We start from the raw sequence: 136,158 nt of genomic DNA on the forward strand, positions 1-136,158 counted from the left end.
TACTTAACCAAAAAAATTCCCCTGTGATAGACTGCATATTTTAATAGACTAGCAAACAGCAGAATGGAAATGTAAAAATGTAGGATTATGCATCTTCCTGGCTCAATTTTAGAGAGCTCAGAGTAAGGAGGCAGAGCTGGCCTTTGACGGTAGGTGGCTTGGATCAGGTGATCGCGGTAGGTCTTGTCTCCCCCTTCAGCTACTGAAGGGCTTCCATGTGGTGGAATCGCACGCGAAATGACATTTCCTTTTGCCTAGTTTCATCTTCCAGGCGCAATCTGGTCCCTAGTTGGAACTACACTAAGTAAGCAACTAGCGACCGCAGGGGCTGGGGCCTGACGCCACTATTTGGGGCTCGCTGGGTTGGAACCGGTTGTGGTCAGCTACAGGCCACACAACGATGTCACTGGGGGGGGCCACCAAGAAGAGCAGGCGAGCGACAGAGCCCGCACGCGGGAAACGCCTCGGCCGCTCCACCCGTTCCCTCGCTGACGCCCGGCTGTCTCACCGCATAGCCCACCCACCTCGGAACCTGAGCCAATAAAAGCTCGAGATATATGTGACTCACCATGCCTGACCAATCAGCTCGGTGCGCGCTCTCCGCCGGCATCTCGCGCGACAATAAGAGGGCCTCGGACTTCACCCAAAAAACCTTTCTTGGGATGAAAGACCTCCCCCCGCCCTTCAGCTGACGTCCAAGCCGAAGCGTGGCTGGTGGATCCCTCCGCGCTCCCAGCAGCAGGGAGAAGTGACTCTTTGATCTTAGAAGCCTTGTAAAGTAGTGCGTCTTTCCTTTCATGAGGCCTTTAAAATATCTCATTTTCTCTTCCAAGCTACGCCCTGAACTAAAAAGCCGTTGGTTGGCAAAGATAGGGCGTCAACAGATGAAAATAAATGGTTGGGAGGTGAAGGCCACGTGACCTCGGCGGAAGGATTTTCCCTGTGATGTGGCATAGAGACGAAATGTATAAAGGGCCTGGGCGTGCCGGATTCGGCCATTTCTTTTCCTGCCTGCCCATGTAGTCTTTGTGATCCAGTCTTCCCTCCGCTCCCACAGGTCCCCTGCCGCCATGGCGCATTAGAGGCAGCAGTGCCTGCGGCAGCATTGGCCTTTGCAGCGGCAGCAGCAGCACCAGGCTCTGCAGCGGCACCCCCCAGCGGCTTAAGCCATGGCGTAAGTACGGGGACGGACTGGGACGGACTGCTCTGGCCGTGCGCCGCTGGGGCGACGAGGGTTTGCGACCTGCTTGGCTGCGGCCTGTGGCCAGGCGTCGTCAAGGAGGGGGAAGCCGTTTTACGAGCGCTGGGGACGCGTCGCTCCCGTTTGAATGTCCCCGGGACGACCGCCCTCCTGAGATGGGGAAGCGCGCCCTGGCCCGGGGGCAGAAGGGCCCGGTGGCCTCGTCCCGTTCCCCCTCCGAGTTTCCTCCTGGCGCCCGGGCAAACGTGGCAGCAGCCAAGATGGCGGCGGGCAGGGCGGCGGCCGGCGCGGCGTGAGTCACAGGGGGCGGGGGCCGGGCCAGGCCGCGGCCGCGCAGCGCTGCCTTATTTGGATGTGAGGCTGCAGCGCCTACCTCTTGTGGCCGGTGGGGGAAACGGCCGAGCTCCGAGGGCGTCCATCTTGGGCCGCCTGACCCGGGAGCAGGAAAGACGGGCACAATGGCCCTGGGGCCACGTGTTCCCGATTCTCAGCAGCCAAGTAGAGTTTGGCCATCCTGCCTCAGGAGTAAAAGGATGAAATTCTCAGACCAGCTGATTGTTAATGGTACTTGGTTTCCGATTTCTATTCAGGCTTTTCACGGCATCAAGCAGCAGCATTGCTGTAACCGACAAAGACACCTTCGAATTCAGCACATTCCTCGATTCGAGCAAAGCCCCACAAGATGACCGAGATGAGCTTCCTGAGCAGCGAGGTGTTGGTGGGGGGCTTGATGTCCCCCTTCGACCAGTCGGGTTTGGGGGCTGAAGAAAGCCTAGGTCTCTTAGACGACTACCTGGAGGTGGCCAAGCACTTCAAACCTCATGGGTTCTCCAGCGACAAGGCTAAGGCGGGCTCCTCCGAATGGCTGGCTGTGGATGGGTTGGTCAGTGCCTCAGACAACGGCAAGGGTGAGTGCCCATCCTTTATTTGCCAGTGAGGTCTCGTCATAGGAGTTTGTTGCGTTGTGCATCTGGCTGAGTTTATTTCATTCTCTAATATCTTTTGCAGAGGATGCCTTCTCCGGGACAGATTGGATGGTGGAGAAAATGGATCTCAAGGAGTTTGATTTTGATGCCCTGTTAAGTTTCGGTGACCTGGAAACCATGCCCGATGAGCTTTTGGCCACGTTGGATGACACCTGTGATCTCTTTGACCCCCTAGACCAGGAGATTAATAAGGAGCCCCCCCAGACAGTGAACCCTATTGGCCATCTTCCAGAAAGTTTAGCAAAAACTGACCAGGTTGCCCCCTTCACCTTCTTGCAGCCTCTTCCCCTTTCCCCAGGGGCCCTGTCCTCCACTCCGGATCATTCCTTTAGTTTAGAGCTGGGCAGTGAAGTTGATATCTCTGAAGGAGACAGGAAGTCAGACTCCACTGCTTATGTTGCCCTAACCCCTCAGTGCATAAAGGAGGAAGATGCCACCTCAGATGACAGTGGCGTCTGTATGAGCCCTGAGTCCTATCTGGGCTCTCCCCAGCATAGTCCCTGTACCTCCAGGGCCTCTCCACACAGGAACCTGTTGTCTCAAGGTACTCCCTGTGGCTCTACTCGCCCCAAGCCCTATGACCCTCCCATAGAGAAGGTAGTAGCAGCAAAAGTAAAGGGTGAGAAACAGGATAAAAGGCTGAAAAAAATGGAGCAGAACAAGACAGCAGCCACTAGGTACCGCCAGAAGAAGCGGGCAGAGCAGGAGGCCCTCACTGATGAGTGTAAAGCGCTAGAAAGGAAAAACGAAGCTCTGAAAGAGAAGGCAGACTCTTTGGCCAAGGAGATACAGTATCTGAAAGATCTGATAGAAGAGGTCCGCAAGGCCAGGGGGAAGAAAAGGGCCCACTAGGTAGGGTAGTCAGTGTGCATGTACATAGGCTTGTGCTGGAGCTGTGTGTTGCAATAAATTATTTTGTAGTGAAAGTACTGTGCAGACTGCTGCTTTATCTGGTTGCTTGCGTCAAGTAAATAACCCAGCCAACTTGGAACTAGATCCTAAACCAGAGGTGGGGTTTTAACATGCTTCAGGTTGAGCCCAGAGTGAAATGTGTTTCAGCCCAGTTGTGTCAGGATCTAGCACTGGTGATTTCCATTGGACCCTGGGCCACAGAGGGGTTGGGCTAGAGCCCCCACAGCAGGTGCCTGGGTGGTTTTCCCAGATCTGAGAATTGGCGGGCTAGATTTTACAGTAGGCCTCGGTTGGGTAAGGCTTTAGGGAGTTGAGCCCGAGGGAACTGGGTGGCAGGGAGAAGCAGCCCAGGCTCTACCTGTTCCCTCAATCCAGCTTTTTGTCAATGTCTCGTCGACTAGATAAGGCCCCACAGCCCATGAGTTGGGTGCACTGATGAGTAGATTTTACTACTTAGTTCTTAACTGCTATAGAGGCCTCTTCCCAGAAGGAACTTTTGTTCAGAGAAAAACTGGTTTTGATACTGCTATAATTAGTGAATAAAAGGCAAAGAGGGAAGGCCACATAGGCATATCTGGGCAGCTTGCCAGGAAGCTACAACCTGGTACTCCCCAGGGGGCCACCTGTCTGCAGCAGTCTACTCCCTGCAGATGGCTGGGAGAAGGGACTTGGGACCATGCCACCTTCTAACCACTTACACAGATTTGTTCAGGGTACTGTTAAAATACCCTGAATCCTTCCCTGACTTACTGGACCAGAATCTCGGGGGTGGACACTATTATAAACTTTAGTCATGCAAAGGGGGCATGGACCCTCCCACTCCATAAATGTTAAGACTGGAAAACCCACAAAAAGTGGTGAAGCCCTGTGCTCTTCCTGCTGGAAGTGGCTGTCTACATCTGGGAGGGGGGAGGGGTCAGGAGCCTGTGGTGATTGGGTAAACAGCAGGTGTCATTAGAAAGGGGTCCTGGAGTTCAGTTCTGAGAAGCAAACGCACCAACAGCTGAGCCAGCCTCTTGTTAAGCTGCTTCAAAGGTGGAGTAAGGATGTGTAGTTCCCCAGTCATTAAAGCTCAGCTTTAGCGGAGGGCGGGTCTGAGGCTGAGTATCAGGTGCTCCCTTTGAAAGGACACAGGAAGGTAGGTAAAAGCCAGTTTGGAGTCCCAGCACCCTCCTCTTCTGCGGCCTTGACCTCCTGGATGGGCCTTGATCTGGATGGTTGGCTAACTACTGCTCAGAAGGAGGCCAGGTCCAGCTCTGCCTGAGGCCATTCAGCGGCCCCTCCTGTCCTGGCTCAGGATGGAAATCAGGTTAAAACCAGGAACAGCCTCCAGGGCAGTGCGGGAGGGAGAGGAGCCCTCTCTCTGACACTAGAACCCACTGCTGTCACTCCAGCCACAGAGGACCCTTCAGAAGTCCTCTCTAACCTCATGACCTATGGAGCCCTCTGGGGGAGGGGGAAGAGGTAAAAGAGCTGCCTGAAGGTGTCCAGGGCCCTCTTGTCCAGGAGGTCCCCAGTCCCAAGAGGCCCCTGGCTTCCAGGACTTCTCATCTGGACCCTGAAGGCAATGGTGGTCGGCACCATTCTCATACATTTGATCATGTACTTGTGCCCAGAACTGTGCTGGCTAGAAGATGGTCCAGCCTCTGCCCCAAGCACTAACTGCCTCTCTGCTGGGGCACTTACCCGTGAAACTTTTTTTTTTAAGGTTTTTATTTTTTATTATGTCTTTATTGATTTCAAAGAGAGGGAGAGGGAGATAGAAACATCAATGAAGAGTTGTTTATCAGCTGCCTCCTGCATGCCCCCTAATGGGGATTAAGCCGACAACCTGGGCATGTGCCCTGAAGGGAACTGAACCCTGATCTGGACCATAGGTCGATGCTCAACCGCTGAGCCATACCGGCCAGGCAAAATCCTGTTTCCTGAAGTCACTTCCTGAGTCACCCCACCAGTCCCCCAACTCATGTGACAGAGTTAAAACAAAAAAAGCAGCCTTTGACACATACCCCTGAACCCTGCTCACAAGAGTACAGGACCTGGGTGATGGGCTAGCAACACTCCCTCTTCCCAGACCTTGAAATGGCATCTCTGGAACAAAGCCCCTGGCAGCTGTGGGTGCTTCCCCCAGGGAAGGAGGGTTCCTCTGGGCTATGCCAGCAATGTGGGGTGAACTCTGGGTAGCTGCTTGCTCTGGGGCTGGACTGGAGGACTTCTGCCCTGGAACTCAGAACCACACTGGGAGATTGGAAGGAAGGCCCCTTGGTGCCACAGGAGATGAGAGACGCATGAGTCAGATCAGCAGCCCACCCAGCTCCTGAGTGCACATTTATTAGCAAACCCAGCAGCTCTCCTACTCTTAGAGGTGTGGCCCCCGAGGGCCCAGTAACTGGTCTCTCCACAGCAAATAGCCAAGAGGTCCTACTTGGGCCAAAGCAAAAAGAACAGTGGGAAATGTTCCTTTCTGGCAGGAAGATAACTCCCAAGTCTGCGGGGTACCCCTCCAGTGTGAGTTTAAATCCTCCCTCAGGCTTCCAGCTCACCAGCTCCACTCCAGCCTGCCCCTGGCTGCAGTTCCAGGGCTTCCTTGCTTCAGCCCAGCCCGCTCTGCGCATGGCAGAGTCCTAGGGCCAGGGTGGCTGTGAGGTCAGAGGAGGAAGCTGGGAGTGCCTCTCCCACTGTGCCCTCCTGGGAGCCTAGTTGCCAAAGTACTCCTGCTGGAACTTCTGGAAGTCTTCCTCAGTGAACACGGTGCCCTGGGCCTTCTTCTTCTTCTTCTTGGCCATAGGCCGGTCACAGGCCTTGCGGCCCCGGTTCTGGCGCACAATCTGGGGGCGTGTGGGAATCAGGATATGAGGGAGCCGCACAGCTGGCAGAGTGATGCCCCCTTACCTGGTCTGCACACCTGCCTCCTGGGGGGCAGGGCCTGGCCTGGCCTTCTATCTACCCTGCTCTGCTCTCAGCCCTTCACGGGGAGACTCCCTACAGCACAGCAATATGGAAGGATAGGGGTGGCCCAACCTTCACCCTATGCTCAGGGCTGAGACCCTCAGGGATCCCCAGGAACATCCTCAGCTCTCCCCCCCCCCCAGGTTCCTTCTCATAGCCACCCCAACACACCTGCTGGGTGACGGACTCAGGCACGGTGCTTCTTGCACTGGTCATAAACTTTAGGTTCACTCCAAGGTAGCTTCGACACTCTTGCTTCTGGAACTTGGCTGTGGATGGTAGGCAGGGCGGCATATCAGATTCACTCCCTGGAAGGCTTCTGGGTCCTATCTTGACATCTCTCCATTACCCGCCCCTGCCCTGCCCAACCCCCATAGCCTTGCAAAGGCTATGTCATCCCTTTCCTCAATTGCTGCCATAGCCTGGGCACTTTTCTGTCAAATCCACTCTCCATACACATCCTGCTGAAAGCTGCCCTTGGCTCCTAGTTGCTCAAGTGACTTATTCAATAAATATGTCCTCAGTACTTACAAAACCTCCTGCCCTTGTGGGAAGAGGTGGTCAACAGCATTTTAGAAGGTGATGCATTTTATGGAAAAAAACAGAACAGTAAATGGAATTGAGGAATGCCAGGGGTAGAGGGTTGCAATTCTAAATCTGAGGGTCTGAAGCCTTAGTGAAATGATATTTGAGTAAAGACTCAAGGGAGAGTGTAGTACCTGGGGGAAGAACATTCTAGAGGGAACAGCCAGTGCAAAGGCCCTGAAGCAGAGGTGTGATTAATGTATTTGAAGAACAGAAAATGGCTGGAAGGGGAGGGGAGAGCAGTAAGAGAAGGGGCAGATCATGTGGGGCCTCACCTTGAAAACTTGGACTTTCACAGAAGGGTGTGGGGCAGAGAAGAAAAAGGTCTGACATTTTATACGATCACTTGGCTGTTGTGCTGAGAACAGTTAGTGGGGAAGGGGGAGTGGAAGGTGAGACCAATTAGGAGGCTTTCACAGTAATCCAGGCAAGAGATGTAGTTCGCAGAGGTGGCAGTCAAAGAGGTGTTCTTTAGGTTGGCCACTGAGACTTGAGAGTCTTGAGAGTCCCCTCACTCGTCAACTGAGTACCAATTATGGGACAAGGTCTGGGTTGGATGGGGGCACCTCCAGTGTCCTATGCTCTTCATACCAACATCACTGTTGCTCAAATGGGTCTCAACTTTTCTGCCTTCACACTTCTGCTTGGGCTGTTTCCTCCCTGGAATTCATAGTTCTTTTAACAAACAAACATCTTTCATATACTAGGCCCAGGTTCAAAGACACCCTAGGACCTCATCCAGTCCTGCCACATATTATCCTCCCACCATCCTACCCACCTCCCACCCCAGCATCACATCTGCCAAGATGGGCCTTTAGAAATTGGGCTCTGTTCTCGGTGTCGTCTTCTCCAGTTCACCACTTTAGTCCATCAGTGCTGCCTCCTCACCACATCTTCGGCATGCACAGTTCTCTTATCTCTGCACCCTGGCCACTGCACAGGTCACAGTGCTGTCCACTTGAACAGCATAGGTGAGAGCAGGGCTCTAGAAACACACTGCCTGGCTGTCACCTGTACCATCTGAACCGACCTCACAGGGTTGCTGTGAGGAATTAAACGAGTGAACATTTGTACAGGATTTAGAACAGCTCCTGGCACACCGACCATTAACTGTTAATGCTCCACCTCTGACCCTTGTTCACTGTACGTCACCTTTGCCAGGCTTCTTTCACATTTTCAAAGGCCACGAACTTCTTTCTGACCCTGCATATACCATTATCTTTAGAATACTCTTCCCCTTGGTTCACTCTATACCTCCTTCAGATCTGGGCTTAAATGTCGCTTCCTCGGAGAAGTATGATTTGGCCTTTTACTCGAAGTCCCTCTCAGAGCACAAGTCTTCCTCAAAGCCCTCATCGCACTTAGCTGGTTTTGAAACTCTAATGCGTTTCTCCTCGCCCGGGTTGGGGACCATGAGAACTGGGGCGATGTGTTTCGCTCACTCTGTATTCCCAGGACTCGTCTGAGCACGGGGCACAGTACATATTCTAGAAATGTCTGGCAAATGTTTCAAGCCCCCCTCAAGAGCTCCTACCTCCAAGGCGCAGAGCCCGACCCCGGGGGAAGCACGTCCAGCCCCTTCCGGAGCTTACCTAGCGCCGACTTGGGCACTTTTCCCTTGGCCGAGTTCCTCAGTTTCCCGGCCTGGGTCGCCTTCGCCTTCCGGGCCCGCTTCCCCGGAGCCCCGCTCTGCTTGGCCTGGCCAGGCTCGGCCTGGGGGGCTGTAGGGGAAGAGAGAGAGGGACGGACCCGGGTCGGAGGGCGCGCAGGGTTCCCATCCCACCGGGGATGAGGTCGGACTGGATCGCTCCACACCCTCCGGGTTCCTGCCCTCAGCCCCAGCCGCCCCCCGCCCGCGCTGAAGTCTCTGGCCACGCTCTCCTCACCTTCGGGCGCCCCCAGCAGCTCCAGGCCCCGCCGCAGCAAGGCAGCCGACATTGTTGCCCCCTGACCCCGCCCACACGCTTACGCTACTTCCGTCCGGGCAGCCCGTGTTGTCTGGGCGGAAACCGGAGCGGGAACTGAAAGTTCCGGGCTGAGCGGGCGGAAGTGCCCACCTCCCTATGCGTTAGGGTTAGCTGATTTACCACCGAGAGGGAAGAGGGGCGGAGCCGGAGGCGGGGAAATACGCAGAAAGACGCATGTGTTGTCCAATCCCAGCCCAACTTTTCCTTTGGGCGCTAGGCCACGCCTTCTCCCGGAAAACCGTTCACAACTAGCCTAGCCAGGTTAGTTAAACCTCTGGGATCTGGCCGGTGCGTAGTGGTAGAGGCTGCGGGTGGGGCCGAGTGTTAGTATTATCAATTTTTACGAAAAAGGAGAATGTTGAGCAGGATTTTTTTTCATATACCCCAACCAAAGCAACATATCGCACAGATTGAGAGCAGCATGAGACTTCAGCTGTCTTCCACTAAGCCAGGCATTAAAGACGTATGCAAAAGTGCAAAACAATAGCCGTGTTTTCACACTGTTTTGTTTTGGAAAAAACTGTTCTCATAAAAATGTGTTATTTGTGTTAATATGCAATGAGTTTGTTGTTACTTTAAGTGAGTTGATAAATATTGAAAAGTTTTCTTAGTTTTAGTTTCTAATACGGCAAAAAGCACCCGGGATTTAACATATACAAAAGCTCTTTGGGATTGTGAATTTTTAAAAAAAAATTATCTTTATTGTTGAAAGAATTACAGATGTCCCCTTTTCCCCCCCATTGACCCCTTTTACTCCACAGCCACCCCCTGCCCCAGGCCTTCATCATCCTATTGTCTGTGGCCTTGGGTTATGCATATATGCATATAAATTCTATGGTTAATCCTCCCCCCCTTCCCTCTGACATTCGTCAGTCTGTTCCATGCTTCTATGTCGCTGGATCTATTTTGTTCATCAGTTTATTGAGTTCTTTAGATTCCACATATAAGTGAGATCATGTGATGTTTGTCTTTCTCTGCCTGGCTTATTTCGCTTAGCATAATATTCTCCAGGCCCTTCCATATTGTCCCCAATGGTGTGAGATCCTTCTTTACAGCTGCATAGTATTCCACTGTGTAAATGTACCACAGCTTTTTATCCACTCATCTACTGATGGGCACTTGGGCTGTTTCCAGATCTTAGCTATTGTAAACTGTGCTACTATGAACATAGGGGTGCATATATTCTTTCTGATTGATGTTTCAGGACTCTTAGGATATAGTCCTAGAAGCGGGATCACTGGGTCAAAAAGCAGGTTCTTAGACCAAAAATATGAGAACTTCTGGCCTAGAAATTACTTTTCTTGCAATGGAAAGGAGCCCTGTCTTCACTACTCCATTGCAGCTCCTAGTCCAGTACTACCTGGCATGCAGAAGGCACTCGATAAATGAATGGTGAGAAGAGGAACCACTGAATTCACTGAGCAAACATGTTCTGAGGGCCTTTTGTATACCTGACACTGTAGAGTGTGGGATGTGGATTTGACTCAGGTGGTCCTTCCTGCATGATCTCACTATCTAACCTCCATCAGCCAGGCCAGGAAGGAGAGAAACACCTAAACAGATGTTAATAACAACAAAACTATGTTAAGATGCTGTTTGAAATGTTTGATACTTGTTAACTCACTCCTCCTCTCCCCCATGATTCTGAAGTAGGAGCAACTTGTATCCTGCTTTGCAGATGAGGAAACAGAGAGGCCAAGGAGCCTGTCCATGTCACAGGTGGTGCCAGAGCTGGGAATCAAGACAGCCTGGCCTGAGCATTTGTGCACTGGGTGGGGCCCAGCAAGCCTGGGGTCACAGACCTCCAGTGGAGAAGAGGAGCTTTCTGAAAGGAGAGAGGCCCAGTCGGGAGGACCTTGTGGTGAGGTTACATCCCCTGGGACAGGAGTGTTCCCAGAGGAGCCAAGAGGGCAGGATGGTCTAATTGGCGTCAGACTCCTTGAATTTGCCCCAAGGCTGCGTATGTGTGTGTGTGTGTGTGTAGCCCAGTGACTTGCCAGACATGCTCCTTTTTCCTGCTTGCAAAATGGCCAGATTGTTTTCTTATTTCTTATGTTTGTTTATTTTGTTTTCCCACCACGCCCCACCTCAGGCTCCCCAAGGGCAGGGACCTTTGTTTTGTTCTTCGTGGTATCTCTAGCGCCTGCAACAGTGCTTGGCATATATAAGTGCTTTATAAATGCACGAATTAGAGAGAGGAAGGTTGGGGTTGGGGCGGCTGCGGGCCGCTGACAGATGTCCAGGTGGCCGTGGGACGTGTGAGTTGGCCTCCCGGGAGGGCCAGGGGCCACGCTCTACCGTACCCGCTTCCTCCTCTCGATCTGGGACGGCCAGCACGCGGTCCCAGGCGGAGGGGCGCTCTGCTTTCCACTGGCCCGGCGAACAGGGGCGCCTGGGGCGGGGGTTGCTCGCGGGCCAGGCGGCTCCTCGGCCACTAGGGGGCGCCGCAGGACAGCCTCGCGCCGCGCGCCGCGGAGCCCGGTGAGCTGCCCTCCGGGTCGGGGTGTCCAGGTAGGAGCGTGGGGCCGGGACACCCCTGGGTCTCCGCTGGCTCTTTGCAGCCAGCCCCGCGTGGCCCCGGCTTCCTGCTGTCCCCGCCCCGCTGCCTTCCGCGGCCGGGCCACGCGCCCTTGCTGGCCAGCCTGGGAGGACCGCGTGGGAAGCGGAGGCAGGACGCGGGCTGGGCTGCCCCGGGGAGGCGAGGCCTCCTCTGCAAAGGGCGAAGGGCGCTCAGCCTTGGGGGGCTGCAGGGGCCTGCGACCCTAGGCAGTCCCTTAACAGAGTGCCTCCGTTTACTCCTCTGTTTAATGGGTCTTAGCGTGCTAACAAGGTGGGTGTGAAGAGCCAGTAAATTAACAGCATAAACCAACTAGAGCAGGGAGTGGATGGCAGTGCCCAGCGACTGTTTGCGCCGATATTACAGACGTGCCCACTCCCGCTCTGGGCAAGAATGAGGTGCCAGGCCTGTCTGGGGCCCCCGGTGGGACAGGCCCGGAAAGGCAGCTGCCTCCTGCTCTGCCCTCTCCCTGGCAGAGGGGCCTCATGGAGCCTCCCAGGTGGGTTCCTGTCCTGGCTGCTTTACGCTGAGGCAGCTGCTTCGCTGCTCTGAGCCTGTCTTGGCCTCTGCAGCGGAAGGACGGGGGTCCCTGCCTGCTCAGGGCCCCTCCTTAGGTCCCCTCAGTGGCCGTCGCCCTCTGCCACATAGAAGAAACAGCAGGGTGAGGCGGCTGCCTTCCTAGCCCCTGCAGCCCACACGCCTGGCCTCCCTGGAAGCACCTTAACCCCGCCAATGCCCATGGGGGACCTGGGGCTCAGAGGGGCTTCTGCAAGGTCACCAAGCCTTTCAGGAGCAGAGTCAACACTGGAGCCCAGGCCTGGAGTGCTGAGCGGGAGTGTGCGTATGTGTGTGAGCATGTGTGAGAGAGTGCCTGTGTGTGTGTGTGTGTGTGGCCTTTTTGAATTGTGTGCTGAGGGGCACCTGGGGCTTATAATTTGCATTTGCTTTTCCCTCTGTCTCTGTCTCTGTGTGTCCTTTATGCCCTTATCTTTATCTCTGAACTCTCCTCTCTCTGTCTCTTCCTCAGTCATCCCCGTCCCCCAAACTCCTGGCCTCTCTCCACCTTCAATTGAAAACCCAGGTGGAATTTCCGTTGTCTTTCCGGGCAGGTGATTTCCAGTCCCCATGTCCGCTCCCGGCTCTGCCGCCTCCCCTCGCCCCGCATTATTGCTGAGAGCGGCTCCCTCTCTCCCTCTCACTTCCTTCTCCTGCCATTCGTGGCGTGGAAGTGCTTTTACTGGAGAGCTCGAGAGAAAATCCGCTTCCACACTGTCTGGTCCTAGGTTGTCGGTGGAGTGGGCTCCTTTAGGCCTCTGGTCTGGTCTTGTTCATCCCTCTCAGGGTCTCTCTGGCTCTGGCTCAGCCTCTGGCTTTCTTTTCTAAAAAGTGATGCTTGTGTCTCACATCTTGTTTCCTCCTGAACATGCTGTCACCGGGCAATCACTCCTCCTCAGTGTCCTGGGTCACTGTCCCCCTGGGTGGGAGATGCTGGCAGATAGACAGGGCTGTAGGGGGGTGGGGGAGGATCCTCAGGGCTGACGCAGATGCTCTGGGTTGACAGACTGCGCTCACACAGCTGTGTGCCCAAAAGCAAGCTGCCTTTTTTTTCTGGGCCTGTTAACCTCCTCTGTGAATTGGGCTTTGAGCAGTATTGTCCAGCCCTCTTCCCAGGGCTGATGGTGGTAGGGGCCCAGAGCTCCTGGGTCCTGAGGTCTGGGGGGAGCATGGGTTCTCGAGCCAGGCTGTGCAGGTTTAAATCCTGGCTTTTCCACTCACTAGCTGTGTGACCTTGGATAAGTCACATAACCTTTTTCTGCCTTGGTTTCCTCATCTGTGAGTTAAATATAATAATTGTCCCGACCTTATAAGGTTGCTGTGAGGATTAAGTGCAAAGTACCTGAAATAGCACTGGGCACAGAGTATGTGCTACATGTTTGTAAATAAATGACTGCCACGTGGGCCAGCAGTGTGCCTGTGGGACCAATGCCCACGTCTGTGTGCATGACCTGCGTGTGTATGTAGCTGCTGGGCCCCATGCTCTTGTGATCAGCACACGGGGTGGTTTGAGGCCACAGACAGTAATGCTCAAGAGCTTGGAGTCAGCAGGCCTGTGTTCAAATGCGGCCTTTGCCACTTACCAGCTGTGTGACTGGGGGAGGTTATATCACCTCTCTGAACTTTGTGAGGAGTTGGGTGGGGGCTGGCAGTGCCTCCCTCACAGGTCCGTCATGGTGCAGTGAGAGGCTGCATGGAATGTGCTCAGCACCTGGGCCTGCCCCTTAGTCATGTATTCATTCAACAAACATCTGCTGAGCACATACCATGTGCAAAGAGGTAGATTGGGGGTAAACACGGGGCTGCTTGTGGGCAGGGAAGTGCTCACACATTCATGCTCCATTCTCAGCAAGTGTGCGCCTCTGCTGACCTTCAAGGGTCTGTGTTTGTGACCCCAGGGTTTTCAGGGTTCAGAGTGGCACTTAGGGACTGTGGACCTATCTGGGGGCGGATCCAGACAGAAACAGAGTGGCTCTTTTCAATGATTTGATAATGAAAAGGTAAAATTATTGGCATGACTGATTTTAGGAACTTAATAAAGACATGGGAGGAGCCCTGCCTGGTGTGGCTCGGCTGGTTGGGTGTCATCCTGTGCTCTCAAAGTTTGCTGGTTCAATTCCCGGTCAGGGCACATGTCCTGGTTGCGGGATCTGTCCCCGGTGGGGAGGCAGCTGATCAATGTTTCATTATCACATTGATCTTTCTCTCTCTCCTTCTCCCTTCCTCTCTCTAAAAAGCAATAAAAAATCTTAAAAAAAAAAAGACACGGGAAGAAGCTGCTGGAAAAAGAAATTCTCCATGGAGATCTGGGGTCAGACAGCGACTCTGGTTGGGGGTCACAGGTGGGATCTCTTAATGGCTCCACTCTGACCAGCCAAAGACAAAGCTCAGGGTCCCCATTTGGGCAGTGGGGACAGATACTAGGAGTGTGGTGGTAGAAAAAATGTCAGGTGGGGAGTGGGAGGGAGCTCTGGCTCCCTAGGGGATGGGATGGGTTCTGCCCTTTCAACCTCAGCCTTTTCATTCTAATTACATCTCCATTAAAATATAAATTTCCAATAAACCCTCAGAACGTAGGCCTTGTTGTCAGGGCAACTGAAGCCTGGGAGTGGGGAAGGGGAACCATCTCCACCTCCTGATCCTTCCTAACCAAGCTGAGGACTGCCTGGATGCCCCTCCCCCTCTCAGAGCTCTGGGTGTCTCACCCACAGCTTGGGGGTCTCCTGCCCTGAGGGCAGGGGAAGGGAGCTGGGTAAGCTTGCAAAAGTCATTTCCCTTTCTTGGCCTCAGTTTCCCCATCTGTGAATTGGGGATAACATGACAGGCCTCTCTTGCACAGTCATCTGGAGATTCAGTGAATTAATGTCTAGGACATTAGGGAAGGGGGTCTGCCCTCCAAATGCAGTTCCAGGGCAGTTGATGACGCCATGGCCTGGACCCCTCCCCTGTGGAGTCTTGTGCCCTGGAGCTCTAGCCTCTGCTCCATCCCTGGAGAAGGAGCCAAAGATGGTGTGGGAATGACCTTCCAGTCCTGCGTAGGCCCACTTCTGCAGGCCGAGGCTTCCCATACACGAATCCTGTAGCCATTTGACTTTACGCGTTATTTCCTTGCAAGGGGGATGTGGGTATCTAAAAAATGGGGGGGGGGGGGGATCTTTCTGCTCTCAGTGAATCTGAAAACAAGGGAAGATAAAGAGAAGGGGACTTTAGGAAGGGGAAAGAGACCTGGCAAAAGAAGCAGGAAGGGGTGAATACATGGAGAAAGAAGTTCTCCTTCCCTTTTTGCCTGTGCTTCTAGGAAGCTCAGATAGAATAGTATTATTACTGTATTACAGGAATACATGTAAGTTATTATAGTATTGTATTACTTTACTATATTATTCAACTGTAATAAATATTCATTTCAACTCTCTAGTACGTTTAGCTCACTCCTGTTCCCTAAGTGATTTCTGATCTTTTATTTTACTTCTTAAGAAATCCTCTTTAGAAATAGCTGAGAGTATAAATTATAAATGAACAATTGTGACAGAAAAAAAAATGAGCATGGGCTGTTCTGTGCAAACCTTTCAGCTCCTAAGCTGCTGGGTGACTGTGGCCTTTGGCGAAGTGCTTGCTGGGAGGGGAAGGGTGGGGTGGGGAGTGAAGGGATTTTGTCTGATTGACTTTGAATATTTAATGCTAAGCTGATAAGACTGCATCCCAGCAAGAACAAGGGTGGGGCTGAGGGGCTGGTTTTGGAGGGGACTTTCATATAGTAAGATGGGGCCCAGTTCCCAGAGGAGATGCACATTAACTCCCTTACCAACCAGGAGAGGACAGAGCTTGGCGTTTACACATCTGCAGCTTTCTTTGCAATTAGGTGGGGCCAGGAATTGAGTTCTGAGCCTGGCCTGGCTCTTGAAAGCATCCCTTGCAATCTCCAGCTCATTTTCCTTGCTACCATGACCTTGGTACAGTGTGGATGGCAGGGGACTGTCCAGTAGGACCGTGACACAATTAAGCAATAAACTATTGTTGTGTCACAGCTCTCAGAGCTTTGAGATCTGTTTGTATGATCAGCATAGCCTATCATATCCTGACTAATACACCTCCCGGTTCACCTCCTGACAGTTCCTCAGGAGCCCCCAGGAGGCCAGGCTGGGGCTCTGGGATGACCTGTGTCATGTGAGGGGCATTTTCAAGGATGCAGGGGCTCAAGAAGCCTGGGCCTCTGCCCTCCACTTCCCTGGCCAGGAGCTGGGGCTTGAGGCCTGTGGGTGTGCTGAGCTTTTGACCAGGCCCCTGGGGCTTCCTCAGCCACAGAGGAGGAACCCTGAGGGTCCTGAGGTGGCTTGGAGGGGATACTTAGAGAGCAGCAAGGGTCAGAGGCTGGGGCTCTCATCCTACCCCTACCTGTTTTTGCTAGCAGGAGAGTCAGCCCCCTTTGGGCTTCCTTTGCCAACCTGTGAAAAGGAGGCATGAAATGTCTCTCTCTTCACTCCAAACAGGCCCCAGGGGACATTTCTCTGGACCCCAGAGCCCCTAACTGGGTTTAGTCCTGAGGGGCTGCATCTGGGTGAGGAGCCAGGACAGGACAGGAGTCAGGATGCAGCCAGAGGGGAATTGCAGGGTCTCTAAGTGGAAAGCAGAGTTAGAAATTGCATCAGCAGCTCCCCGATGACCCCCAAGAGGGGCTGGTTCATCCTACCCTGCCCAGCTGGTCCGAGCTGGCCGACACTCTCCAGTCGCTGTCCTGTGCCTGGTTCTAGGGGGGCTTTGCAGTGAGACACAGAGAAGAACCGCCTGTCACTACCACCATGGAGGGAGGTAGACAGCAACAGTGCCCCTTGACTTGGTGTGACGGCTGGCAGGCCAGAGGAAGAGAGGAGGGGGGAGGGCACTGCTGGAGGCCTTGCGACCCTGAGTGCAGGGCCAACTACATATTTGTGGAGCTCAGTACAAAAAGAAAAAAAATGTGGGGCTCCTTGTTCAAAATGATTAAGCTGGTGAGAGCAGAGCATTCAAGCAGCATGAGGCCCTCTGAGTGGGGGGTGCGGGGGGGGGGGGAGCCCGAGGTGATGGCCCAAGGGCATGGGGAGGGCGCTCAGCTCGGCATTTCCTAGGCCACCTTCCACCCCACCCTGGTTAGCATGGCGGCTTCTAGCTCCGACTGGGGCCAGACGGCCTGTGCAGACCCAGCTGGGACCAGAAGCCAGAGACTCTGCCCTTGCCTCAGTTTCCTCATCTGCAAAATGAAAAGACGAATAACACCCACTTTCAAGGGGTGTTGTGAGGATCCTGTGGGCTAAAGTGGCTAAAGCCTGAGCCAGGGGCTGGGGCAGAAACCAGTCCACAGGTGGTGGCTCTTCAAATGACCATTGCCCCCCCTCCCCCTGCCCCCCCATGCCCCTCCCTGCTGCGCTTCTCCATCGCACTTATCACTTTCTGACTAGCACATGGGACTTCTTATTCCTGTTTGTCATGTGTCTTCTCAATGACAATGTGGGGACCACAGGACCTCTATGTGTCTTGTTCTCACCTGTCGCTGCAGAGCCTAGACTGGTGCCAGCACATAGTAAGTGCATGACAGATGTTTCTAGGATGAGTTTCAAGTAAAAATGTCCATTAGGGCCTGGCTGGTGTGGCTCAGTAGACTGAGCGTCATCCCAGGCACCAAGAGTTCACCGGTTCCGTTCCCGGTCAGGGCACATGCCGGGTTGCGGGAGGCAGCTGATTGATGTTTCTCTCTCCTCAATGTTCTGTCTTTCTTCCTCTCCCTTCCTCTCTAAAATTAATAAAAACATATTTAAAAATATATTCATTAGGTAAAAAATATGCATTTAGCACCTACACTGTGCCAGGGATTCAGCATGAGCCAGGTTTGAGGCAGGAAGGTGGGAGGGGAGCATAGTGACACTGTGGACGAGAGATGGGAAAGCCTGGAGGAGCTGGGGGCGGTGGTGCAGGGGGTGTCTGCAGACTCAGGGATGGGAAGGCGGATGGCAGGAGGGAGCATCTGGTAGTTCTGTGACTACACTGTCACGGGGAGCTCACTCCTTGGAGAGCGGCCTATTACCTGGCCGGATGGCCTTCAGACTTGGGAGATTCTCCCTGAGGCTGGGGTTAGTGCCTGGTGCCCATAGCGTCTGCCAACTTCTGTGCTTGAGGTCATGTCCCTGGAATTGCCCAGAGGGCTCTGGGGACAGACACCTTGGCAGCCTGACTTCAGGAGTGAGTCCTGGGTGGCCACCCTTTGCTGGGGCCCTGGCATGGCGGATAGTGGCAGGAGATGGCCCCAGCGGGTTCTGGCAGCTCCACTCAACTCCTTTCCTGAGAAGCTGGTACAAAGAGGGCTGGAGAGTCCACAGCCCTGGGCTGAGCCATCCAAGGCTCCGGGGCTTCCTTGCAAGCTCAGACCTCCCTCTGGGCCCCTAGACTCGCATCTTCAAAGCCTTCTGGGCTTGTCCTCCTGCTCCCACATGTCACACAGACCTTTCAGCCTCAACTTGTCCCAAATAGAGCTTGCTTCCTCCCCCAAACCTGTTCTTCCTCTCCTCCCTTCCCCTCCCCTCACCCTAGCCAGAAACGGGGGTGCCACATCTCACTTCTCCTTCACCCTGCATGAGAGCAGCCACCTGTCCTGTCCATAGAACCTTCTAAACCACCCTCAGACTCTCCCCTTCCCTCCAGCCCAGAACCACACCCCCAGCCCAGCCCACCAGCTCTCCCCCCCCATACCTCCCTTCTGCCCCCAGGCTTGCCGCCTTCTGATGCCTCCTTAGGCAGGAGTTGCTGGGAGGCCCAGTGGGGAGTGGGCAGTGGTGGGCAGCTTTTGCCTGTCCAGCTGGTGACCCTCATGGCCTCTGGAGTCCCTGCTGCCTCATCTGTCTGCCTCTGGGTTGGCAATACTCCTGCTCCCTCAACAAGCTGTTTCTGCCCGGGGCCCACAGCTTCAGCACAGACAGGCTCACAAGACCCCTTCCCTTGGTCCTGGGTGGGGGCTAAGCTGTGTCCCCACCCAGGTCTGGTCCCAGAACCACCCCCTTTTCTGCCTCTGTTCTCCCCTCATCCTGCCAGGTGACCTCCTCCCGTGTCCTCCCAGCCTGGGTGTGGGCTCCGGTCCCTCCTCTCCCTTCTCTGATCTCCTGGGGGAGGGAGCAGAGCATGGTGGCTGAGGGCAGGACTGGGGAGCCAGCCTCTTGGGTTCAAATCCCAGTTCCACCATCTATGGGTTGTGTGACCTTGGGAAAATTACTTTAGTTTCCTCATTATAAATTGTGCTTAATAATGTCACCCTTGTAGGCTGTTGTGAGGATTAAAAGATCACATGCTTTTTCAATGTGGCTATCATGTTTTTGGTGCCCACCCATTTACCAATTAACATCCAGACCGCACACTTAATCCATGACACAGGTGTCAGACCTGGTTGACAAATGTGGATTTTGAGGTCTCCACCTGCTCAATGCCGTGGAGAGGCTGGGACTTGGGGGTCAGACCTAGGTGTGAGTTTAAGCTCGGTCATTTCCGTATGTCTTTGGGGAATACCCTCCCCTTTCTGAGCCTGTTTCTTGATCTTTAGAGTCAGGATGATGAGCCTTACTTTGCAGGGTTCTGAGAATCCACATTTGCCTGTCTGTCAGTCTCCTTATCTGTAAAATGAGGTGATGATACCTCAGGGCTATGGTGAAGCTGAAATGAGTTTATATGGAAAGTGTTTAGAACAAGATCTAGCACATAACGAAGACTGTATAAGTGTTTGTTATTATTAGTAGTAATATTATTACTTGTTGATGTAATTTCCACATACAAGCAAGATTTTCCAGACATTTCCAGGAGGTTCGTCCCTGGGGTGTCCAGGGATCCCTAGTCAGCTGTAGGGTGTGGGTGCGTTAGAGGCCCCTGTGGGCGTGGAGCTGTGGACAGGGGCTTCAAGCCAGAAACAGCACTTTTAAGTCCTGGCTGTGCCCCTTACCTATCTTGTAGCCTTGGGCAAGTCACTTGCTGTCCTTTGAGCATCAGTTTCTTCTTTTGCAAAGTGCAGATGGAAATACTGTGAGGTTAAAGGTAAGTTGGATAAAGTGCTCCACAAGAGAAGACCCTCAAGACATGATCACGATGCTTACGATGCTCCCATGCCCAGTTCTCTGGCTGCCTGTGAGCCCACAAGGCTGGGCTTTCCCCGCTGCCCCTTGCTTCCTCCCCCAGCCGCCTCCTCACCCTCTGCCCAGAACCCTGCTTGTCCCAAAGCCCAAGTATGATGGAGGGATTCCCTGCAGGGAAAGGTCCCAGAGGACAATGGGACCCTGGCCTCTCCTTCTCCCTTCCCTGAAACAGGAAAGAAAATCCTCCCTCCCTCCCTCTTGGGAACTATTGAGCGATTCCTCAGTCTCCAGCTCAAAGCTCCTGGGAGACCAGGATTAATTAAAGATGTAATTAAATTAGGAATCGTTCATTATTTAAAGGCTGGGATCCTCTAGCAGGTGAGGTAGTGGAGGAGGGGAGGCCGGGCAATCTTTCTGCCAGGGGCCCAAAGATTTTCTCCTGAGGGGTGTGTGTGGCCAAGACAGGCCCAGGGGCCTGGGAGAGGGAGCCCCACCTGCTCCCACTCAGGACATGCCCACAGTCTCGGGCAGCTCCAGGATGCCCGCTGTCTCTCTGGCCAACCTTGTACAAGGCCCTTTCTCTCTCAACCTCAGTTTCCTCCTCTACAAAATGAGACAAAGTAGGGAGGGGAGAGCACTTGAAGTTGTCTTTAAGGTTGCTTTAAGCAGTACCTTTCTATCAAAGAACTTGGAGACCTCTCCCTCTGAACACCTCCAACACTGTTTGCTCCAGGCGTCAGTATGCACCCCTCCCCCATCCTAGGATATTTAGCCATGCTTTTTTTTTTCTTTTTTTTTTTCTGCTCAGCTCATTCATATAGAAGGAAAGGAAACTAAGTGAATGGATGGGCCAGGCTCTGTGCTAGCTGCTGGGGATACTGAGATGAATGTGGCACTTCCTGTCCTGCAGTGTCCCATGGGGGCACAGAGGAGCTGGGCCTTGAAGAGGAAGCCGGGAGGTGGGGGGGGGGGGGAAGAAGGCACTCAGGTGGGGAGTCGAGGCACGTGCAAAGGCCTGGAGGCACAAGGTGAGGCAAGTGTGACTCGGCCACTGGGGGGGTCTTGTGTGTGCCAGAGAACGAGGCTCCTGAGCCTGGCATGTGACAGGGAGAGGGAGGGTTAGTGCCCTTTTACGTTTCCAGAGCCCCCCCAAATAATAAACAATAAATAAAAGAAAAGAAAGAAGAAACTGTCAGAAATGTGGTGGAAATGTCAGGAGTACATGAAACAGCCACGTACCCTGGGAAATGGAAGTCACAGCTCTATCCGCCCTGTGACAGTGTGAAAACTCACAGCCTTTTCATCAAGACGGGTAATAAACACAGGAAAGCTGGCGGCTCTCTGGCCAGCTCTGCGCGGCCGCCCTCGGCCTGCGTTCCTGCGAGGTGTCGCCACTTGGCCAGCTCTGCAGACGTCCCCCGCGCCTTGCCCCTCGACTTCTCAGCATCTTCGCTTGCGGTGCTCTTGGTCACTGTGGCTGTTTGAACACGATATCAAAGAAGAAAATCTCTGGCTTGGGCCACCTCCCCCCAGCCCTGTCCTTTGTTCCCTCCCTCAGTCCCTCCCTCCCTCCCCACCACCACCTGTTCCTTGGCACCCACTGAACTGGGCGGCGTCGGCGTCGGTGGAAATGGACCCTGCGGGGACTGGGGGACGCGGTGGGAGATGCAGCACCACGGACAGCACCCGCGCCCGGCTCCTCAGGGAGCCAGCTGGGCCGGTTGGGTGGCCTTGAGGGTCCACTTGGGGGCCGTGATGTCGGAGGGGCACCTTGTGGGGTGGGGGCTGATGATGCTGGAGGAGCTTCTTGTGGGTCCAGAGGTGATTTTGCCAATGGACTTTTCTCTCTCCTCTGCTCCCAAGACCCTTGACCACCTTCCCCTGACCCCCACCCCCATTCCATTTCGTTTTTGCTTTGCAGGCCTTGGCTGGTGCCCTCTCTCCCTCCATGCTCTGCTCTCTCTTCTCCAGCCCCCACCGGCCTACCCCGGGGTACACAGCCCCCCCCTCAGCTCTCCCCCCCATCCCCTGACAGTTTCTGGCCTGACAGTCACAGGAGGCTCTGGTGTGGCTCATCTGCTTGCATTCTGTGTCACCTTGGGCAAGTGTCACCCCCTCCCACCTGACCGCCTGACATCAGGAAGGGGCAGTTTGGACCACGTTATTTCTGAGCTTGCGGCCAAACCCCACGGTCAGCTCCTGGTGGGGACAGCGGCAGGCAAGGGCGGGACGTGTGCTCGTGCGGCAGGAGGGCACAGGCAGAGTCCTGTGGGCTTGGGAGGGAGGGGCAGGCGGCACGGAGTGTGTGAGTGTGTGAGTGTGTGAGTGTGTGTGTGAGTGTGTGTGTGCTGGGGAGGGGAGGCGAGGGCGGGAGGAAGAACAGAGGAGCTGCTGGACCAGAACAGAAGAGCCCCTTAGCCTGTATATTTAGCTCATCGAGGTATATAAACAGAAACCTGGAGCCGACTCAACGCCCCCCCTCCCCCAAAGTGTGAGTCACCAGGGCTGCTGCAGCTAAAGTTAGGCTGCAATCACAGCTCCCTCTCCCCTCTCTGTCCCTACAGCCGCCTTATCCCCCCCCATCTTTCTCCCTGAACCTCCCTCCCTTTGGATGCTCTAGACGGGCTCCCTGCTCTCTCCCTTTGGATGCTCTAGACAGGCTCCCTGACCTGCCTGCCCCGCCCTAGCCCTCTCCCCTTGATTCTTCTGCCTTCCGTCTTTCTCTTTGCTGTCCCGCCTTCTCTCTAACACTTTAATGTCTCCCTCCTTCCCAAGTGCATTTGAGAAAGGGCATATGTGCGCTCGTCTCTGTGTTTGTGTGAACTTAATAATAATAACACGCTGTGTGTACTTGAGAGGAGTGTGAGCGTATCCGTGTGAATTTGTGTTTTGGTGTGAGGGTGTATTTAATAAAAACGGTATCTGTTTGGGTGTACGTGTGAGGGTGTCTGTGGCGTTTGTGAGTCTCTGTGTGTGTCAGTTTGTGTGTCTGTGTATGCGCACCCAGGGGAGTGGGAGAATCGTGTGTCAGTGTCTCGTGTGTTTCTTCTCCTTTGGGGGACGGCAGCTCTGTGCCCCAAAGTTGAATGCTCTGGGTTAAGCTGGGCATTCCTGTGGAGGTTTGTGGTGCAGGGGGATCCCCAGGTTCCTGTAGACTGGGTGCAGGGCGGGCACAGGCTCCAAGCTATCTAGAGAGTGAGCCCAGGCTTGGCTTTTGGGCTCTTCCATTTTCTGCTGTGTGACCTTGGGCCAGTCTCTTGGCCCCTCTGGTCCTTGCCTGCCAGAGGACTGTGATGACCCTGCTCACCTCACTAAGCTTGGGGATGGGGTGCAAGGGAACTCATGAGTATGGAGGTGCAGGTAGATGGTGGTGAGGACAGGCTGGTCACTGGGTCACCAGAGGCCTCTGTCAGATGTGTGCTTTTCTGCCTCAATGGTTGGCTCATATTTATTCCTCAACTGTGCATTTATAACTATACCAATGTTTAAACTGAATTGGAGGCTGGACCCCCTCACTGGAAGCACTTCCCCATCTTCATCTGTGCTTGGCCACTGCCACCTTCAAGGCATATCTTTATTTTTGTTTTATTTTGTTAATCCACACCTGAGGATATTTTTTCTATTGATTTATTTTTATTTATCTATTTTAATTAAAAAATATATATATCTTTATTGATTTCAGAGAGCAGAAGGGAGAGGGAGAGAGAGAGAGATAGAAATATCAATGATAAGAGAGTCATTGATGGGCTGCCTCCTGCATGCCCCTGACTGGGGATCGAACCTGCAACCCGGGCAGGTTCCCTGACTGGGAACTGAACCTCGATCTCCTGGATCCTACATAGGTCAATGCTCAACCACTGAGCCATGCCAGCCGGGCTGATTTTTTTTTTTTTAATAGAAAGTGGAAGGGAGGGAGAGAGACAGAGGGAGAGAGAAACATCGATGTGAGAGAGACACATCGATTGGTTGCCTCCTGACTGCGCCTTGACCAGGGCTGGGATAAAGCCTTCAACTGAGGTATGTGCCCTTGACCAGAACTGAACCCGATACCCTTCAGCAGCAGGCCGATGCTCTAACCACTGAGCCACAATGGCTCGGGCTCGAGGTACATCTTGAAAGCTGCTTTCTGCATGAGTCCTCCCCAGATGTCTGCCGAGGGGGTGCACCTGCCCCTCCATCCCTCCCTCCATGGGCCTCTCTAACACTGCACCATGGTCTGTGTCTCTGCCCCCGATAAAGGGATTCCTGGAAAGGTTTTCCAGAGGGAATCTGCGTGCCCTGGGGATGGTGTAAGAGAGTGAGAGGTGAGAGATGGGTGTGAGGGAGTGAAACGGGCGGAGAGGCCGGCGGGGCAGCTTGAACCCCAGGTTCTGTTCACCAGGAGGGAGGAGTGCCTGGGCCCTCAGCTGGGTAGCTGGGCCCAGAAGTCAGGGGCCAAGGAACCTGCTGAGAAAGCATCAGTCTTCTCACCCGAGGGTGTGTGTCAACTGATGACAACACCTCCCCCAGTCCGTTCTCTGCACAGCAGCCAGGGTGGTCTTTTAGGATTTGAGTCAGCGCCTGTCCCTGACCACCTCACTGAAAATACCCACACCATCCTCACTCTGTCTCTCCTGCTTTGTTTTCCTCTATAGGCTGATATCATCTAATGTTCTATGTAGTGCACATATTTACCTTATGTATTTTCCTAACTCACTGCAATATAAGCTTCATGAGGGCGAGGACTTCCTCTTGGTCATTGCTGTACCCCCAGGGCCTGGGACTGTGCTGGGCACACAGTTGGGGCTCAGGGAAGAGCTGCTAAAGAATCAAAGCTGCCTTGCCACACCCTTCTGTGACATCCATTCACTCATCCATCATTCAGCAAACCTCCAGCACCTGCTTTATGCCCAGCTCTACTCTCCAGTCTGGTGGGGGTAGGGCAGATAAGTAGGCCACCAAGACAGGTCAGGAGTGTGGAGGGAGGGACCCCTGGCTTGGCTTGGTGTGATTCCAGAGGAGGAGGCATCTGAGTTGGGCTTGAGGATGTGAAAGCACACTCTAGGTGACATTCAATTACAGTCTTTTCTACCCCACCTAAGACCATGGCCAAGCAGAGGGCAGAGCTGGGCATTATTCTAACCCAAAGTGGGCATAGGCACAGAGCTGGAGCTCTGGGCTCCATGATCCTTCCCAGGGAGGGTTCCAGTTTTAACAAAGATCAGTACCTTAAAAGAAAGGACTTTGGACCCGATGGAGGAATTTCAGGCACTCTGGGGGGCAGAGGAGCTGCCCACCCTGAAAGCCAGTCTGCTCTCTAAAATGCCCATCCTGAGCTACCTTGGGTCAAAAGGTTGCAGGGCGGGGGTCAAGGCCAGCCTGGGCCAGTCTCTCCAGCCCAGGGCCCTGCTGCCACCCACATACCTCCAGTCACCTCTCCTTGGTGATGACATTGAAGGCGGCTTCCTGGAAGCCTGGCTGCTGGGCACCAGGGCCGCCAGCCTTTGTCCTGCGGGGATAAAAGGAAGAGCTGCTGCTCTATTACTCCTCCAGCAGCAGGAGTGGCGGAGACAAGGGCGACAGAGAGACAGTGCACGTGCGTGAGAGACTCACCCGCACAAAGACCGAGAGTGGGACAGACAGAGGGAGTCTGCCACGCGGAGTGGGGGGCACAGCGCGGTGGGGACAGAGACACAGCAGGATGGAGGGAGAAAGATGGAGGGAGAAAGCAGACGACAGAGAAACAGCCCAGGAGGAAGGGAGCCGGGCAAGAGGAACAGGAGCCGGAGAAAGATGCCCACAGAGAGCCGGGCGAGGAAAGCGAGGGGGAGGGCGGCCCGTGCCTCCTCTTTTTCCCTCCCGGCCCACCACCCCTGAACCCCTCTCTCCCTTCGCCTCTCCTCCCATGTCCTTCTGGACCTCATTTCCCATCTCGGACTCGCTGTGTCTCCCTCACGGCGCCCGTGCCACTCCCTCAGGGCCCTGCCTCCAGCTGCGGAGCTCCTGGTGCCCGGCTGGGGGGAGCCCCGGGCTCTGCCAGGGAAGCCGCAGGCACCGCCATCCACCCAGGGGAGGCCCAGAAACCAGGGTCTTCCCAGCTTCCCTCCCTCAAGTTTCCAAGTTGTGTCCCTCTGCCTCCTAAACATCCCTCAAATCTGTCCCAATCTGTTCCGCCCAGTCCCTCCTGTGGGCAGGGCAGCCCGGGCCAGTTCAGGCCCCCAGGCAGCACCCTGCCGTCTGCAGCTGGCTCTCATGCTGCACCCAGTGGGGCTTCATAACAAACCTGACCTTGCGGCCCCTCAGGTACACTTCCCTGAGCTTGGCCTTCAAAGCCACACGGCCCTCCTGTGGCTCCTTCACACCCCTGGGCCTTTGCCTGCTGTTGCCCCTCCTGGGATGCCTCCTTCAGAAGTCTGTTAGGAGAGGGGTCATCAGCTCACTGCCCACCGTCTCCAAGCCTTCGCTCGGTCACTGTGCGTGAAGCCTTCCTTGTCTGTCCCCTCCCAGCAATGACAGTTTCCTCCAGGGTCCCCCACCGCTCTTCTACTGGGCTTAACGTGGACTGCCTAACCATGGCTGTGTCCCAGCTGGACTGAATTTCGTTCATCTCTGCATATCCAACACCTGGCACACAGCAGGTGGTCAATATGCGTCACCAAGTGACCACCTAGGGTGACTGTTGGCATGTCACATCACCTCTCCTGACCTCAATTTCCTCATCAGTGACATGAACCTGGAAATGACCGCTTGGAGCCCTGACATTCAAGAAATGCACTCAGCAAATATTGAGTGCCTGCTGCATGCCAGGTTGTGCATGCCATACCGCCTATTGTGAGGCAGAAAGGAGACGAAGTGCCAACTGCCAAGTGCCAGTCAGGTGTGAGGGGAGGTTTCTGGTGTTCTGTCTGGGTGGGTATCGGGGCAGTTCCCCTGCCGGTCTTCTCTTTGACATTCGCTGGAATAAACCCGCTGCTGCTCCACGACCCCCTTGACACTTGCAGACTGTTGGGCATCTAGTAGCCCTGTCCAGATGCACCCAGACTGGATTGTTCAAGCTCCGTCCAAGGAAGCTTCTAGGGCATCAACTGCCTTTTGAGAGTCAGGGGCCTCCCACCTGGCAGGAACCTGGGGTCCTGAGATCTGTGCCTTCTCCCCCTGCCCATCTCCAGTTTCCTTTCCTGGGCAGGTGGGAGAAGGGTATCTCCCCCCCCCCCACCGGTATAGAATCCTGTTTCTGCCCCTCATTAGCTGTGAGACCCTCGGCAATTTACTTAATTTCTCTGGACCCTGGCTCGCCCATCTGGGAAATGAGCTGCATGATACCTCTCACCTGGGACAGTGCCAGGGTTAAGCGGGCTGAGTAAAAGGGCACCTGTCAGCAGGAAGGCAGGGTGCCCTCTCCTTAGCCAGGTAAAGACACCACGCTCCCCTTTTCCCCACCTGGGTGGGGTTCCAGTCGCCACAGCAACTCGGGGGGGATGCCAGAATACCCTGCCCTCCTCAGCCGCCTGGCTCTGACCTCCGCTTCTGCCTACCTAGTCCATTTGGGGGATGGGCTGGCTGGCTTGCCCAGTATCTGGCCCGCCCTCCCTCTGAGTCTGACTCTAGATTCCCTCCCTGTTTCACCCACAGTCAGTGCTTCCGGACCTTTCCATCTGGTAATGTTCTCCAGCCCTGGCACAGGCCTGCTACTGGGTAGATGCTTAATGGAAGCTTTTGGGATGTTGAAGTTCGTTTTCTGCCACCCATTTCCTCCTGTGCTTACTCCTATCATGATGGGCTGCTCCCAGGGCCTGGTTCTTAAGCCTTCAGGTTGCTGCTTGGGCTGAGAATAGTTATCCATGCCCTGGGGGAACGTGCTCTAACAGGGTAGGGGTGGCCCATGTGAGGGTATCTCGGGCCAGGCCCCTCCTTCCTCTAGTAGGTGGGGCCACTCTGCCAGTTTGAAATCCTGGAAATCTTGACTCTTACAGTTTTGAATCTGAGAACCCAGAACCCTATTTAAGGGCACAGACTCTGAAGTTAGGCCCCCTGAATTCAAAACCCAGTTCTGCCATTTATTAGCTGTGTGACTTTGAGCAACTTACCTAACTTCTCTGTGCCAATGGCTCCTCATTTGGAAAACAGATTTATAAGATTGTGGAAAGGATTAAATGTGTTAATATTTGTCAATGGCTTAGGCTGGGGCCTGGTGCAGATAAACAGTTCGTAAGTGTTTGAGAAAGAAATCAATGTGGATTCTGAGGATACTGTAATCTTTGTCTCTGAACTTAGGATCTTCAGGCCTGAAAGGGACCTCATCTCATGTCCTGAGGCGGGAATCCTGCCCCAGCTTTCTTCAACCCCAACTTGCTTGTCCCTACAATTGCCAGAAAGTTCTTCTGGGGGACTGAGGTGGGCCTGGTATGCTCTGCCCAGCAGCTGATGCAGTAGTGAGTGAGAACCTGCCTAGATGGGCCTTGTCCCTGGGGGAGGGTATCGGGAGCCCAGCCGGTGGCCAGGTGGGTGCACTAGGGGATTCCAGGATGGGGTTCAACTTGCCCACCTCCTGGCAGGCCTCCGCTCCCAGGACATAGCAGGGCCTAATTAGTGTGTGTGGCTGCTGCAGCCTTCTGTAAATACCAGGCACAATATAAATAGCAATAATGAATAAATGAAGCTCCTGCAGCCAGTGCGGGCCTCCGGGAGGGACTGCCGCAGACTTGCTTCTTGCTGAGACCTGGAGTTGCATTCCCATCCCCTTGAGAGTCTGAGGATCATCTCTCACCCCACTTTCTCATGACCTTTAGTCTATCTGCACCCTCCATGTCCACAGAGCCCACTCCTTGCTCAGAGGTGTGGTGTGGTGGGCATAAGAGTGAAGTAGTAGACAATGAAGGCTTAATTGAAGCATAAAGCATTTAGGCTGGACACAAAGCAGGACTTCCTGCCAGTGTGGATGCTTGAAGAAGGCCGGGGAGAGGCTGTGAGTCCTGCTGGGACAGGGAAGGGACTAGGATCGTGGAGGGGGCCACATTTCTTCTTAAATATAAAAAAAGAGCTCTGAATGATCAGAGATGCCCAGAGAACAAAGGAGCTGCCCCAAGAAGTGGTGAGACTGTCACCCCAGGTGTGCAAGCTGGGTGGCCACTTTGGGACGCTGTAGCTGAAAGGATCCAGTCCTGAGAATTCACCATCTGGTGGTTTCTGAAAGTCCTGTTCAGCATTTTGAACTTTATGAAAATGTTGCCTGAGAAAGTGGAGAGAAAGTAATGGTCCCTATCTTCTCTCTGCCCTGCTGCCAGATTGCTTTCATCCGCCCAGGCCTGGGCTCCCCAGCAGGGCGCTCAGCTGGTCAGAGTCTGGAGAGGCCGCCCGGGCCACGTTGCCCGGGCCACCTTAACCCTGCCTCCACAACGTTGCTCATGTCCTTTCTCCGTCCTAGCCGATGCATGTCTCCCCCGCCTCCTCTCCTCTTATCGCAACCCTACACAAGCCTTCAAGGCCCAGTGCAAGCCTCTGGCCTTGATGAGGTCTTCCCTGAAGACTCCTGATCTGAAGCCCACTCTGACCTGAAATAAATCCATCCACCTGTGGGCGCCTTCTGGCCTGCTCAGTCCACACCTATGAGACACCTGCTAGCCTCCAGTGTGCTTACATGACCTTGGTCTGGAGACGAAGGTGGTCTGGTGACAAAGGTTTGATTTGTCTCCCTGGACAGATTAAAAGGTAGGACAAGATAAATATTTCTTGAGCACCTATTATGTGCCAGGCTGGGCATTTTTTTAGGCTGGTTTCATTCTGCAGAGTGTGAATTTTTATCCTCATGTCACAGATGAGAAACTAGAGCCTGAGACTTAAAGGGGCTTGCCCAAGGCGCTCAGGTGGGAATCGGCAGAGCTGGGATCAAATGCTGAGAGCACCGTCCTGCAAAGCTCTGCCCATCTCCAGACCAAGTGGCCCAGGGCAGGCCTCAGCATCCCTCTACCCCCAGCCCAGCCCCAGCCCAGTGCCTGCCTCTACCACATTCTCCAAGAAGAGATGGGGTGGGGGTTGCTGAGCTGAGGTCCCGTGGCCCAGGCTGCGCAGAGGAAGTGGTGAGGCCGAGGCCTTTGCAGCTGGAGCAAGAGGCATCTGTTCCTCTTCGGAGCCATCTTGGAAACCTTCTTGGAGGAGGTGGTCTTTCAGCCAAGCCTTGAGGGTTGAGAAGAAACATTGGTGTGGGCGAGAAGTGGGGAGGTGCCTGGTCCCTGGAGAAACCATTGGAGTCGAGTGGAGCCGGTCTCCTTAGAAGGGCAGCCCCTCCCTGGAGTGGTGGGGGACCCCAGCCCTTGCATTTCACAGCATCTCAGGGCGAATCCAGAGTGCAACGTGGCCAGCGGGGCACCCTGGACACGGGGGTGGTCAGTAACCAACGGGGTCCCTCCCTTTGCACACATGACGCAGCCCCCGTGCTGAGGGGGCAGGACATCCCCCAGGCACGACCCCGGGTTCCAAGGAGGTGCCGCGAGGCCGGGGCTTCCTGCCCCCCAGAGGGGGCGGGGGCCCGCCGGCGCCCTGTCTGCCCGTCGCCTCCGCGCCTCCCCCGCCAGCGTCCCGCGCCTGCAGCTTTCCCCGAAGACATTTGGTGTCAGTATAGGGACGGCTTTGCCTCGCACGCGGCGCGCTGGGTCTCGCCGCCGCCGCACGTCCCCGCACCGCCGGCGCTCCCGCTCCTCCGCAGCCCCCGCCGCGCAGCCCCCGCGCCTCGCGCCCGCGGCCGATCCGCGCCGGGGACGCGGCCCCGACCCCGCGCCCCCGCGCCCCGCCCCCGCCCCGCCGCCGCCACGCGGGTCCCCTCCCGCACTTGCCTGTCCTCGGTCCCGCAGCGCCCGGTCCCCGGCCCCGCCGCCCGCCGCGCGCTCAACTCCGGCTCCGTCGCGCCCGCGGCTCTTCCGCGCCGCCCGCTTCTCGCCGCCCGCCGGAGCCCCCGGCCCCCCGCGCCCGCTGCTCGCGCCATGGCCCGGGCCCCGGGGCCCGCCACCCACCGCCCGCCGCCCCTGGCGCCCCAGGGGCTCAGCTGATCCGGAATTGACGCGGGGCGAGCGGCGGGGCTGGAGGTCCCCCTCGATTCCCGGCTGGGGGGGACCGCGTCGCCCCCGCGTCTCTAAGCTGGACGACCCCCGGCGCGCTGCCAAGTCCATGCCCAGGTAGGTGGGGGTGGGGTGGGGTGGGGGTGGGGGGAGAAAGGGAGGGCTCAGCTCCGATGCCAATTTCTTGGCTCGTCAGTTCTTCCTTTATTGAGGCGCTGATTTCTGGGGACTGGTCCCCCCTCCCGCGCGTGCCCCTCGGGTCGGGGCCCCCAGCCGGTGCCTTGGGGGCCGGTGCCTTGGGAGAAAGGATGGGAAACTTTGACCGGTCCCTTCTCCAAGGCCACGAAAGTTCTCTCGGTGCCAATGCTGAAAGCAGCTGAGCCAGCGCTGCAGAAATTTATTCAACAAGTCAGGACGCCGGCCGGGGCCCAGGCTGTCTGTCCGTCCGGCCGCCCCGCCGCGCTGCGCCTCTGCGGCCAGCTGGACCCGAGCTGGCGCTGCCGGCCAGGGGGCCGAGCCGGGGTGTTGGGGAAGGGAGAGCGGCGGCAGGGGCTGGGGGGGCTCCCAGGCAGCGTGAACTTTCCAGAGGCCCAGGTGGCTGCGGACCCTTCCCCGTTAGCACCCCAGGGGGTACCCAAGGCCTCACTGCGCGAAGCCAGGTTCCTGGTCAAAGCTGAGACTCTAGGGGGTAATAGAATCCTCAGCAGGTTGGGGCTGGTTATATAATGAGTGTTTATGATGATTGGGTTTTAATTGTCTGTGGGGTGGTGTGGGGGGGGGGTGTTGGGGGGTGGCAAAGAAGTCTTGGCAGGGGGTGGGAAGTCCTGGGGGGGGGTCATGATACCTGGAGGAGGGGGCTCTTGGACAGGCCCATGCTGAAGCATCGGTCAGGTGCTCTGCTGTGTCTTTCTCCCCCTTCAGGGTCCTGGGGGTACCTGAACTGTGGATGAGACTGGCTGTGGGGAGACCCCTGAGCTATATTCTGGCTCTGGGAGTCTGTGTTCTGGGGCTAGGGGTGTGTGTGTGTGTGTGCGGTGTGTATGTGAGAGAGAGAGAGAGAGAGAGCTTGCGTCGGTGCCTGCGTGGTGTGATGGGGTCTGACACGCCATGTGAGGAGTGTCCTAGGGGTGGAGTGGCCAGGCTGGCCTGAGCAGGGAGCCAGTCTGTCCTTCTGTCTCTAACCAACCACCTGGGAGATTCACCCAGCAGATACTGGCATACCAGGGATAGATGCTGTGAAGATGGGGTGCGGGTCCATGGGCTTTGCCTTGTGGGAAAGCTCTGTCTGAGGAGTTTGGGCTGCAATCCGCAGGCCCTGCCCACACTGTTGGGTCACCTCTTGGATCAATGTGTTCCCTCAGCCCCAAGGACTGGCTTCGTACACTCTTTTCCACCCCTTAGGACAAACTTTCTCTTCAGGCTCCAGGAAGGTCCTGGGATGGGGACTGGGAACGGGGTCTAGAGCCTTTCCTGTCCCCTTCCCACCTCCACTATTCATGCTGAGCCAGAGGGAAGGGATGCCGATGGGTGACAAGGCAGGGTGACACTGAGTGGGGATGAGTTCTGGGGCTGCAGTGGGAGGAGGGAGAGGAGGGGAGAGAGCATGGGGTGGTGGGAATGGGGCTGAGCTGGCACCACACTCACAAAGCACCATGGGGCCTGGGCACCACACTGCCTGGAGCTCCCTTCCCATCTGCTCAGAGCTGCCCAGGCCTGCCCCTAGGGACCATGATGGCCAGCTTGGAGGAGGGGCTATAGGCCTGGCTGAAGGCCGCTCCTTGTTCCTTTGACCAAGGTTCTTTGTACCCTTCTCTGCCTCTGGGAGGGCATAGTCTAGATCCACCAGGAGGCACCTACCAGAGGTTCCCCTGTTCCTGCTCTTCGACTCCCCTTGACCTTGGGTAGGGAGGTGGAGGCTGAGGTTGCTGGGAGAACCCCTCCTCTCCCACCTTCTGTCACTGGCTCCAGACATCCTACTCCTCCTGAGCCCACAGCCAAGCTGGAAGCAGTTTCAGCAACCAGTGTGACTGCAGCCTCTCTACGGTGCTGAACCCAGATCCACATCTGAACCCATGGGGGTCACCTCCGGCTCCCTTCCCCCAGCCCTCCTCCAGTGCCATCTCCTCCACCTCCACCCTGAGCCCCAAGTGGGGCTCCCCTGGGCCTCAGCCCTCTCAGGAGAGCCTGTCTCTGGGCACCACTCTGTCCCTCCCCCACCGGGAGGAACTCCACCCCCAGCAGTTTCTGACGCTGTCCAAGGTAAGAAACAGGCTCTTGTGGGCTCCTTGATTCCCTCCCGCTCTCCTTCAGCTGCCTTGCTCTCTGAGTGCCCACCTCCACCCCGAGTGCTCAAAAAGCACACCCGGAAAGAGGGAATGCTGGGCTGGGTGCAGGGCTCCAGGGAGACCCCCGGCCGGTCCCTCCTTCTGTCTCTCCTGCCCCTCCTCTTCTTTTCCTGTCCTTCCCGCCTCCGCTCCTTTCTGACCCCTTCCCTCCCTCCTGTTCTTTGCAGAATGTTTCCTTCCCACACATTCGTAGGATGTGATCTAGCCTTGTACCCTCAATCCTTGTGCCCCCAGGAGCCCTGCGCTGGGCTGGGGGCTCAGAGACAGCCCAGGGAGCTGTGGGTGTGTGATCTGTGGGTACATGGCCTGTGGACATGTGCTCCAGGGTCTGTGGTCTGTGGGTCTCTGTGAATGTGTAAGTGTGTGGGGCCTGGGGCCTTCAGGTCTTCTGGTCCGTGGATCTCCAGGTCTGTGGGCGTACATGTCTGTGAACCTGTGGGTGCGTGATTTCATGGATCTGTGGGTCCTGATATTCAGGAAGAGGTAGGCTGAGTCTCTCCCCCTCGTGGCTGCCAGGATAAGAAAGGAAGAAAACAAATCTGTTTTCCTCATTCCCATCTCTCTCTTTCTCTCTTATATTTATTAAGCACCTACTATGTGCCAAGCCCTGTTCTGGTCACTGGGGGACATTGCAGTGAACAAAAGGGAACAGACAAAATCCGCCCTCTTGGAGCTTCTGTGCCCCTGGGAGCTGCCTGGGGCCTCCCCCTTGCCAGGTGCTGTGCAGGGCACGTGGCCATAGGGCCTGGTTTCCCCGTGTGCTCTTGGAGGGGAGATCTGGGCTGTGTTTAACAAATGGGGGGGCAGATCATGGAAGGCTTTGAAAACACAAGGTGTTTGGATGCCCTTGAGCAAGTGCCGGGAGCTTCTGGGCTGCTTGGGCAGGAGAGGATTAACAGGGAGTGGTTTCTCCAGGGTAGAGGCCACGGTCTTTTGGGGCTGGAGGTTGGCACAGCCCTGGCCCTGCCTCACAAGCCTTCCACCTTTATGTCGGAGGCCCTCCCTCTGCCAGCACCCTCTTCTCTTGCACTCTGGCCAGGGCTCTCTCGCTGATGATGCATTATGAGAAGAGCATCGGGCTTTCCCTCCCCTCGCCACTGACCACTGGCCTTGATGGGCAGTGAGGGCCACGTTCCACCCTTGGTGGTCCAGGGACTTAGGGCTCCTCCCTGGATCACTCTGCTCTTGTCCTAGCTGGAGAGGCATGAGCAAGCCCACAACTGCGAGCACCGCCCAGAGGGCCAAGGCACTTAGCATCACGGAACATCAGCTTCTTGTATAATTGGGACAGTACCTCCTACCTTAAAGGATTTTTGTGAGGCGTAGAGGTGTCTCTCCGGTGCCTAGCACGGGGCCTGGTACAGTGAAACTGTTTTCTTTCATTAAGGTGCTTCCCAAATCTCTTTTCTAGTTTGCTATCCTTTTTGAGATAGAGAAAGAATCATGTCTGCATTTTATACAAGAGGAAAAAGTTTGGTGAGACTGTGTGATGCAGCGAGGGTGGAGCTGGGTCTCAAACCTGGGCCCTGGGACTCCGGATCCAGTGCTCTTTCTTCTAGAACACCCTCCTTCCCATCAGGGGCCATGCTCACCCTGATTTGTTAGCGGAAGTAAGACTCAAGGCCCTAATTGCTGCAGAGTAAGTGGAAACTGATCGGCAGGGTCGCCTGCTGGGAAATGTTCAAACACACTGGTGGAGATTCAAACACAGCCTCACTTGCTGGCACTTGTCATAAGGCTGAGAGCCGACAAACAAATAGGAGCATCTAGTGAGACACATGGACAGGTACCCACGCGTTCTGGAGCCTCCCAGGCACCCAGCACTTGCTTAAGGGCTCCCACACCTAGCGCTGTCAGGGCCTCTCGTGATCTGCACCCCATATATCAAACAGCCGGTCTCTGGTCCGAGCGGTGGGTGGGTGGGCTGCAGCCTCCTGTCCACAGCCTGCCCTTTAGCTGGTGACCTGGATTCGGGCCTCCCGGATCCAAATCCCAGCTCTTTCACCAAGTACTTCTTGACCTTGGAAAAATTCCTTAACCTCTCTGTGCCTCAGTTTTCCCGTCTATAAAGTGGAGGGAGTAAAAGCGCTTCGCTGGGCTGTAACAAGGTGTCTGGCACATAGTGCTCGGCAGAGAATGTTGTCTATGACTCCTCTTGCCCATCAGGGGAGGAGCTGCTAATCCAGTTCATTGACACAGCGAAGCTGGGAGGCTTGCTGTTGATTTTGGTGACAGGATCAAGATGACTGTGGTATGTGGGCAGGCTCAGCTGGCCAGACCAGAGCAAGTTTTGTGTCAGGTGTTACACTTAGGGACCAAATGGCAGTCATTCTTCTGTAGGCTTGGGGAGCCTTGCCTTTGCTGCAGCTCCTCTGAAGAAGATCTGAGGGGGCCAGTGGACCACATGCCCCACAGTGCTGCAGTCTGACTGGGTGGCCAGACGGGCTGTGGGCTCCCAGGCTGCACCAAGAGAGGGCCCCTGCAGGACCAGGCAGGCGACTGGTCTGCTCTCCTCTGGGTGGCTCGGGGCAAACCTGGCCCAGGGCTTTGGGGGGAAAATAGGCAAAGGTGGATGTGACTGGGGATGGGTCCCAAGGAGCAGGCGATCTGGAAATTGTCACCCAAGGAATGGATGAAGAAGCTGGTGACAAGAGGCCTGGGCAGATGAGGCTCGGGGGTGGGCCGGCTGTCGTCAAGCATCTGCAGGGCTGTCATGCGGAAGAGGGAGCAGACAGCGGATTCCAGGGGCTCTGCGACGGCAGCTGGAAGATTCTGGGAGGCAGGTTTCCCGCGGCCTCACAAGGACTTGTCTATAGGCCACCAGATGCAGCCTCTGCATTGGTGTGTGTGTGCATGTGTGTGAGGTGTGTGCCTGTGTGTGATTGCGTCTGTGTGCAACTGTGTCAGTGTGTGGTGACATCAGGCCACTTTGGGGACCCATCTTTTTAGAGATTCCCCGTGTGAAGATCAGGAGCTCACGAGAGTCTGAGACCAGACACTGTATTTCTGGGACTCCCGCGTTCCAGGATGCTGGAATTCTGTGGCTGATGGCGCTAACCCGCACTGGAGACCATTATGGGGCTCGCTGTCGCTGGCCCAGTGTCTGGTGTGTGGTCAGGTCTTCATATATGTGAAGTTCATCCTCGCAGCAGCCATGTCGCAGAGCATTTGTCACTCTCACATATAGACAGGGTCACCGAGGACCCCTGCCAGGCTGAGCTGTGTGCCCAGGTGGATTGGTGTCAACCGGGACTCTAGCACAGGTCTCGGCCTCCAGCACCTATGCTCTGAAACGCTACGTGCAGAGCCTAAGGCCATTGTAGTTAATATCTTGAGCCCCTGAGGTTCCAGGGATTCTAAGATAGTATGATTCTGAGAGTCCTGGAGCCTCAGAATGAATTTGTTGCTTGTCTTCCTAGCTGTGACATTAGCTCATGTGCGGTTGTTGACAAAGGGATAAATAAGTAGCCTGTGTGTGCCTGTGAATGTGCGCGCGCGCGCACACACACACACACACACACACACAGCCTGTGGTGACCAGGCCAGGCCTCAGGTCTTTCTCCACCCAGACTCTGGGCTGTGCAGGCACAGGCCCCCTACACTGTACTCCAAGGCCTCTGGAGCCCCAGCTGGAAGATTCGGGAGGCAGGTTTCCCCACAGACTCTAGAACACTTGGAGGTCTTGGCTGGACCAGCAGCTATAACTCCACCGCCTGGTGACTCAGCTGGAGGAAAGGCCTGGTTTCAGGGCATCTGTCCCTGTCCCAGAGTGGTGCCTGTAATGGTTCAGTGCTTGGGGTCAGGAGTGGCAGACCTGAGCTGGGACCCAGACTCTGCCCTGTACCAAAGGGGTGACTTTGGGCACTGCTGGCCTTCCCTGGGCCCCAGTCTCCTTCCACATAAAGTAGGAATAAGCATGGTCTGTACATCATGGGCTGGGTGGAAATCGACTTAGACATGCACAGAAAGCCCTTTGCCCATTGTCTGGTACAGTCAGATGCACCGCCTCCATGATGCTATGCTGATGGTGGAGGTGATGGAGGTGGTGGAGGTGATGGGGTGGTGATGGTGGTGGTAGAGATGGTAGCAATGGCAGAAAGAGGGCTGGGGTAGTAGCCCCTGAGGATGGCTTAGCTGGCTCCATGCATGCTTGGACACCTTCCTTCATGGGTCCTAGAGCGCCTTCCCATCCACATCATGTATTCACAAGGGCCTGTGAGGCAGGCAGGAGGGGAGCTGAGCTTTATAGAGAGGAAAGCTGAGACTCCAAGAGGCTGATGGAGTCAGGGGTGGGTGTATCTTCCAGACACAGTGGGGTCCTGCTTTGCCCCAGCCCCTGCTCATGGAGGCCCATCCAGTTACCACACCACTGCCTGGTGGGCCCTCCCTGGGAGCATCCAGGGGAAGGATGCTGGGATGTGGAGGCAGCTCTGACTCTGGGGCCAGATGGACCTTAGTTTGAATCCACCAGCGCTGCCACCTAATGCAAGTCCTCTCAACTTAGTGAAGCTCCATCTGCAGACAGGCTGGAGCCCAGGTGGGCCCAGCTGTCAACCCCTGAAAGGTTCCAGCCATAAGCACATGGGCAGCTGGGGACAGGAGCTGGGCTATAGGCACAAGGCAGAGGGAATTGGGAATGGGAAGCAGGTCTGGGTGGTCACTGGGGAGAAGATCAAGGTGTTGAGGTCCGGGTGGTCCCTGGGGAGCAGGTCAGAGGGTAGAGGCTGGGTGGTCACTGGGGAATAGATCAGAAAGTGGAAGCTGGGTGGTCACTGGGGAACAGGCCAAAGGGTGGAAACTGGGTGAGCACTGGGGAATAGGTCAGAAAGTGGAGGCTGGGTGGTCACTGGGGAGCAGGTCAGAGGGTGGAAGCTGGGTAGTCACTGGGGAGCAGGTCTGAGGGTGGAAGCTGGGTGGTCATTGGGGAGCAGGTCTGAGGGTAGAGGCTGGGTGGCCACTGGGGAGCAGATCAGAGGGTGGAAGCTCGGTGGTCACTGGGAAGCAGGTCTGAGGGTGGAAGCTGGGTGGTCATTGGGGAGCAGGTCTGAGGGTAGAGGCTGGGTGGCCACTGGGGAGCAAGTCAGAGGGTGGAAGCTGGGTGGTCATTGGGGAGCAGGTCTGAGGGTGGAAGCTGGGTGGTCACTGGGGAGCAGGTCTGAGGGTAGAGGCTGGGTGGCCACTGGGGAGCAAGTCAGAGGGTAGAGGCTGGATAGTCACTGGAAATAGATCAGAGGGTGGAAGCTGGGTGAACACTGGGGAATAGTTTGGAGACTGGAAGCCGGGTGAGCACTGGGGAGTGGGCTGAGGGTGGCCTTGGCAGTCGTGGTCACTAGTAGCCCCACAGTGAGTGGGAGAGGTGAGAGGACAAGGGACAACAGCACAGTGTGACAGCTTTACACAAGGGGTGAGGAGAGAGGGTGATCGCTTGTGGTCCCAGAGGCCACGGCGGCTCTTTCCGCCTGTGTGGGTGCAGGAAGGGTTTTGGAAGTGCTGGCTGGGGTGGCCTTGGACTGATACAAGGCCTGGCTCTTCTGCCTCTAAAATTTATCTCAAATTTGGCCCCTTCTTCGCACCTCCACCAGCATCCCAAGCCAGGCCCGCCCATTTTTCCAGCCTCCTTTGGTCCTCGCAGCTCCACCCCTGCCCCTCCGCCCTGTCCCCCTTCAACCCTCAGCCGGATGGCTTAAAGGCATAAACGCCTTTCCACGGCTGCCCGTTGCACTTGGACTAAAACCCAAGCTCCTTCCGTGGCCTCTCAAGGGGCCCTGCCAGACTCTCCACTCTCAGCCCGCTCCCTGCCCTAAGCTCAGCCACACTGGCCTCGTTTCTGTTCCTTAAGCACATGGAGCTCATTCCAGCTCCCCAACCTTTGCTTATGCTATTCCTTCTACCTGGAGCACTCTTCCCACAGATCGCCCACGACCATGCCTTCTGATTCTTGTTGTTTATCATAAACATCTCTTTCTTTAGAGAAGACAAGGTGGTTTCTCCCCACTTTCACCTTTCCCTCTTGTTTATTTACTTCCCAGCACTTTTTATTAATTTAGTCAACAAATATTTATTGAACACCTAGTATGTTCTAGGCACTGTTCCAGGCACTGGGAGATACAGCACTGAATGAAAGAGACCACAGTCCCTGCTCTCTCACAGCCTTCTTTCAGGTGAGGGGACAGATACTAAATCATAAATATGTAAACACATAAATTATACAGTATGTTTGGTAGTGATAAGAGCTTTGGAAACCCGGGGAGAGAGCGATTAATTGACTTGTGTCTTTTTCCCTTGCTGGAGTGTTGGCATTGTGAATGAGGGTTGGGGCCAAGTCTAGCTCATTCACCAGCATAGCCCCAGAGCCTGCACAATGTCTGCACATAGTAGGTGCTCTGGAAATATTGTTGGACAAATGAATGAATCTCCAGGGCCTGGGAGAAGAGGGCATGGGAGATGAAGGAGCGAGTGCTCCAGGGAGAGGCCTGGAGGAGGCAGCCAGTGCTGTAGGATCTGAAGAGGTCCAGTTTGGCCGGAGCGAAGGGCCAGTGGACTCCAAGGCTGGCTCCAAGACTGGAGCCACCCTCGGGAGGAAGTTTTTCAGCCCAGGGGTTGACACGTGGCGGGCCAAGGTGCCTGGGAGCTTATGTAAGACCCATGGCTGTTTTTCTGGAACCAAGAGCAAAGCCGGGAGCTTGAGTGGAAACTGTTCCTCCCTGACCAACTGGGCGAAGTGGCAGGAGGTGCCAAATCCCGTCTGTTGCCCCCAGGAGCCAGGAAAATGTCCAAATGCATCAGCTCTGGGCAGCTCAGCAGACAGCTCAGCAGCCATGGGTGGCAGTTGGGTGGGCGCAGGGGATTTGAGCCGCATCTTCAATGCCCACTGCCCGGTCTGGCACTGTCAGGGTTCTGGGGTTCAGGAGAACCTGGTGGATAAAGATTCAGGGATTGGTAGTCTCTTGGAGGAGGTGGTGAGGCGCAGGCCCTGAGAAGTGCTCTTCTTCCCGCCCTGGCATTGCCTGGCTGTAGAGGGGACAAGCGAGGCCACGGTCACTCATCACTGAGCCTGGAGGCTGGTGATGAGATTCTGGCCTCTAAACATGCTCCAGTGCATAGACTTGGCACGCCATGCTTTTCTCTGGGCCTCGGCTTCTCCGTCTGCTAAATGGGCATAATGACCCTGCTGGGGTTGTTGTGAGTCCAGGATGTGGAAGTAACCCTGACATGGAGTCAGGATCAGCTCTGTGGCTTGCAGGGCCCAGTGCAAAATGAAAATGGGGCCCCTGGATCATAAGTTATTAAGTTTGAAGTTGGTGATAGTGGAGCATTAATGCAAACACAGGCCCTTCTGAGCATGGGGCCCTGGGTGGCTGCACAGGTCGGACACCCAGGAAGCTGGCCCTTAGGGAGTTCTGTCTCTGCTGTGACCTGGCTGTGTGTCTGTCTGTCCCTTTTCTGGGCCTCAGTCTCCCCATCTGTAAAGCAGAGAGGTTGGTGTGTAGGTCCCTGGGCTCTCAGCTTCGTGTGCAGTGGGCGGTGGGTCCCTGGCTCAAATGCAGGTCTCAGCTCAGCTGTCCTCAGGAAAGCCTGCCCTGATTTCCTCTCTGCTTGCGCAGGTCCCCTGGTTTCTGGCCCCAAAGCACCCCAACTTCTCCTTGTGACACGTGCCATTGTGGCAATAACGTCTGCCTTTACAGTAACTTTCCCTTTTTTCTTGCGAACTTTCTTTACCTTTGATGATGCAATGAACACACAACTCTAGTATCATAAAACAACAACAAAGACCTCCAACTAATATCACAAGTACACTCTATGGAGGTTTTATTCGCCCCACTCTTTATCTCCCCAAACTGAGGCTCTGCGAGGTTGACCAGAGTCGTCCCAGGACCACCCAGCCTGGAAGTGGATTCCAACTCGGAGGCACCCGGGCCCTCCGTCCTTTCCTAATCCTCATGGCCAGAGTGAGGGCCTGTGGGCCTGAGGCTGGGCTGTCCCCTTTGGTTGCGGAGCTTGGTTGTGGAGCTTGTGCCAGGCCTGCCCCCGCCATGTGTCACTTCTCTTTCTCCCTCAGGCTCCCTGCTCAGCGCCGACATGGCTGAGAGCTCCTCGCCGCTCTCTTCTTCTGCAGTGGCCCTGGCCCCTGAGCCAGGAGTCACAGAGCAGCCGGGGCCCCGGAGCCCCCCTCCTTCCCCTCCAGGCCTGGAGGAGCCCCCGGAGGGAGCCGATCCAGATGTCCCCCACCCGGACCTGGCGCCCGTTGCCTTCTTCTGTCTGCGACAGACCACCAGCCCCCGGAACTGGTGTATCAAGATGGTGTGTAACCCATATCCTTTGTGTGCCTGGGCTTGTGGGGGTCCTGCCTGGGGCCAGGCTGTTTCCTGGGGGAGCTCTGCCTGTCATGCCTGCCCCTGGTTAGGAAGCCTGAGACTGCTGGGCCTTGTTGGTGGGGTGCCCGGGTGCAGGCAGGGGTGGTGAGGCTAGCCCCAGAAGGCTGGGGGAGGCACATGCTGATCCCACATCTGTGGGCCTTCTGCTGTGTTGGGCATTGAGATGATGATGGGCCCTGGACCACCCACCACCCAGATCTGGGAAACCGTAGAGTCTCTGCTGGAGTGGGCAGAGTGCAGGGCTGGGGGCCCCCAGCTGGGAGTGGGCCCAAAACCTTGATGTTCATTCTGTGGGACAGCTCAGGAGGCCTCAGGTACCACGAGAGGGTCCCTCAGTAACTTAGTTCACCTGACACCTCCCCTGGGATCACAAAGCAGAGCTGGTCTACCCTGGGGAGCTCCTGGCGGGGAGGAAGCAGGCACCAGCCACAGGCGCAGTTTTAGTACAAACCATTGGGGAAACCATAGGCACCTGCAGTGTGTGAGCTGGGGGGCAGCCCGGCCAGAGAAGGGGGAACTGTCTGAGCCTTTCAGGGAGAGAGAGCTGGCTGAAGGAGCAGGGAAACACTGCAACCGTGTCACAGGGACCTTGCCTGGGTCAGCTCTGCCCTGGGCTGGAGGCAGAGTCATGGCTCAGATGACCTTGGCGTGTGAGTCTGCCCCAGCTCACCCTCTGACAGCTCTGGCAGGTCTGGCTGGGCTGGAGAAGCCCTTGGACAGAGAGTAGGTTTGAGTCTGCCACGAAGCAGGTGTGACTTCGGGCAGCCCTCTCTCTGAGTCTCAGCACCTCCACTGCATCTGAAAAGGAAGGGCTGGATGGTGCCCCCTCCAGCCTTGAGACCCAAGATGCCAACCACACTCACCTACACCCTTAACCTTAGGCGTCCTGGGACCTGAGAAGGTGAAGAACACGTAGACCTTTCCAGGTTGCCACATTTCCGGCCTGTTGGGCAAACAACAGAGTCCCTGGGGACCTTTGGCTTTTGTCCTTACCACCCCTTTGGCTTCCACCCTCAGGGCATGAGAGAGCCTAGGGTTGGGGGCAACTGTGGGAAGGGAAAGGGTCTGGATTCTAGGCAGAGCTGGGCTTGTTTCTGTCCTGTCTTAGGGAGAGCCCAGGCTCCAAGTGAGTGGAGCTGCATGTGGTAGGGGGTGAGGCTGAACTCAGCCCCCTCTTTAGGAGGGATGCCCCAGCACTGGGACCTGCTCAGAGCACCGTTGGGCTCCCCAGCCCCACAGCGAGAGGCTGCAGAGGCTGGGGTGAGGGATGGAGGTCTCAGCTTGAATTGGCCGCCTGACTGCTGGGCTGCCTTCTGGACAGATTCCAGTGCGGAGCAATCTCGAAAGTGTCAAGTTCTGGGACTCTCAGGCTCCAGGTTTCTGTGGTTGAGTCAAAGGGTTCACAGTTCACATTTAAAGCTCAGTGACACTAAAATTCTAAGCTTCTGTGATCCCCAAACTGTAGAGTTCTGTCTGAAACATGTGCCTGACTGCAACGGCGTGTGTTTGGGAGTTGCGGTTGGAGGCCCCGTGTTTCTGGGCCCTGTGAACACGGTGCTGCGGTGCTAAGATTTCATAGCCCGAGTCGGGGTGGGGGGAGAGAGGCCAGGTGGGTTTCTACAAACACAGGCCCAGGCGACCTTGGTGTCCACAGGGGGCTCCTGCAGCAGAGACTCAGTCGTGGGGTGCTCAGGCTGGTTTAGGGGTTGGGGTGTGTTTGTGAGTGTCTCCAATCAGATGCTGAGGCCTCTAGGATTCTTCCCTGAGAAGAAATCGCCCTGCCTCCCTTTTCTCTGAGAGGGAGCTCAGGGCAGGGGCACTGCTTAACCCGGTGCTCCCCAATGGGGACACTGTTGGCTTTGGGTCGTGATCATGTTTTGTGGCCCTGGCTGTCTTGTACATTACAGGACGTTTGGTAATATTAGTAGGCAGTGTTCCTCCATCGTTGTGACAACCAGAAGTGACCCTTCACCTTCCCAGACTCTGCTCTCCATCAAGAACCCAGAGGAAGCCTGGCGGGTAGGCGTCAGGGTCAGGCTAACGGGAGTAGTTCTCGTGATCAGCAGGCCCAGAGCAATGTGGGAGGTCTGCCCCAGACAGACTGTCCTGAGCACTAGTGTCCCTGGTGCTGGGGGGCCCAGGCTCAGAGCCAGCGGCCCTTTGAAGCTTGGTGCTCCCTGACTCAGCTCCCCATCTAGCCCGGGCTACGCCCTGAGTCACCACCTGACTCACTGGAGAACCCTGAGCCGGCGAGCAGGAGAGGTTCACTCACCCACATGGCAGCAGCAGTGCGTGCCTGGCCCAGCCTTGGGCATGCGTCGTCAGCCTGGGCTTCAGCAGGCAGGTGTCTGGGTGTGAGATGTCAGGGGATTGGTTGCACCGCTTGACTCATGGGCAAGTGGGGTATGGCTTGTGGACCTGAGTCAGATAGACCCAGGAGCTGGTTCTGCCTCTTATTTGCTGTGTGACCATGAGCCCGTTTCTTAACTTCTCTGAGCCTCAGTTTCCCCAGTTGTCAAAGAGGGGTGGTCATCCCCACTTCACAGGGTTGCAATGAAGACCAAAGCCATCGCATGAGGAACATGTGAAAAAGGAGCTGTGCAGACTAGAAAAACCGCCACAACGTGGTCATCATTTCTGTGCCTGAAAGGTGAACAAGGCCCTTGTGTGTAGCTGAGTGAACCCTGCTCCTGTAGATTCAGTAAGACATTGGGCATCAAGGCTTTAGATAGAACATAATGCATTCAGAGGACATTGTTTCCAGGGAAAATCAGATTCAGTCTCTGTGATTTAGGTAAATTTGTGCCGCTTGTGCCGCCAGTGGCCATGGCCTCCTCCGTGCAGACATTGCTAATCCATTGCCGCACCCTCCAGGGGGCGCCCCGGCCGCAGAACTAATCAGCTGGGAACCTATTTTCCCCCTGGATTAGACTTGGAGAGCCGGCTTACTGTAACTGGCTGCCTGTGGAAGGAGGGCTAGTGGTGCGTGTACTCGCTCGAGTTTCCCTCCCTGAGCCCGTTTTCTCATCTTGGCAATGGGACCCTTTAGGACGGTTAGAGGTTTCTGTAGAGCACCCAGTGGTGTGTCCAGCACAGAGGAGGAGCTCGGGGTGACAGTAAGGAGAGCTGGCACTTACTGTGCTAAATCCTTTGCCTGCATTATCACTTTTAACTCTTACAACCACCCAGAGGCAACCCCATTTTACACACGAGGAAAGTGAGGCTCAGCGAGGTTGAGTCACTTCTTTCCAGGGTTGGCAGCCAGACAGTGGCAGAGCTGGGATGAAGACCTCTGTCCTGTGTCCCCAGCCTCAGCTTCTATCCGGGTGCTGCGGCCCCCGGCAGAGCCAGGAAAAGCACGGGTTCTCCACACTCCACGGGGCAGGGAGGTTTGCTTTGCAGTCCGGGTGGTCAGACAAGGGTCGCCCTGGGTTCCAGCGTCTACATTTGGCAGCCAGCTTGCTGTGGCTTGCCGGGGCCACCCCCTTGAGGAGTTTGCAGCCCCTCCCTCCCAGCATGCTGAGCCAGCACTTCTGCTGCTTTCGAATCATCCGTGACAAATCATCCAGGCATGGTGGGAAGCCAGTGGGCTGTGAAGGCTGTCTCTCTGCCGGGCAGGGGGAGGGCGCCAGTCTGCGTGGGGAGGCAGGAGGCGCCAGCTGCCAGTGACTTTGGACAAGTCATTCCCCTTCTCTAGCCCTCAATCTCCCAGTCTTCAGGATGGGAGAGCTGGGAGAGATGGGAGATGGGAGAGTTGGGCAGTGAGGTCGGGAGGGGCTGCCCAGGGAACCTGTTTCCCTGCTACCCTCCTAAGGAGGCATCGCAGTGGTGTCTCCTGGGCTCCGCCTTCCTTGTGGGGGGCTCACTCAAGCTGTGCTTTTTCCTCTGCCCCTCTGCCCCCTTCTGTTTGCTTCTGACCCCCTGCCTGGCTCCGGCCCTCTTCTTGCTAGGTTGGGGTCTGTGGGTACTCTCACTTTGAAGTCCACGTGGCCTAGATCCCTGCCTCTGGGGCCCTCTGACCTCACCCATCACTGGACAGGAAGAGGGCGGGCCCAGGGTCTCATTGTAGCCCCAGGCTACCAAGTCTTGTGCTGTTCACTGTGAGGGTCCGGGTGTTTGTTGAGGAAGTGATGGGCTCCGTTCACCCATCATTCACTCGCCCACTCATGAGATCATTCAACAAGCCTTTTACTGAGTACGTGCTGTGTACCAGGCATGTGCCAGGGACAGCCATGGCCGTTCTGTGCAGGACAAGGTCACTGCGGTGCCCATGGGGACCACATCAGCTGGGAGAGTGTCATGAGAAGGCACCTGTGGGATGGAGGAATGATGGTGGTCCAGGGTGCTCGCAGGGCCTGGAGAGGAGGGTCCGGTGGAGGTCTGGCTGCCTGGGGTTGGTGTTGGAAGGAGAGGACTCAGAGGTGGCCCAGGGATTGTGGCTTGGTTGCTGGGTGAATGCAGACCTGCTCCTGGCTTCTTGGACAAGTTTCTTGTGTTTGCTGAGCTGCTGTTTGCTCACCTGTGAAATGGGGGTCACAGTGACCCCAGTTGGGAATGTGAAGAGGTCAAGTGAGAATCCAGGGCAAGTATTGATGGGGCAAACTGTTGAGTGCAGACTAGCAGCTGCATGCACACTGGGGATGACAGTGGAGCTGTCAGGGAGCCACCTGGGGTGGCTCTGGCTACAGGGAAAGCGGTGCCCAGCCTCTGGACAAGGGTCCCGAAGACCGGTGGGCCCGTGTCCTTGATGATGGTCTGAGAGGCCCAGGCTGCTCAGGTGACCTCTGCAGGTTACCTCTCAAACTTGCTGCACCAGCTGGGGCCTTGGGTCACTGGGTCAAGGCCTCTAGGACCTTTCTAAGGGCTCCTGTCAGGAAGTTTCCCCTTAATCTAACCTCCATCCCCCCTGTCCCGAGCCCTTTCCCTGTGGTGTGGACATTGGGAGCATCTGGGTGGAGTTCTTCCATCTCTTCCTATATAAATGGGCAGCTCCCTGGGTCTCACCCCTCCTCTCCCACGTGACAGCTGGTGTCACCCTCCCTCTCTTCCCGTGCACAGTAGACAGAGGCCCAAAGCTTTGTGACTTTGGGTGATTACTTCTCCCCTGGACACACTCCTTCCTCCTGACCCACCTTCCCCTTGGGGGTCCTGGGCTCTCTGTGTAGACACTGCCTTCCAGTGCTGTGTGCCAGGAGGGGCTGTGTCCCCTCACTGCCTCCCTGCCCGCTTTCTTTCCTGTGCTTATTCTTTCCTCACTCTAAGACCTTCCGTGGCTCTCTGTCACCCCCTCACCCGGACCCGAGGCCTTCCGGGCTCCAGGCTGGGTGTCCTCCAGAGCCTTTCTGCTGTTTCCCTTCCTGACTCTGCCCTGAAGCCCCGACATGCTGCTGACGGTTCCTGAGGCTCCTGCTTCCCTACCTTAGCTTAGGCTGGGTCTGCCCCCACCATGCCCTGTTCCCCCATCTCCGGGCTCCAAATCCTGCACCAGGCCCAGCTTCCTGCCGCCACCTGCAGGAAGTTTTCCTGGATTCCAGCTCTTTTCCTCTAGAACCCCTCAGCCCTTTGTCAGCGTGTTGCCTTCTGCCTCTGGGGAATTGCTGCTTTATCTCCCACCAGGCGGGAGAAGGTCCTAGAGTGCCCAGTGGCTCACTTACTCTAAGGGGCAACACTGGCCCAGCACAGATGGGCTTGTGCATCACTTCCCAGTTCCCATGGCACTTTCCCACCTGCTGTGACCTCTCAGATTCTCTCAGCACCTCCTGTGAGGTGGCAGGCCCGGGAGTATGCTAACTCCCCATTGTACAGCTGGGTACACTGAGGCCCAGAAGGGAGCATGACTTGCCCACGTTAAGTAGTCAACAATGCCAGGGTGGACTGGAGCCTAGGACCCCAGACTCTCCTACTCAGTGCTGTGCCCACCCAGCCTGCCCATGGCTGGGAAAGGGGTTCTTTGGAGGAGGCTGTCCCCTCCTCCTTCAGCCCTGGCCTAATGGGAACACCCAGACGGGGCGACAAGTGTTGCTGGAAGAAGCAACACATGTCTGGGAAATTGTCCGTTTCCCTCCATCTGGTATAGAGAAAGTTGTTTTTCTCCAAAGTAAAAGTCAGCATCAAGCTGTGCCCTGGGGATGCTCACAGCGGCCAGAGTGGTTGCTGCACTGGCATCGGTCAGCAGGGCAGCTGGACAGCCAGTCAGAGGAACCTGGCTGGCCAGGGAGAGCCTGACCCACAGGGCAGCCTCAGGAACTGTCGCATGGAGGTTTCTGTGTAAAGAGAGCTGCAGGTGCAGAAACTGCCCCTGGCCAGCCTGGGAGCACTGGTGAAGCTTACCTGGAGGAGGCGGCATTTAGCCTGGGTCTTGCTGTGTGAGTAGGAGTTTCCAGGAGACCAGTGGAGGAATGGCAGAGGGAATCGTGTAGAGAACAGAGAGGAGTTTGGTGTGGCTGGAACAGTGTGAGACAAGCTGGATATCAGGGTGTGGATGCCAGGTTAGAGGGTGCACTTGATCGTGTGGGCACTGGGGAGCCATTGATGGGTGTCCAGCAGGGTGGGGTGTGGGGAAATTCATTTACTGGAATGGTTGCTCCTAGAGCGGAATGGAGGCTGCTTGAGGGAGAGAGACTGAGGTCTGGAGGCCAGGCAGGAGGCTCCTGCAACAGATACTGATTGATGATTGATCAATCCATTCATTCATCCAAAAAGTGTTGATTGAAGCCAGCTATGTGTTGGACACTGTTCTAGATTTGAGTGGAAACAGCCTGGTCAAGGGCTCTGAGCTGAGCTGGGGTCATCAGGGTCTCTGATGACAGCCTGGAGTGTGCGCTGAGTATGGAAGGACATTTGTTGTCCAGATTCTGGAAGGCAAAGGGAGTACTGCACTGGGGAGGCAGAACACTGGCGTTCACTAAGGACCTACTATGCACTGGGTGCAGTTCATGTTGGCTCTAGAGACTGCCTACTGGACAGATGAGGCCCGGAGAGGTGAAGCGCTTGTCCAGGCCACCGAGCCTGGCGGTCACTGAGTGGGGCTTGGCCAGGGCCCTGGCCCACGCAGCCCCCGAGCCCCCGAGGCCTTCCAGGAGGTCTTGTTGTAATTGATAGAGAGCCGAGAATTAGGAAGAGGGCTGGCTGGCTAATGAGTTCACCCCTCCTGGGGCATTTAAAGCATGATTGGATTTTTACGCGTCCATCGAGCCTGGGCTTTGGCTTCTGTGTGAGAAGCCAGTTTTGACCCACCACTGCCCTCAGACTGCCTCCCTGTCCTGTTGGGAGAAAACGGCTGCATTTGTGTCCCTCGGAGAGAAATCAATATGTCTTTTTAGTCGGCCAGAATGTCTTCCTGCTCACCCCTCTCCAGCTCTCCTGTGGGACCGCTTTCCACTTCCTTCCTCATCCGCCCTGTGGAGCTCTGCTCTGCTCCTCTCATCTCCCTCTTCTCTCCCCAAGTTCAAATCCTGACGCTGGTGCTCACTGCTGTGTGATACCGAGCAAACAACTTAGCCTCTCTGGGCACCAGTTTCCATCTAGATTGGAAAGCAGGAGAAAGCTTGGCTAACTGTGAGGTGCTGTGTGAGTGTTTAGGGTACTGGGCTGGGGGGCTGGAGAGGGCTGGGGTGGAGGCGGATGGAGCAGTGTGCCCACTGCTGTGACTGGCTTCTCCAGGAGTGCGGTAGGGACAGCTCCCATCCACCCATCCATTTACCCACCCACCCACTTATCCATCCATCCATCCATCCATCCATCCATCCATCCATCCATCCACCCACTTATCCATCCATCCATCCATCCATCCATCCATCCATCCATCCATCCATCCATCCATCCATCCACCCACCCATCCATCTATCTTTTTAGCTCTTCTCCATTCATCCGCCCACCCACCCCATCCATCTACCCAACCCTTACATTCATGCATTCATCCACCCACCTTCCCAACCATCTAGCCAAGAACACTAATATAAAGGCCTTGAATGCCAAACAAAGGAGTTTGGAAACTCTCTGGGAGGCATGGAGAGCCACAGAAACCTTTTGGTTTTGGAGGAGCCCTCTGGCTGCTGAGTGGAGGATGTATCATAGGAGGCAAGGGTGGAGAAGGAAGCTGTTGAGACTCGTGAGTGAGAGAGTGCCACCTGCCTGGGTGGACAGAGAAGAGAGACTTAGGTGCTGAAACGGGTAGGTCTCTGAGATGGATGTGGGGACGAGGGAGAAAGAGTTATAGTCTGGACGACTCCCGGGAATGGTGATGGCTGGGGGTTTCTTCATGTGGGTGGGAAGCTCAGGGGGAAAATTTGGTGTCTGGGGAGAATATGACATACCCATTTTGGACATGATGAATTTGAGGTTCCTAGGGCTGTCCCAGGGCAGTGTCTGGGAAGCCTGCTGTTCAGCAGTGAGTAAGCCTGGGGCTGGGACAGGCTTGGGACTGGTCAGCCCAGGGACAGTCGTTGGGAGTGGGTGTGGGGTCAGGGACAGGAGAGGGGAGACTGGGCGCTGGGGAGCCTGAGAAGGCCCAGCATTTAAAAAGGACGGAGCTTACAAAGTAGGAGGAGGACCTGCCCAGGGCCATGTCGCGTCCCTGGGGTCCAAGGGGGAGAGTTTCTAGAACAGGGTCTTAAGTTGAGGTTCGTGAACTTGGATGGGGACAGGTTGCATGTTTCTTTCAGTGACTTCTGACTGAAATTTGGCCTTTCTTTCTGTCGCGAATGGAGGTAACAAACCACAGTGGGCTCAGTGGCAGTGCCTGTGACTGTCACCAGTAGCAGTCGCTGATATTTCCGTGTCGCATCCTGGCTGTTGCAGAGCTCTCCCAGTGTCGCCCGCAGTCGTCACTGCTTCGCAGCTGCACAGCATCAGACACACCGCTGGCTCTGGTTACTCATTGTGTTGACAATGAGGCACGTATAGTTCTCTATCACAAATTTGTTTTTAAAAAAAATATTTTGACAACTGTTTTAACATAACTGGCTCCCTTCCTTTCTACTCCTAAGCATTAAAAAATGTATGTGCTTCAAAACATTACTCTGAGAAGGGACTGTGAACTCCCCCAGGGGGCACAGGAAAGGGTAGGAAGCACTGTTGTGGGTGAGTGGGCGGGGGTGCAGGTGTGTGGGTGGGCCCTGCAGGGGAGTGGTGGGCCCTGCAGGGGAGTGGTGGGCCCTGCAGGTGTGTGGTGGGCCCTGCAGGGGAGTGGTGGGCCCTGCAGGTTTGTGGTGGGCCCTGCAGGTGTGTGGGTGGGCCCTGCAGGTGAGTGGTGGGCCCTGCAGGTGAGTGGTGGGCCCTGCAGGGGAGTGGTGGGCCCTGCAGGGGAGTGGGCAGGCCGTGCCTGCTGGTGGCCTGGTGGGTGAGGAGGGGTGTCACGTGTGGTAGTGTGTGCAGGTGCAGGAAGGGATGCCCACATGAACATGTATCTGTGTGTGGTCGGGGTAGGCAGGGGAGACATGAGGTGGGCGGCAGGCCCTCAGGAGGCCGGGGGAGAATGCCATCACCCTCCATCCAGCCCTCAACCTCTGTCTCCACTGAGCGTGTACTCGTGGTTTCTGGGGGGCAGGGACCATGTCCTCTTCGTTTGGGGTTCCCAGAGCCAGTGTAGGCCTCACCCAGTGAGGGGGTGCTGAATAAGTGACTACAGAGCGGTGCAAGGTGAAAAGGAGAGGAGGGGGTGCAGGGTGGGAAGGACGCTGCAAAGCCCTCCAGTGCAGAAACCCCTCCCTAGCCCTCCTGATGCCGCCAAGTGGCAGTGATCTCCCTCCTTGCTGAGGCTGCAGGGCCCCTCTCTGCTCCAGGTAGGGCTCGGGGCACAGGAGAGGATGGAGAGCTCTGCCCTTGGAGAGCACAGCGGGGTTCGGGTGAGAGGCCAGGACAGTCCACACTCAGTTCGTAGCTGCTCTAAGCGGGGGATGTCCAAGGTTCTGTGGGGCCCAGAGGAGGCGTCTACAAGCCCTGCCTAGGACTCCAGGGGCTTCCCTGCAGGCACATCTTCTTTGTGGGCGGTGGGCTCCTGAGACTGGCTCAGCCCGCAGGCAGTGGGACTCTGGCCCATCCTGAAGCGGTGGCGTTTGGAGCGTCTCCCTGGCTGGAGCTTCCTTCCCAGGGACCATCCACCCTGGGCTTTCTTCCCTGCTGGCAGCCCCTGTTCCGCCGCCATCACCTCCCCCATGCCGGCTGTCCGCACCAGGCACTGTGGCCTGTTGGACATCTGGGAATCAGAGGCTTTGGCCAAATTCAATGAGCTCTCAAATTATGGGGACTCCAAGAAATGGGCTTGGGGGCAGGGACAAGGAAGGAAGGGAAAGCTCACTCCCTTGTCCCCTCCCCCTGAGAGGTCTCAGCCCACGAGGCTCCATGGCTTAAAAGCAGAGCCGGTCAGCCTGGGCGGGGCTGTGTGGCGTGAGGGGAGCTCCTCGGTGCTGGAGGCATGTAAGTGGAGAGAGGCTTGGGACTGTGTGCCCTGCAGGTCTGTCCACTATGTGAAGCAACTCTCCCAGCTCACCGCTGTGTCACCTTGGGCAAGTCCTGCTGTCTCCGGACCTTCATTTTCATATCTGTAAAATGGGTATGATAACAGCTGCCATGCCTGTCTCCCAAGGCCTGTGACTGTCACAAATCCTTAAACACATGGGCGGCGGTGTGGGGTTCAAATCTCGGCTCTGTCCCTCACTAGCTGCGGCCTTGCGCAAGCTCGTGAAGCAGGGATGGCACCCCTCCCTTGCAGCATTGCGGTGAAGGGCCTGTGACAGCGGGCACCCCAGCAGGTGCTTGTGTTTTTTTAATTGTCGCATTGTTCTTGTTCCTTATAGCAGCTGCGCTTCATTATTTTCTGTTGCACTTTTTATTGAGGTCAAACCTGCATGCAGTAGAGCTCTCAAATCTTAACGTCCAGCTCACGGCATCTTCCCATATAAATACGCTCCTGCTACCCCAGACCCAGAAGAACGTCTCCAGCCCCAGAAGCTCCCTCCCCTCCAGCCCCTGATGGAAACTTCCCTAAGTTACCACTGTAAAACCTTCATGTAGGTTAACTCTGCCTGATTTTTCACTTTATTATTATTTTTTAAAGATTTTTTATTCATTTTGAGAGAGAGAGAAAGGGAGAGGGGAGGGAAAGGGAGAGAGAGAGAGGGAGGGAGGGAGAGGGAAGCATCGATGTAAGAGCGGAACATCGATTGGCTGCCTCCTGCAGGCCCCCTACGGGGAATTGAACCCGTAACCCTGGGCATGTGCCCTCACTAGGAATTAAACCAGCAACCTTTTGGTGAACAGGATGACGCCCAGCCAACTGAGTCACACAGGCCAGGGCCTGAGTTTTCGCTTTAGATGCTTGGGTTCATACACTCTTTGTTCTTGGACTCCATCCATGCTGTTGCACATCTTGGTAGTTTAGTCTTTTTCATTGCTGTGTAGCATTCCATTCAATGGATGGGCCCCAAGGTTTCTCAGCCTTGACGCTGTTGACATTTGGGGCTGGATAATTCTTTGTGGGGGGCTGTTCTGTGTATTGGGGATCAAAATCATCCCCAGTTAAAATCTGGCCTGAATCGTCCTCCTTTGGTGGTCCCTGTTGGTGGCACTTGAGGTGTTCCCTGGATGGGGCTGTTAACATGTGCCTTTCGGTGGACTTATGTCGGTGTTTCTCTGGGGTGTGGACCTAGGAGTGGCACCGCTAGATCCTAGCATGGGCCTCTGTTTTGCTTTAATAGATGCTGCCAAGAAGCTGTCCAGTGGTCATTGCTCATAAAGATAAGTTGACTGAATGAACGCATGAATGAATGAGTGGATTTCCTCTTTAAAGCCCAGGGCCTGGAGCATAGTTGACATTCAGAACGGTAGCCATTGTTACTATAGAGCAGGCTCTATGGCCTCACATGCGGGGCCCTGGACAGAGACACACTCGGGGCCCCTGCAGGGCAGGAGTAATCGGCTCATCTCAGAACACGGATACAGGGTTTGTGGACCCGGCCTCAGAGGAGCACAGAGCGGGACCAAGAACCAAAGTCTGGAACCGCAGGCCCCAGCCTGTGAAGGCCCAAGGACTGAGCTCCCATCCTTGGAGCCACTGGGGACCAACGGGAGCGGTTCCCATATAGAGGCTGGCCCAGCCTCCCTGCTTCCCTGGGCCAGAAGGGTGCGGCCCCCAGACTCCTTTCTCTGCTTGATTTATTTAGACAACTGAGGCCCACCCTGGGAAATGGATTAAATTTCGGATTTGACAAAAATAAAAACAAACTTGATCGCCCCAGCCAAACCCAGCACTCTCACCCCCACCCACCCTTCTAGAGCCCCCCAGGTACAGAAACCATGACTGGCAGCTGGGCCTGCAGGATGAGGGTGGTGGTTGTCATGGTAACTGTCTAGGCCTCTGGCTCCGGTTTCTGGAGAGGAGACTGTCCTGAGGGGCCTGCTTGGGTGTCAGGGCCTGCCCCTCCACTTGGTCACTCTTCTCTCTGGGAGGTGGCAGGTTTGCGGGGACCCCTGGCATGGTGCCTTCAATGGTGATGCTGTCCCCCCAGTTCACATCCCAGCCTTCTAGAGACTCAGCGGCCCGGACATGGGGTGGACTTATGGTTCTGACCCAGCTCAGCTTCTTACTGGGGGCCTTGAGCCAGCACCCCTCCCACTCTCTCCTGCAGACACGTCCTTCCTTGCCAGCCTCAGCAGGGGTGGAATATCCGCCTTCTTGACCCCACGAGGCACCAACAGATGGGCTGATGCTGAGCTCACTGCCGACCCAGGCCTACTCGGGAGGAGACAGTGTGGGCGAGAAGGGAAACGTGAGTGACTACTCCACTGAGCACACCCCAGTTCAGGGTCCCTCACATTCCAGGCCCTGTGCCGGGGGTCCACGGAGCACGTGGCTGAGAATGTGGGATTTGAAGTCAGCAAGAGGCAGGATCAAATCCTGCCCCTGCTGTATGAACCTGGGCGGCTGTGTGTGACTCGGGCCCTGGAACCAGCTCTCTGTGTCTCAGTTTCCTTATCTGTAAAGTGGGGGTAACAGTAGTACCTGCCAGTTTTAGGTACTGCTTACGTTCTGGGGTGACTCTCTGCATTGCCAGGCCTGAACAGGTCAAGTTTTTTGAAAGGCTGTGAGTGAAGATTCAGCTGCTGTGAGGCAGATGCCCACCTAAGAGGCTGGGATAGTGTCTTTTATTTCTACTCAAACTCATGTTAAGTAATTAGCAGACAACACCAGAGCGGGGTTCTCAGTCCTCTGCTGGTGAGGTTTAGTTTTGTTTTCCCCCCAAATGCCAAAGAACGAGAGACCCCAGGCCCTGGTACAGGAGAGGTTGGCAAGAGAGGGGCTACCTCTGCTACACAGCACATGTGGCTACGGGGCCCTGGGTTCCAGGCCTCTGGGCTCCCTGCCTCATGTGCTTGCTGTGAGGTTTAAATGAGATAATACACACAGTTTTTTTTAAAAAGAATATTTTGAAAATATGTTTTTATTGAATTTTAGAGAGAGACGAAGGGAAACGGATAGAGAGATAGAAATATCGATGAGAGAGAAACATCAATCGGCTGCCTCCTGCAGGCCCCTTACTGGGGATTGAGCCCGCAACCCAGGCATGTGCCCTGACCTGGAATCAAACCCATGGCCTCTTGGTTCCTGGGTTGACGCTCAACCACTGAGCCATATCAGCCAGGCACTATGTGCAGTTTGATTAGAGAGCTCCTTGACAAACAAACACTCAAGAACGCTTGAGAAATGTTTGCCATTGTCGCCACTTTCGCCGTGGTTAATCCTGTGCCGTGCACACAGCGGGCACTCAGTACATGCTCACCGATTCACTGCGGGCTCCTGGCCCCAGTTGTGGGGACCTGAGAACTGTGGGCAGAGTGGGTGTGGGGTGAAGGCCTTGGCCACAGGCGGGGGCTGGCTGGAGGTGGGGCTGAGCCGGGGCCGTGGGTGGGGCGGGGGTTCAGAGCAGCCCCAAGGACGGACGCTTTGCTTGTTTTTCTCCCCCAAGCCGGGTGGGTTTTGGGGATTGAATGGATTGCTATTGATGTGCCTTCCCATCTGTGTTCCTCAAAGGCACCTGTACTGCCTGTCAGGGATCTCATCAGCTTCAAATGGGCAAATGTGGCCATGCCGAGCAGACGGTACACACGCGGAGCCTGCACATTTAGGGAAATGCGGGGTTACAGTGGGTTGGAGGTTCAGCCTGGCTCAGGGGCCCCCGTGGGGGTGGGAGGGAGTCTGTTGTCTGAAGGCCCCTTCGCTTCAGGCTCACCGTGTCTCTCAGATGGCTCTCTGCCCTCAGTTTCCCATCTGTGCAATGGGTGACTGGACCAGATGCTCTGTGAAGACCTCGGTGGGGTTGTTATGTGACAAGGTCACCCCGACAGAAGTGAGAGTCTGAGCGATGAAGTAGGCAAGGTGGCAGGGTCTCACCTGCATGGCCTCCGGTGCCAGGTGGGGCTTTGAGCCTTGCTGTGAGAGACAGTGGGGAGTCGCTGAAGACCCCCTGCTCTCATGTGGCTGGCACTCAAGCCCCTACCTTCCCTGTCACCCAGAAATCCTGTGCTGCCCTCTTGGGGCATCTGTCCTCCCTCAAATTATCCCAGAACACCAGAGCTTGCTCTCCAAGAGTTCTCCAGTGACTAATGGTGGGAACATTAGGAGTTGGGCCAGGCCATGGAGTCCATCAGCCGGGAGACCTAGACTCCCTGTGACAGTCTCCTTGCCCCACTATGTGATCTGGTTCAACTTCAAGGAGTGCTGGTGCCTTTGATCCCCCAGCCGGTGGGGAGCATGTCAGGAACTGTGGCGGCGATGCCAGCTCTGGCCTGACTTCTGAGCCTCACAGGCTCTTGGAAAGGGCCCAGGCCCTGCCATCTGGGATTTCCCCGAGCGCCTCAGGGCAGAGCCGAGACTGCCCGTCTCTGAACGTCTGCAGCTGAGCAATCTAGAGGTGAAAACCGATCCATCTGGCCCCTTGGGGGACGCAGTGCCCTGGGCAAGCTGGGCGAGCCACAGAGGCAGTGCCACGTAGCCACTTCGGGCACCACCGAGTCAGACCCCTTGGGCTGCTCACTGACTGTTTGACCTTGGGCAAGTCAGTCCAGCTTTCCAGGCCTGTTTCCTCATCTGTCCCCAGCAGGCTGTGGGGAGAACTAGGGCCACATCCCCAGGGGCCTGGCACGCAGTAGTTGGGGTTACTGCCAAGTTCATTACTGTGATAGCAGCTAGACCAGGTGAGTAGGGAGCACTTCCAGCAAGGAGGCTGAACTACCACCTTGTGAGTGGGGACAGGTGCTTCAAGGGAAGCTTTAAGAAGAGGTGACAAGTGAACTGGGCTGTGAAGGATGGTTTGGAGTTTGCCTGGGAGAGATGCTTGGGGACAGCAAGAAGTTCAGTGCATGCCCGGGCCAGAGGGAGGTGAGGTCGGAGGAATTCACTAAGATCGGAGTCTAGGAGGCCTTGGGTGTCAAGCTAAGGAGGGCGGTGGGAGCCATGAAAGGGTTTTGAACAGGGGAGAGGCGTACTCAGAGTAGTTCAGGCACATTAATCTGGCAGGGGCAGAATAGTGTGGGGACAAGAAAAACAGCCCCTGGTTTGGTTCCAGCTCTGCCTCTTCCCAGCTGGTGACCTTGGGCAAATCATGTTCCCCTTTTTGTCTCAATTTCCTCATTTGTAAACAGGACTTAAAATAGTCCCGAGAGGATTAGACACTTGCAAAGTGCTCTGATAGTGGTGGGCGCACAGTGTGCCTGGTTATTGTGCGGGGCACATCGGAAGGGCAGGGAGCTGCTGGGAGCTGCAGGGAGGCTGTGCAGGGTCCAGGTGAGAGCCCCTAAGGGTAGGCTGGAGAAGACTCTGGAGGGAGAGTGGTCACAGGCAGGGACAGGCCATGCTTCACAGAGGAGAGCACTGGCCTTGGAGTCCAGCAGGCCTGTGTGAATCTCAGCTCTGGTACCTCCCAGCTGTGTGATGCAGGGGAAGCCCCTAGGTTCTCTGAGCCTCAGTTTTTCTCATCTGTGAAATGGGCCTGCTGCCCTCCACTGCTCAGGGTCCTGATGAGGAAGAAGTGGGGCTGCCAGGCTCCTGGGAGAGCCCTGTTAAGTGCATTTTGAACTTGAAACTGGCAGGAAGGGCAGAGGGAGCAGAGGAGGAGGAGACTGGAAGGCAAGAAAGCACGACAGGCAGGGGGGAAAACTAGGGGGATGGGGGACGTTCACTGGTAATTAGAACGTTTGAACTTCAAAAAAGTTAATTAATGATGAAGCTGCTGCTGGAGCCCATGCTCAGGCTAGAAGGGGGCCCCCCCGGCAGTGACTGAAATTAATTACAGGCTGTGGCGGGAGAATGGCAGCAGGGCTGGAGAGGGGGTGGGCAGGAAGGAGCAGGGCTGGGGCAAGGAGGGTCTGAAGGGGAGGTGAAGGGAAGGCGGTATCCCAAGGTGAGCCAGGGCCCAGGGATGGGAGGGAGGCTGTTGCCAGGGAAACCAGGTCAGTCTCCCGTCAGGCAAGAGGTGCTCAGCACCCTGTGAGTGGGATCTGGCTGAGGGTCTGGTGGTGTTGAGCTTAGAGCAAGGCTGTGAAATTGAGGAGCGAGGGTTTTCGTTTGGAGACACTCAAGAGTCACTGGCTGTCAGGGTGGGCAGGGCCCAGAGAGATTTGCTTGTTCATGCAACAGACGTTTACCAGATGCCTGTCACTGTCAGAGCTGTGAATGCAAAACCCCTGTCTCCTTGGAATGTAGGATCTAGCTATGGATAAAGGCAAGGAGCATGTCACCAGGACAACTTCATGGCATAAGTGCTCAGAGACCATAAAACTGGGAGAGGGTGGTGGTCGGGGTGGGAGAGGGTGACCATTGCAGGGGGAGAGATTGGGTAGGGACTTCTCAGAGGAGGTGACAATGAAGCTAAAGGGTCAGAAAGGGCAGTTCTTGAAGGTCTTGGGAAGAGTCTTCCAGGTAGAAGGTACAGCAGGTGCAAAGGCCCTGGGGTGAAGTGTGCTTAATGCACCTGAGAGCCAGGGTGAGGGTAGGAGGGAGATGAGATGGTGAGGGGTGGTAGGTAGGGCCTTGCAGACTGCAGCGAGGGCTCTGAAGTTTATGCTGACAGAGACAGGGAGCCATGCCAGGGTTTTGAGCACAGGAGGGAGGTGATCAGGCTACTGTTTTCAACAGTTCAGAGCAGGCCATGTGGGGCCCGTGAGGAGGCTCCTGGTCCTCCAGTGGGGAATTCCGGAGTTTTAGAGAAGGGGAGGGGTTTGCCCGAGGCCTCAGACCCCATCAGTGCTGGGACTGGAGTTCAGATGCAGGCCCCTGGTTTATTGCTTTCATAGAATATGAGGAGCTGTCCACCCTTTCCCTGTGGCTCAGATTCTGGGGGCAGGAACGGGGTTGGGTGGGCAGTGGGTGATGAGTTCTATCAGAACCTCTCCTCTTAAAGGTGGGGAACCTACTTAAGTCCATTTTACCTCAGGCCGCCCTCTTTAGAATGAGACACAGATTTTCTGAGGCCCCTCCCAGCTGACCCTTGGTTCTGGGATTAGGTGGATTAAGTGGTGGGACTGGACCACAGTTGGCCGTGTTCTAAGACTGGGCAGGAGCTGCCAGGAGGGAAGGGAAAGAGGAGGGTTTTAATGAGAGCAGCCTGGCAGGAAAAAAGGGGAGGGCCCACTCATTCTGATTTTAAACATGTGCCCAGAGGCCCTGCCCAAGGCTGGGCTCAGAGATGGTCTCTACACTCCTTGGCCACAAGAGACTTCCCGCCTGGGTAGCCTGAGGAGGCTGGGACCTACCTCACTTGGTGCAGGGGCTGGGGAAGGCCTAGGTACAGGCACCTTGGAGCCTGGAGATGAGTTCTAACCCAGCCACAGGTGAGGAGAAAGGGACAGGGGTGTCCAGTCAATCGCGGCCACACTGGACCAGCCTTCTGTGGGCTCCAGATCCAGGCCTCGGGCAGAGATGGAGGGGGCATGGGTGAGGGGAAGGGAGAAGTGGTCAGGGGAGGGAGGCAGGGACAGGGAGAGGGAGGTGGTCAGAGGTGGAGAGGCTCGGATAGTCCCGAGATGGCCTGCCAGCCAGGCCTGTGGGGGCCTCTCTCTTCCTGGGCCCCAAGGGAACTCTCAGGCTGGGGCAAGGAGGTGGGGTGGGGTCCCAGCAGGTGGTGGCTTGGTGGGGTTTGGGTTCTCTGGTGGGTTCTACATGAGTGGCCATGTCTGTTGTGATGAGGGTAGGGCTGGCTCCAAGGTCTTTGGAGAACTGAGCATTGGCCCATCCAGGGAAGGAACCTGGAGAAGGGAAGAAACAGGAATAGGGGTATGCCGGGGGTGGGGGGGGCATTTCGTTCCAGGGTGCCCTGTGCCGTCATGGCCACCGTTCCCACTGTTTTGTCCTTGACTCTGTGTGCACATGGTTCGAGTGTGTCAGCATGCTGGTGATCTTGCTAAACTGCGTGACACTTGGCATGTACCAGCCCTGCGACGACATGGACTGCCTGTCAGAGCGCTGCAAGATCCTGCAGGTGAGGCCGGCCTGCCCTCCCCGTCCACCCCCGACGGCCCGCCCACCCGTCCCCACCCTGCCCCACCTACCCGCAGTGCCCTGCTCACCTCCCCCAGGAGCCCGCCCACAGCCAGGCACAGCCGAGCCGTGCCCGCCCCTGCCTGCCCTGGCTACACTGGCCGTCTTCTTCGCGCCCAGGCGGTTTTGCCCTTTCTCCACGACCTTCGTCTCCGGGCCTCTGCCCTAGTCCAGGCCCCCATCTTCTCCCACTTCCTCCTCCTGGTCTACTCAGTGTGCAGTGACCCCAACATTCCTCTGCAGAAGCCTCCCTTCGCTCCCCGGTGCTCTTGGAGTAAAGTCAAGCTCCGTAATTGGTTCTCGATGCCCTTTATGAGCGGGCCCAGTATCCCTTCTGTACCCTCCTGTTCTCATCTCCTGAGGTCCCAGGTGGGGCTAACCTCTCGCACCTGCCATGACCCTGTGCAGTGCATGTGCGCCGCAGTGCAGGGGTTCAGGTTACACCCATGTTACAAGTGTGGAAACATTCATTTCCCTGGGAAAGAGACCCTCCCGGGAGGAACTGCCCCCAACCTCCTGTGTTTCCACAGGGCTCAGGGGTTCCCAAGCAACCCAGGGCCTCAGAATCCCCTGGGGTACTTGGATCTAGACCCCTGGCCCATCCCAAGCCTGCAGAGTCAGAATCTCTGGAGTGGGTCTTGCTCTGGAGCCTCCCACTCCCTCACTTCTCGCCTTCCTCTTGCCCTGCAGGTCTTCGATGATTTCATCTTCATCTTCTTTGCCATGGAGATGGTGCTCAAGATGGTAGCGCTGGGCATTTTTGGCAAGAAGTGCTACCTTGGGGACACATGGAACCGACTGGATTTTTTCATTGTCATGGCTGGGTAAGTACTGCCCCAGGCAGGTCTGAGCCTCTGGTGTTTGCCAGACCTAATTTCAATAACCCGTGGACATCCTTGTGACAATGACGGAGCTGCATGGTAATGTAGGAACTGACATGCCTTCCTCCCCTCTCCGGTACTCGTGAGTCCTCCTGCACTGTCAGCTGATATTCGGCCTGCTTTCCACTAATTAACTGCTTGACCCTGAGCGAGACTTTGGTTTCCTTATCTGTAAAATGGAAATAATAATAGTAGCGACCTCAAAACGAGCGCCCAATAAATGTTAGCTGCTAGCATTACTGTCACCCCAGGCCACTCAGCAAGTCAGAGGTAAGCCGGATTCAAGCGCTGTCTGACTCCAAACTATGATTGTTTCTACCAAGACACAAGCTACAGCCAAAGAGAGGCCAGGGCACGACTTAGCTCATCGGAGAGCCTGTGTCTTGCTCTGCTCGGGGCCTCGTTCCTGCTTTCCTGGGTCCAGCCAGGCTGGCGGCTCATTCACGCTCGCATCCAACAACCAGGGCTTGAATGAGCTCCTGAGCGTCAGCACTGTCGGGCTGCGGAGGGGGCAGGCCATGGAGGACAGCAAACCGGACAGAGGCCTTGTCCTTGCCAGCTGCCGTCTGCGGAGAGGCATCCAGTGCCACATGGGTGAACGCGTCACACGCACAGACGAGGGCTCTGGGCAAGGCGTCAGGGTTTTCTGAGGGCATCTCGCTCCAGGGTCGGGGGCTTGAGGACTTCCCTGAGGAAGTGACGCACAGAGCTGGAGGACGAGCTGGCGCTAGCCCTGCCCAGCAATGGGGCGATAGGGCAGAGGTGACCAGGGGAGAGAAGGCTGGAGGCCTGCGAGTGTGGTTCACGTGTGTGGATGTGAGGGCGTGTGCGTGCAGTGTGCGTGTGTGATGCCACCGGGAAGGGGCAGGGAGGGCAGACAGGCCCGCGCTGGGAGGGAGTCGTTACACTCAGTCTGCGAAATTCCGCAGGTAAGCTCTGAAGTGAGATGACATGGCCACTGGTGTTGGACCTCTCTGAGCAGCCTTTCCAAGAACCGTATTCGATGTCGCAGCCCCGCTGTCGACAGTCATGTAGGCCTAAGTAGGAGTCATGCTGGGTTCGTGTGGTTTCCTGGGACCCACGCCACCCCTTTGGCGAGTTCCTCTTTCCCATTCGGGTTTGGCTGGAGGCTGGCATTAAGTCACGTGTGTGTGTGTGTGTGTGTGTGTGTTAAAGAAAAGGTATTTGGATGGTGTCATTTTCCAGTCCTGCCTCTCCTTTGATCTTTGTGAGTGAAGGACAGTTTGTCGCATTGTTCTGGAGTCATAATTCTGTCCCTCAGACGGCACACAGCATGTTCAGCTCACCGCGGAGCGTTGCAGGGAGTCGGGCACAGGGCTGGCTCTTGCTTGGGAGGCAGCTGCTTTCCTCTTGCTGGAGGCTTCTAGGGCTTTCTCCCTACCTTCGGAACTCAGACATTTCACCAGAGTGGGTCATGGGGAAAAGGCTCCCCGTGGGGCCTCTTAGAACTCGAGGTGAGGGAAAAGCTCTCTTATTTTCTCTTTGGTCATTGCCCTTTCTTCTCTGGTCTCCTGCAATTCCCATTAAAGGGGTGCTGCCCTCCTTTGCCTGCCCTCCACACCGTGGCCCTTCTCCCGCGCAGATTTCACCCGTGCGGGAGGGGACCCCGGCTCCCGAATCGCTGGCCGCGCTCCTTGCTCACTCCCGCCTCGTCAGCGGGCTCACTGCCTCCGTCTTGCACTGCTCTCCTCGCGTCCTGCTCCCTCCAAGGTCGCTTCTCCTTCTGGGCTTCTCATCTTCCGGAGCAGCTTGGGCCTGTCCTTGTTTTCTGGATGCCATATTCCCCCGAATCTCCTTGCAGATCCTGATTTAGACTCCTTAGACGTCCTTTCCTGATCCCAAAGTCAAAGCATGATTTCCAAAAAGTTTTATGAGATGACCCTCACACCCGTGTTAGAAGGAAGATGTATCATGGGTCTGTTTGGCTCAGTCCTGGGGAGCCAGCAGGAGGGTACCCCGCAGGGTGAGCAAGAGCCAGGGAGAGAGAATGCGGGGCGAGAGCGCAGGTTAGAATCAGGGCTCGTTAGCAAGCCTCAGGGTCGTAAAGCCGTAACCTTTGGAGTTATCGCTTCTGTTGGGAAGAAATCACTAATAAAAATCTACAAGTTAATACGTAAATTCACAGCAGCCAGACCTTTAATTAACAGTAAACGGTGAATCACACATATATTCCCCTAATGAATTCAGCCTCAGAGGAGTCTGTTAATGAATGCTCCAAAACCACATTGCGTATGAGAAATGCTATCCCCCCTTTGCCTCATTCCAAATTTTAGGAGAATTTTTCTTAACTCCTGTTTCGAGGAAGTAATTTGTTTTGCTGGCTCCACTCGCTGTCTCCCATGAGCATCCCCACCCTGCCCTTTTGACTTCAAGAGTCTTCTCTATTGCTTAGTGATCCCCCCCCCCACCCTGTGTCTGCTCACATTATAAATTAAGACCCAAGCTGAGCAGAGGGAGGAGCCGGCCGGCCTCAGCATTGTGCTGAGGCCTCTGTCAAATATCTTTTCTTGGTCCTCAGGTGGGGTCCACAGGCCACCATCCTGCTGGGGTTGAGGGAGAGCTGGGCGCAGGCAGGGTTGCATAGGGTCCCAGGCTTGGTTTAATGCCCTGCTGTCCCCATGTAAAAATTCTTTATACATTTTGAACAGGGGCCCTGCATTTTGATTTAGCGCTGGGCCCCACAGATTATGTAGCTGGTCCTGGCTGGGGCAGGCATAATGAAGACCCGTGTGTGGAATGCTGTGGATTTAGGTGACTCAGACCCACCCGTCCTCCAGGTCCTCTCCATCCTTTGTGCATGAGTGAAGAAGCAGGATGGGAACCCGCAACCCCGGGCTCCAGAGTCCAGCCCCCCAGTTCTGCTCCCACTCAAGACCTGTCCCCAGAGCTGCCCCCTCATCCCCCGCGTCCCAGCCAGGCTCGCTGCTATAAATGTTCTGTTTCCTGAGTAACAGGCCTGACATCCAAAGGTTGTTTTCTTCCTTCCTGCTCCTCCCCATTCCCAAATTACTGTCTCCTCCTTCAAGCTGTGGAGAAGACAGAAACTCCACACTGGAAGGTCCCTTAGAGGTCAGAACCTTCACCTTCGCATCCAGCCCGGCCCCTGCTTCCATGCTGCCGCTGAGGGAGCTTTCCCCCGAGGCAGCCGATCCCAAACTGGGACAGCCTGGTATGTTAGAAAGTTCTTTTGTTCACTGAGCTCAGCTTTGTCTTTCTGTAGCTCCCGCCTGATGGAACCATTCATTCACGTGTTCATCACAAAATCAGCACTTACTGAGCATCTACTACATACCAGGCCCTGTGCTGGGCAGTGCGGACAAGACATGCTGCTGTGATCTCATGGAGCTCACGGTTTAGAAAATGGACGTAACACAGATAGTGAAATTCTAAGTAAATTCTAAATTGGCATCAATGCTGTAGCAAAGAAGTATAGAGGGTTGTGAGGTATGGAATAGGGACCTGAGTTAGGCAGGAGTATCAGCATTCCGCTCCAGAGGGAGAGGCCTGGGGGTGAGGAAGGGCTGACCCCAGAGGGTAGGGGAAGGGCATCCCAGGTAGAGGGGAGGGACAGCATGCAGAGGGCCTGAGGGGGCTGCTTGGGGAAGGGGAGGGAGAGCAGAGAGGATGCTGGGTGCTGAGGAATGAAGCCAGAGAGGGGGCAGGGACCTGATACAACAGGGGGGCCTGGAGCCTGACAGACCCAGGACAGTCCTTCAGAATTTGGAAGGTGCCTCCCTTCCTCCAGGTGTCTCGTTCTCCACGGGAAGTGTCCCCAGAACCTCCCACCATTTGTCAAAGGACAGGTGAAGAGGCCTCACCTGCTGAACTTGCTTCAAGTGACCAAGGTCCTGGTGGGGAGCGGGAGCCCAGCCTCCCAGTGATGACGTGAGGATGGGCTGCCTCTGTTTGAGTGTCATGCTGGATTCTGGTGACTTGTTGAGTAGCTGTGCTGTCTGCCACCCCCACGTGGCGTTCAACCTCCAAGCCAGGTCTCTCCCACCCTGGAACTACAGTTGACTTTTTAAAAGCCCAAATACCAAACTTCGAATTCATTGCTATTAATTTCATCTTACATTGATCACCAGGAGACCTGACTCATTACATTTACCTCCTGTGCTTGATCAGCACAGGACAGCAGGCCCTGGGGCATCTCACTGGAGACTCTTCCAGCGTGTGACAAAGCCCTGGAAATCATCAGGTAATAATTGAGCCCACCGCACTGTCTTATTTAAGCTACACTTTTCTTTTTTAATATGTTTTCATTGATTTCTAGAGAAAGAAGAAGGGGTAGAGAGATAGAAACATCGATGAGAGAGAAACATTGACGGGCCGTCACCCACACGCCCCCCACTGGGGATCATGCTGGCAAATCCCACGCGTGTCCCCGACCCGACCGAGCTGGCGACCTCTCGGTTCATGGGTCAATACCCAACCACTGAGCCACACCGGCCGGCTACACTGTTCTGTCTTTGTCCATTAGGAGGTCATGAAATAGTCGATGATATTCCTGTTGAACTTGAGACGTTCTTTCCTTACATATCTCTCCTGGTGCATTATGCTGGTAATTCCACCTCCTCCCCTAACCAAAACCACAGAATGGCCATTGCCAGCTGCAGGGAGGGGCCTGGGCCCCCTCATATTAAAGAATTCCCCTAAGAATTCCACTGCCGAGTCTCTAGGGTGCGCCAGGACTGGAGGGCCGGGCTGCAGGCACCTCTTTAGAGCAAAGCTGCGGCAGAGCCTGGCCACGGGCACAGCCGCACAGGCCCTGCCTTAGATGGGTGCAGGGACAGGAGCCGCTCTGCATCTTTGAAAGCCTTTGAAAGCTTCCGACTGTGACTGTGAAGGCATCAAATGGAGCCGCCGAGGGCCGAGCGTGAGCGGACTGGGAAAGGGTGACCTCCCCAGTCCTCACACACATGCACGGCCTTGTACCCTACTCAGTGCTCCTCAAAATTCAAGGAACAACAGATTTACTGGGGCACATGTTAAAATACAGATACCCAGGCCTCACTCCAGGGATCTGGACCCAGCAGGTATGATAGGGCCTGGGAACCTGCATTTTAGCCAAATGCCCAGGTGGCCCTGCTGCAGGTGCTCCAGTTCCCTTGACCCTTCCAGAACCCCTCACTGGGAGCGCTGCAAGTGGGGATCACGAGTTGAAGTTCTGGGAACAGCAGGGAGGGGAAGAGGCGTGTGGAGGGCTCCATTTCTGATCTGTATCCAGGATCTAAATTAATTCTTATGACAAGTAGATGTACTTTGTGAACTGAACAGTGGGACTCCTCTTGAGAATTTCTATGATTAATAATATTAACACGAATAGCAGTAATGTCAGTCACTCAGCACCTGGCCAAGGAGTGGGAAGGAGAGGTGGGGTCAGGATTTGTCACAGTCTGGAAACATCTCCCGAGGGCGCAGCTTCCTACCCTGACTCTCACAAGCTCTTGGGAAACAAAATGTCAATAAGAATTATTCCTCAGCCCTGGACCAGAGCTTTCTAAAAAGACCAGGCAGGCACGTACCCCGTGCGGTTGCTTGCTGAGAGTTCCTTTTGTTCAAAGTGCCCCATCAATGGGATTTTAAAAAGCAAAGGGAATTGAATCCTGTTAGGCATCATCCAGGGGTGTGATAAAAATAAGAGCATCTACTGATTGTTGAGTACTCACTGTGGGCCGATGCTGTGCATTATCTGGTCTAATCTTCCAACTAGCTTTGTGTGGGAGGGACCCTTCCATTTCACAGAGGAGGCACAGGGACAGAGAGTGACCTGCTCAAGGTCACGGACTGGTAAGGGGCACAGCTGGAGTTGAACGCAGGGAGTTGGGCTCCACAGGCTGGGATCGAGTCCTGGTTCTGTGTAATTTGCTGGGTGTATTTGTCAGGGATGCATTTGGCTGCAAGTAACCAAACATCCAACCAATAATGGCTTGAGCAAATTCTGGGGTGTGTTTTTTTGATATAACATGAAGTTTTGAGATCATTGGTTACTGGTGATGGCTCTGCGATGTCCTTGTGATTTTTCAGACCTTTCTTCAGGGTCACAAGGTGGCTGCTGAAGCCGTGGGCGTCATGTCTGCATTGAAGGCAGGGAGACAGGGAGATAAGCTACGCCAGCTGCACCTGTCCAGTTGGGTCAGGGAAACAACATTTTCTTTCCGAGATCCTTCCCCCGTCCCAGCACGCTCAGCCAGAACTGGATCTTGCGGCCACCCTTAGCTGCAAGGGAAGCTAGGAGAATAGGAAGCATCGTTGAATTTGGCTAAATCAACCAAGAATTGTCCTCTGGTAAGATTGGAAGGAGAGAATGGGTGGGCAACTCTCAGTCTGCCACATTCCTGTCCTAGGACCTGAGTTTCTTTGTCTGCTCTCGGCCAACGCTGTGGCCCTACCATGTCTCCAAACCCTGGTCTGAGACTTCAGCACTCTGCCTGGGCTGACTGGGCAGCGTGTGTGATCTGTTGAAAAATCTAAAGTCAAATACTAACCGATGCAAGCTCCGCAGAGGTCTGTGCCTGCCAGCAGACCTGGCTGTGGTTATGGGCATCAGAGGGTCATCACTGGGGCTGTTTTCAGAAGCCATTGCAGCCAGCCTCCCTTCTGCATAGCTCTCTGTGCATTATCTGTGGGTCAGGGAAACACTTCATGTGTCAGCAGGCCCAGGGCACCCTTCAGGCCGTGACCCTGACTTCACGCCCTTATTTATCCTGGGCTCTACAGGTCTCTCTGCTCCAAGGACTGGGTGCTCTGAGGCCAGGGCCGAGGCTGTCATCATCCTGGAGTCCCCACAGCCTCGCCCTGGCCAGCATGGAGAAGGAAGCTCCATGACATGTTTGTTTCATATCTGTTGTGTCCAGGCACCACAGAGTGGGGGGGGGGCGGGGGGGGAGGGTATCTGGGGCCATTGTTTTTGGGCTGAACTGACCGTTGGGTGGCTGTGGACTTGGGACGGTTCCAGTGGGAACCTTGGTATGGATGATTTCTCATTTGCATGTGGAGCAGAGTGGGGGAGAGAGTGATGATCACTGCTGAGGTTTGTCTCTATGGAAACAGGATGCTAGATGCCATGGGGGAGGAGGGTTAGTCACCAGACACTCTCAGGCCGCAGGTTGACAAGCCAGACACCAGTCAGTCATGAGTCAGGCAGGACTCTCTCAGTAACACGGGCTGGGAATCCGCCAAACCTGGTTTAAGAGAGTTTATCATCTGGACCAAAAGTCGAGGGGCCTCTGGCTTCAGGGCCTGCTTGATCCAGAATCCTGAAATAAGTCACCAGACACTGTGTCCTTCCGTCCCACAGCTGCTCATGCATGTGTGCCAGCCTCCCTCTCTGGCAGCTTTCTGGTCCTGGAGTTCACAGCCCACGCCCTCAGGTCCCACACAAAGCCCCCTTTCTTTCCCAGACACTCCCACGAGTGCGGAATCACCCTGCATGGCTTGGCTGGGCTGCGTGGGCCGTGTGCTCAACTCGAACCTGTCACCGTGGCCGGGGCGAGGCAGCGCTTTGATCGGCCAGGCCACAGCAGGGCATCAGCGCCTGGTCGGAGGCCAGCTGCACTGGGCCCCTGGCCTGGGCACGGGGAGCTGCTTGGCCATCCCCAGTACCCTCCCCTAAGAGCAGACGGGCCTCCGGGCAGGCAGAAACCACATCCTCTTAGGTGGTTTGCTGACGGCTGGGCGCTCTTACATCCTCACAGTTCTGAGAATCTGGGGTTGGTAACCCAGTTGTGCAGATGAAGAAATGGAGGCTCAGAGAGATTAGCGGCTGTCCCAGGTCACAGCGCTTGTATGAGCCAGATCTGGGTTGTGCCCAGGTGCATCGGCCCCCAGAGCCCATGCTGACTCACAGTGTCAGGGGTTTGACTTTTTCCGAGGCTCAAATATTCTACTTGACCTGCCCTGAAGGACCTGGGCAGCAATCCAGCTCTCAGAGGGTGAGGGTCCCCAGAGAGGGACATTTCTCCCAAGCTTTGGTAGAGCTGAGAGTGTCTCTATGTTGTGGTGCCAAGACTACTTCATGGCAAAATGAAGCTAAATTTCATGGGAGGTAGATATGAGGTATATTTGGGACATATTCTAAAAAATCATATATTGTCATTTATCTGAAGTTCAAGCGTAACCGAACATCCCGTATTTATCTAGCGACTCTACCCAGAGATAAAGTCACTGGACTATTGTCACCTGAATGTAGCCTTTGTGAGAAGGTCCTGGGTCTCCTGCTGCTGAGGTCCCTGGAGCTGCCCTGGTTCCCACCTGCCTGGGATCTGTCCACGTAACCCTTCCTTCGACTTTGTAGCCTCGAATTCCCCCTTTACTCTGAACTTGACCTGAGTTGGTTTCAGAGCATCCTTGACGATATATGGCTGAAAATGACCCATAAGTCAGTGCTGGCTAGAGGTAAGGGTTAATGTTGTTACTGATTTTCACGCTCCCTTATTTCCTCCCTCCCTTCCTTCCTCCACTGAACACCTATGTGCTGGGTGCGGGCAGAGTGGTGTAGGCTGCTGGTCTAGTTATCAACCAACGTGAGACTGAGTCATCACAGAGCTGCATCCTGACAGATGAGCCTCTGTTTCCAGCCTCTCGGCTGCCTTTCCATTAGCTACATCTTAAATTACGTTTTAAGAAAGCCCCCGTGGGCCCCTTGAAAAGCTTGAGGAAACACCCTATTTTTATCAATAACACACAGAAATCGTCTCCTGGGAGGGGTATTCCCTGAAAAGATGTTAGATCTCAGTCAGTGATGTTGTTTCTTGTTAGCTCCAAGCTTTTTTCCTTGATCTCGGCCTTCAAGTCATTTGTTTGACAAGCTGGCATGGGGAGCCCTGGGCTGAGCATTGGGGACCCAGCAGGGACCTTGAGCTAGCCTTGGCTCTGAGGACCAGGGACATGACAGAGCAGGCCACAGAGCCAGAGGTGCCTTAACAGAGGCACAGTGGGACACAGGTCAGGAGAGCTCAGCTCTGCCCCAGGCGTGGGATCTGGAAAGCCAGGAAGGGCACTCCAGGTAGAAGGCCGGGCGAATGCCAAGGCATGTAGGCTGGAAACAGCATGGCGCACTCTGGAAGCTGGAGAGGTTCGGGTGTCCCTTGAGTGCAGGGCTCGTGGTGGGCAGTGCTGGGGTTGTGCCAGGGAGCTTCAGAGGCCCTGCTGCCTGGGCTCTCTCTGGCAGGAGGCGGGTCCAGGGAAGGGTTGAGGAAGGCATCGTGTGGTTTGTGGGCCAGAGTGATGAGGCAGCGAGCGAGCGACTGTGATATAATGCTAGCCAACAGTGTTTGGCTCTGACTTGTTCCTGGCCCAGTTCTAAGCACTGAATCCACAGAGGACCACTCACCCTCCCCACACTCTTGTGAGGTCAGCTCAGTGACTTGCCCGAGGTCACGTGGTGCACTAGCAGCAGAACTGGGAGGGAGACCCAGGCTCCATGCTCTAACCACTGGGAAACACTGCCCCACGCTGGCCCCTCTCCGTGTGCTGCCATCTGTGTTGTGCTTCCTGGCCATCTGGGGGTGCTCAGGAGCCAGAAGGCCGCCTGGCCTGATGACTGATAAGGTGGGGGGGTTGTCACACAGAGCCCCTGGATGCCTCACTACCTGGTTATGTGACCTGGGCTCTTTCTGAGCCTCTGCTTTCTAATCCGCAGTGGGCACCATGATCCCCCCATGGGTAGGGATATAAAACACTCTGCACAGGCACATAGTGAGTGCTCAGGGGACCCTTGGGAATCAGCCAGGACTCTGCATTGCCAGTGACAGAAACTCAGTGCAAACGGGCCCCAAGTCCCAAAGGGAATGGACTGGCTCACAGAAGCGGGAAGTACAGGGGCGGACCAGGACTCGGGTACAGCTGGAGGGAGGGGTCAGACCATATGGTCAGGATCCTGCCTCTCTGCAGCTCTGGCCTCGGCCTTCCTTTGTGTTGGCAGGTTCTCAGGCCACCACAGAGGCAAGATGGCCATTAGCGCCTCCGGGTTCCCAGGCAGGGGCTTAGCCAGGGAGTTAACCAATTCCCTGCAGGGCCAGCTCACGGGCTGGGTCTACCTGGGGTCATATGCCCATCTAGAGCCCGTCGCGGTGGCTGATGGGTGGTGTCCCCTGGTTGCCTCCGCCTGGGTTTCTGGGCCTCTCCTGGGATCCAGGAGAACTGGGAGTGGGGGAGGGAGGCTCCTCAGCAGGAATAAGTGGGGCTGTGTCCTGAACAGTGAATGTCTGTCCCCCAGACTGGCTGCACCGAGTCCCACTCCCTGGATGACACCTGGGAACTGGGGGCAGCTACTCTCCCCCTGGGGTGATGTCAGGACAAAAGTGCTCACTTTACAGCAGAATTACTCACCTAATTAGGCTCGGGAGCTGGCAGGAGATAGTGGGGGATTGTTGATTTTTTTAGACTTTTAGCACTGAGGCCGCGTGATAATGTAACTGTGTAATTAGGAATTAATTTCTCACTCCTGCAAGTGGTGTCTTAACTTGGGGTCCGAGGGGAGTCAGCCTGGTGGTTACTGACCCACAGTGGCCCCTCTTCACCTCCGCTTTTTTGAGTGTGGGACATTCCCACAGCTGTCATCCAGGGTGGGAGTAGGAGGAAGGGGGTAGAAGAGGGTAGGAGAACACCTGTCACAGGTGCTACTCGTGCCACTAGGTTCCCTGAGTGCCTACTGTGTGCGGCGGGGCTGGTGCGGGGCTGTGCTGAGGCGGAGGTGCCCGGCCAGTACTCCAGCAGCCCATGCCCTCACTGGTCCAATTCTGAGGGCCACATGGTCTCTCAGGGGTCCCGCTGGGATGGCACCCTCGTTGCCCACAGTGGTCACCTGCCCGTGAACAGCCCCTCACTGAGTTTTCTCCCTCTGCCCTCACTGTGCTTCCTGGGATCACCTCCCAGATAAACTGCTGCTCCCAAATCCTGGCTCAGGGGCTGCTTGTGGGGGAACCCAGACTGGCCAGGGTGTGGGAGGAGCCAGGGGTGCAGGGAGGAAAGGGCCTGGAGCAGGAGCAGGAGCAGGGTGGGGGGAGGGGACACAGGCCCACTGGAGGGCCTTGAAAGCTGTCACCAGGGGCTTGGTCTTTGATCTGAGGGCAATGGGGAGACATTGAAGGTTTAACTTGGGGAGTGACACAGTTTTAGGAGGTTTTCTCCTGCTGAGGATGGGCTGTGAGTGGAGGGGGCAGGAGGCTGCTGCAGCTGTCAGGAGAGGGATGGCTACAGGGCTGGGGGCAGACGCCCCGCATTGGCTTGTTGGTGCATGGAGTCAGCATCAGGATGGTGCGCCTCCCAGGACACCCACAGTTTACCTCCCTACTGCATCCCTCCCCATCCTGTCCAGTGTACCCTCTTCCTCTCCGCGAAAAATGAGAATCCCCAGCGTTTTCACTGTGCGTTTGCTGTGTGCTCTTTATTGCTGAGTGCACTTACCCCCGGCTTGTCATCCCGGGCGGGAGGCAGCTGCAGCAAACACCTCCAAGAGGTCCATGGAAGTGAAAGAGAGAGTTAGAACCTGGGAGAAATGCTGAGGCAGACGGATGACCTGGAAGGACCCACAGTCAGAGAGCAGACAGGGTTGTCCTGAGGGCTCCCATAGCAGCTGTGCCCTGGGTGGCCTGTGGCCATGGTCTTCCCTGGCCCAGGGGAGGATGACGAGGGTGGAGGTGGGATCAGGCAATGTGGGAGGCTCAAACAGTTAACTCAGGGCGAGAATGAGAACAGTGCCTGGCAGGCAGCAGGCCTTCAAAAGCCATTTGCTTTTTTCTGCCTACCCGTCCTCTATGAAGCATCTATTTATTTTTACTGTGAGACTTTATGGGGATGGGAACCCATCTCCGTCTGGCACCTGCTGGAGCTTAGCAGGTGAGCCCTGGGGCTCCTGGAACATAGTACCAGGTGGGTTCAGTCTGGCATGGGCTGAGAACCCCTATGTCCGGCACACCCCGCAAAGCATCAACAGCCTGGGTGACCCAGCTCTCCCCAGGGCCTGGTGCTGTCCCCTTTGGTAGGACAAGAGAGCCTGGGCCTGAGGAAGAGGGATGGGGCTTGTGGGAGAGGCTGGCTGGGGCTGAGCCTGGCGGCCTGTGATTGGGGTGATGTGGTGTCTCTCCTAAGCCTGGTGTGTGTGTGTGTGTGTGTGAGCACGCGCACATCTGTGTAAGAGTGCCCATTTGTGTGCCCATGTGTGCCACCCCCACAGCGCCTTCATCACACATATTTCCTTGGCTGCCTTTAGAGCTCTTTCTACAAAATATGAAAATGACAGTTTGGCTCACCCACGCGCGGAATCCTCACACAGCTCCACTCCCTCGATGCCCCCTTCTCAGATCGCCCTCTGCCCTCATTCACTGCCCTCCCCCCCACCTCAACCCTCCCCCTCTCTGCCAGGCTGCTGCCCCTGGCACCCCTGGCTCCCTCCCTCCCTCCCTCCCTCCCTCCCTCCCTCCCTCCCTCCCTCCCTCCCCCTTTGATCTCCCAGGTCTCTGTCTCTAGTTCTAGGTCTCTGTCACTTCTTTTTTTGTCCCCCCCATCTGGTTTTGGGCTCTGGTAGGTGTGTGTTAATGAGGGCGTCCAAGGAGTGAGGATGTGTGTGCACCGATGGTGGTTGTGTGCAGGCGTGTGATTCTGTGTGTGTGTGTGTGTGTAAGGGGTAGAGAGAGAGAGGGAGAGAAACAGATAAAGAACAGAGCCAGAGCCTGTGCCCTAGAAAGCTGGGGGGTGGATGAGCCATTTCAGGCAAAGGAAGCTTTCACTCAATTACTCTTCAGGCAGCGGGAGGGGGTGGCAGCTTTACAACAATAGGACAGGTTTGCATGGTACTTAGAAAAAGCCTTCATTTCCTGCTGACCGTGATGGCAGGTGCAGCTGGCAGCAGTGCTGGAGCCCTGGGGTGGGGGGGGAGTTTTGGGGGAAGGGTTTGGTGAGCGGGACACTGGAGTCAGGCTGGGGCTGCAGGCCCTGGGTCAGTGGTGGGGGCAGGTAGCAGTTGAGTAGGTAGGATCTGGTGGAAGGGTAAGGAACCACAGAGGGGACCCCAGAGATCTGCTTCCTGCGGAGATCTGGGAAGACGTCCTGGAGGAGGCAGACTGCCTCCATGGAGCTGCAGGACTGCTGACCATGGAGGGGGAAGGTGGATCTGTTTGGTGAGGCCCCAGGAAGAAAACTAGGGCCATAGAGAGGGCTTCAGTTTGAGTCTTGCCCCTGCCCGAGTGGGTACTGCTGAGGGTAGGGGCTGGGCCTGAGTCACTCTTGGGCTCGCTTTCACCCACACTGGCTTGGTTCAGTGTGGACTGTGGTGTGGAAAACTCCCAGGACTCCAGGGTAACTGCTCTGAACCTTAAGCATAAATAAGATTTCAGTGGCCAGAGATGAGGGTCCTGATGTGGGGACCCAGGTCTCTGCTCCTCTATCCCTTTGCCCCCAACAACTACTGGTCCTCAGGGCAGTCTAGGGGGCAATGTCGCCAGCCCCCTGCCCCCAGCTCACAGAAGAGGCGAAAGCTTGAGGACGGGGCACAGCCCGGATCTGATCTTTTCCTGCTTTCCAGGCAGGAGTGGGCACACGTGGGTGGGGGTGGGTGGCCAGAGACCTCTGTGGCCTGGCCCGTGGCCCCGCCTGTCCCTCCCGCACCATCCTCACTCTTCCCCTTTCTCCACAGGATGGTGGAGTACTCGCTGGACCTTCAGAACATCAACCTGTCAGCCATCCGCACTGTGCGTGTCCTGAGGCCCCTCAAAGCCATCAACCGTGTGCCCAGTGAGTTGACGCCCCTTCCCCCATCCCTAGCCCACAATCACCTGTTTACCCAGAAAAGGCTGACTAGCACCTTTCAGTGCCAGGCTTGTGCTGGGCATGGGACCCCTCAGTGACTGGACAGATACTGGTCCTGCTTCCACAGGGCTCATGGGCCTGAAGACATTGGAGGGTGGCCTCGATGTCTCTGAGTCCCAATCAAACTTGGATTGCAGAATGCTGGGAGTCTGGCTTTTCAGGAGCGAGGTTCATTCGTGGGGAGGTGGCTGTCACAGTGAAAAGAAGCTGCTTACTTTGAGGGAGGACACTGTGCAGCTTTTCACCAAGGAAGGGCCCCAGAGCCCCTCACTGTGCTAAGTGACTTAGAACTTGAGCTTTGTTACCCACCCACATGTGAACGGTGTGTACATGTGAGGGGTGTAAATATGTGGAGTGTGCACATGTGAGGGGGGTGTGCACATGTGGGGGGGTGCATATATGAAGGGTGTGCACATGGGTGCGTGCACATGAGGGGTGTGCACATGTGGAGTGTGCACATGTGAGGGGTGCACATGTAGGGGGGTGTGCGTATGTGATACATGCGCACATGAGGGACGTGTGGGCATGTGTGTCTCCCTTCCACCCTCTCCCACTGTGTAGGAGCTCATTAGATGGCTCCTGGCTGTGGAGGTCACTTTCAAATCCCTGGTGCCAGCCTGCCTGGCTCTCTGGAGAAGGGCAGGATGGGCTCTGTGCTCCTTCCTGGAGGCTCCAATTTGGGAGGCTGCAGGGACCAGAGAGCCCAGAGAGGGCTCCAGTCCTTCCTCAGGGGCCTCCGTCCTGCTAATAGGCGGCACCGAGGCCCAGGGCGGACAGAGCTGGGAGTGCCGCTGTGCTGAGCTGATGCCACCTCCCAGCTGACAAATGAGTCTTGCTCTCAGGACCTGGCGTGGGGAGTGCTGGGATCCAGAATATAACCAATGTGCTCCCTCCCCCGACTTAGAACTTCCCATGGCTCCCCCTGGGAAGGGGGCTTAAGGTAAATTCATGTTCTCCAGTAACTGAGCTGACAGGAGCCTCGGCTGGTAGAGCAGGTCCATTGATCCAGCTTCCCATTTACAGGAGGGGCAGCTTTGTGCCCAGGTGCCATGCCCTCTGCCCAGAGTCACCAGGGAATGAGTGACATGGGGGACACAGGCTCTCTGAAGTGCTTCCTGGAGAGGCTTGGTTGGTTGCCTCCGTTTTTCTAGATGTTTCCCTGGAACTTCCACTTCCTCCCTGTATCTTTAGAGCCCCTTCTACCCTGAGACTCCGTCTTTTCAACGCTGGCTCGCAGCTTTCAAGTCCGCCGCTAGATGGCAGGCTGGAGAGTGAGGAATAGGCAAAATCAGATTATAGGTTATTAGTTACAAAGCTGTGGAGAGTGGGGCGGCTGCGTGCCGCTTAAAAAGTAGTTTAAAAACAACCAACCAGGAAGACTCAGTTGGGTCATCAGGGAATGCAAGCTCTGGTTTTCAGCTCTGCCAGGAGCATGCTGTGTGACCTGGGAAGGCCCTTAGTGTCTCTAGGCCTCAGTTTCCCCCCTTGCACAAAGCAGGAGGAAGGACTTGATTAGATGCATGGTTTTAAACTCTGTCCAGGATGGGTGGGGGACCTGGAAGTCATGGTGCCATTGATGGATAAAGGAAAGGAGACAGGATGGAGGAGAAGGTTGGGGAGGGAGGAAGGAGGTACCAGACTTTGAGTCAGGAGGCTGGGTCCTGGTTCTTTGCTGTGTGACCTTTCATAAGTCACTAGTCCTTTCTGGGCCTTGGCAAGATAGGGCTGGATTATCTCTAAAAGCGCCCCCTTCTGGCACCAGCCGACTACAGGCCTCACCTGACCTACACACCTCTTAAGCCTGTGCAGTGCTTCCCAAAGCCTATTGGCCAAGCCATTTAAATATGAAGGTGGTTTTTTCCCTCCAGTGAGAAAGTAGGGCAGTCACTGCTAAGGCCTGAGCCAGCTGAGTCTGAGCTGCTGGCCCACGTGTGGGCCTGGCCACAGCACACCGGGCCCAGGCTGTGCATGGGACGTACAGAGGCCTGGGGAGCTCAGGGGCACTTGTGCTGAGCCTGGCCTGGGCCACTGCCCACCCCAAGAGCCCCATCCAGCCACAACCCCTGGTTCAGCAAGAGCTCATCTACAGCCTGGCTGGCCTGGCTCAGAGGCTGAGCATTGACCTATGATCTAAGAGATTGCTATTCGATTCCCGGTCAGGGCACATGCCCAGGTCGTGTGCTCGATCCCCAGTCGGGGGCGTGGGGCGTACAGGAGGCAGCCAATCAATGATTCTCTCCATCATTGATGTTTCTCTTTCTCTCTCTCCCTCTCCCTTTCTCTCTCTGAAATCAATAAAGACGTGTTTTTTTTTTTAAAAAAAGAACTCATCTCCAGGCACGGTCTCTGGGCTAGGCCTGGGATGGGTTGGTGCAGAGAGGTGGAGAGCGAGCTCCCAGGACAGGGTCCATGGACAGAGCGGCAAAGCTGACAGTGCTGTGGGAAGGCCACTGTCAGACCCCAGCTACAGGACCAGGAACTGGAGGTTTGCTCTGCACTGACAGGCGCAGGGTCTCGTCCCTTCACTTGCTTGCAAGCCACGCTCCTCTCTGGGCCTCCATTTCTCCTAAATTGGGGTTAATAATACCAATTTTTCATATGGCTTTGAAAGGATGAAATGCCATAATGTGTGTAAGGAGCTTAGCGAGAGCCTCGAGGGCAGGAAGTGGTTAATTGTGCGACTGTTATGAAGAGGTGCTGGGAGCATTGAGGACGGAGGGTGCTGGCACCAGGACGTCTTTGCAGAATCTGGTTTTGAAAGACGCTCACCAAGCGCACGGAGGGCTGGGAGCGTGTTCTTGGCAGACAGCCCACATGTGCAAAGGCGGAGAGGAGGAACCAGCCTGGGAGCAGTGTGGCTGCACCAAGGACCGCGGGTGGGCAGAGTGGGCGGTGACTTTCCAAGGTAATAACGATAAATGGTGACAGTTTATAGGGGGCTTACAACAAACCCACCAGAGTGCTTTACACGGGCGATATTATTTCATCTTCACAGCAGCCCTAGGATATTGGCCCACTTTACAGATAGAGAAACTGAGGCAGAGAGCGCTTGAGTAATCTGCCCAAGGCCACACAGCTGGCCAGGAGCAGAGCTGGGATTTGAAACTGTGCTTGCACAGCCCCAGAGCTTTTTACTCCTTTCCATGACTTCCTTTCTCTCCTTTTAGTATGTAGGCACCCCAGCCACCCACCCCGGCTGCAGGGCATCAAGAAGGACCCCTGCCCACACCCAGTGTCAATGTGGGAAGGCCCCATAGTCTGAAAAGATGCCCTCAAGGCCCCCACTGAATGCCTTTCACTGCCAGGGTGCAGAGTTCTCATGGTACCTGAGGGGGATGAGTCAGGGCAGGATGCAGGATGTACAGTGGTTAGCTCACAGCACAGAGATTAGCCTCTGAGCCGCCCTGCCGGCATTCAAAGCTTGGTCCTGTGTTAATTAGCAGGAAGCCTGGGGAAAGACTCTTCTCTTGCTTTGGTCCCTTGTCCACACAATGGGATGGCACGCAGCACCTCCACATGGGTGAGTCTGCAGTGCCAGGTGGAGAACAGGTCCCAGCCAACTGCCCCATCCCAGCTTTCCTCACGTGGAAGGGCCCCAGTGTCAGGGCCGTAGACTGCAGCATCCGAGGCAGTTAGACCAGGGTTTGTGCCTGTGATCTTGTCCAGTGGCTTGACTCCACCCTTTGTGCCTCAGTTTCCCCATCTATAAAATGGGGTCCCAGCCCTCAATTGCTAGACACTAATGGTCTGGGAGTCTCATACCCCTGAAATCTTGGAATCAGCCTTGCTGAGAACCACAGAGAATCTTAGACTCACCCAGCTGCAGAATCCTAGACTCTTGGTTTTAGAAGGAGAAGTCTCCGAACAATTTGGTCCTGGGCATACAGGCTCTTTGATTCCCCATCAGACTGAAGGGCAATCCTGGCTGGCCCCTGCCCTTGCAGCCCAGGCCTGCTCTGACTGTTTGCCAGCTCTATGCTGGGCCTGGCCAGTCGTGCTGAGGACAGAAGAGGGAGGTCCCAGGACTTCTTCTTGGTCTCTGTCCTGGGGGCATCTATTGGAAAGGGAGCTGGGAGATACACTTTGAAACAGAGCTTGATGGAAATCTCCATGTTGTCGCTTGGAGTGTGTGCTTACTTGGAACCAGGAGGGAAGCTGAAGGAGGCTCTGACCCCAGGCGTACCCTGGACTTCAGGGCTGTCTGTTCTTGGCACCCATAAGGTGTCCCCAAGCTGTTCTGTGGGAGAAAGGCCTGGCAGCTCCCATAGGGAAGGAAGGGAAGGAAGGAGGTGGGGAGAGAAGATGGAGTGAAGGGGCCCGATTTCCCCAGGGAATTGGGCTTCTCTGAAGAGATGAAGGTGGGAGAACATCTGGTTAGAACATCTGGTGAGAACCTGACTCACGAGGGAGAAAGGGCAGCCAGAACTGTGAAAGAGAAATGCTAGGAGGTGGGGGTAAGGTGAAAGCAGGTCCCTCTACCCGCCAGGGTCATGTTTACTCTACAAATCAGGGGGGAGTGATTCCTGGGTGGGACAGTAGGTCAAGGGAGTGCAACACTATGTAGACATGTATGTATTCATTCATTAATTCATTCATCCATCCGTTCATCCAAAGCAGTATCCACTGAGGGGCCACCGGGCCGGGCCCTGGGTCCGGTGTGGGGTCATGGAGAAGATTCAGATGCAGCCCCTTCTCTGCAGGCAGCCGTGAGCCAGGAGCCATGGGCCAGTGGGACACGTGCTCTAATGGAGGCAGTGGGGACCAAGGGGAAGGGCTTCACAGGACAGTGGGGACGAGGCGCTTGAAGAACGAGCAGATCTCTGTACCACAGTGGGCACGGGACCCTTCAGCAGCACACCAGGCAGATGGTACCCTAGGGCAATAGTATGATGGCCTTGGGAAGGAACCCGAGGCCTCTCCCGGGATGGAGGGTGCAGGGGTGCGCATTCCTTGGCCGGGGTTTGTTTTCTGTCTCAGGAGTGAGTGCTGAGGCCCCTCATCAGCTCATCGGCACCCCCGGCTGGGCTGGGGCAGCAGCTGTGTCCTAGGGCTGGGTTGTGTGCTGCCTGGCCTGACCTCCTGGGCACCCACTGTGCCCTTGATTAGTTGGCATTGGCTGTGGCAGGAGCAGCAGACGGCCTCTCCTGGCCACTCAGCACCCTCCACTCACAGGGCCAGACCTGGCCCCCTTGCCCTCGGCCCGACTCCCCTCCTCCTGGCTGCAGGCTGTGCCCCGGGCAGAGGCTGTTGTGACCCCGGCCTTTTCTACATGAGCTGGCCTGGCAGGGTGGCCACGCTAACGTGGGCTGACAGCTCCTGTCTGCGGAGAGCCCCCGGGACCTCCGGGGGAGATGCTGGTCAGGAAGCACACCCGCCATCTCCTCCCAGGTCCCCTACTGCTACCAAAGGGTCCCCCTGCCGGGCTGCTACCCAGCTTCCCTTAGAACAGAGGGTCCTGCCTAGGGGTCCAGGGTGAAAAGGGGTGAAAAGGTTGAGTGGCCCCACCAGTTTGCCATCTGTCATCTGTCTCCTCCTAGCTCCTGATTATAAATGCCATCCAGAGACTGTCTCTACCCTTGTGCCACCCACATGATACTCCACACTCTTCTCTCCTGAACCCCTGACCCCGAGATCTTACGAAACAACTTTACATGGATAGACACCTGGCACCCCAAACTCCACATGTCCAAACAGCCCCATCTCCACTGAGGGCAGCTCCATGCCTCTGGCCGCTGGTCCCAAACCTTGGAGATGTCCCAATTCCTCTCTTGCTCCTACATCCCACCTCCCATCCCTCTTCTCAACCTTTAAAATATCTCCGGGAGCCAGCCACGCCCCCACCTTCACCAACTTCATCTGGACCCACCCACATGTGCATTATCCTGAGGGCAGGCTAGCGATGGCTGGGCCAGGCTGGGCGGGACAGAGAAGGGCTGATGGACGGAAGGCCCAGTCTCTGCCCTGGAGTCACGGAGGAAGCCCAGTTTCTGGCCTGGACAACCTCAGCAGGGAAGGCTTGGGGCTGGGGCCACATCCCTCCTGGACCCCACCCTCAGCACTCCCAATTTCTGTCCTAGGGAAAGGTGGGAGCTTCCTTCAGAAGGCAGCCACCATGTGGCCCTGTCATGCTCCTGGCCCTGGAGCCCACAAGCCTGGCCCTTTCCAGAGATGAGGTCACACTCGGGCATTCGTACCTTACTCCCCGACGGTGCCTGGCTCGCTCCCACCTCTGGGCCTCTGCCCCGGCCATGCTCTCTGCCTGGAGAGCTCTTCCCCAGGTGTGCACTCGGCTGGCTCCCTCGCCTCCTTTGAGTCTCTGCTCTATGTCATCTTGCTAGGAGGCCTTTCTTGGCCCACAATTTATACCCACCTCACCCTTACCCTGTGGTACTCCTGAGAGCCTGGCTGGACAGGAACCACTGTCCTCTTCTGTAGATGAGGCCACTGGGGCCCCGAGAGGGCAGGCTCTGCTCAAAGCTGCCCAGCCAAGACTGAGACCCAGATATTCTGTCCAGGGTTGGTGCTCTGGGTGCTCACAGGGTTAGAGGCTGCACTGGGTGTCCTGGGGACTCAGGGGCCCTCTTTCCCTTATTAGCTGGAGGAAGCAGGGTCCTCAGCCACACTCATGGGGTTGCCTGCAGACTGCCCCCATCAAGGCCCACCCGACTCCTATGTTAGGCTGAAGGCCAGAAAAGCCACTAAGAGAGCAGAACCAGGTAAGCTCCAGGAGGGCTTCATGGCTAACTGGGGCCGAGAATCAGAGAAGACTGCCTGGAGGAGGAGGACTTGGCTAGGGGAAGATGTGGAGGGAGATACATGATGGGTCTTGAAGGCAGTCTCTCTGTTTCTGCCTCTGTTTCTCTTTCTCTCCATCTCTGTTCTCTGTCTCCATTTTTCTCTGTCTCTCTCTGTTTCACTTTCTTTCTGTCTTTATTTCTCCCTCATCTCTCTGCCTCCATCTCTTGTGCTCAGTGCCGGGGCACCGAAGGCCAGTGGAACCATCCAGCTCGCCTTGGCCAATTCCTTGATTGGGCATAAGAGGAGGATTAGCTGGGATTTCTTGGGGTCCTCCTGGACTCCCTAATTCCATGGCTCGCTGTCCCTGGCACAGAAGTGAACTCGTTCTTAGGCCCTAATTGGAAGTGATGAATTCATTCTTAGTCCCTAATTAGCTAATTATGCCTCTGCTCCCTGGCCCTGGGACTACCTGGGCCCCAGGAAGGACTATGAGCTGGGGCCTAGCTCGGTAGAAGGAGGAGGGAAGGAGGAGGGATCGGGCTGCCACTCAGGAAAGCCAGCCCGCAGGTTTTCAGGGGTCTTTCAGAATTTTAATACCCCTGAGAACAAGGGAAATGCAATTAATTGAGCAAAAAGGCTGGGCCAGGGGAGCTGCCAGGCGGGGATTGTGCCCAGCTGCCTCCTTGAGGCCTTTCTGATCCAGCCCCTTCTCGCAGCCGCTGCCTGGCCCTCTGAGCTTGCCTCTGGCCTCATCCTGGCCTCCAGGATTGCCCTTTCTTGTTTAAACCCCAGAACCCATCAAGGGCTCCGCCTGCTTAGAAATCTGCCCACTGGCCTCCCCAACTAGTCACGTAGCACAGAGCCCCACACCCCTTAGGCCCCCAAGCATGACCTGGTGCACGCTGAATGGTCACACCTCTGTGCCTTTGCCACCAGCTCCTGTCACGTGGAGGGCCCAGTGCAAGTCAGCCCTTTGGGGAATGCGCCCAGAGCTGCCCTACTCCTCGGGCTTAGTCCTTTCCCCCAGCACTGTGGCCCCCTGTTCCCCTGCTGCTAGACTGCAAGTTTTGAGGGGGTGAGAATGGGACTTGTTTTTTCTGGGACCTGCCATGTGGGCGGCACCCCCCAGTACGCAGTATTGATAAGTGTTTGATGAATGAATGAATGAATGAATGAATGAATGAATGAGTGGGCACCAGAAAGCCCACTTTCTGTGATGACTTACTTGGTATTCAGATGGATCATAGGCCGCTTTTAAAAAAATGCTTCCCTCTTCCCAACACCCCCTGGCTACCCTTTGGGGGGTGGATGTGTGGAGTTGGGGCATTGAGCCCTCACTATGCTCTGCTATCAATTGGAGGCAGCTGCCTGCAAGGGAGCCCCACTGTCTTTCCCGAGAGGAGGCTGACCTAATTTTGTGGGGAGGGAGGATGGGGGTGGGCATTAATTATTGATTGGAAACCACCCCACACAGAGCTCATGATGCAAATCCCAAATAATTGGCCTTGTTAATAACCATCTCAGCGTCGCCCCTGGACTAAATGAAAGTCTGGACAGGGCCACTGTTCTCTATTCATATCTTTCCAACCTTCCCTGTGCTGGCTTCCACTCTGTCTCCGTGACTTACCACTTCATACATTCACGAGCAGTCATTCAACAAATGTTGGCTGAGCCTCTGTTCTGGGCCAGGACCTGCTGGGTTCTGGGAGCACGGAGGTCACTCAGGCCCAGGCCCTGTCCCCAAGAGCTTATAGCCCAGTAGAAGAGATGGGAGGGGTAAATGGATCACCATACGCCAGGGCTGGAAGAAGGCTAGTGTTGATGAGGACTTCACGGCTGTGGGGTATGTGACCTGCACAACTGCATAGGGCAGCCCAGGCCAGGCCAGGCCAGAGGCGCTGAGACTTCCCAAAGCAGAAGAGAGAGGGAAGAACTCTCCCTGGGATGGAGCGAGAAACGGTGTGGGAAGCCTCCACAGGGGAAAGCGGAGCTTCACCCGGGCTGTGGTGCTGCGTGGGGGTTTTCCAGGCAAAGGAGAGGCGGAAGAAAGAGCGTAACAGGAGTGAAGGTACAGGGGGTGGAATCCCATGGAATATGTAGGGAGCGTCAAGTGATTTGGTGTTGCACAGGGTGCGAATTGGGAAGAGAGCAGGAGAGAGAGACATGAATCTAGAGAGGCAGGCAGTGTTGGCTCTCACAGGATCTTGGGGGAGGTGCAATCAAGGGTGACACACAAATTTTTGACCCTCTTTGGGGCCACAGACACTTGCATGGACCTTCTCCCAGGAAAATTCATGGCATCACACATGCATCTTTTACAGCAGTTTCATAAGATTCATGAGCCACCTTCCAGCGACTTAGCCCACAGCTTCTGTAGGCGAAGGGAACCTGAGATTCCCATGCACGGCGGTGTCCCCACCTCTCCTCCCACTGCCCCTCTCTCCGCATCCCCCACCCCGTTCTCTTTGGGCCCTCCGCTCCCTGCCTGACGGTCCTTCCGCCCTTCTGCCCCCCAGGTATGCGGATCCTGGTGAACCTGCTCCTGGACACACTGCCCATGCTGGGGAACGTGCTCCTGCTCTGCTTCTTCGTCTTCTTCATCTTCGGCATCATCGGCGTGCAGCTCTGGGCGGGCCTGCTGCGCAACCGCTGCTTCCTGGAGGAGAACTTCACCATGTGAGTGAGGCCCGCTGCCCAGGCGGCTCCAGCCAGCCTTACCTGGGGGCGCCTGGTGCTGAATGTATTTCAGGGGTAGGAAGGCCTCTCATTCAGCACCTGGTCCCAATCCTTATTCCCAGGGGTGCAGGGAGATCAGTGCGTGTGCCAAGGTGAGCTGATGGTGGGTCTCCCTTGAATGGCTGGACCCTGAAATGAGCACGGAAGCCTCTGAGCTCTCAAAATTGGTATCACAAAGTCCCAGTCTAAACTAAGCCCTTAGATGCTCATTCAGCTCCTAATGACTTTTACTTAGTACACAGTTTTGTTTTTTTGTTTTATTTCTTTAAATCCTCACCCGAGGATACTTTTTCCATTGCTTTTCAGAGAGAATGGAAGGGAGAGAGAGAGAGAGAGAGAAACATTGATGTGAGAGAGACCCATTGATTGACTGCTTCCCACTCTAGCCCCGACTGGGGTGTAGCCTGCAACAGAGGTATGTGCCCTTGGCCAGAATCGAAGCCGGGACCCTTTAGTCCTTGGGCTGACGCTCTAACTGTTGAGCAAAACCGGCTAGGGCTTTTTGTTTTTTTTAAAAAATTATGTCTATATTGATTTCAGAGAGAGGAAGGGAGAGGGAGAGAGAGAAGCATCAGTGATGAGAGAGTCATTGACCAGCTGCCTTCTACACTCCTCGTACGGGGGGATTGAGCCCGCAACCAGGACATGTGCCCTGATCGGGAACTGAACCGCAATCTCCTGGATCCTAGGTCGATGCTCAGCCACTGAGCCATGCCAGCCGGGCTAATTTGGATTTTGTGCCTCATCCAGGAAGGCTTTACCTATCTCGAGTTAACAAAAATATTCTATATTTTCTTGTAATATTTGTGTAGTTATGTTTGTTGCTATGCTTTCTAATCCACTGGAAGTTTGTTTTTTAAAAAATTTTATAATAAATTTTACTTAACCTAATATATTCAAAATATTATTTGCAATATGCAATCAGTGTAAACAATAATGAGAAATTTACATTCTCTTTTTTTCTTTTAACACCAAGTCTTCAGGAAGTTTATTTGTGTTTATGGTGTGAGGTAGGGATCTATCTTTATTATTTTCCAAATGGATAGCAATTGTCCTGACACCGTTTATTGTTTAGTCCTTCCATTCCCCATGGATTTGAAAAGGCATCTCTGTAATATACTAAGTTCTCTTTTAAACATGGGTTTTCCTCTGTGCACTGTGATGGTCCATGATTATTTCTGTTGTGGTTACAACATCACTGTATTAATAATTGTAATTGTAGAGTATTTTGCCCTCTCGCAGGTCTGGAATCCACCCATACTTCTTGTTTTAAAAATTGTCTTGACTGTTCTCTCATCCAGATAAATCCTAGAACCATCTGGCCAGGTTCCATAGACAAAATCATGTTGAGATTTTGATTGGGATGCCGGTGAACCATAGATTAACCCTGCAGGAGGGCAGGACAGGGATTGTTATCTCTGTTTTACAGATGAGGAAATCAAGATCTAGAGAGGGGAAGTGACTAGTCCCAGGTCCCATAGATGGGAGGGTGGATCAAGTAAAATTCAGCATCTGCTAATTGAGCACCTACTCTATGCTGACCGAACAGTGTGTGGGGTCTAGGAGTGCTGAGACCCAGTCCTTGTCCTAAAAAAGCCCAGCTTCCCAAGGAAGCTGGATGCATATGCCCCAGGAGCAATAGTGGAGTCATGTGCAGGGGGCAGTCTGGCCACAGCGGGCCCAGGATCAGCCTGCTTGGTCCTGGGGAAGCTCCCTCAGGGAAGCCTCCGAGGCTGTGGGTGACCCTGGAACTGATCACAGTGGTTCAGGGGGAGTTTTTGTGACCATGGCAGAGGTGGGGAAAGGTGTCCCAGGCAGAGGGAACAGCATGTGCAAAGGCCTGGAGGTAATGGCAGTGACCCCTCCCCTTCTCTTTTACCCACCATCACCTGTGGACAGACAAGGGGATGTGGCCTTGCCCCCCTACTACCAGCCAGAGGAGGACGACGAGATGCCTTTCATCTGCTCCCTTTCGGGGGACAATGGCATCATGGGCTGCCACGAGATCCCTCCACTCAAGGAACAGGGCCGCGAGTGCTGCCTGTCCAAGGATGACGTCTACGACTTCGGGGCCGGGCGCCAGGACCTCAACGCCAGCGGGCTCTGTGTCAACTGGAACCGCTACTACAATGTGTGCCGCACGGGCAGTGCCAATCCTCACAAAGGCGCCATCAACTTCGACAACATTGGCTATGCCTGGATTGTCATCTTCCAGGTGAGACGCCGGCCCCCATGCTGCTGGGTCCTGGGGGGCTGCAGGTCTGGTGGGGAGGGCGTGGAGTGAGCAGCTTCACCTGGCAGGCGGGGCCCTGTGCTAGGCACTTGCCACTTGTTTCATTGAAATCTGCCCAACTTGCTGGCACCAATAGGCACTGTCATGCCCACATTACGGACAGAGCAACTGTAGAAAAGAAAGGGCTGTAGGAGGACATTGGATGTGTTGCTTGATGTCTCTGTGCCTCAGTTTTCATGTCTCTAGAATGGGTAACCATCCCCCACCCCCCACCTTGAGTGGCTGAGAATGAGCCAGAGGCCGTGAGTGGAGCAGTCAGCCCAGGGTGCAGGGAGTGCTCGGGAAGGGTCACCTTCCTGCTGTCAGAAGGAAGAAGGGGCAGGAGCAGAGGGTGGTGGTGAGAAGCCCCCGAAGAGGGGCTGGGCCTTGCTGAGGTGGCTGTTCTGCTCACTTTGCTCTGGGAGCAGCAGGACCCCAGAATTCAGAGCGTCCAGGTGACATGTGATCACAGTCCAGCACTGCAGTCTGGTACCCTCCGGCTGGAGAGGGTGGGTGGGCCGCCCGGGGACTCCTGCTTCGTGCATTTGCCAGAAGCGAAGAAGATGGCAGTGCTGGGGAGGACCCTGTGTTTGTCTCACCCAAAGCTGCTCTGCCTCTCTCTCCTGGAAGGAGTGTGTGGGGACAGCCTCATCACTGCCACACTCCCAGGCTCAGCTGGGCCGCAGCCAGCCCGGCTAGGTCAGCTCTTTCAGCCCCACACACTGGAGAGGAGCTGAGGTTTAGAGTGGCCCAGCCGGTGAGCTGGAGCTGGAGTCCAGGGACCCCTACTTCCAGCCCCTGGCCTTGGTGTGGTAGACTGGAAAGGGTGTGGGCTCTGGAGCAGCAGGGGCAGGGTCAAGCCTCTGTTCCAATCCTCCGCTGGGTGACCTTGAGCAAGGGCCCTAACCTCTCACCTGTAATGAGGATGGCGATGGGCGCCCTGTACCAGAGGTGGTGTGTGTGAAGTGCCCGGCGCACGGGGGGCCTCTGTCCAGGGCGCCGCCTTTGCCTCCCGCCCTCCAGAGGAGCGGCCCGGCTCAGGCCCCCTCCCCCCTGCTCCGCCCTGGCCGCAGGTGATCACCCTGGAAGGCTGGGTGGAGATCATGTACTACGTGATGGACGCGCACTCCTTCTACAACTTCATCTACTTCATCCTGCTGATCATAGTAAGTGCCGGGAAGCGGGCTCCTGGGCAGGCCCAAGGACACATGGATGGGGGACAGGGTGTGGCGTCTTTGGGAGTCCCTGGAGAGCCCCTCAGAGCTGGAAGAGCTGGGTGGGAGAGAGAGCAGGAGGGGCAATTTTTTAAATGCAGCTCCTAGCGTTTGACGGAAGGGACCTGTCAGGACGGCGGCAGGGGGCATCCATCACTTCCGATTGCCTTCATTTCTCATTTCTGGTACCTGAGTGCCTCCCTCCCCATGCCCATGGCTCACGCTCCTGTTTCTCTGCCTCGTAGTCCCTGGGAATACATGCTTTCCATTGACCTGAGCCGGGGCAGCCCCAGGATGGAAGCTTCTCCAGGGCTCCAGCATATCCCTCTTTTCCCCGGGTGGGAAGACAGGATTCCCTGAAACAGGCCAGGGCTGCTTCCCAGGCTGGGTTTGGAGAGGAGACCAAGCCTATTGTCACATGGTGGAGCTCCCTGAGACTCTGGGAGGGACCCTCACCTCTCAGGCAGCCCTGCATTGTGGGAGTCACCTGGAGATGGAGGAGGGACTCCATCTGCCTCACAGAGCAGGGCGCCTTCCAGGCCAGCCCCTCCTGCCCTCCTCCTCACAGTCTCGCCAGAGCAAGCTCATCCACCGTGTCAGGCCTGACTGCAGCTGCAGCCACAGTCCCCACACAGTCCCCAAATGTCAAGGTGCCTCACTCCTGGGAGAGTTGCTGCTGGCTCTCTGCTGTGAGCTGGCTTCTCTGGCTTCCCAGTGGTGGGAGAGGGCACACCTGGTCCACTAGGGCAGCACCCCATCCTGGGCTGATGGGACCTTGACTGGGGTTCAGGACAAGCTGACAGGTGACCTGAGACACATCTGCTGGTGGCTTTGCTCCGTGCCTTCCTGGGGAGGCTGGGACCTTGGACCCATAGGAGATACCCTGGGTAAAAGTAGACTTTGCTCAGTGCTGCCGTTCATCCCCTGGTTGGTCCAGTCACTCTGTGGCACGTCCAGGGAAGCCTGTGCTGCACCAGGCCCTGGCAGAGTGCTGGGAGCTGAGCAGTGGGTCAGACGGGGTCCTGCCCTGGAGGAGCTCCCTGTCTCATGGGGAAGATGGGCTAAGTAGACAGCATCTTAGGAGCCATGGTAGTGGGACACCCAAAAAGGCCTCAACCCACCTCAGAGGAGGCATAGGAGAGCAGGAGGCTTCCTGGAGGAGGTGACACCAGAACTGAGCCTTAAGGCTCAGGGGTGGGGGAAATGGGGAGTGGGTGTGACAGCCAGAGGGAGAGCCTTCTGGGCAGGGGTTGTTCACAGAGATCCTGAAGCAGACACAGTCCTGCAGTGGGGACAGGGAACCACTGGGGTTGCTATACAAGCCTAGAATTCAGAGAGAGGCTGAAGGATGCTCTGGCTGCTCCTCCTGATGGAGTTAGGGCTGATTCTGGGGTCAGTAACTACCAGCGTGACCCAGGGCAGGCCCCTTCACTCCTGAGCTCATAGTGAAATGGCGACAGTGATAGTCCAGACAGAGCCTGAGCGACCATGCTGTCATTTACCCCATCAACCCTGGCCATGCAGTGCCACCTGCTTGTTCCTCAGGTGAGGAGCCTGTGCCCCAGAGAGGTGAGGTGCCTGGCCTGGGGCCACCATGCCTGTGAGGGGCCTCGGCTCTCAGACCCAGATCCCCAGAGCTCCCTCTGATTGGAAAAGTTCTAAGCTGATCTTGCCTAAGCCTTCCATTTTACAGATGGGGAGATGGAGGTCTGGAGGGGATGGGGAGCCGCCCGGGTCCCCCAGGGGCAGCAGCTGCAGGGACAGGCTGGGTGGAAGACTGGCAGGTGTAAACCCCCAGAGAGCAGGATCTGTCTGCCCCACACAGGCCTGGTCCGGAGCAGGCCTCCAGGAAATACTTGTGGAAGAAATGACCGAGAGAGGGAATGAGTGGGGCATGTTCTTACCTGGGAATTCTCCCGAGTCCTCTCAGCCTGGAAGCCCTCACCTCATGACCCCAGAACCCCAGATCCCCAGCCATACTGTAGGGGAGTGTAGGGAAGGATGAGTCAGTGACTGGGGCTGCAGGGACCTCCTGGTGGACAGCCTGGAGGAGGGTGAACAGCCACCCACCCATTTCCTCACTGGCAGGCTCTGAGCCCATTCAGAGGCTTAGTAAACGCCAGGGGAGGGGCCCACCCTCTGGAAATCAGGGGGAGGGGCCCCTGGAGCTGAGTCCTGGGACTTGAGGTGGAGAGGACCCCTAGCGCTAACTGGGTAGCTTCCCCGGCCACCCCATCCAAACCCAGATAAAGCCACACAAGCAAGCCCTTTCTCAGGGATGCTTCTCTGTTCTTGCCTGGACTCCCAGTTGGGACCAAAGGCAAGGTCAGAGAGCGGGCAGGGCTGGCGTGGGGCTCAGGGCCCGGATAGCCTGACAGGGGCTGTGCCTTCCTCCCTGGCCTCAGTGCTGATGTTCCCGGCAGGAGGGCAGCTGTGGCCAGAGCTGAGGGGCCTCAGGGCAGTGGGTTTGGAAGCCGGTCCCAGCGGAGCCTGGGGAGCTGCCTGGGCCACCGCCGCCTGCGGCCCTGACCTCCTCTTGGAGCAAGGCCTCAGCGCTCTTTTCCTGTCCCTACCTGTGCTGTGCCTCTGTGTCTCTCTGGGCCCTCCACCCCCCTTTCCTCTTCTGTCTCCTTGTCTCTGCCTGTCGCTATCGCTCTGTGTCTCCTGTGCCCTCTGTTTGTGTTCTCCCTGAGCCTGTCTCACTCTCTCTCTCTCCTTGCTCTTGTGTCTCTGTGCCCCTGTCTCTGGTTGTCTGCCTCGCACTCTGTCCTTTCCCTGTTTTGTCCCGTATGTGTCCCTGCCCCTCCTCCTGTCTTCCCTTCTGCCCCTTGCCCTGCCTCGTCACTTGTGTCCATCGCTGTGTCCCTGTCTCTCTCCCTCTCTCCCTCTCCCTCTCGCCCCACCCTCACTCTGCCTCTCTCCACCCCTCTGTCCCCTCTATCCCTGTCCTCTCCTCCCGTTGGTCACAGGTGGGCTCCTTCTTCATGATCAACCTGTGCCTCGTTGTCATAGCGACCCAGTTCTCGGAGACCAAGCAGCGGGAGCACCGGCTGATGCTGGAGCAGCGGCAGCGCTACCTGTCGTCCAGCACGGTGGCCAGCTACGCGGAGCCGGGCGACTGCTACGAGGAAATCTTCCAGTACGTCTGCCACATCCTGCGCAAGGCCAAGCGCCGCACCCTTGGCCTCTACCAGACCCTGCAGAGCCAGCGCCAGGCCCTGGGCCCGGGGGGCCCCACCTCCGCCAAGCCCGGGCCCCACGCCAAGGAGCCCAGGCACTTCAGTAAGTGGTCCTGCCTTCCGTGGCCTCCAGGGCGCCCCACGTGGGCCCGTGGGCCTCCATCAGGGAACTGTTCACAAGCGTGTCTCCCTGCCTCCCCAGCACAGGCAGAGCTGTCCGGTCTAGCAGGTTGAGAACCCAGGTCTCCCCTGGGAGCTCCGGTCCGCACCCCTCGTTCCTTCCCCCTGTATCCCGGCCACCTGCCAGTGCCTGGCCTGGGCTGGCCCTGGAAGAATTCCCTCCCCATCCTGCAGGTGCCTGTGGACTCAGGCTCCACCCCTGCGATCCACTCTGGAAAGATGAACAATAGTCTGTCCTCAGTCTTGTGAAACTAAGATCCGCCCCACTGCAGTCGGCCTTGCCCATGCGTGGGTTCCTGCTGCCACCACTTGTTCGCGAACACACTTGAGCAGTGATCCCTGGCTCCCTGGAATGGAGGGGCCTGGCAACCCTGCAAAGGCATGGCACGTGGACACCGGTGCCACTCCGTGATCTGCCTCAGGTCCATTTCTTCACTCACCAGACCGTCACTGGTTGTTTCTGAGTGTTAGCACTTTAGGCTCAGAAAGGGCTTTCTGTTCAAACAGACCTTAGAAGGGGCAGAGGAGCAGGGTTGTCCCCAGAGAGGACTTTAGGTCACACAGTGTGTCAGTGACAAAAACTCAGTGCCAGAGATGTCAGAGTTTTGGCTTAGTGAAGCCACCTCCAGGGGGAAATGAGCCCCAGGAGGAAGGAAATGTGCCACAGTAGGCGGGTCCTACCCTAGGCCCACTCTTGCCCCAATCAGGACTGTGCCCTAGAGCAGGTGTGTGACCTGGGATAGCCCTGGTCCCTCTGTGGGCCTCGGTGTTCCCCCTGGAAAGGGAGGATGAGGCCATGTGCAGTGGGATGAGCCCCCTCCAGGCCCTGCTCCTGTAGCTCTCACATTCTGGGCATCTGAGTTTCCTGAGGCAAGCCGGAGAATTCATGCTGAGAGCTGCCCGGCCTGGGCACCACATGTCCAGGCGTGGTCTTGGAGGAGGTTCCAGGTGGCCCGTGGGCTGGCCCAGCACTCGGATGAGGGAGCTAGGTGGGTTCTGGGCAAGACTGGCACCCGGCATTCTTGGGTGACATGGGGGGCATACTTACTGCAAGGGGACTCCTGCTACTGCCCACTCCAGGGAGCTTGCGTGGAGGGAAGTCCCAGGGGAACTTCTGGAGAGAGGCTTTCCCTGCCCCTGGGCCTCTGTTCCCTCCCACTTCCCTGGGACACAAGTGTCAGGGAGCGGAGCCCAGAGTACATGTGGGGATGGAGGTGTAGGGGAGGAGGAAGGGCTTTGCCCTGTTTCCCAGCTGAGGTGGGACCGACCCCTGGGCTTCTGACCACCTGCTTGGCTCCCGGCAATGGATGAGAGGCCTTGTCCTGGGCGCTGGGGGATATTTGGAGGCCAGTGCAGACTTGAAGGTCGGGCATTACATGTTTTCTTTCCCTTTAGCATAATTATTTTTGCTTATACAAGCAAAACGTATTTATTCTAGGAAAATACAAACATAAAAAGAAACCAAACCACCCAGAGACAGCCTCTCCGGCACCCCTTTGAAATGGTTTACAGATCTCATAACTCGGTGTAAGCCTAGCCCGGGCTCCTCCCACCCTCCGCGCCCCAGAAAGCAAAGGGGACGGAGCTCCAGGAGGCTCCTCCCTCCCCCCTCCCCCTCCCGGGCCCCTGGTGGCCTGTCCTGCTTCCTTCTCCTGGGGCCAGCCGGCCTCTCGGCCTGTGCGGAGGGAGGGCCTGGGGCCTGCAGGGGAGGGCTCGCTCCCTGCCCGGGGCTCCTGCCTCCTTCCCTCCCTGGGACACGAGCCCCATGTGCAGGAAGGAGACCTGAGGAACACCGAGCCTCTGAGGGCGTCCACCCTCCACATCCTCCTGGCTCTTGGAGAAACTCTCCAGCCATTTCCCAAACTCCAGGAAGTCAGCAGCCAGGGTGGTGGGAGGAGCTGGGGTTTGGGGGGTGTCTGTTCAGGGCTGGGCCGGGGGCCACAGGCCAGGAAGTGATGAAGGGAGGGCAGCTAACGTGTGTCCAGGCAGTGTTCTAGACACATCGTGTGATCACCCCATAGAGACCCCGCGGCCCCGCATGGTGGGCGCTCCTGGCCAAGCCCAGAGGGTGAGCCCATTTCCTCAGGAACCATAGGCCGCTCCACCTCTGCGTGGGGCTGGCGTGCTCCAGGCAGACCCCGTGGGCAGCAGGAGCCTGAAGTGCACAGGCCACTGTGTCCAGGGTTAGGCCGGGCCTGGTGTAGACGGGTGCTGCCTCCTTGGAGACCCTCAAGTGTGACCTGAGGCGCTCACCCTGCCCTCTGCTTGCTTTTCAGAGCCCTGCCCGAGACACAACCCACTGGACCCAGCACCCCACACACTGGTGCAGCCCATCTCTGCCATGCTGGCCTCCGACCCCAGCAGCTGCCCCCACTGCCAGCACAAAGTGGGCCACCGGCCCTCGGGCCTGGGCAGCACCGACTCGGGCCGGGAAGGCTCGGGCTCGGGCTCGGGGGGCTCCGGTGGCGGAGAGGGTGAGGCCGGCGGGGATGGGGCCCGCAGCAGCGAGGACGGGGCCTCCTCGGGGCTGGAGAAAGATGAGGAGGAGCAGGCGGACGGGGCCGCCCGGCTGTGCGGGGACCTGTGGAGGGAGACGCGGGCAAAGCTGCGAGGCATCGTGGACAGCAAGTACTTCAACCGGGGCATCATGATGGCCATCCTCGTCAACACTGTCAGCATGGGCATTGAGCACCACGAGCAGGCCAGTGGGGGCGGGCACGGGGGGCTGGGCCGCCAAACACCCGCGCGTGTCTGCCGCCCCCACTGACTGGGGCCTAATGCCCAGCGCAGGGCCACGCACAGCGGAGAGGGAGCTCAGGGTGCCTGCGGAATGGGTGGCTGAGTGAACGAGCAAAGCGGTCCTCGGGCTGGCCCACTTGGGGCAGGAATGAGTGAGATCCGGGTCCTTTCCCCTTCAGCAGCTCAGCATGGACCCCAAGTCACCCGCAGCGCATCCCCCCATGAGCTCTCCACGTGAGCCCTCCTGCCCATTCTTCCCAGGGCAGCTGGAGTGATGTTCCCAGAGGCCAGGCTCTCCTCTGCCCACAACCTTCTGCAGCTCCCATTGCCCTTGGCACAAAACACAGACCTTTCCACTGCAGTCACTTCTCCTCGTGCTCTGCCCACAACATACTTTCAGCTAATGGAGCGTCCTCCTGTCCCTGATGCCCCCACTCACTCCACCCTCTGCACAGCCCCACGGCACTGAGGGTGGCCCTGTGGTTGCCCTGCAAAGGCTGTCACCCATCTCCCTCCTTGGCCAACCCTGGGTTTCTTCTGTCCTCAGCTCCAGTGCGTGGGGTGCAGGAGGTTTTGCCTGAGTTGAATGATGTGTTCCAGGCCCCTTAGGCCATTGGGGGTAAGCTGGGGTTTGGAGGTGAGAGGAGTTGAGAGAAGGGGTCCCCAAGGGGGAGTAGCCCATGGAAGAGAGGATGGCTTCCAGGAAGTGGCAGGAATATGGTGGGTCGAGGAGACTATGTGAAGGGACGCAGGATGGAGGGCTGGGGGGGTAGCCTAGATATCCCAAGTCTATAGGTCACACCCAGGTGACAGCCTGGATGACAACTCTGGCCCTGGCTCTATTTGGAAAAACACCATTTTCTGGCTCCCGGTGTCCCCCAGCCCATTAGGTGACCCCAGCTCCAGGAGGCCACTTCACGCGGCAGCTGGCAACCATAGGCCCAGGGAAGGGATGTCACTGGCCCAAGGTCCCACGGCCAGGCCCTGCAGCGTTTAGGATTTGGATGCTCCCTTTGCTTCCCTGCTGCCCTCTTTCTGCAGAGGCCCCACCTGCCTGCTGTGCCCTGCGGTGGGCCACACTCTCATTTCCCTCTTCATTAGTTCGCCAAGAGTGGGCCCCATTCAATTTACTTAAATGCGGCCCCTGGGGCTGCCGTGACACTCTGTTCAGAGCTGCTAGTTTGCCAGCCATTCTGGCTTAATTAAAAAGGTCTCTGGGGAGGGCTGGGGAAGGCTTTCTGCAGGGGAAAGCTGGTAAGACAGGCAGCCTGGAACCCTTCGCCTGCGGTCCAGCCTGTGGCCTTTGCCTGGCCCAGGCCTGCAGGAGGCCAGTGTTCCTGGGGAAGGCCCCACAGGGAACAGGAGCTGTGGGAGTGCTGTCTCTGGTGGGGCAGCACCAAGGAGATCTGTCACAGAGCCTGGGGACCGTCCCTGCCAGTGGCTTGTTGGAACCAGCTGCAAAAGCAGTTCTCTAATACTGAGGAATTTTGCAAGGCCATTGTTAAAAACAGTTGGTAGCTTGAAATTGGCCATGCTGGAAGTATTTACACCACGGAAGTTGGCATATCTACAATCAGGGTTATTCTTCAGAGGCCTGTTTGCCAGTGTACTACTACTACTGGTCCTGTCTTCTCAGCTGCCCCCTCCAGGACAACACAGCAGCTGCAGCAGGTCTGTTCTCTGGGTCTGGTCTCTCACTCTACCTATTAGCCCCAACCTCAGGCTGGGCCATGATCCCTGACCAAGCCTCCACAGGGTCTTCCTGCCTGGCCTGTTCCCCCTCACTTGTGCTATATCCTGCCCAAGCAAGCTTTCTAGCCTCAAATATAGTGGAACGTCTTCTTTCTGGCATTGCAGGCACCCTCTTGGGCCCCCACCAGGCTGGGAGTCGCTGTTCTCACTGGCTAGTCTCCTGCCCCTTCATAGGGTCCACCCCGTTTTCTTTATGAAGCAGGTGTCCTAGTTTTGTGCCCTTTCCCTTATAGGGGTTGGCTCCCATTAACTGAGCACCTACCAAGTGCCAGGCCCTGAGCCTGTGTGGTATGCTGAATCCTCACAACCTCGTCACAGAGTGGCTGGGAGGGTGAAATGCATTAAGAAATCTGGCACATAGCAGGTGCTCAGTAGTTAGGAATTATTTTCGAATCTTTTCTTGGAGCCTTACACCACCACTTTTGGGGTGAGTTTACCATCTGCTGTCTGGGGTCTCAAAAACTTTCTTAAAGAAAAAGTGAGGGGCAGGGAGAATTTTAAAAATGCCCTTTTTAAAGCAGCTCCGAGTGACAGCCATTGTTTGGCAGAGCTCTGCGCGGGGCAAGCTTGTGGGCTGCTGGTATTTTTGCTTCCTCTCCCCTGACTCCTAGACATTGCTCAGTGGGAAAGATCCACCCGGGTTTATTTTCAGCTGCCCTGTCTGAGAGGCGCCTGCAGAGAGAGGTGGCCCAGGGCCTCAAGGAGGCAGGGAGAGAAGGGGAGAGGCAGGAAGAGAAAGCAGGTGAGCACAGCCCCGCTCCTGCAGGGGAGGGGTGACTTTGAGGGGAGGCATTCCGGGGCCCCGCAATGCTGCGGCTGCCCACTCTGCTGGCAGGGAGCTTGGTGTGGCCACCACACAGTGGCAGGTGGTGAAGGGGGCAGAGCCTGGGCACTACTTCCCAACTCCATCTGTAAAATGGGGGCCACCACTTTGCTCTGGTCACGGTGCTCAAATGAGAGGTGAGATCACAGGTACCAGTGGCCTTTAGGTGGTCACTGCATCACCAGGTTCCTCATGGCCGCAGATGCTGTTCCTTCAGGGACTGGCCTGGGAGAGTAACAGATTAAAGGGAGCGTCAGCCAGGTAGGAGCCTGCTCGTGACCCACGAGGTGGTCAGATGGTGCCAAAGTCTACCTACCCCCCATCCTGGGAGGAGAGTGGGCCCAGACTGTCCATAACTCAGGCTGTGTGACAAGCAGGTGGGTGGGGTCAGCTTGGGCACCAGATCCTCCATCATAACCTGCTGTCATGTTTGGTCACATCTCTTTCCTGAGTGATCCTCACAGCAGCCCTGGGGGGTAGGCAGAATGGGTGTCTTATCCTCACTGGGCAGATGGGGAAACTGAGGCTCAGAGAGGTCGGATGGCTTGCCCCATGTGACATGGAGAGCAGCTTTTGGAGCTGGGATTCTGAGGTTGAATTGGAGGTTCCACAAAGCAGACAGGAGGTAAGATGGGGAGACACTGCACCTGGGAGAAATGTATGTCTCCACTTCTCCCTCTCCCAGCGGCCACCTGTCCAAGCCAGTGACCCCTCCTGAGCTGGGCAAGACTGTCCTGGAGTTGGAGGATGGTCACCAAGTTAGACAACAAAAAACAGAGGGTGGGGCTGAATAGGCAGCAAGGCAGGGACACAGGGAGCCTCCTGGGGCAGGGGTGACCCAGGCTGGGGTATGCCCACTGGCCCCAGCACCCAGGGGACTGCCTTTGAGGCCTCCAGGTCAGTGGGTGGGTTAAAGCCGACTTAGTTCTCCCTTCAGCAGCCCCCAAGTCACTGCTGACACAGGTCTCAGGTGTCCCTGGGAAGATGAGGTTGAGGTGACTTAGTGCCTGACATTCCAGCTCTGCAGTGGCTCAGGAGAGAGAGACACCAAATGGGCTACAGTCAGGGAAGGCTTCCTGGAGTCAGTGATACTGGAGATGGATCTTGAAGGATGACTAGGATTTCATCAGTGAGACAGGGGAGGGACAGCAACAGGGACCAGGAGCACAGGCGTCCACCCAAAGGACCCCGAGTCCTCGGGAAGATGTGCGCACAGGGCAGGGCAGACAGCCCAGGAGGCTGGAGAGCTGTCCATCCATGAAGGGCCTTGAGGCTGACTTTATCCTTAGGGCAGTGGGAACCATGAAGGCTTGTAAGCAGGGCAGCGACACATTTGCTCTGAGCTGGACCCGCGAGTCAGAAAACTGGGACAGGTGTAGGTGCCTGGGCCATGGGGAGGGATGTGGGCCGCAGGGAGGAGACCTGGGTTCGAGATCCGATTCTTCCACTGGCTGGCTGTAGCCCTGGGCAGCCACTCTTCTCTCTGAGCCTCAGGTTTCCTGTCTGTAAAACGGGGATACCATAGGGTAATGCTTGAGGCTTAGGTGAGGTAATTCATGGGAAGTGCTTAGCACCACCTGGCACATGGGAGATATTAACACCAACTGATACTAACTTACCATGGGGATGGCGCTGGGCTTGAGGGTTCCTGGGGGTAGTTTAGACTCCTGCCCAGCTGGTCGTCCCTTATCTACCCCTGCAGAAATGGCCAGAAACTGGGCTGTCTGGTGCGTCCCAAGCCTGGCATTGGCAGGGATGAGCTGGCCCTGCCTCTGCCCCTCTCCCTCTGCTTCTGGACCCACCTCCAGGTTGCAGCCCCTCACCTGCCCTCTACTCTGTTGCCTCTGGCTTAACCTGTTTTTCTGCCCTTTGGCATCTCTTCCACTGGGTGGTCTTTGCATCTCCAGCCACTTCTCCACAGCCTCTGTCAGCCTGTCTGCCCTGCCTGCTCTCTCTCACTATCTGGCTCTGACTGATTCCCACAGTATCATGATCTTGGTCCATTATATTTTGATCTGTGTTTTTCTGTCTTGTCTCTGCACTCTCTCACTCCCCATGCCTGTAAGTGTCTGTCTGTCTGTCTGTCTCTCTCTCTGCCCACCTCTCTCATGGCTGCCTGTTTCTCTACACATACCACACTTGGTCTCACTCACTGTGTCTATATTCGTCTATCTGTCTGTCTCTCCCCCTCACTGTTTCCCAGGAAAATGCTTGCAGGAGTGATAGAGGGTCCATTAGAAAAAGATTAACAGGTGTGCACTTGACTGAGAAACAGCTGTTGCCAGGAAGGAGGGAAGCGAGAGGGTGACCTTCCCGGGAGAGCGCGGGCTCTGCCATCAGTTGCGGGCGGAGCGCGTGTGCGTGTGCACAGTGCGTGGGGCTCAGAGCGGGTGATGTGCGATTATGGACTGTCAACAGCCGCATTTTTCATCTCCCGAATGTCGGATGTCGCTGGCCGACGGGGAAATTGGTGGCTCCGAACAGCATCTGGGCTCTGACTTAGCCCCGAAGGCCGGGCCCAGCCCCCCCCCAGTGAGGGCCCCCCTCAGCGTCCCCCTCCCTCTTTGGGACCATTTTGTGAGTCAAATGTAATTACGGGCGGGAGTGAGGCTTTCTCCTTTCTCTGGGCTGGAGAGCAGCTGGCCGCTTTATTACATTTCCCAGGCACCAGGCGGGAAGCGGATGCTTTGTTTTTTTTTTCTTTTTTCTTTTTTCCTCTCCTTTTAACCCAAGTGGAATTGAAACCAGGCCCCTTAGGTGCCCAGTGGCCAGGGAGAGGGGCTGGGCTGGGGGTGGGTGGTGCTGATGGACGGCAGCTCTTGCACGTCCCGCCTTGACCCTGGTTGTTCCTTTGGCCCCCACACCTTCTCTTCTCGCTGTCACCCGCCCCCTCCCAGCTTTGAGGTCTTTGCAGAGACGTCACTTCCTCCGGGAAGTCACTCCTTACTCCACTATCACTGTTTCCCAAACCACCCTCAGCTTTCCCGTTTCTAGCACCCACACTGGCTTGTTAGTTTACTTGGGTGTTGGGCTTTGCCACCAGAGCCCGCGCTTCCTGGGGGCAGAGGCAGTGTCCTGACCCGTCCACACCGGCCACCCTGGGTAGCACACGGCGAGGCTCCGGGCCTGGGGAACACATGCGCTAGTGAGTGAGTGAAGGAGGGAATGCATGAGTTCAGGCGGGTCTCGGGGTGTGAGAGGAGAGCAGTTTGGAGTCTGACTTGGCTCAGTGCCTGGCGTGGCCACATCCTTGCTGGGCGACTCTGAGCAAGTCCGTTCACGTCTCATCGATAAAATGGTCTGCCTTCCATTTTTGCTCTGCATCGTGTGACTTCAGACCAGCCTCTGAGCCTCAGTTTCCTCATCTGTAAAATGGGTATTGTAATTCCTCCCTCAATGTGCAGCAATAGCACCATTTCCAAATTTGTGGAAGGTCAGCCCCAGAGGGTCCCACCATCTTAGTGGACCTCTCAGGACCCGGGGCAGCAGGATTGCAAGGTCCTCAAGGCCATGGTGTAAAGGGTAGTTGGAGCTCCTGCAAGGACACTGACCTGCCAGGCCACGCAGCCAGGGTGGCAGAGCCAGGCCTTGCCGCCTCCCTGGGGATCCTAGAGCCGATGAACTCCCATAGGGGACCCATGGCTGCCTTCTACCTGACCGAGTTCCTGTCCCGCCCCTCACGCCCCACAGCCCGAGGAGCTGACCAACGTCCTGGAGATCTGCAACGTGGTCTTCACCAGCATGTTTGCCCTGGAGATGCTCCTGAAGCTGGCCGCCTTTGGGCTCTTCGACTACCTGCGCAACCCCTACAACATCTTCGACAGCATCATTGTCATCATCAGGTGCCCCCTGCCCCCCATCCCAGGCTGTGGGCCCAGGGGCAGAGCGAGGGAAGAGGGGGTTGACCCAGCCTGTAATGAAGTACATGAGATCAAAGGAAACCCAATTACACTGAAATACAGTTAACGAACATATTTAAAAATTTGTGGTTTCGCCACCTACGTGCTTCTGGATTAATGCATTAAATAGCGAGATCTAGCAGCCAGTCTGACTACCATTATCCCAAAGAAGGGATGAGCATACACTGTATTCAAAAATGTCTGCATCAGCCACGATGCAGATGTAAAAACAGTGATTTCCATTAACCACGAGGTCATAGAAACTGCTAATTCCCCATATTTTGTTGTTCCCTCTCATAATCAAAAGAATGTTAAATCTCAAAAAGAGCTCAGTGACCTTCGTGGACCTCCCGAATTCTATCCATAGACATACTGGGGGAGGGGTCCATGGACTCCAGGTTAAGAGCCCCCAACTTAGGGTGCCCTCGAGCAGCAGCAGGTGAAACCTTATTGGTTGGGTGAGTGAGTGAGTGAATGAATGGAACTCCCCATCTCTTCCTCTGCCCTGCCCCCTCCCTGCCTCCCGCTGACCCACCTGCCTCTCCCCTCCCGCCCCCCCTCCCTGCGCAGCATCTGGGAGATTGTGGGGCAGGCTGATGGCGGGCTGTCGGTGCTGCGGACCTTCCGGCTGCTGCGGGTGCTGAAGCTGGTGCGCTTCATGCCCGCACTGCGGCGCCAGCTGGTGGTGCTCATGAAGACCATGGACAACGTGGCCACCTTCTGCATGCTGCTCATGCTGTTCATCTTCATCTTCAGGTGAGCCTTGCTCACCGGGGACCACACCTGCCAGGGCTGTAAGCGGGAGCACCAGTTCTCGAGGCCACACCCTGGACCTGGGTGTTGAATCCTGCCACCGTCCCTTAATCCCGGGTGGCTCTGGGCGAGTACTTCCCCTTTGAGCTTCAGTGTTCACTTCTGTAAAATGGGACCAGTGTGGCCCCTCCCATCTTACTGGGTTGTGTCCGAGTGACACAAAGTGAAAGGGCAAGAGCTTGGCCTGTGTGAGCCCTCAGCTCCCTCCATCCCTCCCCAGCATTCTCGGGATGCACATCTTTGGCTGCAAATTCAGCCTCCGCACAGACTCGGGAGATACGATCCCCGACAGAAAGAACTTCGACTCCCTGCTGTGGGCCATCGTCACGGTGTTCCAGGTAAGCACACGTCCCCATGTGTCAGGGGAAGGCGATTCACCCAGGATCTCTTTTCGTTGGTGCCCCCAGCCTCGGAGAATCCAGAGAAGAGCGCGGCCTGACAGGGAGGCCCCTCAACTCCGGCTCAGCGGGCAGGCTGTGGGAGCTGGACCGCTGCCCGGTGCCCATCCCTGCCCCTCCATTCCCGCCCTGAGCTGAGGCTCCAGGCACTTCAGGAGTCCTCCCTGAGATAGTTCCTCCCCCGTAACATGGACATGGTTGAATAAGTGTGTACACACAGTGTGGTGGGGGCAAGAGGAGCAAGGGGGGAAAGGGTGGGCTTGTGCTGGGGGCACAGGTGGGTGGCATGAGCAGGACAGAGGATGGGTATGGGAGCAGCTAGGAGGGAGTGCTGTTCAGTGGGGAGTGAATGTCAGCGCAGGAGTGCGTGACACAGGTTTGAGGATATGGGCAAGCTGGGGCAGCAGGCTGTGTGTGTGTGTGTGTGTGAGCGTGTGAGCGAGAACCTGAGGCTCTGCCAGGCGGGCACGCCCCCAGCTAGAGGCATGATGCTCGAGGTCCCTGGCTGTGCCCGAGCGCCCGTGAGAGGATGCGGCAGGTGTGCACGGGCTGCTGTTGGCCCATAGCTGCACCACCCAGAGGGGTCCCTCTACCCCTGGGCTGGCTGGGGGCCTGAGGGTACTCTTGTACTGAGCGCTGTGCTCCTCCCCCCGCAGATCCTCACCCAGGAGGACTGGAACGTTGTCCTCTACAATGGCATGGCCTCTACCTCCCCCTGGGCCTCCCTCTACTTTGTTGCCCTCATGACCTTCGGCAACTATGTGCTCTTCAACCTGCTGGTGGCCATCCTGGTGGAAGGCTTCCAGGCGGAGGTGACTTGACCCTGGTGAAGGGGTCACCAGGGGCGTGTAGGAGACTGGGTGAGGGGAGGGTGTCTGAATGGGGAAGGGCTTCAATTCAAACGTCTAGCAGGCAAATCTCCAGAGAAGGGGATTGCCAATGAAATAGTGAGCTTCCCATCATAGGGGGCATGCAAATAGAGGCAGCATCTGGGTCCCTGCGTCTCCCCCAAGGGCAGAAGACTAGGCCTCTCCATCTCTGAGATTCTCCAGTCCCTGCGACCTGGGGTCCAGGCTGTGCCTCCTCCATCCTTCCTCGGAGGCTTCAGGGAGCTTGCATCGCAGATGTGGGTTTGTGGGCTAGGTCCTTAGTAGCTTCTCACTTCCCTTTCCTGAGCCCCAGTTTCCGCATTTGTTAGTGGGGGTAAAAACACCCATTGAAAAGTTCTCGAGGGAGGGAAGGGCTGAGCTGACTTGTGTTCCAATGTGAGGGACGGTCCCCCAGGGTGACGCCAATCGCTCCTACTCGGAGGAGGACCAGAGTTTATCCAACGCGGAGGAGTTTGAGAAGCTCCAAGAGGGCCTGGACAGCGGTGGAGGTAAACAGACCTCCACTTGTCCCCTAGGGGGCCAGCACCCTTCCCCAGAGATCCAGGTGGGCAAAGGGCACAGCCTCCGGTTTTCCCTCAAGCCCAGGCTCTGTGACTGCTAATTTCTGTGGTTTGTTGTTTACATTCATAATGGAAAGAAATGCTAAATCTCAAAAAGTCAGTGACCTTCATGACCCTCCTGAATTCTAGCCACAAGGTTACCACAGCCCTCCCTCACCCCTCCACACAGTGTGGCCTGTTGGGAAGAGCCTTGGGCCTCAGGACGCCTGGGTTTTGGTCCTGATTGACACCACTGGGCAGCTTACAGCAAACCTCCCCAACCCAAGCTGTGCCCTTGGTAGCTTGGCTGGATGGTCTCTGCCTTGCTTTTCCACAGCTGGCATGGCAGTAAAGTTCTCATGCTGGGTGAAGCTCGGTGGTTGCCCTGAACACAGAAGGCAAGGGTTTCACTTATCCAAAATTAAGCTGAGAGCCCTGCAGGCAGCGCAGAGGGGAGGTACATGTGATGGGGTCCAACCTAGAAGACTTCCTGGTGGAGGAGGTCTCCCCAGAAAAACTCTCCATTTCTGTTATCGTCCATGTCTCTATCTCACGGCTTCTTTTGCTCTTGTTCTGGCTTTCTGTCTGCCCTCCCTCTGTTTCCACCTCACCCCTCCAGATCCCAAGCTCTACCCAATTCCTCTGACCCCCAATGGGCACCTGGACCTCAGTCTTCCCCTGGGTGGACATCTGGGCCCCACTGGGACTGTGGCACCTGCCCGCCTGTCGCTGCAGCCGGACCCTATGCTGGTGGCCCTGGGCTCCCGCAAGAGCAGTGTCATGTCACTGGGGAGGGTGAGCTACGACCAGCGCTCCCTGGTGAGTCCTTGTGGGGTGCTCTGGATAGCTACTTCCTGCTGGGTGTGTGCTGAGGAACCCTGGCTGCCTGCCAGTCCAGCTTCAGGATGGTACCCAGATTGTCCAGCTGGAACCAGGCAGGGATTGTCTCCCTTGCATTTCTGGGTTCCCAGTGCCAGAGTGCAACTAGGCACTCAGGAATGAATGAATGAATGAATGAATGAATGAATGAATGAATGATGAATGAGGCCAGTGGATCTGGTGGAGAATGGGGCTTTTATCTTGGCACCAATGTGTAGGGTAAAGAGCTGGGCTTGGGGAGGTCAGGCAGATGGGAGCTTGAATCTGGCCTCTGACACTTTCAAGCCATGTGACCACGAGGAAGTTACAGGCCTCTCTGAGCCTCAGTTTCCTACCTGTAAAGAGGAGAGTGGCCCTAACTCGCTGTACCTTCCTCAAAGGAAACGAGGTGGCGGGAGGAGATGAAATCACACTATGGACACACTCACATGTCCATGGGTGTGGATGGAGTGAGAGGCTGGGTGGGGAGAGGACCCCTGGAGTCTAGGTGGTTCTGCCACCCACTGGCCAGGCCAGGGACCCTTTTAGGGCCTCAGCGGGCTGGAGGCTGTCTTCAGTCACAAGTGTGGGTGTGTGTGGCTTCCTCCCAGTCCAGCACCCGGAGCTCCTACTATGGGCCGTGGGGCCGCAGCGGGGCCTGGGCCAGCCGCCGCTCCAGCTGGAACAGCCTCAAGCACAAGCCACCGTGTGCAGAGCACGAGTCCCTGCTCTCCGCGGAGCGCGGTGGTGGCAGCGGTGGCGGGGCCAGGGCCTGCGAGGGCGCTGGGGACGAAGGGCCGCCGCGGGCTGTGCCCCTGCACATCCAGCACGCCCACCACGCACATCATGGTCCCCACCCGATGCACCGGCACCACCACCACCGCCGGACACTGTCCCTCGACACCAGAGACTCGGTGGACCTGGCTGAGCTGGGGCCCGCGGTGGGTCCCCACCCCCGGGCGGCCTGGAGGACAGTGGGCATGGTCCCCGGGCACGAGGACTGCAATGGCAGGATGCCCAGCATCGCCAAGGAGGTCTTCACCGAGATGGGCGACCGCCAGGACGACGGGGACGACGAGGGGGAGGTGGACTACGTGAGTTGTCCTGCGGAGTGGCCAGGCTGGGGCGAGGAGGAGGTCCGCTGGACGGGAGGAGGGGCCCCCGGAGCCGGGCTAGAGTGGGGGGGCCCGACGGGACTGACGGGACAGCCCCAGGGGCGTGGCCGGTCCTGGGCTTCGGGTGGTACCCGAGTTGGGCCTCCCCTGGGAGAGAAGCCCTCCTGCCCCCTGTGTGGGGTAAGCGTTCTGGTCCCCCTGGGAGAGTTCGGTCACCCAGACGCCCCAGCACACTGGGAGGGAGTGGCAGAGATGGGCAGCTCTGGGCAGTGCTGACCAGCCCGCGCCCCCACTTTCCTTGCCAGACTCTGTGTTTCCGAGTGCGCAAGATGATTGACGTCTACAAGCCTGACTGGTGCGAGGTCCGCGAGAACTGGTCTGTCTACCTCTTCTCCCCCGAGAACAGGTGGGGAGACCAGGCTTGGGGTGAGGTTAGACTGGGGGGGGGGTGAATGGGTCTGGGAGGGAGAGAGTACTACAGAGCCAGGCAGGGCCATTGGGGGTGGTGCCCCTGTACCTCAGAGGGCCCTCCTGCCCCTGTGCTAGAGAGGCTGCAGGGCAGGGGGAATGTTTAAATGGGGATATTTGCCTAAGCCATCCCTGTGCTGGGCACCAGGCTGGACAGATCCTCAAGGAGCCTGGGGTGCTCCCATCTGGAGGGGGCATCAGAAGGCTTCCTGCAGGAGGAGGCCTTTATAGTATTCTGCAGGGAAAGGGTTGTGAACAGGTGGAGGCTGGTTCAGGTGGAGGGAGCAGCCTGAGGGAAGGTCTGGGGCAGAAGCTTAGGGCATCAGGCACTGTGTGTCTGTGCAGCTGGAGGGCAGGGATCAGGGATTTGGGCCAGTGTTTGGAAAGCCTTGAGTGCCAGGGCAAGGGGGGTGCCCTTCAGCCTGTGGCTGTAGGAGTTGCCGTGGGTGTGTGGTCGGGGAGGCAGCTCGGGTGGGCACCCTGAGCAGGTGTAAAGTTGCCACTTGTTACGAAAGGTCAGCTTCCCAGGCCACCCTTAAGCTTAGGCCCTTTACCTTCCTTCTGGCTGAGGTGAGGGGCAAACCGACTCTCATGGCCCTTGCCCACTGTGCTCAGGTTCCGCGTCCTGTGCCAGACCATCATTGCCCACAAACTCTTTGACTATGTCGTCCTGGCCTTCATTTTTCTCAACTGCATCACCATCGCCCTGGAGCGGCCCCAGATTGAGGCTGGCAGCACCGTGAGTGGCTGGGGCCCTCGAGCAGGGCAAGGGATGGGCAGAGGGGCAAGCCACTGGGGCCTGCTATGGGACATGGTTCAGGGCCAAGGGGGCTAGGAGAGCTCAGCAAGGTGGATATCAATACTGTGTAGGAAGGTGTGGCCAGGAGTTTGTCTCTGGAAGGGGGACACCTCCTTGGACTGTGAAATGGCAGCCTCCCCTGGATGCCCCTTGGCCAAAGGCACAGGTGGCCTGGCAGTTCTGGGAGCCCCAGGCCCATGGTTTCTCCTGGCTCTTTCAGGAACGCATATTCCTCACCGTGTCCAACTACATCTTCACAGCCATCTTCGTGGGCGAGATGACATTAAAGGTAGCCCCTGTCTTCACCTGGGACTTCTCCCCCCCCCCCCCCCGAGGAGGGTAAGGGTGTTGGCCCTGGCCCAGCCCTCCCTCAGCCTGTCACTCACCTGCCCATTGGCAACATTCCACAGGGGACCCAAAGACCAGCCTCCGATTGGTACCAGTACTGGGCTACTGGGACCCAAGGGGTGGGGTCAGCCACATCCCTGCTCTCCAGGAGGTCACAACCAGCCAGAAAGGCTAATGCACGGAGACATTTACAGTGTCACGGAGGTCCCTGCTGAGGCGTAGGTGTAGGGGAAGAATTCCCTCTGCTTCCCAGAGCGCGTGGCTTTGAACTGGGTTTGCCAGATGTGCAGGGAGAGCACATTGGAACAGGCCGTGGGCCTACGTTGCTGGGAGCAGCACCATGCACCCAGACCATCTGGTCCCCACCCACTGTCCACTTTCTGAGTGGGCAGCCGGGCATGTGACCCCTGCCCACCCTCTGGCTCCATTCCACCCCACCTGCTTGACTCTCGCCTTGACCCACCTCTTTGGTGGAGGCTGACTGACCCCGCCTATCACCCTGCCCCCAGGTGGTCTCTCTGGGTCTGTACTTCGGGGAGCAGGCGTACCTGCGCAGCAGCTGGAACGTGCTGGATGGCTTTCTAGTCTTCGTGTCCATCATTGACATCGTGGTTTCCCTGGCTTCCGCCGGCGGAGCCAAGATCTTGGGGGTCCTCCGGGTCCTGCGGCTCTTGCGCACCCTACGACCCCTGCGGTGAGGACTCCTCCATGTTTGGAGAAGCTCCTGGGGTCTAAGTGGACCACTCCTGCCCTCCCTACCCAGTCAGTTTTCTGCTAGCATGTGCCAAGCACTAGCTGAGCGGGGCCAGGCACCAGGCCTGGAGGGTGTGTGTGTGTTTGTGTGTGTGTACATGCGCCTGCTGGAAGACCAGGGCTGAAAGTGGCTCCCAGGACAGCTGCCCCCTGTCTGTATAGCTCTGGGTGGCTCACAGCTGTCTCTGGGCCTCAGTCTCTACATGAAGGTGTGTGGACCCCAAGGGGACGGGGTGAAGGCACAGTGCCCTGCTGTGCATACCACCACCCTGGTGCCTCTGGGATGACTGGGGCTGTCTCCTGACCTGGCTGAGGGCTAACAGGGCCGTTGGTCCCTCCCTGGCTGCAGTGTCATCAGTCGGGCGCCTGGCCTGAAGCTGGTGGTAGAGACGCTCATCTCCTCCCTGAAGCCCATTGGCAACATTGTCCTCATCTGCTGTGCCTTCTTCATCATCTTCGGCATCTTGGGGGTGCAGGTGAGGGGTGACCAGACTGGGCAGGCGGTGGGGTTGGCTCCAAGGTTGGAGAAGAGGTTCCTCGCTCCCACACGGCTCCCCGACCCTGTGCTGGCTGACCTGGGGGCTCTCTCTTCCCTGGGGATATGCAGACATCTTTCTCCCGGGGGGTCCCTGCCTGGATCTCCAGTGCAGGTACTGGGGTCTGATCTTGGGTGTGTGGAAAACCCAGGAATCAGACAAGCCAAGGTGTGAAAGTTGGCTCTGCCGCTTCTAAACCTCAAGTGACTTTGAGAAGATTACCTGTCCCCCCAGGCCTCAGTTTCCTCATCTGTGAGATGGGACGAGAGTAGCTCCACTTCATGTTGGGGGACTTGGGGAGATGGCGTGGTTGAGTGCTTGGCCCTGACTGTGCACAGAAGAGGTGTCCCTCTTCTGATTTACGCCTCACCCCCATCCCCGGGAGCACTGGCAAGACAGTCACTCACCCTGTGTCCCTTCCTCCCAGCTCTTCAAGGGCAAGTTCTACCACTGTCTGGGTGTAGACACCCGAAACATCACCAACCGTTCTGACTGCATGGCCGCCAACTACCGCTGGGTCCATCATAAGTACAACTTCGACAACCTGGGCCAGGTGAGCTCTGCCCACCTACCCCTTCCTTATCTGATCACCCCAGTCGGTGGCTCTTCAATGCCAACAGCTTGGGATTATAGACCAGTGTCCAATCCTGCCTTACCAGGACTCACCCTGTGACTTCTCCTTTCCAGAACCTCATTTCCTGGCCCAGGGCCCTGGGCTACAACAAACGAGCAGTGTGGTGGAAGCACGGGATGGGGGAGGTGTCCAGAGTAGGGTGTGTGACTGCCAGGCAATCTCTGCTGGTCCGGGACCCTGTCTGAACCCATCACCTCTGTACCCTCCTCTCCCTGTGTCTTCCAGGCCCTGATGTCCCTCTTTGTCTTGGCCTCCAAGGATGGCTGGGTGAACATCATGTACAATGGACTGGATGCTGTCGCTGTGGACCAGCAGGTTGGTGTGGCTGGGGCCAGGTCAGTGGGGCAACGGGGAAGGGACACGGTGGTTTTGGGGTCCAGTGGTCTGAAACTGGTGTTAGCAAGACCCACAGCCCCAGCTCAGCCGCGGCCCACCCCTCACCACCCTGGCTTGAGTCCACCAGTAGGGCCACCCCTTGGGTAGCGAAAGTCATTGTTCCATTTGCTTCAACCAAGCCCCCTGCTCTGTGGGGACAGCTCTTCAAGCTGGTTCCTGCCTGGAGGGGTGCAGAGCCTTGTGGGTGGAGAGGGGCTGAGTCGGCTGACAGGGACAGCAGGTGCAGGCTGGAGGCAAGAGAGTGACGAATTCAGGGAGGCCTGAGATGAGGCTCCGGAGTAGAAAGTGAGAGGAGAATGGCAGGAGGTGTGGAGGAGGCAAGCAGGGCTGGATGGTCCGGGCATGGCAAGGGCTGGAGTTTATCTGAGGGCAGTGGGAGTCAGTGAAGGTGTCATAGCAAGGGAGTGACAGCATCGAGTTTGCTTGTGCGAGCTGCTGTGGGCTGCCGGGTGCGGGTGGATTTGAGGGTGGGGTGGGTGGAAGAGGGTCTGGGGGAGGTTGGGCCTGAGAGGCGGCCTGAGCTCTTGCTCCCAAGATCCCTGAGAGCAGGGGTCCCATCTGGGGCTAGGCAGGGAATGAGAGCACTCGGAGGCATCTTCCTCCACTTCTTAGTCTGTCCGCCCCTCCTGCCCACCATCCCAGCCACACACACGTAGACTCACACGGACTCCATGAGGAATGTGCTTTCCCTCGGCTGGCTGCCTGTTTCTGGATGGATGGATGGGTGGGTGGGTGGGTGGGTGATGGGTGGGCAGATGAGTAAGTGGGGGATGGACGAGGGGAAGGGGACAGGTAGATCCGTGTCGGGGGCAAGAGCTGGAGCGGGGAAGGGGAGGGCTGTCTTTGCTGAGCACCTTGCTTGCGCCAGGCCAGGGCGGGCGCTTCCTACCCGCTCCCTTCAAGCCTCAGGGCCCCCAGGAGGCAGGCGCCGTTGGGGCCCCAGCGCCCGGGGCTCCGCGCGGTGCCCCAGCTGGCCCGCGGGCGCGCCAGCCCGCCTCAGCCCTCTGGCTCCCTGCAGCCCGTGCCCAACCACAACCCCTGGATGCTGCTCTACTTCATCTCCTTCCTGCTCATCGTCAGCTTCTTCGTGCTCAACATGTTCGTGGGCGTGGTGGTGGAGAACTTCCACAAGTGCCGGCAGCACCAGGAGGCCGAGGAGGCCCGGCGGCGCGAGGAGAAGCGGCTGCGGCGCCTGGAGAAGAAGCGCCGCAGTGCGTGGGTGACGCCGCGGGCGGGAGCCACCCAGCCCGGGGCCTCCCCTGCCCTCTCACTGACCCCGGGCGCAGGGGCCGAGGCCTGGGCCCCACACCAGCCTCTGGGCACCCGTGTCCCTGGCCCGCCCCTTCCCCCAGTGTCGGCTTGTCTGGGTTCCCTGAGCCCTGTACGGGCCCACCTGGAGTCTGATGGCGCCACCAATGCCAGCCAGGTGTCCCAGCCCAGGCAGAGGGCAAAGGCAGAGCCCGGATGCCCGACCCTGAGCTGTGGGACCCCTGTTCTCTCCCCAGCAGACCAGGAGCCCCTGCTGTGGGCACTTTGGGGTAGATAGGGAGAATCAGTGTCCTGGTCTTTGCCACCCACCCCGACATCTTACCCATTTCCCTTGTGGCCCCCGGGCTGGGTGGAGGGGACCTAACTCTGACTCCCAGGACTGGGTGGACTGACATGCCTCCTCCCTGCTTCCTCTCCCCTCTGCCTCTACTTCCACCTGTTCTGTTCCCTCCTTGGCCATCCTCTGTGGTCTGTGCCACTCCCCTGTGCACCTCCTGCAGAGGCCCAGCGGCTGCCCTACTATGCCACTTACTGTCCCACCCGGCTGCTCATCCACTCCATGTGCACCAGCCACTACCTGGACATCTTCATCACCTTCATCATCTGCCTCAATGTGGTCACCATGTCCCTGGAGCACTACAACCAGCCAACGGTGAGCCCAGTCCTGCCCCTGGCCGAGGTTCCACGGGGAGCAGGGCCTCAGCAGGACTCCACCTCAGGGACAGGGTGGGGCAGGGTCTCCCCATGCTCGGCCCTGTGCTCAGGAAGCTCATGGCCTGGTAGGACAGATGAATGAAAGAGAAAGGCCAGAGAGAAAGGTCTCAATTCTGGTGAGTAGGGAGGTGCCTTTTGAGCCCCGCCTTGAACATGGGGAGCAGTAGCTGTGGTGTGTTTAATGTGACTTCTTTCAAGGCATGCTATAGATTTTAACTCTTATCCTCACAGCAACCTTAAGGTGGGGGAAGAGACTTTCTCCAGATTTTGTAGATGAAGAAATTGAGGCTCAGAGAGGTAAAAGATGCTGTCCCAATTAGCCAGTAAGTAGTGGAGCCAGGACTGGAACTTTGATTTACATTCAAGGACTGCCATGCGGCCTCCACTGCTACTTGGGCATATGGGGCCTGGGGGAGGGGCATTCCAGGTGGCAGGACTGTTGGGGGCAAACACAGAGGTGGGAGAGGGTGACCAGCTCCCTGCTAGTTGCAGGCAGTGTGCACGAAGGGCAGGTGAGGGGCTTGTAGGGGTAAGTGCATTCCAAGAGCTTCTTATCAGAGGTTGGGATGAAGGGAGGAACAGAGCCTCCAGGTGAGGAGTTAGTATCTTATTTTAAATGATAGGAGAGGAATGTTATACGTGCAGGGAAAAGGAAGGCAACCACTGGCAGAAAGGATTAGTAGTTGTAGAACTTCCAAATTAACATGAAGAAATGGAATAATAATAGCTCACATTTACCAAGTATTTAAGTATACAGTCCAGTCTGGTTCAGGGCTATTAGCTCATTTAATTTTCACAGCAACTTTCTGAGGTAAGGTACTATTATCCCCAGTTTACAGATTGGAACGCTAAGTCCCAGAGAGGTCAAGTGACTTGCCCAAAATCATAGTGAACATGGAGTAAGTGCTGAGCCAGTATTCAAATCTAGGCAGTATGGTTCTTAACCATGACCCTTAACCATTACTGAGCACTACTTCCAAAGAGGGGTATCTGGACCAAACCAGCAGAAATAAGGAAAAGGAAATAGCAGTGAAATAAATAGTGCGCATTATATAAGATGGAAGGAATAAAAGTAAATACATAAATTATTGCATTAAAAGTGAATGGATTAAATTCTCTTAAAAGGCAGAGACTTTCTGACTGGAGGAAAATGGGGGGCAGGTCATGGGGCCTGGATCATGCTTCTCTTTGCCCTCCCCCATAGTCCCTGGAGACAGCCCTCAAGTACTGCAACTACTTGTTCACCACTGTCTTTGTGCTGGAGGCTGTGCTGAAGCTGGTGGCATTTGGTCTGAGGCGCTTCTTCAAGGACAGGTGAGTGGCTGGGCCAGGCAGCACAGAAGGGGCTGCAGGATGGGGAAGCCGTCCTGATCCCTGGGGAAGCCTAGAGCACCCAGAAGAGGGGAACTAATAAGGGTCTGGGCACTGATGGCCAGGGGCCCCTGGGTGCTGTCTGCAGTCCTGAACAAGAAGTAGATATGGTGCTACCTGATGTGTGCAGGGCATTCTATCAAGTCTCCTCAGCACATCTCCCATGGGCCCTCCATATCCCATAGACAGAGCAGGACACGCCTCATTCCTTTTCAGAGGAAACAAATAAGGTTCAGAGAGCTTGACAGACTAGCCCTAGGCCACACAGAGGGAACAGCAGGCTCAAGATTCACAGCTAGAAGTCAGAGCCCATTTCTTCTCCCCTGCAGGAGGCCAGAGATATTGATTTAGCCTGGTTAGCCCCTTGCTTGAGGAATTGGAGGCTGTCCAGGGGTAGAGAGGGAGCTGGACCTAGTGGGGTCTGGAGGGATTAGTTGGAAGGGTGGCCACATCCCCGCCGCCACAGCAGGAAGGTGGAGGGCTGGGAAGCTCCTCTGAACTGAGGTATCTAAGCTAAAGTGACTCTCACTTTGCTTCCCACTCCTGCCCTCCTGTGTCCCCTGAGCAGGTGGAACCAGCTGGACCTGGCGATCGTGCTGCTCTCGGTCATGGGCATCACGCTGGAGGAGATCGAGATCAACGCGGCACTGCCCATCAACCCCACCATCATTCGCATCATGAGGGTTCTGCGCATCGCCCGGGGTGAGGGCAGAGGATAGGCGGGGGAGGGGAGCTTGGCACGATGGGGGAGGAGTGTGGGCACTATGGGGGAGGGGATTTGTGGGCACAATGGGAGAGGGGTCCACAGGCTGCTCTGCACAGCACGCTGCACCCCACTTCCTTATCATAACACGACCCATGTGGTCCAGCCCCAGGTTGGGATGTCGTGGTCCCTCAACACCAGCTGGGACACACGGGCCTCAACGCTTCTTAACCCCCCCAGACTTCCCGCTCACCCCAGGGCTGTCCCCACAATTCTTTCAGAACCTCCTGCCTCCGCTCACGCAGGTGCCTCCTACTCCCCTGCACTCACATGTCGCCTCCAGATTCCGGGGTGGGGATGGGGGTGGAGATACTCAGCCTCCGCTGGAGGCCTCTTTAGCCACAGGAAGACACATGGGCACTCACTTGGTCAGTTTTGCCTTGTCGCCGTGAATTAGGCAGTTACTTGTACACTTTTTTTCACTCACACACTTACATCCCTCGGTGCCCACTGGGTGTACCCGCCTTCTCTTGGTCCCCATCAATGTCCACACCTTGTGCAGCACATTTTTATACACACCCCCACTCGCCCTGTAGCTGCACCTACGTTCTTGTGGCATTTACACATGTCCACATGTCCACACGCATGTCCCCGCTGGCCTGGGCTGAGGGGGCTGCGTTGGGTTTACCCGCAGTGCTGAAGCTGCTGAAGATGGCCACGGGAATGCGGGCCCTGCTGGACACCGTGGTGCAAGCCCTGCCCCAGGTAAGAGCCGCTGCCTCCAGCGGCCCCTCCTGCCTATTGTTGGTGTCATGCTGGGCCCTGGGGGACACAGGCCCTGACTTCCCTTCTCCCTAAACCTGCCCAGAACCAGCACAAAACCTTGTCTCCTGAAAAGCAGTTTGAGCTGGGGCCGTGAGAGATGGAACAGGTCCCTCTGCCTCTTTAGTCCTAATGTCACCAAGTACTCCCCAACCCTGCTCTTTATTGGTCCCTGGGCTGGCCTTTGGAGACCCACATTCTGCCTGTCCTCAGGAGTCACCAAGCTGGTACGGAAGGCAGATGCCCAGGGCACTTTGGCAAGGGGCCTTCACTGTGCTGGGGAGAGAGGAGGGGCCCTGACACAAACTGGGGAAATAGGGAGGTTGTCAGGGACTTTGAGCTTGACCTTGCAGGGTGGCTTGGTAGAAGGAGGTGGTGATGTGGGCCGAGAGGTTCTGTTTTGACATTCTAGGAGGGGACAGCTTGACCCCCCCCGACCTGGGTGTGCCCCCCCACTCAGCCCTCATCCCGTTGGTCAGTGGAAGGGAGGTAAGGTCAGGGCCACAGGGGTCACCTTTCATTCTTCTGGGAAGTCTGTGATCCCAGTTTCTCCCTCCCCTACTGTCCTGACTCCTTAAGGCTCCCCTGCTCCCTCCCCTCACTGTGGCCTCTGCTCTGAGGTGAGCCTCGAGCACATTCATTTATTCCTTATGACTCATGTAGTCTTAAGAACTTTAGGCGTCTTAAAATACAAGGCACAGACACAGCCCACTAAAAATGGGGATAAAAGATGAACAGCTCAGGGAAGATGAAAGCAAAGCCAATTCTCGCTATGACCTGGGCTAAGAACATCACTGAATTTTGTTCTCGAGTTTGGTGTGAGCTTCCCAGCAGCCCAGTTGCAAAGGGAAAGCGACATGCCTCTCACCAGGCTGGAAGCGGGTCTGTGGGGTAGATCATGCCTTTGATGATAAGACAGCAAACTCCTGCAGGATGTGGGCACCGAGGGAGGTTCTGGACAAGGGAGGCCTCATCCTTTTAGAAGGTTGCTCTGGGGACTCAGAGGAGAATGTGTTGGAGGGAGAGGCTGGAGGCAGGGAGGTGGGGAGGCAGTCGCTGCAGCTCTGGAAGATGCTGAGGGAAGAGGGAAGGCTGGTAGGAAAGGTGAGGTGGATGCTGATTAGCAGATGCTGCTGATGGGGGCCTTGCAGAGGGCAGGAAGCTGAGCCGAAAGCCCAGGCCACTCACGCATGATCCCCTGGCTGCCAGGGCCTCACCCCTGCCTCACAGGTGCTCAGTAAGTGCTCACTTCATTAATGAACGAGCATCATTTAATTAGACATCGTTGGTGTGATTGTAGAGGAAGGCAACCCTCCTCTGGAGCAGAAACACATTAGGAGGCTGTGATTAATGCCGTTTACTTTTCAGCAGTTAATGCGAACGTCTTCTGACTTACCCATGCAGGTCTCCTGAGGGGTCCAGGAGAGATTTCATTTCTAGGCAAGAATGTGCTTGAGCCTTGTCTTCTCCATAGTGTGACTTAAAGGCGGTCTCTAGCATATGGGTAGATTGGAAATAGATTTGGGATCCAGGACATTTTCCTCCCACAGGAGCTGCGGGACAGAGGTGCCGGGGTTTGCAGGAGGCTTCTGGGGCCCACAGGCATGCATGATTCCTGTGTTCACTCCTCTCTGAGGCCAGGCTCCCTGCTGGTCCGAGGAAGCAGATCTGACTTAATCTAGTCATGTTCCTGCTCTCAAGGGCTTCCCAGAGCGGCAGAGACAGTGGCAGGGACACACCAGTTGCACTCACACTGTCAGACTGCATCCCAGTCTGCCTGGAGGAATCCAGACAGGCTTCGTGGAGGAGGTGGCATTATTGCTGAGACATCCTTCCCCCCTTCTCTGTATTCACCCACGGGATGGCACTAACCACTCACAGGTGTATGGAGCCGTGTTCCTGGACCCTGGGGCCAGCGGGCTGGGTTTGAATCTCAGTCCTACCCTAGTCCTAGTGGTGTGAGGTGTGATCCTGGGCACGGTATTTTACCTCTCAGTAGTTTCTTTCTTCATCTGAAGAACAGGGGTAAAAGGGGGTTTGTGGGTCACCGTGTGGATAAGTGAACTAATGAATGTGAAGTGCTGAGTCCAGGCTGCTGACAGTAAAGCCTTCGCAAGTGTTTTATCCTTATCCAGTGCCCTGCGCTGGCCCAGCCTGCCCTCCGGGAGGTCGTATGGGGTGGCAGAGAGAGCCTGGTGAGGAGTTACTGCTGCCCTGACCCTCAGGCTGGCCCTTACCTGGAGGCTGCTGTCCCCCACCCCAACCTGTCCCAGGCCTTGCAGCTCCCTCCCCACCCTCTGTCTCCGTAGGTGGGCAACCTGGGCCTCCTCTTCATGCTGCTCTTCTTCATCTACGCCGCCCTGGGAGTGGAGCTCTTTGGGAAGCTGGGTGAGTGACGCAGGCCTGGGGTGGGGGTGGACCAGGTCTGGGGGAGGGCCTCCCAGACTGTCCCATCACTGGGGAGATATCCCCACAGCGGGCCCTGAGGGGATGGAGGGGTGGCCCTCCACCATCCACACCCCCTCCCGTGTGAGTAGGAACTATTGGGAGGTGCTAGCCTGGGTCCACGTGCACACCCCAGACCTATGCCATGGACCCCCACTTGGAGCCCCCCAGTTGTCTGACCTCTGGGGATGCCCCCTCTGGCCCCACAAGCCAGTGTCCATCCTGGGCCAGGGCCATCCTGACAAGCAGAGCAGCCAGGGCAACACAGGGTCAGCTCCAGAAAGCAGGGCTCCCTTTGGAGCCAGCCCTCACCCACCCCATCCTCTCTCCCTTTGGAACTGACACTTGAGTTGGGAGAGGAGCCAGGCTCACCTGAACCTGAGCCTCAGCTTGTGTGCCACCTCCCCAAGCCTCAGTTTCTCCATCCATGGGCTGGGCACAGTCCACAAGCACCTCCGAGGATTGTAGTGGGGTTTCTGAGCAGTGGGCCAGCTGATCGCCTTTCCTTTCAGTCTGTAACGATGAGAACCCGTGTGAGGGCATGAGCCGGCATGCCACCTTTGAGAACTTCGGCATGGCCTTCCTCACGCTCTTCCAGGTCTCCACTGGCGACAACTGGAACGGGATCATGAAGGTACTTGTGGGCAGGCTGGGGAGGGAGAACTCAGGCTAGGTTCTGGGGGCAAGGGTGCTGGTGACAGTCCCAACAGTCAAGGCCCCTGGCCCTCTGCCCACCCAGAACCCCATGGTACATGGGAGGAGAAGGCAGGGCCCAGAGAAGCAGGGGGCCCTGCCCGGAGCCTGGGAGCACAGTGGGGGGCAGATACGGCCAGAAGGGGTTCTCTGTCCACCCTGACATGCTGGACAGTGCTCAGATCAGTGCTCAGGTGTTAGGAGACATGACTCCACCCAAGGCCAGAGGGGGCTGGGGGCCCACAGCCCAGGGCAGCGGCTGCAGTCACTGCTCCTCCTGCCGCTAGGCCCTGGCATTTGCCCATCGCCCAGCGGAGGCCCTCTGGCTCCAGCCTGGAGTGGGCAGGAGGGCTCACAGAGGACAAAGGCCTGAGCCTCGAGGCCCTGGGGTCCTCATTGCCCACCTGCCCGGTACAGGACACACTGAGGGACTGCACCCATGACGAGCGCAGCTGCCTGAGCAGCCTGCAGTTCGTGTCGCCGCTCTACTTCGTCAGCTTTGTGCTCACGGCGCAGTTTGTGCTCATCAACGTGGTGGTGGCTGTGCTCATGAAGCACCTGGATGACAGCAACAAGGAGGCCCAAGAGGACGCTGAGATGGATGCCGAGCTCGAGCTCGAGATGGCCCAGGGCCTCGGTCCCGGCCCACGGCTGCCCGCTGGCTCCCCGGGGGCGCCTGGCCGAGGGCCAGGCGGGCCAGGCGGCGGGGGTGACCCAGAAGGCCGCCTGTGCCCACACTGCTACTCTCCAGCCCAGGTGGGCAGGGGCTGGGGGCGCCGAGGGTGGGATCTCGGGGCTGCCAAGGAAGCTGGCCCAGGTGGCCTTGGGCAGAGACTCTGTCTTTTGGAGCCCCACCCTGCTCAGCTCTGTGTGACCCTGCGACGAGGGGGTCGGGCCCAAGCCATAGGTGCAGAGACCCGGCGGGCAGCTGTGCCCTGCCCACCCCGCAGTCCCCACCCAGTGATAACCCCACCTGTCCCCACCCGTCCTGTCCGCCTAGGAGAACCTGTGGCTGGACAGCGTCTCTTTAATCATCAAGGACTCCTTGGATGGGGAGCTGACCATCATCGACAACCTGTCTGGCTCCATCTTCCACCACTATTCCTCGCCGGCCGGCTGCAGGAAGTGCCACCACGACAAGCAGGAGGTAGGGCTAGTGCCTGGCCAGAGGGAAAAGCCCAGCTCTGGGCAGAGGCCTGCCCACCAACAGCTCACAGTGGCCAGCCTCTAGGGACATTTGGTCTGTGGGCAAGTGGACCAGCTTTGGAGTTCATGGCTCATGGGACTCCCTGCCCTTGGCCCATCCCAGGCCTGGCTCTCCACTGGCTGTGATGTCATCATGTCTCCCCCACCTCCACCCCTGCCTAGGCTGGGCCCCCTCCCCAGGGTGGGCATACTATCCATGCTCAGCAGATCTCTGAACCTCTCTGACTACCATCCTGCGTCTTTCGGGGGGACCAGGCCTTCCTAGTCCCAGCCCCATGTGTGACTTGAGGCTGCCACCTCTCCCTGCAGGTGCAGCTCGCTGAGACAGAAGCCTTCTCCCTGAACTCAGACAGGTCCTCATCCATCCTGCTGGGTGATGACCTGAGTCTCGAGGACCTCACGGCCTGCCCACTTCACCCTAAAGACAGCAAGGTGAGCAGCCCCAGGGGGCTCCTGGACAGGTGAATCTATCCTTGCAGGCTGGGCCTCCCCCTGCTCAGCCAGGACATGGCTTCTTCCCAGTGCACTATTTAAGCAGTACCTGCCGTGTGCCAGGCCCACATCTCTTATTGGTCAGATGAGGGCAGTGGGGCCCAGAGAGGTGGAGTGATTTACCTGAAGTCACACAGCAACAAGTTCAGCCAGGACTCCAATCATGGCATCCAGTGGCCTTGGCCACTCCTTGTTGCTTTGGGTATTTTTTACCCTCCATTGCCCTCAAGGATCTTAGAGTCAAGAGGGGAGTGAGCAGTAAACTGACCTGCCCGGGACATCAGAGAGGCTTCCTGGAGGTGGGGCCCTTTCACCTGGGTTTTGGAAGATGACGATTGTTGGCCAGGTGGACAGGGTGAGGGGAAAGCCATCTCAGGCACAGAGAGCAGCCCGAGCAAAGGGCTGTGAATGAGGGGCATGAAGGCAGCTCTGGTGGGCTTGGCCCCTGCCTCTGTCTCCACCGTCCTAACCCTTCTACCGCCCTTTTCTTGCAGGGTGAGCCAGACCCACCTGAGCCCGTGCGTGTGGGGGATCTGGGTGAGTGCTTCTTCCCCTTGTCCAACACGGCCGTATCCTCGGGGCCTGAGAACTTCCTGCGCGAGATGGAGGCAGTCTCCTTCAACCCCGTCCGATCCTGGCTGAAACATGAGAGCAGCCAAGGTGAGGGGTGGGTGCCCCACCAGCTCCCCCAGCCCTGTTCTCGGTGGCTGCTTCAGAGGCAGCTGGTTGAGTTTTTTTCCTCCCACCCCCCAAGACTGTTACATTGTGTGGGGGGAAAACAAGATGGGCTCGTGGTTGGCTGTGGGCACCAGGACAGAGAACTGAGCTGGCCTGTCCATCACTAGGGCTCACCTTCACCTCGAGTCCTCTTGGAGGGTGACAGGTGACAGGAACCTGGTTTCAAAGCAGTGGCTGAGGAAGGAGACAGAGATGAGCTCAGCAGAAGAGGAGCCTCCAAGACCCTGAGCTCACCTCAGTGCTCTTCTGGGAGGCCTGGCATTGAACACCTTCCAGGGGCTGGGGGTGGAGTGGCTTTTCCAAGGACCTGTCCTAAAACCAATGGCTTCTGGACTGAACATGGTGCTCAGGTGCTAAGGCCCCAGACTTCCTGAACCAAAAGTCAGGACACAGGACCCAAGAGCCATTCTGAAGCTGTGCCTTTGCCTGGTGCTTGTTCTCCCAGGAGTCACATGGGCAGGTTTACTATTTCTCTCTTGCTTTCATGGTGGGGACATCGAGGCTCAGGGAGGATTTGCCCATAGTCTCACAGCCAGCTTGTTAGGTAGTCCCCTCCCCGCCAGCCCACCTTCCAGGGGCCCGCCAGCTCGAGCGTGCTCCCCAGCTCCCTCTCCTCCCTCCCCAGCAGCACCTCCGAGCCCCTTCTCCCCAGAGGCATCCAGCCCACTCCTGCCCATGCCAGCGGAGTTCTTCCACCCTGCTGTGTCCTCCAGCCAGAAAGGGCAGGAGAAGGGTGCTGGTGCTGGGACCCTCCCCAAGATTGCCCTGCAGGGCTCCTGGGCATCCCTGCGGTCACCGAGTGTCAACTGCACCCTCCTCCGGCAGGTACGGCACCTCCCTGACTCCAAGAGCTCCCCTGCGGGGAACATCTGAGTAGGACAGTGGAGTTCGCTGTGGAGGTGGAGGGGCAGGTCTCAGGGATGGGAGGTTTTGGCCTGCAGGCCACCTGTATTGGATTGGCCAGAGCCATACCTGGGCATGCAGAGGGCCCTGCGGACCCGAGAGTACCATTCTGTGGGTGGCAGACCAGGACTCGAGGAGAGGCAGGAGCCGCCCCAGATCACACGGTGTGGTGGAGGCAGGGTTGAGCCCAGGGCTCATCCAGGCATTTGTTCATTCAGTGGCTGTCAGCCCGACTGTGTGCCAGGCTATGTGCTGGGCTTGGAGGCTGCAGCAGCTACAGAGGCAGAATCCCTGCCCCTGGGCTCACAGTTTGTGTTTAACGACGTGTGTGTTCCGAAGTGAGCGAGGAGACGGGAAATGCCAAAGTCAGTGGATAAAAAGTATAATCTATTTGATGGTGACACACTGGGGAGAATATGGCACAGGAAAGGGGTCTATGAGGGGGCAGGGCTGCTGGTCCTTCAGGTGGAGGGGCTGGGAAGGCCCTGAGGGTGAAACACGTGGGCATCTGGGGAGGAGCTTTCCAGGCAGCAGGCAGAACAGAGGTGGGGGGGGCGTGGGGGGAAGTGAGGTCCCAGAGGGGCAGGCAGGGGCCTAGGCCAGGGTCTGACTGGGTTTGAGCAGGGTGCTCTTGGCTGCCCCTGATCGCCTAGTTGGAGGCCACTTCAGTGACAGTCATGAGAGCCACCCAGGAGCCCAGGTGGGCAGTGGCGTGGGAGGGAGAAGCCATGGGGCACTGGGCGTGTGGTGAAGGCAGTTCCTGAGGGACCGGAGGGCTGCTGTGCCTGCAGGTCGCTGAGATGGGCAGGCTGTTGGGGGAGCAGGTGAGGGGACGCCGGGCGGTCCCCATCCCCTGTGTCTCCCCGCAGGCCACAGGGAGCGACACTTCGCTGGAGGCCAGCCGCAGCAGCTCAGCGGGCAGCCTGCAGACCACACTGGAGGACAGCCTGACCCTGAGTGACAGTCCCCGGCGCGCCCTGGGGCCCCCGGCGCCCGCCCCCGGTCCCCGGGCCGGCCTGTCCCCCGCCGCCAGCCGCCGCCTCAGCCTGCGGGGCCGCGGCCCGTTCAGCCGGCGCGGGCTGCGGGCGCACCAGCGCAGCCACAGCAGCGGGGGCTCCACCAGCCCGGGGTGCACCCACCACGACTCCATGGACCCCTCGGACGAGGAGGGCGCGGGCCGCGGCGGCGCGGGCGGGGGCAGCGAGCACTCGGAGACGCTCAGCAGCCTGTCGCTCACGTCCCTGTTCTGCCCGCCCGCGCCCGGGCTCCCGCGCGCCCGCCGCTTCAGCAGCACCAGCAGCCTGGCCGCCGGCCCGCGCCCCCGCGCCGCGCCCCCCGGCCTGGCCCGGAGCCCCTCGTGGGCCGCGGCTCGCAGCAAGGACCCCCCGGGCGCGGCCGAGCCCCCGGGGGAGCTGCAGCCCGCAGACGCCAGCAAGAGGAAGAGATGAGGGCCGGGCGGGCCGCGCCCAGCCCGTCTCGCCTGCTTTACCTCAGGAGCCAGGGCCAGACAGCAATACCTGGTCCCCGGCCGGCCACCGGCCACCGGCCACCGGCCACCGGCCACCGTGCGGGGCAGCCAGCGCCGGCCACCGGCGCGCGGTGCAGCCGGGTCTGGGTGGGCCGAGGCCCAGGCCTGGCCTGGCCGTGGCCCTCCCGTGCGGACACATGTATATATATATATGCATATATATAGAGAGACAGACATATATATATTTATTTTTTTTACTGAGAGCTTATGACTTCCAGAAAGTGCTAAAGTTGGGGAGTGCGGGCCGGGGCCCACACAGAGCTTTTTGCCTGATGCTTAGGACGTAGGCCAGACCCGCCCCGCCGGCCCCAGGGCAGACAGTCCTGCTGAGGCGTTGGCACCCCTACTTTCCGGTGTCTCCCCTGGGTTTGGAGTAGCTTGGAGAGGGCTCTCAGGCCTCTGAGGGCCCCATGGCCCTGGACACAGGCCCAGGAGGAGAGATGTCATTCAGGGTGTGTTTTTTTCCCTTTAAAGAAGAAATGCTGCTAAGATCTACCCGTCCCCCCCCCACATATTGGGGTGTCTGTCTTGTTCCTGACTGTCTAGTTGTGTGAACAGTCTTGTAGGCGCCCAGAGTCCATAGACTCTTAGTCAACCAGTTAGATGTGTTTCTTTAGAAAAATCAGGGTGATAGTTGTATTTTCGTAGGGCCGGGGTGGGGGTGGAGAGCAGCTCTGAGGCTGGCAGGGGGCTCTGCCCTAGGTGAGGCCCCTGCCCCAGTGGGCACTTCCCAGGCTGGGGGTCTGCCATGGCCTTGTCCCCAGGAAGCTGAGGGCAGGAATGGAGGCGGCAGGAGGCAGGAGAGTGAAGAGGGTTGAGCAGGCCCTGAGATGCTTGCAAGCAAAGGGTACCGCCTGGCCTGTGCTGGCCTTTTAGCCTGCAGGCGGGAGCAGGGGGTCACCTGCCTGGGCTCTGGGACCAGCCTGCCCCCCTCAGCTCCTTCATACCCTGTCACCTAGAGACAGTACCCTCCCACACACACCTGTCTCATTTTCCCACCTTCCCAAAGCTGAGAGCAGTTCCACTATGGCAAAGCTTCTCACACGGTTTGCAGACAGGCATTTTTTTCTTTGAATAGTTATGCATTTATTTCAATATTTATTAGGAAAAAAGCAGTACACTGAATCCTGATTTCACAGACATATTGCTTAGGCCAAGGCTAAGTTTTTAAGTTTAAAGAAGATTGGGAACATGGTGGCCAAGTTACGGTGAGGGAACTGCTGCAAGTCTGGGACACACCGCACTTCAGCAATAACCAGGCCTTTTGCCTGTGAGATCTCAGATGCTTTGGCTGGGCCCCACCTAGGGGGCCCTGTTCTTGTTCCCAAACCCTGACCTTAAAGCGCTTGGCTTCAGGCTGGGCTGACAGGGGTATTTGTGGGGGTAGGCTGCGTGGATAGGCTCTGGGCGTCTCCCAGACTGGCATAGGGACCCTTGGGGCCTGGGCACTGTGGCAAAGGAAGGAGGTAATGAGGGACTTAAGCTTAGTGACCTGCAAAGCCCTTCTCTTAATAGCTGGTGGAGGTAGGGGGGAAGGGTGGTCAGGCCCACTTTACAGGTGACGAAACTGAGGCCTGGAGAGGCAGAGTGGCCAATCCAGGATCCATCAGGGCCCTGGCAGCAAATAGGCTGAGGCACCTCTGGGGGCCAACACCTGACTATCTGGAATGTGAACAATTGGCCTCTGAATGTGTTCAGACAGGGTGGGTTCAGAAGGTAGAGCACTGCTGACGGCCTCTTTTGGCACCGTGGAGTTGGGCCGGCATGGCAGTCAGTCCTGGATTTGCCCCTGCACCCCCGGAGCTTCTCTCTCCTCACCCTAAAGTGTGGGTGGTAGGCCTCGGCGAGGATACAGATGCACTGCCCAAGCGCTGGGCTCCCTCCCAGGACTGCAGCCTCCAGGGTGAAGGGTCAGCCGGGCTCTCCCTCTTGGGGAGCTGGTGGGCCTGGGGTCTTGTCAACTTCTGCCCCTGGGTGCCCCACACCTAGTCGGGGAGGCTAGGCACAAGTCCACAGCTGCTACTCCATGGAACCTTGGGCCGGCCTCTCTTGCTCTGCTAATTGGTTCATTATGGGTTCACCTGTCTGGTTAACTTAACTGGGTAACTTGCTTGGGTTTGAGGGGACGGCATCTGACACTGGTCAGCAGCTTCTACTTTCTGGGCACAGGCATCATCCTGTTTAATATGCACAGTGGCCCAGGGCGGTGTGCACAGACCAGGGAGGTGACGTCCTTGTTGTCACCGGGTTGTAAGTGCTGGGCAGAAAACACAGGCCAGGTGTGTCTGACACAAAGCTATCCCTTTATCCTGAACCTTGTGGTCCCAAAGCGAGCAGACACATGGCAAGGGCTTACCTGGGCGAAGGTGTGAGGGTGAGAGGGCAGGAGAGAACAGAGCATGTCTGCAGATGGGACGAGCCGGTTCCTGGAGGACCCCAATGCTGTTCCCAGGCATGGGGGGACACAGAAGCTGTGACTGGCTGGCCAGGACAAGGTGATAGGGTTGGGAGGATGGCCCCTCTGCCCTTCCTGATCCTATGGCCTGTCTATCACAAAAGCACAAACTTACCCTGACCCGCAGGGGCCTGGCCCTGGACGAATGGAGACGCTGGTGTGGGACACCCGAGCTGTCTATTTGCAGGGCTCTGCAGAGTTGTGGCTGGCAGGCACCTTGGTATCGCCACAGATGGACCCAAGACCAGCTGAGGCTGTGGCCTACCCCAGCCAAAGCCTCTTCCTATCACCTGCCAGTCCTGCACCAGGCAGCACCTCAATAGATGAAGCGTACACAGTGTCAGTCTGTCTGCCTGTCTTCCCTTCAGGTCCTCCCCCTGGAGCCTCCTGTTTCCAGGGTCCCCTTTGCTGCACTGTGTAAGGGCTTGGGGTTGTAGAAGCCGCTGTTTAGCCCAGATACACATACTCTTTTTGTCTTTGTGCAATAATCAGTGTTTCTTGTGGAGCCTGGATGAGCTGGGGCCTGAGGAGGAGGCGGAGGCCACCTCCTCCGGGAAGCCCCTGGCCTGGCTCTGCTGCTGTGACTGCTGCACTCCCAGTCGCTGTACAGTTTCTATGGTGTGAATGAACCTCCCTCCTAGTTGCTGATGGCGCTGGTTCCTGCTGGCCCAGATGGCCGGGCATAGAGAAACCAGGTGGCAGCTGCCGCCAGTGTTCAGAATAAAACCCAGAAGCCTATTTCAGAATCTCTGTGTCTGTGCTGTTCTTCCCGCAGGTGGGTGTTGAGCTGGGGGTTCCCACAGGTGGGGTTCCCCAGCAAGCCTAGGCCGGGGCCTGGGGTGTCTAGATCTAGAGAAGTGCCCCATGGCAGGGTCCTCTCATGGCCGGGGTATGGATCGGGGTCTGCTGGCTGGGGAGAAAGCAGGGCCTGGCTCTCACGCTCTGGTTCTGTAGCTGAGATGCTGGGCCTGGGTGGAAGGGCCACCCAGGAATAATTACCTGCTTCTCTTTGGCGCTGTTTCCTGCATTCGTATTATGGGTATTATGTGTATTATGCGTATTATGTCTCTTGGCTGCAAAAGACAAAAACCCAACTCAAAGGAGCTTAAGAATAGAAGAAAGAGCCAGAGAGGGAAAAGGAAGGGCGGGAAGAAAGAAAGAAACCAGAAGGAAATCAGCTAAAGAGCCCTGAGGTGGTCTGGCCTCAGGCACAATTGGATCAAGGACATTGTCATTTAGGACCCTCTCTCTTCACCTCTTGGCTCTGCCTCCTGCGTCTGCTTCCCTCCTCTCCCAGTGGCCGCCAGCAGCCCGGCTTCAGGCCTGTCCACCAGTCCCCAAGTGGACAGAGACGGGAGCTTCGGAATCTGCCACACTCTAATGGGCCAGGCCTGGACTCTCGGGTCCAGGGATGGGGGTGGCCACCTGCATCATGGCCAGAGAACAGGAAAGAGAGAAACTGTGTGCTTGCTGGAAGGAGGGAACGAATGTGGGGCACCGGCAAGACCTGGGGTTTCTTCCTGCAGGTTGAGTTCCCTGCGGCTTTGTCCCTGGGAAGAGCGACTCTCCTCCGGCCCTTCAGGATGAGGCAGGAAGCCCAGAGAGGTCACCTGGACATGGACAGGCTGCTGGTGGCTGGAGGTCCTGCCCGGCTCCCTCCAGCCTCATTTGGGCCTTCTGTCCCCCTCATGTGTCCTTCCTCCCCTCCTCCGGGGCACGATCAGGGCAGGGACATGAGAGCATTGGATGTGACCTCTAGTGCCACACCTCCCTCTCTGAGGCCCTACCCACATGGAGGATGGGGTAAACTGAGGCCACCCTGCAGGAAGGCCTGATCCCCCAGCCCCAGCCCTGAGTGACCCTGTCCTGTCATTACTCCTTTTCCTTTCACTCCTGCGTCTCCTGTTTTTGCTTGTGATCCCTTTCTGATGGCCACTGCAGCTCTTGGAGATAAAAGAGAAATCACTGTAGACATCTGGGCGCCTTGGTCACGCAGACTGAGGGACTGCTCAGAACACCGGGCTTCCCTGCTCTGTGTGTCTCACGGGGACCCTTAGAGGCCTTTCTACCTGATGTCTGCCTCACCAGACAGAGCAGGGGGGGCCAGGAGGGAGCCAAACCCGTGTGTGTGCACGTGTGTGTAGACCCAACACCTGCTCTGGCGCCTCGATCCATGAGAGCAGGCCCGGTCCCAGCTCCCAGCTGCCTGCCTCCATCCATGGAGGGCTCTTCCCATTTTCAGGTGAGGAAGCTGAGGCAGGGCAGGGCCTCTGCAGAGCAGGCTGAGGCCTGGTCCGAGTGTGGCCCAGGGCCAGTCGCTCCCCACCCTGGGCCTCCTTCCTCAGGAGTGGGCCTGGTCTAGCTGCTCGGCTGTGGATCTCATGGCCTAGAGAGGCCCCAGCCAGCCCTGGCTCCCCAGGGAGACCCCAAATTCAGCCCCTCCTCCCCCACCCCCTTGAGACAGACCAGCCAGATTCTTCCACCCTGTGCCTCAGACCTCACGTGTCCAGAACCTGGAGGTGGCCTTCCCCCAGTACCCATCCCCTCCTGGAAACCTGGGCCTTGGCCTCGACTCCTCCCCCTGTCGCCTCCTCCAGCACCATCACCAAGCCATCCCTCCCACCCCCTGCAGGTCTCTCCTGAGCGGCTTACCCTCTCCTCCCCTTGCCACTGCCTGCCCAGGTCTCCTCCCCCTGGAGGCCCCGACACTGTCAGACCTCCCAGTGTCAGGGTTAGGCCCCCAGATCCACGGTCCACGGTCTCCAGTGCCATGTCCCCACCAGGCCCATCGAACCCCCACCTCACCTCTCCCAGGCTCTGGGCTGCCCTTGAGATAAAGTCCTGACCCCTCAGCTGGCTCGCCGGCCCTCCCGCTGCGCTCACCCGACCCTGGGGAGCAGACGTCTGTTTTCTCTCCTTTACCCGTTAATAATGGGATTAAAGGCAAGTTGCTGCCAAGGAGAGTGATTGACTTAAAAAAAAAACAAACCCACAAAGAAACCCAGAAACATTTAAGAAAATGAAAAACTTTAGCCACCAGCACTTTTTATTTAGACCTGAATTCATGAATTTTAACCAAATAAACACTGGCGCGTTAGGTATTAATATATGTACGATTATGCAAAACCACTACTATGGCTGTGATGAAAATTAGATTCTGACTCAGGGCCGGCGTTGCAGGAGAGGCGTCCTCCCGTTTCCAGCACTGTGAACTCAGATTGCTGTTGCCATGGTAACGGGGCTATCCTGGGAATCTGGGAACAAGGGACTGGTTGGTCCTGTGGGGAGGGGCTGGGCTCAGCTCTGTCCCCGAACCTCACAGGAGATGGGCAAGTCACCAGTGGGAGGAGGGGGGCAAAGTCAGCAAGTGCACAGTGCCCCCAGGTCACCCACATCCTCTCCCTCCCCTTTTTGATTGCCAGGGAGGTATCTCCTTCATCTTTCAATACATATTTGTTGAGCACCTATTATGTGTTAGACTAATGCTAGGTGCTAAGGATACAGCAGTGACAGGTCCCTGAGCTCATGAATCTGTATCTCAGAGTGGAAGACAGGTAATAAACAGCAAACAGACAAGTGACTCCAGACACATCAGGGTCCGGGGGTGTCAGGAAGGCATTGGAGCAGGTGATATGAGGGAGTGACTGGAGGCAGAGGAGCGAGGGGGTCTTGCCACCAGGGTGGTCAAGGAAGGCCTTGCTGGGGAGGGGTTGTTTGAGCTGGGGCTTAAAGGACAGGAGGGACACAGCCCGGCAAAGGCTTTGCTAGTCCTCAGGGTATAGTTGCCAGATAAAATAGGACACAGTTAAATTTGAATTTCAGATAAACCACGAACAAGTTTTTTAGTGTAAGTGTGTCGCATGTAACGTTGGGACATACACTAAAAAGTTATCCATGGTTTGCCTGAAATTCACATTTCTATTTGCTCAATCTGGCAAGCCTACGAAGTGGGGCGACTTGCCCAGGCTGCCAGCAGCAGAGTGTGTGAATGGGCACGCACTCCGCCCGCTCACCTGGCCACCCTGCCCTAGTCCCCCTGGAAGACGGCTCATGGTCTCCCTGCCAGCCACCCCCTGCAATCCGTTCTCACGGAGCCTGGGCTGGGCCACATCGATGTGAAACACCATCGGATCCTGCCTCTGCCTGTCCCACCCTGCTCGGAGCCTCCCGGGGCTCCCAGCCCTGCGCTGAGGCCGCAAGGCCCTGGGTGCTCTGGTCCTCTCCTGCCCGCCTCCCCTCGCTCCTGCCCCACTTCATGTGGCTGGTTGTCCCTCAGCCTCCAAGCCCCAACTTGGACATCGAGCCTCAAGGAAGCTTCCTGCAACTCCACGTGTCCCCGCCCTCTGATGACTCTCAGCTCCTCACATTTCTTTTATTAGCCATGTATCTTTTTTATTGTGGTAAAATATATATATATATATATATCCTAAAATTTATCATTTTAACTATTTTTAAGCGTGTGGTTTAGTGGCATTACATATACTCACGCTGTTGTGCCACCAGCCCCAGCACCCGTCTCCAGGATTTTCTCGTCTCCCCAGACGGAAACTCTGTCCATCAAACACTAACTCCCATCCTCCCCTGCCCCAGTCTCTGGCAGCCACCATTCGGCTTTCTGGCTCTATGAATTGGACTCCTCCAGGTGCCTCATATAAGCAGAATCACACGGTATTTGCCCTTTTTTTTTTTTTTAAACTGATTTCAGAGAGAGGAGGGGAGGGAGAGGGAAACATCAATGTAAGAGAAACATTGGTAGGTTGCCTCCTGCACAAGTCCTGATTGGCTATCGAACCCACAACCTAGGTATGTGCCTTGACCAGGGACTGAACCCGAAACCTTTTGGTGTTCAGGGCGATGCTCCAACCAACTAAGCCGCCTGGCCAGGCCCAGGGCACTGTTTTTTGATGAGCATTCGACTCGCCTCCTGCCTCCAACGCCAAGGCCACTCAGATAGGGTCCCCATCCTGCCATCAGTCCACTGAGTGATCATGGCCCAGGTCACCCTCCCTGGGCAAATCAGGGGGACAGCCTGCCACACTGTGCTGACAATGGTGAGCAGTCTCTCTGGAGGACAAGAGTCATCAGGACTCGTCAGCTAGAAGCAGAGCTAGGTGAGCCCCTCACCCCAACCCCAGGGCACCCCACTCTATATACTCCCTGAATGGAGTGTTCTGTCTTCCTGGGAGGATGGGAGGAGGGGCAAAGGTCATGACCTCAGGGCCCCAGTCAGCTTTGGGCCAGGGCTCAGGCCACCACAACCATAGGAAGGATCCCCTTCCCACCCAGGAGGCCACAGACACTGTGAAATTGTGAGTTGTTGTTTTAAGCTGCCTAATTTTGGGGTAATTTGTTATCCAGCCATAGATAACTGATACAAGTACAAACTGTACTGTGCTGTGAAATCACATCCTGCAGTATGTAAAATTCTACAACGGGCAAGATTAGTCCATGGTGGGAAAAAAATCACAAGAGTGCTTGCCTCCTGGGAGTAGGGGCAGGACTGAGTGAAAGAGGCATGAGGGAACATTCTGGAAGGATGGGAATGTCCTTTATTCTGATAGGGGCTTGTGTTACACGGGCGTATGCATTTGTCAAAATTCAATGATTGACTTTCAAGATTTGTGCATTTCGTTGTATGCAAATTTTATACCCCAAACAGTAAACACTGAATTGTTTAGAGGAAGTTGGACTGATGTAAAAAAATAAGATGAATTGGTGGGTGGGTACTGATAAAGCAAGTGTTATGAGAGGTAAATGGTAGAAGTCTGCCATTACAGTGTGTGGGTGTTCACTACAAATCCTTTCAACTTCGCTGTGTGTTTGAAAGTTTCATAATGAAATGCTGGAAAAATCACTTATTTGGCAAATACTCGCAGAGTGCTTAATGGGAGGAAATTAGAATAATAGCACTGTGTTCTGACAGTGAGTGTAACTGAGGTTATTGTGTGCCAGCATCTGACGAGGCTCTTTCACACGTGTTAGCTCATTTCATCCCCCCAGTCAGCACACGAGGAAGCAGTGGTGGTGCCTAATTTACAGATGGAGAAACTGAGGCATACGTGAGTCAATCCATCAACATCATGCATCAAGAAAGCTGCGAAGCTGGGATTTCCCTGGGTATGGGTGCTCAGAGGGGTTGAGCTGTGTCAGCCTGGGGTTGTCGTTTCCCTCTGTGCCTCAGTTCCCAATCTCTGAAGCAGAGATGCAAGCTGCCGTGTGGGTGAAATCGGGGAGCAGCGTACGCGTCTGAGGGTTGCATCTGTGCCGACTCCACATTGCAGTGGGGAGAAGCTGTGGAGCCTCAGGGGGCCCCGCTTCCCCCCAGAGCAGGTGCGCAGTAGGTGTGGAGACCCCGCAGCAGGGAGGCACTGTCTGCCCTCGGCCTGGCCTCTCCCTACAGGCCTCCTCTTCCAGGTGTGCTTCTCAGACCCTCAGCCGGGGGTTTCTGGGGACCTCACTCCCACGAGGTTGGGTTCCACACCGGCAGTGACTTAGCAGAGAGGCGACCGCCCCTCACAGCCCCAGGCCCCCAGGGCCTTGGCCCAGTCCTTTCCAGGAGGAGAAAGCTGCTCGGTTTTGCCTCGAGCCCCTGCTCCTGACAGTGTCAGTGGGACACGGGAAGGGCTGCACTAAGGGCACCAGCCCTGTGACTGTGCGTTCGAAGCCCAGGTTTTGGCCAGCGAGGGGCAGGAAGAGAGGGGATGGAGAACATAGTCCCTGCTTCAGGCTGTCCCACCCGAAGTCCCTCCCCACTACCTGAGTCATCTTCTCCGGCCACAGCCCTGACTTCCCTCACACCCTAGGAGTAATGTTAGCTGTTACATGTCCTGTGTCCCCACAAGCTTCTGCAGGCAAGGACAGAGGGAGGGACAGGAGGCGGGACTACGGGGCTGGGCACAGAGGGACTGGGGCCACTCGGCCCTCTACCCTCGCATCAGCCTGGCGAAGCCGATGTTGTCATCCCCACTTCTGTGGGCAGGAAATGGAGGCTCCGAGAGATGATGTGACCTTCCCAGGGGCCACCACCAGTCAGTGGCAGCACCAGGACTCCTGCCCGAATCAGCGCACTCCATGGCCTGGCTCCTTTCTGGCCGGCTCCACCGGTCCAAGGAGAATGTGAGTGAAAGGAAACCATCCTTCTGAGTGAACGGGCGAACCTGTGTCCACGGCTTTCCCAGTGCTCTTTATCATAAAAACCCAGAGGCTCTGCTCTAAAGCGGGGCAACCAGAGGAGGAAGGTGCCAAGGAGGAGGAGTTCTTTTCTGGAGTGCAGTGCAGTGACCAAAATAGGTCCCCATCAAGCTCAGAGGGCCGGTCCAGGCTGCAGGAAAAGTGAGTTTGGCAGGGACACCGTGGGCTGGTGGAGATGCTCTGCGCCCTGCGCCAGCTCTGGGGCACGTGCTGGGGCTGCCCCTGGAGTCCTGCCTGCTCGGGCCCGGGGCAGGGCCTCCCTGATTCTGCCTCCCTGCGGCCAGGCCCCAAACCTCAGCCTGAGCGGGCCATTGCCCGAGTCGCCACAGCCCCACTGCAGCCGTCATCTTCTTGCCCCGGGGTCACCTGTGCCTGTGTCTGTGCTCTCCATACCCAGGAGCTCCTCAAGAGCAGGGCCATGTGTGAGTGGTCTGGGGACTCGGTGGCCAGCGCAGGGCCTGGCCCAGGGTGCTGACACTGCAGGGAAGGGAAGGAGGATCTTTCTCGGACTCAGACTCTGTGACTGGTGGTCCTGTCTCCTGAGAGCCAGGCCAGATAAAACCTCATGGAGTCCCTAAGCCTGCAGAGATTACGTGTGTAATACAAAACGGTGGAACAACTATATGTGGGACTTTAATTCTGGCAACGTGGTGGGCCGGTGTACTAGTTAAGAAGCTCTAGTTAAGTAGTCCCAGCGGCTTTTTTCCTGCTCATGGAATGCCTGAAACGGAAAGCAGTTCTTCTTCAAGCAGCAACTAGGGATCGCAGGCGCATACATCCGGCGGCTCCTCCATCATCCTTCAGTGGATCCTGTGGGAGGTTTCCGTGGGCCGACCTTAAACTGGTCCCACTGGACAGGATGCAGTCATGTGAGCACACTTAGCCACAGGGGGCTGGGGATGTGAGCCCCAAAGGAAGGAGAAATGGTTTGGGGAACAGCAAGAGCTATTCTGCTGTAGTCAGATCTTCTGGGGGGAGGGGAGGAACGGAGGAGACACTCCTGTTACAAAACACCTAAAAATGCACAATCAGTTATCAGAAACTTCTTCATTCAGTGAATAGCTAAGTTTGCAGGGAACTAAGGGAAATTCCTGAGAAACAAATGACACCAGACCAGGAAGCAAATGCTGACCTCTGGCTGTGACAAACCATTTGCCCATAACAGGAACCTAGACCCTTGGGTTTTAACCATGGCACAGGGAACTGAAGACATCATTTTACCTTGAGCTCATAAAAGGTTAGGAGTAGGAAGTGAGACCCTCTTCTAGAGCCAGGACTTTCAAAGTGGTACCTTGAGTGTAAGGGTGGCCTATAAAAACCAACCTTCTAGTGAAGAGATAGCAAGGCACTCATTTGTCCTGGCCTCAGCAATGAATAGAGATGAAAGGATTCCTTCATGAGAACGTGTTTACTTAAGCTGGCCTTCGCTCATGCTCGAGGTCCAAATTTGTAAGCTGAGGTCCAAATTTGGGGTCCAGAAAACCCCAAGCCAAGACATTAACCTAAAGTGGTTTTATGTTGTAGACTGAGGCACATGGCTGGAGCACATCCCTGTCTGAAAACCATCAAGCTCACAGTCTCAAATGGCAAAACGGGAGAAAATGGTCCATGATGGTCAGACCACCGTGCAAAACTAGACCAAACAATTTCAGATGTTTGAATGATCAGAATGAGAATAAAAATGAGTTAAAGATGTTCGTAAAGAGAGAAGAATTGAGAGATGAAAAAGAACCAAGTAGAACTTCTGGAAGTGGAAAATGTAATAACTGAAATGTGAAACTCACCGGATGGGTTGAGCAGCAAATAGACACAGTTCAGGAGGGAATGGCTGGGCTGGAAGATGGAGCTGAAGCGATTAGCAGAATGCATAATGACGGGCCGCAGAAGAAGACAGAGACTATGAAATAGAGGTTAAACGACAAGAAAATTAGAGTGAGAAGAAAAATGCACAGCTGCTTGGAGTTCCAGAGGGAGAACAGAGGATGGGCAAAGTCATTATTCAAAGAGGCGATGGCGGAGGATTTTCCAGAATTGATAAAGGACATGAATTTCAGTCCAGGGCATGCAATCGATCCTTAGCAAAGGATTTAAAAAAAAAACCACATGTGGACCCATCACAATGACCCAGAACAGTGAAGAGAAGATTTTACAAGATGCCGGAGGGAAGAAACAAAAGGACACCCAGGGGAATGATAATTCAATGGAAGGCAAACTCCTGGACAGCATAATAGAGGCCAGGAGCCTGGATGCAATGTCATCAAATACTAACACACAAATAAATGAACTGTCCACTTAGAATCGATATCAAGTAAAACTGTCCTTCAAGAACAAGATGGAGATATCTTCAGACAAAGCCAAGACCCTGCAAGTGTCAGCGCCCCTCACAAGAGCCACTTCTCAAGGACGGTGATCCCTGAGGGAGGGAAGGTCCCAGAGGCAGGTGCAGGAGGGCAAAGGCATGGCCTGAGGTGCGGGGAAGTTTAAACACATGTTGACTTTATAGAGCAATTCTAATAGTGTCTAATTTGGGGGCTAAAACAGGTAAAATGTTCAGCAAGATCCTGGTATTTCCCATGGTGATGCTTCCAATGCTTTTTGGAAAAACACTGAAAAGGAAATTCTTTGAGGAATGTTTTCTGCTTTTCCTATGCCCCAAGTGCACACAGGTAACCTGCAGGAGGATGGGCGCCTGGACAGGAGCCTGGAAAGCACTTTCAGGCCCCAAACTCTCAGCCACGGGAGAGAATTCCCAGGATGTTGGTTCTCTGGTACCAGTCTTCCCATGCCCCAGCCCACTGGTTCTCAACCAGATCACCCCGAGGGCTTGTTAGATCCCAGTGGCTGAGCCCCACCCCTAGAGTCTGATGCAGCCTGAGAGTCTGCATTTCCAATAAGTTCCCAGGCGCTGAGGGTCCCAGAGCACAGTTTGAGAACCACTGCTTTAGCCATAGTGATCCCCAAGTCTCTCCAGGCTGTTGCAGGGTAAACATTCCTCCTTCAGGAAGCCTTCCAGAATGCACACCTCATCAAGCAAGGACTGTGTTTTTCATGATTATCTGTGTGCTTTCACCATTATCTGCTCAGAGCAGAGCAGGTGCTAAATCAATTTTAGTGGAATGACTGCCTTTCTAAATCTTAAAGGGCATATTCCTGCCAGTGGGTCTTTGGGTGGGGGTGGAAGTCAGAGATACCTCTGGGCTCTACCCCTACCAAGAAATTACTCACACTTGCGGGCACGCACACACACACACACACACACACACACACACACACACACACACACACACTCTTCACCAGGGCCAGCATACCTCCTCCAGCTCCTAGCAAGCCTTCTCCGGTGCTCACTGTGCATCGGGCCTGGCGCTGGACTCTGCTCAGTCCTACTGCCCCTATGCTTGAGACAAGTAGGGCTCCCAGGGGCTACTGCCCAGAGGCTTTTTCTAAAACTGAGGTCACTGACCCTGGGTGCTTCTTCTAGCTCCTCTTTGTCCTCCAACGCCCCCCATGGAAGGCCATGTCCCCTAAGGATTGGTTTGGGGTCCTAAAAAAGTCCTTCTGGCTCCTCTTTTCCCCCAAAGCTGTCAGCCTCCTGGCGGGGAAATTAAGTGGGACACCACGGGCAATCGATCCCAACAAGCTTAAGATGTTCTGTTCCAGGAGAAGGCCCTGCTGACGGGAGAGGCAGCTGCCAGGCTGCTGGTGAGACTCCTGCAGGAGCGGCTGTGACCTTCTCCCACCCTGGCGAGGGGGAGGAAGGACAATACTGCGTGAGCGAGGGGCACATGACCCCCTCCTGGAGGGATTGGGTGTCCCATGAGGTCCCAGGGAGATGTCCAGAGCACTCAGGGGTTGGAGGGGACAGTGGGGCGCCCAGGTGGCTGATTTATGAGTCCAGATTAAGAAGACTGATGGCCTGTCCCTTAGCCAAGATATGAGTGTCTTTGCAAACCTCGGAGGGCCCAGACATGGAGGGGGAGCTTTATAAGGAGCAGTTCAGGGGAGTAACGGGGAGTAATGGGTGAAATTGAGCAGGAGAGATATCTTGACTGGGAAATCGTTACGGTTGGAAGCTGGCTCTGACAGGAAGGCGAGGGCCCCCTGCCTTGAATCTGGAACTCTGGCTGCACCAGGTGTGGGAGGCGCATGTGGGATAAGCCGGGGCCTGGGAGACTAATCGGATCACCCCGAGGCCATTTCTTCGAAGCTGCAATTGCCACCCTGGGCCACCCTGTCCCTTGGCAGTCACACCTGCCTGCATCCCCCACCTGAACAGGGAGAATTACATCTGTGGGCCGCTGAGGGCCAGGAGCACCCAGGAAGGGTGGGGGCCCCAGAGAGGGACACTTGTTTGACAGAGGAGAGCAGCAGTGGCTCTTGCAGGGGGCAGGTGCTTGTTCTTGGTGACTGTCCTTTGCCTGTGTGGGGGTCCAGGCAGGCACCAGCACCCTGTGGGGGGCCAAGGGAGCACAGTGGGTGCGTAGGAGCACCGGGATTCCAACACCGAGCAGGCTAATTCCGGAGCCCAGCTTTCTGTTCTGGGTCCCTGAAGCAAATTATGACCGGAGATTGGCCCCTGGGGAAAGCCCAGGCAGGCTGGCCTCGCCCCTTGAATGTTCCTGAAAGCCTCCCCAGGCACCTCTGAGACGCAGTGAGGTGCTCGGGTACCTGCTGCGCCCGGGACGCGCTCACAGCCATCCTGAGCAGGTGGCTTGAACCTTCCTCAGCTAATGCCCAGGCTTCACATGCCCCCGCGCAGGGCCAAG

General features: G+C 56.6%; 3 protein-coding genes across 3 annotated transcripts; 2 read left to right on the forward strand and 1 right to left on the reverse strand.

Moving 5' to 3' along the window:
* The first annotated feature begins 982 nt into the window (after positions 1–982).
* On the forward strand, positions 983–3,113 carry ATF4 (activating transcription factor 4). Its single transcript, XM_016205299.2, has 3 exons — positions 983–1,174; positions 1,792–2,109; positions 2,210–3,113. The coding sequence occupies exons 2-3, from the start codon at positions 1,884–1,886 to the stop codon at positions 3,037–3,039; spliced, it is 1,056 nt and encodes a 351-aa protein (XP_016060785.2). The 5' UTR covers positions 983–1,174; positions 1,792–1,883; the 3' UTR covers positions 3,040–3,113.
* A 2,279-nt stretch (positions 3,114–5,392) lies between these two features.
* RPS19BP1 (ribosomal protein S19 binding protein 1) lies at positions 5,393–8,571 on the reverse strand. Its single transcript, XM_087813809.1, has 3 exons — positions 8,226–8,571; positions 6,220–6,317; positions 5,393–5,927 (listed from the first exon to the last, which is right to left on the reverse strand). The coding sequence occupies exons 1-3, from the start codon at positions 8,569–8,571 to the stop codon at positions 5,796–5,798; spliced, it is 576 nt and encodes a 191-aa protein (XP_087669935.1). The 3' UTR covers positions 5,393–5,795.
* Positions 8,572–41,247: 32,676 nt separating this feature from the next.
* On the forward strand, positions 41,248–121,669 carry CACNA1I (calcium voltage-gated channel subunit alpha1 I). Its single transcript, XM_087814005.1, has 37 exons — positions 41,248–41,480; positions 59,905–60,016; positions 60,766–60,899; positions 74,614–74,711; positions 84,041–84,200; positions 86,160–86,475; positions 87,606–87,698; positions 90,716–91,028; positions 93,382–93,810; positions 94,111–94,115; positions 100,110–100,261; positions 100,889–101,074; positions 101,352–101,469; positions 102,186–102,341; positions 102,814–102,907; positions 103,578–103,777; positions 104,428–104,910; positions 105,237–105,337; positions 106,015–106,138; positions 106,419–106,487; positions 107,056–107,240; positions 107,649–107,775; positions 108,263–108,388; positions 108,695–108,784; positions 109,884–110,076; positions 110,635–110,786; positions 112,053–112,162; positions 112,788–112,921; positions 113,617–113,687; positions 116,054–116,132; positions 116,702–116,823; positions 117,300–117,638; positions 117,883–118,029; positions 118,398–118,520; positions 119,075–119,240; positions 119,944–120,143; positions 121,091–121,669. Exons 1-37 carry the CDS (start codon positions 41,248–41,250, stop codon positions 121,667–121,669), a joined length of 6,519 nt encoding a protein of 2,172 aa, XP_087670131.1.
* Positions 121,670–136,158: the final 14,489 nt, after the last annotated feature.

Source organism: Miniopterus natalensis, chromosome 2 (assembly GCF_054644295.1).
Source record: "Miniopterus natalensis isolate mMinNat1 chromosome 2, mMinNat1.hap1, whole genome shotgun sequence".
Lineage (NCBI taxonomy): Eukaryota > Metazoa > Chordata > Mammalia > Chiroptera > Miniopteridae > Miniopterus > Miniopterus natalensis.

Excerpts from the sequence above, each read along its gene's own strand:
- ATF4 (XM_016205299.2), top strand. The coding sequence starts at position 1,884 with ATGACCGAGATGAGCTTCCTGAGCAGCGAGGTGTTGGTGGGGGGCTTG. Across the intron at positions 2,110-2,209 it reads TGCCTCAGACAACGGCAAGG|AGGATGCCTTCTCCGGGACA; the intron begins GTGAGTGCCCAT and ends TATCTTTTGCAG.
- RPS19BP1 (XM_087813809.1), bottom strand. The coding sequence starts at position 8,571 with ATGTCGGCTGCCTTGCTGCGGCGGGGCCTGGAGCTGCTGGGGGCGCCC. Across the intron at positions 6,318-8,225 it reads AGTGCCCAAGTCGGCGCTAG|CCAAGTTCCAGAAGCAAGAG; the intron begins GTAAGCTCCGGA and ends TACCATCCACAG. Across the intron at positions 5,928-6,219 it reads CTGAGTCCGTCACCCAGCAG|ATTGTGCGCCAGAACCGGGG; the intron begins GTGTGTTGGGGT and ends ACACGCCCCCAG.
- CACNA1I (XM_087814005.1), top strand. The coding sequence starts at position 41,248 with ATGGCTGAGAGCTCCTCGCCGCTCTCTTCTTCTGCAGTGGCCCTGGCC. Across the intron at positions 84,201-86,159 it reads CTGGAGGAGAACTTCACCAT|ACAAGGGGATGTGGCCTTGC; the intron begins GTGAGTGAGGCC and ends ACCTGTGGACAG. Across the intron at positions 105,338-106,014 it reads CTCTTCTCCCCCGAGAACAG|GTTCCGCGTCCTGTGCCAGA; the intron begins GTGGGGAGACCA and ends CACTGTGCTCAG.